Here is a 138,934-nt window from a genome sequence, read left to right on the forward strand (position 1 = left end):
ACTTTTGGTGTTTGTGTGTTCTTTCCCAATGCATTCCACTTACAGTAGGTTTGACCATCTCTCTTTTGCCTTTCAATGCTCTCGACTCCAGTGAACTTTGAACAGAATGGGTCAGACCCTCTGTGCTCTTTATCTTGTTTCTCCTTCTGCTGTCCACTGGGGAGCTCCGCCTCAGCTCCCTCAGTTCAAGAATTGCCACTGAAAATCACTTAATAGTCGACAAAGTCAACAAACAGCCTTGAAATCCAGGAACCATCTACTACCTCCTACAGGGGTGTGTGCTTGTAGCCCGTGTTGCAGGGCTTACACTCCAGCCCCGCCCCCTGATGCATACAAATACACACACAGGTGTGTGCATGCACACCCAAGTACACCCCCTACAAACAATGCACCTGTTATACACCGAGACTCACACAAATGCACAGATACACAGAAACATGTACACAGACAGAACACAACACATGCATACGTACAAATTCATACATGCATTTAAATACAGGTACACACAGATGAACGCTTATGCATGCAATGCACACATACATGCACACACATGTGTATGTATACATGCAGACATGTATGCACATGAACATCATTGTACGCCCTAGGAATGCTGTCCCTGGAAAGTGAAAATGGTCTAATGACTCTGAATAAGTGACTTTCATTTTATTTCTGTTAATAGTTGTCTTTCATATGAGACATGAAATGATACAAAACGCTCCTTTTCAAAGCCCATTCAAAGCTGAGGAAATGAACGGAGAGATGCAGCAACTGAAACATCGTGGAGGAGATGAAAGGTGACGGTGCTTCCACTGTAGGCAGAATTGTAAGCGAATTTGCTCCCGCTCTTTGTGGCCCCCGCTTTACTGGTCAAGGAAGCTGTAAAAGGCGCCATGTCGTTATTTAAATAGGATTTCTTCTTATTTTTGAAGAAATGATAGACTGCATATAATATACCCTGTGTTATTTTGAGGCTGCCTGATTTTCATTTTCATTCAGCAAAGTTTGAACATAAAAGGTGCTTATTAGGGGACACCTGGGCTTGGCCCACGTGAGATTCAGCATATGCATTCATGTTTGCACAGGCAATGTTTGCTTTTAGGGAGCACATTTTGGAAACCGTTTATATGGAAGCTATGCGTTTACTGTTGGTCAATTTGAGCAGATAGATTTATCTAGGAGATAAGCTTTCCTGTTCCCCTATAAGGACCAACTAAGCCAGGGTAGGTTGTGGGGAGATTCCTCAGGTTTATATGGTAGGAAACCCTTCCCAAGTGTGGGCAGCACTGTTCTTCAGTGGCTTTTGTTAAGGTATTTTATCACAGCAAGAGGAAAATCCATTGCTATCATTGTAACGGTGATCAGTTTGGAAGCTGCTTAGACACCATTTAATAAGATTGGTAGCAAGTTTTAATATGTTTGATCCTGGAGTACTATACAGTCAAGAAACAAATGTCAGTCAAGCTATCTTTATACTACTACAAACTGAGCTTAAATATTTCTTATAAATAAAGTAAAAACACCATACAGCAGTGTGGTTATTATAGAAAGTGCTGCCGTCCCATACCTCAGTCGTTAGAGCACGGGACTCTTAATCCCAGGGTCGTGGGTTCGAGCCCCACGGTGGGCACCACGTGTTGGCTTAATTTTCTTAACAATTATACTTTATTATGAACTCACTAACAGAGCATACCTCACTTACAACCTGATTAATGCAAACAATAGGAAAAGGAGATTAAAGAACACAATAATGAAACCTTAAGGATATCAGTTCTGAGGAACGATTCTCCTGGCGTTGTCAGCAGGACCTCAACAAACCCGCAATTCAACCAAGGTTGCTGCTGGAACCTGGAGCAGCAACTGAGCCTTAGCCAGAGCCCAAAGCCTTGAGGCTTCCATGGAGCAGTTCTCTCTAGGAGCGTCTCTCGAAGTGTTGATGAACAGCCAAAACAATTCCAAGTCCTCGTTCCCCAGCCTCTTGTTTTGTGCGCTCAGAGTCTCTACTAGGATGTTCTCAGCTGGCATCATCCAAGCTCCCCCCATGAAGTGGTTCGACTTCTAAGGAGATAAACATCCTGCTCTCTCACTAGTCTATTCCCAGTGCCACACTTGGGATCAACACAGAAACATGTTTATCTCTCCTACAGTCCCATGCACATGCACAAGAGTACACATGAAGTGCCTTCTGGGAGATTCATGAACAGCCTGATCCTTTGGCTTCTTATAGGGAGAACAAGTTGGAATCTAATGTTGAAGGGACGCATGCTTATGTACCCAGTAATAGATGTTTCAAGAAGAATGCTGGGAAAACAAATGTATATGGTTTTATTTATTTATTTATTTATTTATTTATTTATTTAATATGTATACAGTGTTTTGCCTGCATGCACACCTTATCAGATCACGTTATAAATGGTTGTGAGCCACCATGTGGGTACTGGGAATTGAACTCAGGACCTTTAGAAGAGCAGCCAGTGCTCTTAACCTCCGAGCCATCTCTCCAGCCCAATAAACTTATATTTTAAAATAGTGATAGCAAGTTAAAATTCACTACTGCATGATGAAATTTCTGCTTCTTAGAAGTGGCAGAAGCTGCTAGAAGCCAACTAGAGAACAGATTGGTACCAGGAAGTATACCATTCGCATCTTAATGCTGTTTTTCTGTGTGGCTTTGAGTTTTTAAAAAATAATTTAAATAATGTATTTTATTTAGCCCAACATATCAAATATTATTTCCACAGGCACTCAGTAATCTTTATGCATGCCCCTTTTACACTATATTTATCTATTTGCAAAGTAACAGGGAAACTGTTTTAAAAGAGCAGTGATCATATAGAGTACAAGAACACACAGACCAGCGGAGGCGGACAGCTCGCTGATCAAGGATGCACACTGCTCTCCTAGAGAGGTTCAAGTCACAGCATCCCCATGGGCAGCTCAACCACCTGGAAATCCAGCTGCAGGGGACCTGGTTTCCTTTCTGGCCACCAAGGGACCAGCATTCCCACCATAAATCCCCAGCTCTCACATACACAGACTGAAAAATGATTTTTAAAGGAATATACTGTTATGCATAAATCTTTAAAATCTCATTTATTTGGGTTTCTTGTGCCTCTTTTCCCCTTCTCCACCCCAGTACCTTTCAATACCCCAATGCCAGGTAGGAGAGAAGGAAGGTTGGAGGAAAGGGGCACAGTTCTCTGTAGCTACTTCCTGCTGCTCAGGGTCACTGGGTCCCTTGGGGCCAGTCCAATCTTCATTTCCGGAAGTCTCCAGCTTCTTGTCAAACTGTATCAACAAGGAGCTGCAGGGGAGCAGCAGCATTCTTATTTCTTGGGTTCTCCCTTACCCCCCAGCTGCTCTCTGGGCTCTGGCATTTACGCTCCCCCCAGTGGCCTCAGAGTTAAACTATCTGCATCTGGCCAAGAGCCCCTCTCAGAGCCCTTATGAGGCAAATAGTCTGCTGCTGCTGTGGACAATCTGAATCAGCCCCATATCCCACGCCTGTGATTAAAACAAAAACATGTTTCCACAATATAACTGAATTTTTAAATACACCAGAACTTTCCACTACAATATGCTATCAAGATTGACAATGGGGAGTGGAGAGTAGGGTATGACTTTCACACCTACTCTGGTGCCTCATATTTGACCATGTCCCCTGGAGGGGAAGACCTGGTGGAGGTCAGAGGAAGGATAGCAGGCTACCAAGAAAAGACTTGATACCTAATGAGCATATACAGGGGGAGATAATCCCCCTCAGGAACAGTCATAGGGGAGGGGAGTACTGGGAAGATGGGAGGGAGGGAAGAATGGGAGGATACAAGGGATGGGATAACCATTGAGATGTAACAAGAATAAATTAATTAAAAAAGAAAAAGAAAAAAAAAAAGAAACTCTGAAAGTAAAAAAAAAAAAAAAGATTGACAACAGACATATGTGTGAAGACACTCAAGGACCCTTATTGGCACATATGTGAATACAATTTATTTGGGTTACATCCACCCCCTAGTTCCTCTAAGACTTCTTCCAATTCCTCTTCCATCCTTGTATCTTCTCCTCCTTTTTCTAATTCTTTGAATCCAGCTAGTGCCAGCCTCAAGTCCAGGGGTATCAGACACCATCTGCCTGGGCATCAACAACGTAGCACGGGCCACGCCCCTGTGGAAAGCACACCCTCCCTCTCCCAGTGGCTATCACCTGCTAATCCTTCCTCAGCTAGGGGTGGGGTCTCAGGGGCTCATTGCTGCCTGGCTTGATAGTGTATCTCTCGTGGGCCAGTAACCACAGCTAGTGTCATGGCCCCACCGTGCCCAGAAGACGTTATCCTGGATCAGTATGGTCTTGCTTTTAAAATTCTTACATTTATTTAGTTCAAAATTAAGATGTAGACACCCCTATGATTTCTGGAATCTTGGGGAAGCTTACTTCCTCTTTCTTAACGGCTTGTAAGATGTCATGTTAGAAAGACATGGGTGGTGGGTGCTGAACACATCTTTATTCTCAGCACTCAGGAGGCAGAGGCAGAGGCAGAGGCAGGTGGATCTCTGTGAGTTCGAGGCCGGCCTGGTCTACAGAGTGAGCTCCAGGACAGCCAGGGCTACACAGAGAAACCAAGTCTTGAAAAAAAATTTTTGTGAAGGAAAGATCTTGACACTGTTTAATTGGCAGTGACCTCTCTGAGGTGGCCAGAAATGTGCCTTTTCAGAACTAGATCTCTTGATGGTAAACTAGAGTTGCATTCATTCAAAAATTGTCCCCCTGGATCACTCAGGATGGTGGGCCATTCCTGGGATGGATTTCTCACCTCCCACAACCCCCGGGCATTCTGTACTTACAGATTTCCACTGAGCTGCTTTTTAAAAAAAGGTTATTTTGCTCTTTCTCCAAACTCAGACCTAAAGCAACACAAGAGAAACACACACACACACACACACACACACACACACACACACACACAGAGGTAAATGGCTTAAAGGACACATAGTAAGATTTGTTGTCCTGCTGAAGCCCCACCCCAGCACTTCTCAGCATTTTCTCTTCCATTTCTTGTCACTTCTTATTTAATTTATGTCTGTGTGCCTGAGTGTATGTGTGTGTACCACGTGGGTACAGGTGTCCACAGAGGTGAGCAGCGGGCATCGTATCCATTGGAACCGGAGGTGTAGGCAGCTGAGAGCCACCTGATGTGGATGCTCGGGACCAACCCAGGTCCTTTACGAGAGCAGCAAGTGCTCTTCACCCTGAGCCATGTCTCCAGGCTAGTGCCCCTCTCCTTATCCAGCCAGTAGTTCTGAGGCAAGGCACCTTTATTTACTCTCTCCTGGCCTGTAGGAAGCAGGCTGCGAGACACCCTAAGTGTGGATAGTTAGTTTGCAAAGCTATGGTTGGACACCCAGTCTGACTACAAAGACAAAAGGTGACTTTGAAAAGATTTTTATTTCATTGTACTTACACGCACGCAGGCAAAACACCCAGATACATACAAAGAAAACAAGAGTATGAACCTTTAAACAAAGGGAGAAAACGCTTTGTGAGACAGGCCTGACAGGGAATGGCAAATGTTTGTAAGGGTGTTTGGCTAAAGGAGGAAGGTCTGAACAGGAAGTGCTGTTTGGGACAAAGTTTCAGTGAGGACGCCTCCAGTGGATGCCGTAGGAGAATGAATTTCTTCTATTATGAACTAAAGCTGCAAGTCATTTCTTAGGATACACGATTTCCAAATTATTCCTACAGCCAGGGTAGGGTCGATCTCCTGACCCCTGTCCCACTCTAGTAGGATGTCTCACTGTGGGGAGAGGTCTTCAATTTGCAATGCTGTAGAAGATAAGAAAAGTTGAGTGGTGATTTTATTATTTGAGTAGGAAACACAGGGAATAAATTTAAACCATTAAATGACCTCATAAATGTTCACCTCAGAGATCTTAATTCCACAGTCAGAGCTTTGGGAACCTACGTCACACATGCAACACATACATAAAATATTAATGATGATAATACTTCTGAAATAATCTCATAGCTTTTACATTCAAACGTGTGGCATGGATCTTTAGTACTTCACTGTCACAACTGAGGACTTCTCTTGACAATTTTCTGTTTAATAGTTACTCTGAGAAAGTGAAAGGATTCAGTGAATTGTAGGAGAGAGAATCATGTTTCTGTGTTGATCCCAAGTGTGGGATGAGGAACAGACTAGTGAGAGAGAAGGATGCTTATCCCCTTGGAAGCTGAACTACTTTGTAGGAGAGCATGGATGTTGCCAGCTGAAAACATCTGATAGAGACTCTGAGAGTACACACACACACACACACACACACACACACACACACACACACACACACACACAAACACACACAAAGAGAGACACACACACACACACAGAGACACACACACACAGAGACATACACACACACACACACACACACACACACACACAGTCACACACACACAGACACACAGACGCATACATGAGCCCAAAACAGGAGGCTGGAGAGAAGACTTGATTGTTTTGGCTGTTCATCAACACTTCAAGAGACTCTCCAGAGAGAACTGCTCCAGGGAAAGCTTCAACGCTTTGGACTCCAGCTGAGGCTGCAGGTTCCAGCAGCAGCTTTGGTGGCATTGCTGGGTTGCTGAGGTCCTGCTGACTACGCAAGGAGAAACTTTCCTAGGAACTGATCTCATCAAGGTTTCATTACTGTCTTCTTTAATCTCCTTTTCCTATTGTTTGGGTTAGTCGGGTTGTCAGGGTGGTAAGCTCATTTAATAAGTTCATAATAAAATATAGTTGTTAAGAAAATTGAGCTTACAGCGAATGGTTCTGTCTTCCTCCCAAACCAGAAAGTGTTAACAACTATTGGAGTAGTGAGACTTCCTCTCCAGCCTTTAAGTTCAGGGCTAAGACGTGCCCTGTGCTGCACACACTTGCTCTTTTGCAGATAGAGTTTGGGATTTAGCCCCTGGCAACTAAAACTTGTCTCAGCCTCTCAGTTATAGGGATTACAATAATAAACAATGGATTATTTCTAGATTGGTCTCTTCAGATATAAAAACAAAGCTATAAATTAAATTATATTAACAAACCGGGCACTTAACAAAACACACCCACTGCCGAGTTTGTCCCTTTCTGTGTTAAGCATATCTCCACCTCCTGTTTATTTTCCCCATCTGTTAAAAAAAAAAAAAAAAAAAACCAAACCCACAGAAACCGTTACTTTCATTTTTGCTTATTCCTGGAGGCTGGATTCGCAGAGTTCAGCGCTGATGTGGGCCTGACCTAGGGCACTCTCTGGAAGCTCGCCCAGCCCAAAGGTGCCCGCCTTGCCTCACAGAGCATCCCTGCCCCAAGGCTGCATTGCGTGTCCCGCCCCACTCTATACTCACTACTTCCTCTCTTTGAGTACCTAGGTCGCTGCCCCTGACCTTGGCGCGGACCTGGCAAGAGCTGTAGAGGATCTAGGAGAAGGCAAGGCAGAAAGAGCCCCAGGATCCTTAAGGAGGCTGGAGCAGCAACTCCAGTCCTGGGCCCCTCATTGAACCAGGTGAGTGTGGGCCAGAGGGAGCAGAGGAGGGCTGGAGGGGACTAGGAAATCCTCCTCAGCTGCTTCAGTGCAAGTGTGAAATGCAAATTGGTTAAGTGGTGCAGTCCTCAGAGGGTCCTGTGTTTGGGGAAGGTCTAGGCTGTACAAACAACCTCTGATCTCCAAGGTGTGAAAGCAAACAGTTGATGTTGGACAGGTAATAGTTTTATCAAGCAGGCGCTACAGTGAGTGCAGAAGAAATTTGTTAACAGTACTACTTAAGGGACTGAACAATTTATTATTTTCTTTATCTTGTGATATGAAATTTGTGTGGCAATCTCTAGTTTGTTCTGCAGATATTCACCAACCTCTTACAACTCTTACTTGATAGTGCAGAAAACATCTGAACAGACAGAAAAAATAAAGACCAAAATAACAAGATTGTAAACCCTTTAGTGGATTGTGTATCTAGGCTGCTGTCTTCCTTTATTTTTTTATCAATACTAGAAATGTAATTGCTTGCTCTAGTTTTAGACACACAGAAAGATTCACAGTAACATATGTGTATCTAGAGCATGTGTCCATGTCTGGGCATTCACACTTGAGATCCCCTTGTGGAGTCAAAATGCGCCTCTCAAGCTCAGTGAGTTCTCCTGCACCAAAGTGTATTAAGGTGCACACACAAGCAGATCATATTTAGCACTCATCGCCACACAGTTGAAAGAAGGAGAAATATAATAAATGGAAAATAGGATGCAAACTAGGCTGGAGAGTTGCCCTGAGAAAGCACTTGACACGGGAAGGAGGGGAACTCAGAGTGGACGCAGCTGGACTCAGGGACCCTCAGAGCTGAATGACGTCATGTTTTATAGCAATTGGTTCCGTTTTATTTTATGTGTGTGGGTGTTTCCTTTGCATGTATGTATGTACACTGCTTGCATGCCTAGTGCCCATGGAGGCCAGAGAGGGCACGGGATCCTCTGGAATTGGAGTCGCAGAGGATCCAGTGTGGTCCCTGGGGGCCTCTTGGGGAGGGGGTCTTCTCCAGCACTGAGCATCAGAGGGTCATTGCTGAGACAGTGGAGGGGAGGGGGGAGTCAGGCGATGGTCAGGGGAGTTTAGCAGCTCTGGGTGCCTAGCAACAGGTGCTTCTTCACTTACACAAGTCTCACAGAGCAAAGACAGACTGATGACTGTTCAAGTGGTACCGAGTATGTGTTTGAGTTTTCATTACATATCCTGAGTTACGAAGTTCAGTTACAATTAGAAAATACAAACAACAGATTTTATTATTTTGGCCCTATAACTCCAATGAAATGAATCTATAGTAAAAAGAGGCCTTGAACCTCTAACCTATTCCCCTGAGCAGGCCAAGTCTGCCAGTTGTCTCTGTTTACCCTGCACCAATTATGCTGAGTCAGCTCAGGGGCAGACACCAGAGAAGACCCCTGGAGCAGTGGCCTCTTCTAGCCATGAGCTTATCTGTGCTGGACGGTCTCCAGGGCACAGGGAGGACTTTCAAACAGAGGCCAGATGAAGCTAATTTTAGGGTTTTCCTAAATGGACCCAGACACAGTTTATTTTTAATCAGGAAAAGACATAAAATGAATCATAATGCGGAAAGTCTCCCAAGAATGCAACACGCAGAGACCAAAACCCGAAAGTTAGAGTTGGAAGGACAGCGAGGGTGGCAATCCGCTCAACTTTGCTGAGCTCTGCAGGACCTTGGCAGCAGCTGTGCTGGCGTCATGATTCTCACCATTTCCAGCGACATGGCTGCGCGCACTGAGCCGTATCTCCAGCTCCTTAACTTGCTTCTTCCAAGCAGAACAAGAAGGGGTCAACCAGTCCCTCCCACTCAGGAACAAGAAGGGGAAACAATGTACCGCCTTCTCAGGAGGCTTCTCCTGGCCTTTGCTTTTAGGGGAACATCTCTAGCCTGTGTTAATTTGGGATGTAGAAGGGACTCAAAGAAAGACTATGCTTCCAACCATCCCATAATGCTGGCAGCATGGCCTATGTTAAGGTAAACTGTGGCTGCCCTTTGTGGTACAGACACCCTTGATGAACAGGTCTAACTTGTACAGCAAGATTTTATATGGGCTCATGTGAATTGCATGTTCTTTCAGGATTTGGTAAATACTTACCTTATAGCCGCATTGTATATATTTTGGGGTACCATGTGACATTTCAGTGCATTTGAAAAATGTGTAGTGAGTAGGTCAAGGGAGTTTTACTGCCACCCCAGATATTTTGTTCACTATTTTTGATTTAAGATTAGTTGTATTTGAAATCTGTTTGAAGTAGGAAATCTTAGAATCATCTGCTTGAGGAAAATAATTAGGATTAATATGGATTACAAAAATTAAAGAGTTGGAAAGCCTACATTGTGTGACACAGACATAGCCTACTTTGTGTGACACAAACACACACACACATACACACACACACACATGCACACACACACACGGACTACATTGGCACATAGAAAACTAAAATTTCTTCTTCAAGAAACATTTTGCCCACATTGCTTTAAGATGGGAACCAAAAATTGAGTCTCATAGCTGTGGCTTCACACTTTTTTTCATCAGGAACAGCTTTACTGTGCTTATAACTATCACTATATGCCTCACCAACTCACAGTGCCCAATTCTGTGGGTGTATTCAGAGGTGCGCACACATTTTCCATCACTTACTCTGCTTATTTAAACCCGGAGATGCTTTCCCACAGCTTCTCTAGGATACAATTGGTTTAAAGGGGAAAGGGCTGCACCTCAGGAAAGGGGAAGGGAGGCGAACACCAGAGAAGGAGAGAATTAGGAAAATAACAATATGGATGGATGGCAGAGCCATCAGAAACATACTATTAACTATTTACCTAAATTAATAGAGTTGGTAATGCACGTAAATTAGTGTATAAATACACACATACAGTTTTAGTGAACCCTTCTTGTTTAGGCTGATAGAGATCCATCCAAGAGCCAAAGACCATCAAACAAAAAACAAAACAAGTAGGAGATATGAGAAGCCTCTTTTGAGCTGTTGGCCAGGGTGTCACGGGTTGTCTCTCTCTCGTGTGTGGGTCTCAGGTTGTCCCAGTCATTGGTTGGCCATTTTCTCAATCTCGGTTCCATCTTTATCCCTGCACATCTTGTAGGTTGGGTAAATTTTAGGGCAAAGGTTTTGTGGGGGGGTTGGTTTCCCCCTTCTTCCTCTTAAATCCTACCTGGCTAGAAAATGGCCACTTCAGTCTCCATGTTCCCTGCTGCTAGGAGTCTCTGCTAGAGTCATCTTCTCATCACGCCAGGAGCCTACCCTCTCCCAGGTCTTCAGCTTGTCCCTGAGATGCACCCCTGCTTGGTTCCCTTCTCTCTCTCAGGCCTCTGGCCTCCCACCCCTGCTTTCCCCACATCTGATGCCCACTCTGGTTCCCCCCCACTCTCTCCCTCCCAGCTCCCTCTTTTCACTCACTTCTGATGTCTATTTTATTTCCCCTTCCGAGTGAGAGTCAAACATCCTCCCTTGGGCCCTCCTTATTACTTAGCTTCTTTGCGTCTGTGGATTGTGTCATGTTTATCCTCTACTATATGGCTGATACTCATCTGTGAGTACAATGTACATACCATGTGTGTCTCTCTGCATCTGGGTTACCTCACTCAGGATAATATTTTCTAGTTCCATCCATTTTCCTATAAATTTCAGAATTTCTTTGTTTTTATGCGCTAAATAGTATTCCATTGTGTAAATGTACCACATTTTCTTTATATATTCTTCAGTTGAGGGCATCTGGGCTGTTTTCAGTTTCTGATTGTTACCAATAGAGCTGCTATGAGCATAGTTGTGCAAGTGTCCTTGTGGTAGAGTAGAGCATGTTTTGGATATATGTCCAGGAGTGGTAAAGCTCTTGGTTCTATCACCGTGAGCCATGGGGCGTGTAGAACTAGAGCTGTGACCGTCTCTGTGGTTCTGTGTACAGCACAGGACAGTGACTGTCAGAGTGTGCCTTGCCACAGGTGACTCCACTTTATGAGGCAAGGGATTGCTCCATTTTGAGAGTAAATGCTGAGGCAAGATGACTCTGAACCTTATGTATTCAAAGGTCCGGCTGGAGACTGTAAAACATAGATTTACAAATAACTTATCAATACAAATATATCATTCCTACCTATAAACATGTTAATCCCACAACATCTAGACCCATGCATGTTTGAAGACCTTGTCAGAGGAACCAAGCTTGTGTGCTTGTCTACAACACCAGCGCAGTGAACACTGCAAGGCTCCCACTTGGATCCCACTGAGCCTCTCCAGGCCACCTGATGTGTGCATCGCTACATGACCAGGCAGCACACTCTCCAGTCCGTCCTCAGGACTTCTGCTCGCCATGGTCAGCCCAGCTAGAAATGGCCCACTTGAGCTCCCGTCAGTTTCCAGCCCTTAAGGCTGGTGTCAGCTCCATGCTTTGAAGCAGGCTGCACCTTGAACCACCTCTGTGCCTTGAATTGACACTGTGCCTTGAAGCAACTGTGAGTTTGGCTGCCCTGTTACAGAATAGCTCTCTGGATGTGTATTGCTTTGTGATTTTTGTCTTCCACAAGTCTGCACTTATGCACATACTTGCGCGTGTGCATGCACGCATGTGTGTGCACACACACAGGATATGTGGTAATGGTGGTCATGTGTTCTGCCTCTGAACTTACATTGTGGCATAATATGCTGTAGACGTAAGATAAATCTGCCCCTCATATGTCCCTGCCTTTCTTTATGAATTACAAATAATATTTACACTCGACCCAATGACCCCGTTTGTTTCTCAGGAATGTGGTGTCTAAGGGGAGTCTATGCACTCAGGCATGTCTGCTCCTCCTTTGTCTTCAGGTCATCACAGCAGCATGTACTGTTCATCAGGAAGGAGTCTACCAATGACAGCACAGTTCAAAATGATCCATACGTGTGCCGCTCTGTGTTATAATTTTGTGGTCTGGACCATCAACTCACTATTGCTTTTCCTTCTACAGGAAGGAAGAACCTCTCGAGATGTCTTCCAGTGATGACCCTGCTGTAATCCCAAAGATAGGAAGTGACCTCATTGCCATGGGCACCAGTGACATTTGGACATCGACGGGAGAGGCTGTGTTAAGTTTTCATAACATCAGCTACTGGGAAACAGAGCAGAGTGGCTTTCTACTCTGTAAAAATAGACGTGTGATAGAAAGACTATCAAATATCAAGTAAGTACATAGAATAAAGAGACCACTGTATTCAGTAAGCTCTGTGTATATATCTATGTGTGTGTAATTATGTGTGTGTTTATGTGTGTATATGTGTGTGTGTAGAAGTGCATGTGTGTGTATGTGTGTATAAGTGTATGTGCATGTGTGTCTGTGCACGCACATCAGCAGATGTGTGGATGCTATGACACATGTGGCACAAGGTTCTCCGAGGACAACCTTGAGCATTGGTATTCACCCTCACCTCATTGGGGATGGTCTCTCTTATTGTTCACTGCCTCATTATCAGGCTAGCAGCCTGATACTTATACACACACATGCACACACACACACACTCTTACACACCCATACATGCACACATACCCCTATGGACACACACATACACGTAGCTCCTGGGAATCCTGCTGTCTCTGTCCTCCATCTCTCCATAGAGCACTGGCACTAGTGATCCCCGTGCTGCACCCCCATCCTGTTAGCTCTGGGGATTTACCTCAGTCCTCACCCTTGCACAGCAGCTGCTTCACCCGTTGAACCAGCCTCACCTTGTTGTACTTACAGGAAGATTCACAATCACAGGAAAATTAGTGGGATGGAGACTGAAGGGACAACATAATGGATTAATGACACAGAAGTTGGTTCTTTGGAAATACAAACTTGACGGACACTTAGACATAGTACCAAGATATTTTTATTCAATAAAATAATGGATGAAAAAAGTAATGTCAAAGACATACTGTTAAAAATCAAGAAATGATCATGGAATACTGAAATTTTAAATTCTAGAAATTTGAAAATCTAAAAGAATTGTGTACATTTCTATACACACATGCCCGTCTGAAACTTAGCTGAGAGTTTATAACAGGCTGGCTGGACCTATCACATGTGAGGAGATGGAAGCAAGGAGGAAATTTCTCGTAGCAGAAAGCCCAGGTCTTGATTGAGATATTTGCAGTAAGTTCGTTATGAGCTGCAAATAGGGAAAATCAGTACTTCACACATTGCTCCAAAAAGGCGAGAAAGCAGCTTCCAAACACCTTCTAAGGACAGAGCACACATGCCAAGGCTCTTTCTCCCAGGCCCAAGCATGGCCGCTGTTTTGGGCCCTGGTCATCTCTGCTCATCTGCCTAGAACGTCCACCATTTTCTTCATAAGAAGGGGATGGGTAGGACGAAGGTTGACACATCATCTGAATACGAAATGAGTCATATGAAAGTACCTGCGCTTTCTGTAAGAATATGCACTTTCCAATCTGAATACTGACTTCTCAATCATTCAGTCAGTTTTCTGACACATGATTTGTGCTTATTTGTATACACATCCATAAAGAAAGTCCTCTCCTTGAGGGATGTCTCCCAATTCTAAACTGAGCATAATCTGATCTATTTATTAGGGAAGGAAACCATCATTTTCCTGGGCTGTGTGTTTTGATTTTCTATTTTGAGTCAAGTGTTTTTCTTGAGTGTGAATCCTGGCAAAGCTTTCCTGTCCTCTGGAGTGCTGGTTTCTAGTCACTGGATTTCTACCTCACATGTATTGGTTTCGGTTGGAGTCTGTTTGGACAGCAACATCACGTAGGATTGATACCCTATGGCTCATTGGTTTATTGTGTAGAGGTCCAGCAGGCAGCAGGCAGGGCCATATGATGACACTGAGCACAGACACCAGGAAGAACCTGTTATAGACTTGACACATAATGGCTATGTGTGCGAACGGATCTTCATGAGTACCTGCTGCTTGCTTCAAGGACACTGAGCTAAGATGCATCACTTTTCAAAATAACAAGTAGCTTAAATAATAAGCAAAAGTGAGTTTTGTGATATCTGAGGCATTTTTCTGTTGAGTACCTACTAACAGTTGACGTCTTTTATAAATAATAGACCTCTATTAATATTTAATTTTTCCTATGAGTTTGACTTAATTCTGTCTACAATTTCATCCAGCTTCAATGAGTGTATTCAGTGTAGACCCTGAGCTAATATGACTCTTTTTAATTGAAGAATAAACCAGTGATTTTATGTTTACAGTGGGATCATGAAACCTGGCCTCAACGCCATCATGGGATCCCAATATGGGGGCAGTTCTCTGTGAGTATGAAGAAAGCACGTGCAAGCCCTTTGTCTTCAGCTTCTGTGCTTTAAAACAGCCGCTTCTATATGAATGATTAAGTGCTGCTCTGTCTATCTAGTCAGGCCCTACGTGCTGTGGATAATGTGCAGGGCAGACGCATTCTAACTTTGCACAAAGAACAGAAAGTCTGACTAGGTCCACTTTGCTGATAGGAGATGATGAAGTGACTGGCATGAGGTGTCGGCTCATGTTAACACTTCCTGGGGTGGGAGATAGAGTTAACATTAGGACGATGGAGCAGAAGTTGCCTCAGGGCCTCGTTCTCAAGACACAGCAGCACATGACCTGGGTCAGTCTTCAAGGTCAGACAGCAGGGAGGGGGCCCTGTGGTTCATGCCTTGTACTCATTTTTCAAAATTTTATTAATTTATTCATATTACAACTCAATTGTTATCCCAAACCTTGTATCCTCCCATTCCTCCCTCCCTCCTGCTTTCACCCTATTCCCCTCCCCTAGGTCTAAGACCAAGGGGGGCCTCCTCCCCGACTATATGGACATAGGCTATCTAATCTCATCTTGGTAGCCTGCTTATTCTTTCTTTGTGTGCCACCAGGCCTCCCTATCAAGGAGAAGTGGTCAAATATGGGGTACCAGAGTTCGTGTCAAAGTCAGTCCCCACTCTCCACATAACTGTGGAGAATGTCCTGTCCATTGGGTAGATCAGAGTAGGGGCTCGATGTTTACTATTTTATTGTCCTTGGTTAGTGCAATAGTTTGAGCAGGCCCCCCTGGACCCCGATCCACCCATCATTATGTTCTTCTTGTAGGTTTCTAGGACCCTCTGGGTCCTTCTATTTCCCCATCTCCTATATTTCTCTTACCTAGAGTCTCAGTAGGATGTCCTCATGTCTATCCCAATCTCCTGGTAAGTGAAGACTTTGCTGCTGGGAGAAACTCATACTCAAAATTCTGGGCTGTACTCTAGCACGTAATGCAAAGACAATTGTGTGTGCATGTGTGAGTGTATTTGTGTGTGAGTATGTGTCTGTGTGAATTTGTGTGTCTGTGTGTGAGTGTATATGAGTGTGTGTATGTGTGAGTGTGTGTGTTTGTGTGGGAATGTGTCTCTGTATGAGTGTGTGTATGTGTGTGAATGTATGTGAGTGTGAGTGTTTGTGCATGAGTGTGTGTGTGTGAGTGCATGTGCTAGTGTGTGTATGTGTGAGTGTGTTTGTGTTTGAGTGTGTGTCTGTGTGAATTTGTGTGTCGGTGTGTGTGAGTGTGTATGAGTGCATGTATGTTGAGTGTGTGTGTATGTGTGGGAATGTGAATATATGTGTATGTGAGTGATTGTTCATGAGTGTGTGTGTTTGTGTGAGTGTATGTGCTAGTGTGTGTATGTGTGAGAGAGTGTGCATGTGAGTGTGAATGTATGTGCATATGAGTGCCTATGCATGAGTGTGTGTATGTGTATTTGTGTACATGTGTCTGTGTGTGAGTGTGTGTATGTGAGTGTGAGTGTCTATGCATGAGTGTGTGTGTATGTGTGAGAGAGTTTGTGAGTGTGAGTGTCTGTGTATGAGTGTGTGTATGTGTGTGTGAGTGTCTATGCATGAGTGTGTGTGTATGTGTGAGAGAGTTTGTGAGTGTCTGCGTGAGTGTGTATATGTGTGTGAGATATTAGTTAAACTGTTGGCTTGTTCTCTACTTATTTTTGTCTTACTTACTATGCAGAATTTTCATTCTGAGTAGCTGAGGGATGGTGTAGCTTTTACTGAAGGAGAAACTAAGCTGCACAGTGCGTGTAACTTCCTGCAGGTTACTGAACGTCTTGGCTGCGAGGACTGATCCGCGCGGACTATCAGGAGATATTCTGATAAATGGGAAACCTCGGCCTGCTAACTTCACATGCACTTCCGGTTATGTAGCAAAGGTAAGTGCTGGTGGGCTTGTAATTGTATATGTCCTCTGTGTATATGGGCAGGCGCTCTGCTTATCGACAGTGTTAGTTATATGACATATTTATGGGACCAACTTTCTCCATGCCAGCTTTTCATATGGCTCCTTAACCTGAGTATGACGCCTGTGGTGCAGTATTAGTCATTGCTGATGTGATTTAATCTACAAAGGACTCATCTGTCCACATGGCCCTTCCTTCAGCTCTCTCCACTGCTTAGAAATGTCTTCTGCAAATAGTTGCAGGCAGCAGTCACCTCAACCCCTGTGCTCTGCCTGGAAGGCAAATGGAAGGGGGACAAAATAATTGTATCGGGCTCTGTATTGGAATTGGTAAAATTGAAGGCGTCTTTCTAAATAGAGTGATGCCCTGGATACGTTGTATATGTGGACTACATTGCACATTAGACTGACGGTCTTAGTGAGGAGACATCTAATGACAGCTCCTCTTACCCCGCAGAGTGACGTGGTGATGCACACCGTGACCGTGAGAGACAACCTGGAGTTCTCAGCAGCTCTTCGTCTTCCAATGACAGTAACGAGGGATGAAAAGACACGTCGAGTTAATGAGGTCCTTAGACTTCTGCATCTGGAGAAAGTGGCAAATGTGAAGGTAATATGAAGAAAACTCTTCAAAGACTTTAAGCAGTTGGGTGCAGCGGCACATGCCTGTAGTCCCAGCACTCAGGGAGACAGAGTGAGCTGCATATCTGTGAGTTCGAGGCCAGCCTTGTCTACAAAGTGTTTCTGTCTCATCCTGTCTATACTGCTTAGTTTTAACCGTCAACTTGACACAGTCTAGAAGCACCAGGAAGTGTCTAGGAGAGACTGTCACTGAGGGGCGTACAGTCAGGTTGGCATGTGGGCATCATTGGGGCAGGTGAGCACTGGCTTGGTTAGGTTAATGAATGTGGGGGACCCACCCCGCTCTGGCAGCACCATTCCTTGGGCTTGGGTCCTGGGTGCCATAAGAATGGGAAAAGTGGGCTGAGCCGCAATGGCAGAAAGCAGGCACACCTGTTCTCTGTGCTCCTGACTGGATGGAGGAGGCTGCACCAGGTTCCTGCCTTGACTCCCCTGTGGCAATTGACCGTATTTTTGAACTGTGTGCTGAGAACAAACCTCCCCATCCTGTTGACTTTTCCTCAGAACATTTCATCTTAGCAACTGCACAGAAAACTAGTGTATCCTTTTCCCCTTGCTCCCTGCTTAATTATTCTCTGTAAACATTCACCCCCAGCTCCCTTGTTAGGTTTTAGGGATACAGCCTTGAGCAAGAGCAGCAATAAGTGGATCAGGTGACTCCTACAAAGACTCCTGGGTGACCAGGAAGGGCCGTAGATGATCAGGGAGCCTCCCAGCTGACTGTGTGACAGCTGACCAGTTTCTTACTGACATATGAAAAAGACTATTATGTGAAACTTCATTCCCGACAACTTCATTATTAAGCATCCTCGAAAAAAGGACATTTGCTCACCTTGGCCATTCCATTGCTAACTATCAGAATGAATAAAGCCTTGGCATCCCCAGCTCTGTCAGGTCTACACCCCTTTGCATTCCCCAAATGCACTTCATTATTACATTGTTAGTAGACCCCGAGCAGGCATTTAATTTAGTGAATGCTCAGAGGTTGTAAATATCAAGTTGTTTCCCTCTTCTGGGTCCCCAAAACCTTCCTGCCTCTCACAAAGGCATTGACTCATCGAGAAGATTATATAGAGGAGTTTGGTGAGCAGACATTTGGTGCTGTGGATAACCATGGCCCAGGATATAATTCTCCTGGTTTCCTTCTGCAGTGGTCGTGTCTTATAACAAGGGGGAATAGGATGACACTGGCTGTTGATTCCCACGATGTTGGAAGGGCCCTGCTGTTTCAGGCTGCAGTCCTCCCAGTCTAGAGAGCCATGCTGAGCCTTGTGCTAGGTCCAGGGCTCCCTCTCCCCAGCAGGGCCTCTGACTCTCTGCCTGACTCCACCTGGACAGTGTCATTAGACATAGATGCTCCGAGGCACATTTGATACATGGCCCGTGACACAGCTCCTGCTAGCTCTCCCCTCCCCGTGCCTACAGGATAATTAGGTACTGCGTTCCTGATCATGTGATAGGATTGTGCTGCCTAATGCAAAACCAGAATCCTTAAAAGGCCTGGTTCCAACCAATGATGTGCACCTGTCCTGGAAACTCCACCTACTCCCCAGGGGCTATATAGCCTTTGCCCTTCCTGATTAAAATGGAACAGTCTCCTGAAGTGGTTCCAGGAGTGTTTGTCCTCCTTGGTGCTTGCAGCCAGCCAGGCCCTGCGTCTCCTCTTCTGCTTCTGCTGCCTTCAGGGGGCTGGTGGCCAACAGCTCCCCATGGATGAGGAGAGCTGCACCCTGATGCTTCTCTACAGTCTTTCATGAGATGCTCGTCCTGGTGGGAAGAATAGCAGACAACCTGCAGTTGACCACACTTTCTTTTTTCCTGAGCAATGGAAATTTGTGTGCTTTGGCTCTGCTTATAACTTGGTTTTGTATGTACCGTTAGGCACTTTCCTTTGCTATGTTTTAAGCAATGAGAAGGGCAACAGCCACTGCCCTTAGTTGCTTACTTGGTTTTTTATTGACAACACATGAAAGTATCTCTTAACTTCTGGAAAGTCATGAAATATAATAGACTGTAAAATTTTTAGTAATGTAATTCTTTAATGAGCCTCTTTCTACTCTTTTGGTAAAAGTAAAACCTCCTTACACTCCCAGGTGCCCTATTTTGCTCTTGGGATAATGAAATACAGAATGTCCTATTGCTGGAACATTCTAGCTCACCAAATGACGGTGACTGTGAGTGTTCTTGTTGGTAACAATGGTCATTGGTGCTTTAGCCTGTATCTAAGGAACTCAGGAAGAGGACCAGCATCGCAGTGGAGCTGCTCGCTGGGCATCCCATCTTGTTCTTGGATGACCCCACCACTGGCTTAGACTTCAGAAATGCAACTGTTGTCATCTCAGTCCTGAAAAGGTAAGTGCTGAAGGGACATTACACTTTTATTTACTTAATAGCTGGTCACTTGTGTGCATTTTTGGTACAGGAGATTGAGAAGCTGCAAAAGTTATTCCTTGTTTATTAGAAGGAAACTGTAATTAAAGAAGAGGAGGCATTAGGACCACAGAGAGGAGGGTAGGGGTGGATGCCGTGGTGAAGGCGGAGCACTGCTCTAAATAGCATGTCTCCAATCCCCTCAAGCATGTGACAAGTGAGTTGTGGCTGAATGGGGAGATCTGAGCAGAATGATGGCCAGAGGGAAAGTGCATTTGCTCTGAGGCAAAGCATGTTTGATGTGTCTGAAACATTAAAGAGACAGGTAAAACCCAGTGGCCTGAGGGGAGGAAAGTTGCTAGTGCCCTGGTAGGGACACCATGGACTGGGTGACTTGACAGAAGTTAACTTTATTACAGTTCTGGATCCTGGAGGCAGATATTATGGTATCCACAGTCTGCGTGCTGAGGCCAGCCTCACCTAGCTGTGGATGGTGCATCCTCCCTCTCAGTGTGTCTACGCCCTGAACCTGACCTCTTAAATAGACACAAGTTACTTTAGGACACACTTAGAACATCCATTAGCTGTAGTTACCTTTTATAGGCTCTGTCTCCAGTTATAGCTGCACCATAAGATCTCAGACGTGAGGCCCATCACAAATGAGCTTTGGAAGGACAGGATTCAGCCCTCCACATTCACGATTGAAATGTGGGTGTTGTTCGTGTTGGATGTAGATTCCCAGGTCACCTGGGCCACTGTAGGCGACACAGTTTTCCCATGGCAGCAGAGGGGACAGAGCAGTGCAGCCCTGGGGAAGGTTGCACAGCTGCACCATGGGGCTGAGGTGTCAGCAGGAGGCTGAGATGTGGGGGTTCCTAGGCTAGGGAATGGTGGTTTCCGGGTGTGCTCTGAAGACAGAATACATGGGATTATCTCAGGAATTAGCCCTGGATGTGATGCTCAGAGAATGGTTTTCAGTGTCTGGGTCCTGAACCCGGGGGAGAAGGAAGTGGAGGAAGTGACATGTTCTTCTCTCAAGAAAGAAGTGTGTGGCTGAAATATTTGAAGAAAATGGTGCAGTAGTTGGGTTTCACACAGTTTCAAAATTAATCAGGCTTTGAAACTGACTGAGTAACCCCAAGAACCATGTGAGGCCCCTCCACCCTGCTGACCTCGGCTCCCTGCTGGTGGCCCTTGCTGTGCTCTCTGTCTTTCCTTCCTGCCCCTGGCTCTTCCTTTGTGCAGCCATCATGGTCCATCACACTAAATAGTCCCTCCCGGGAACTCCAGGAACCAAGAGCACTTCCTGCTGTACCTTCCCTGTGAGGCAGTCAGCAAGTAGGGCCTTGCCACCTTCTAGTCTGCAGCCTCCTCAGGGCTCACCAGCTTCCTGCCTGCTTCATGGCATTCTCTAAGATGGAGTTCTTGCTCACTTTCCAGTATGGAACGCTTCTCTCTGCCCCTGTTTCTCATGCCATTGCTGGTCTTGGTGCATCGTGTGGGGCCATGTTAAGTGTGGCTGATCCCAGTGTTCTGGGTGCAGACTCAGGCCCTGACACGTGCTCTTCTCCTTGGTCTCCACACTCCTGCAAGTGCAGCCTAGTGGTAGGATATATATTTTAGTGTTTTTTACATTTTTTATTCAGTGTGTGTATGTGTGTATGTGTGTATGTGAGTGTGTGTGAGTGTGTATGTGTGTATGTGTGTGTGTGTGTGTGTGTGTGTGTGTGTGTGTGTGTGTGTGTAGAATGTGTGTAGAGATCAGTGGACAACTTTTGGGAGTTGGTTTTCTCCTTCTACCCAGTGGCTTGGTCTTCACACTTGGCAGCAGGTGCTTTGCCAATTGCGCCATCTCACCTGCCTCTATGAACCCTGATCACCTGATCCTGCTTCCGGTTGCTGTTATATGATGTGAAATTACAATTTTCCTCTGGTGATTTATTAACAATCTGTCTCGGAAAACAGTCACCTATTAAGGCATTATTCTGCCCATTATCTCATCTCTACCAACTAGTTTTCTGTGAACTAGTAACTTTGTCTCTTAATTGCTCTACAAGCTGACATGGCATTCTGTGTGGAAAAGTGTCTCTCCTTGGTTCCCATGTTGTACAATGGGCTGTAGTATATTATTCTTTATTTTTCTGAGTAATCAATCAAACTCGGGGCTAGTAGAAGCCTCTTTCCTATGAGATTTTTTTTTGTTTGGTTTTTGTTCATTTTTATTCTTTAAAAATTTAATACATTATATTTAAAACCTATTCTGTCCTTCAATAAGGATTCATACTTTTAAATTTTTTAAATAAAATTCTTTGAATAAGGCTGGAGAGATGGGTTAGAAGTTAGGAGCACTGGCTGCTTTCCCAGAGAACTTGGGTTAAGTTCTCAGCATGCACATGGTGGCTCACAAGCATCGGTGCCAGGGCTCCTGATTCACTCTTGCTGACTCCACATGCCCGTGCATACATGTGCTGCGCAACATACATTCAGGCAAAACACCCATACATGTAAGGTACAGTAAATAAATATCTTTAAATATTATTTTTAAAATAAAACATTACCTTCCTGTAAAAAGAAAATCACCCTTTTCTGTGTTGTTAGGCATCAGGATTCCAAACTGAAGCTGTGGGAAAAGAGACACTAACAGCTGCTCCTAGGCCTTGCTGTGAGGGCCCTCAGCTCCTAGGCCTTGCTGTGCAGGACCTCTGCTCCTAGGCCTTGCTGTGAGGGCCCTCAGCTCCTAGGCCTTGCTGTGAGGGACCTCTGCTCCTAGGCCTTGCTGTGAGGGACCTCTGCTCCTAGGCCTTGCTGTGAGGGCCCTCTGCTCCTAGGCCTTGCTGTGAGGGCCCTCTGCTCCTAGGCCTTGCTGTGAGGGCCCTCTGCTCCTAGGCCTTGCTGTGAGGGCCCTCTGCTCCTAGGCCTTGCTGTGAGGGACCTCTGCTCCTAGGCCTTGCTGTGAGGGCCCTCTGCTCCTAGGCCTTGCTGTGAGGGCCCTCAGCTCCTAGGCCTTGCTGTGAGGGCCCTCTGCTCCTAGGCCTTGCTGTGAGGGACCTCAGCTCCTAGGCCTTGCTGTGAGGGCCCTCTGCTCCTAGGCCTTGCTGTGAGGGCCCTCTGCTCCTAGGCCTTGCTGTGTGGGACCTCTGCTCCTAGGCCTTGCTGTGAGGGACCTCAGCTCCTAGGCCTTGCTGTGAGGGACCTCTGCTCTTAGGCCTTGCTGTGAGGGAACTCTGCTCCTAGGCCTTGCTGTGAGGGACCTCTGCTCTTAGGCCTTGCTGTGAGGGACCTCTGCTCCTAGGCCTTGCTGTGAGGGCCCTCTGCTCCTAGGCCTTGCTGTGCGGGACCTCTGCTCCTAGGCCTTGCTGTGAGGGCCCTCTGCTCCTAGGCCTTGCTGTGAGGGCCCTCTGCTCCTAGGCCTTGCTGTGAGGGCCCTCTGCTCCTAGGCCTTGCTGTGAGGGCCCTCTGCTCCTAGGCCTTGCTGTGAGGGCCCTCTGCTCCTAGGCCTTGCTGTGAGGGCCCTCAGCTCCTAGGCCTTGCTGTGAGGGCCCTCTGCTCCTAGGCCTTGCTGTGAGGGACCTCAGCTCCTAGGCCTTGCTGTGTGGGACCTCTGCTCCTAGGCCTTGCTGTGAGGGCCCTCTGCTCCTAGGCCTTGCTGTGTGGGACCTCTGCTCCTAGGCCTTGCTGTGAGGGACCTCAGCTCCTAGGCCTTGCTGTGAGGGACCTCTGCTCTTAGGCCTTGCTGTGAGGGAACTCTGCTCCTAGGCCTTGCTGTGAGGGACCTCTGCTCTTAGGCCTTGCTGTGAGGGAACTCTGCTCCTAGGCCTTGCTGTGAGGGACCTCTGCTCCTAGGCCTTGCTGTGAGGGCCCTCTGCTCCTAGGCCTTGCTGTGAGGAACCTCAGCTCCTAGGCCTTGCTGTGAGGGCCCTCTGCTCCTAGGCCTTGCTGTGAGGGCCCTCTGCACCTAGGCCTTGCTGTGAGGGACCTCAGCTCCTACGCCTTGCTGTGAGGGCACTCTGCTCCTAGGCCTTGCTGTGAGGGACCTCTGCTCCTAGGCCTTGCTGTGAGGGCCCTCTGCTCCTAGGCCTTGCTGTGAGGGACCTCAGCTCCTAGGCCTTGCTGTGAGGGACCTCTGCTCCTAGGCCTTGCTGTGAGGAACCTCTGCTCCTAGTCCTTGCTGTGAGGGACCTCTGCTCTTAGGCCTTGCTCTGAGGGCCCTCTGCTCTTAGGCCTTGCTGTGAGGGACCTCTGCTCTTAGGCCTTGCTGTGAGGGACCTCTGCTCTTAGGCCTTGCTGTGAGGGAACTCTGCTCCTAGGCCTTGCTGTGCGGGACCTCTGCTCTTAGGCCTTGCTGTGAGGGCCCTCAGCTCCTAGGCCTTGCTGTGAGGGACCTCAGCTCCTAGGCCTTGCTGTGAGGGACCTCTGCTCCTAGGCGTTGCTGTGAGGGACCTCTGCTCCTAGGCCTTGCTGTGAGGGCCCTCAGCTCTCTGGTTTCAGTCTCTACCCATTATCCACTACCAGCCACCTAATGCCCCAGCTTATAGCAGAAGGGTTTTTCCTGGGCATAATTCCTCCTCCTATGACCTCTCTAATTGTTTACTTCCACACCAGTTATTTCTTTTTCCCCTGTACTTCTTCTTCTTCTTCTTCTTCTTCTTCTTCTTCTTCTTCTTCTTCTTCTTTTTCTTCTTCTTCTTCTTCTTCTTCTTCTTCTTCTTCTTCTTCTTCTTCTTCTTCTTCTTTTTTTAATCTACTTCACTCCTCTTCTGTTTCCTCTTCACCCTGTGGTTCTACCCTCCATGGGACCTGACAGGGACCGGCCCACTGAGGCAGGAGGATCAGGAGACAAGATACAGGGCCTGGAAGGCCATGAGCATGACAGGAATAAAACACCCTGGGAACCACTTCAGGACACAGTTCAACCTTAGTCAGGGAGAACAAAAGCTATGTAGCCCCTGGGGAGTGGGTGGGGCTTCCAGGATAAGTGCTCATAATTTTTTGGAACCAGGCACTTTAAGGATGCTGGTTTTACCTAGGCAGCACACTCCTATCATATAAACAGGAACACAGCACCTAATTATCCTATAGCCACAGGGACGGGAGAGCTAGCAGGGAGCTGTGTCAAGGGCCATATATCAAATGTGCTTATGAGCATCTATGTCTAATGACACTGTCCAGGTGGAGTCAGGCAGAGAGCAGGAGGCCCTGCTGGGGAGAGGGAGCCCTGCACCTAGCACCAAGCTCAGAGTGGCTGTCTGGCCCTGGAGGGCTGCAGCCTCAAACAGAAGGGTCCTTCCAACATCTCCCTACTTCCTCCCTTTCTCAAACACATGCAGGCACACACTCACTGTGTAGCAGTGAGCTCACATAGTTGAAGAGACGTTTGTATTTTACACGGTGTGCCACTGGTCCTCTCTCTCCTTAGATGGTGACACTCTGTATGACCTTCAGACTTAGGGCAGAAGGACAGAAGGCCTGCTGAGGCCTCTCCTGGAGGTGGGGCATCTCTGTGACAAGCTGGAGACCTAAGTCAGGACAAACTCCTAGAAGGATATGAGGGGGACCCTAACAGAGACTCTGAGAAGAAGGGGACATACAGCCTGCAAAGGACCCCCTTTAACTAGACAGGACTCCTAGTAGATGGAGAGGACACCATTCACCCACAAAAATTTTGACCCAAATTTAGCCCATCTACAAAGATGTGCAGAGAGAAAGACAGAGCAGATAGAGCAGAGATTGAGGGAATATCCAACCAATGCCTGACTCACCCCCTGGGAGAGAGCCCACCCCTGACTCTATGAAGGATGCTCTGCTTTGCTTGCAGAAGGGAGCCTGTCAGAGTTGTCCTCTGGGAGGCTCCACCCAGCAGCACTTGGAAACAGATGCTGAGACTCACAGGCAAACCCTGGGCAAAGTGTAGGGAGCCTTGTGGAAATGTGGACGGAAGGAGAAAAGGACCTGAAGGTGACAGGAAGTCCACAGGTGACAGGAGGTCCACAGGTGACAGGAGGTCCACAGGTGACAGGAGGTCCACAGGTGACAGGAGGTCCACAGGTGACAGGAGGTCCACAGGTGACAGGAGCTCCACAGGTGACAGGAGCTCCACAGGTGACAGGAGCTCCACAGGTGACAGGAGGTCCACAGGACCAGCAGAGCCAACTCACCAAGGCTCAGAGGCGCTTGCTGAGACTGGAGCACCCACCAGGAACCATGCCTGGATGGACCTAGGCCCCCTGCACAGATTTACCTCATGGGCAGCTCAGGCCTCATGTGGGTCCCCTAGTAAGGGGGAGGGGGCTGTCTCTGACATGGACTTTGTTGTTGGCTTTTTGATCTCCTCCCCATGGTGGGACTGCCTTGCCAGGCCACGGAAGAGAACACACTCAGTCCTGATATGATTTGATGAGCTGGTGTGGATGGGAAGTGGAGCTCCCCTTTTCTGAGGATTAGGGGAGGAGTGTAGGGGAGAGGGAGGGAGGGAAGGAGGGTGGGACTGGGAGGAAAGAAGGGATGGGGCTATGACCAGGATATAAACTTAATAAAGAAGAAAAGAAAGAAAGAAGAAAAAGATTAAAAGAAGAAGTCCTATTCTTTAAATAGGATCCTGGAGCTTGGCTTCTGTGTCAGGGGCATAATAAAGTGACATGAGATGTTTATTAGGAAAGTTCAAATAGAAATGTGAACAAAGAGTACAACTTCATGAATAAAATATCTGGTCAATGTCAAGGTTTTGATATCTAGTGACTTGTGATGTTTCCCTCTTTGAACTTAGGCTGTCTAAGAAGGGATGGACAATCATCTTCTCCATCAATCGGCCTTCATACTTTATCTTCAGATCCTTTGATAGCCTCACCTTAGTGGGCTCAAGAAAAGTCATGTTTCACGGGCCTGCGCAGGATGCGTTGGAGCACTTCAAAGCTGCAGGTATGGTTGGCTTTTCTGGGACAGCTCCTTCATTCACGGGTCTCAGATGAGAACAGGGACCCTCAGGGATGTTGTTTGACCCTTGTGAACACTCACTGTGTGTGGCTTTCTCCAGTTTAAATGCTTTGGTTACTTTGGTGACAGGATTTTTGTTATCTTAAGAGTACTGGCTTGCTGTTCAGGTCTGGTTTCTTTCTCCTGTTCGGTCTGGATGCCTGTGTTCTAGTATTCTTAATGCAGTTCTTGTTCTGCATGGCCGTGGTGACCCTCTTAGTTGACACGGTGACGTCAGGCCTAGTTATCCGTCCTGTGAGCTGCTTTGGAGAGCCTCAGTTCTTGCTCACATAGCAAATGGCCTTGAGTTTTTCCCTACTGTGTGTTCTGAGGCTGAGGAGTTGCAGAGATGTCACCTAACTTAGCAGTAACTTTGCATCTCGGGTTCAGGCTGTGCTTGGGAGCAACAGAGACTTAAGTTGACCTCTGTGAAATCAAACGTTTGATCTGCCTGCTTTTTTCAGAGTCAAATTGAATGATGAAATTTCTTTTAATGTTCATAAGCCACTTTCATGTTTTTTGAAATATGGATATAGTTATGTAGTATTCTCTTTGATTCCAATGTAGATTTAAAAATATATGTTTACTTGTTTTTGTCTTTAGTGGTGTTTGACTAATCTTTGTCATTTAAAAATGTATAAACATCTGTGATTTTGTGGAGTACACCAAAATTTAAGTAAAGTTCAAATGATTGTTTCACAGGAAGAGTTTACATATATAGTATATATAAACATACATATATTCACGTGTGTATAAACTTACATTCTATACTCATGAAATAGGAGACAGATTGCTGAAATACTGTGTGAGTCTGCATATATATATATGTGTGTGTGTGTGTGTGTATATAAAAAATAACTTAGTGAGGGGAAGAGCAGGAAGAGGAAGAAGCTAGAGTTTGTCTTCTCCTCCCCCACTATCTGAAAAAGGTTCCTCAAGTTTCAGTTCTTGGGCTGCATTCTTTGTAGGTTACAAATATGATTCTTGGAACAACCCTGTAGACTCCTTCCTGGACATCATTAATGGAGGTGTATCTGCTATGTTAGATACAGAAGAAGACGGCCATGGAGGTATGTGAGTCTTATACAGTCACATATTTTTGCATAATTGATTATATGAAAGCACAACAATGTGGTTCATTGGAATATAACCTTTTTCTGTTAATTCTGTGTCCTATGTTGTGAGTGGGTTTTCCTTCTTGTTCCTAAGCTCCCAGAATAAGGACTCATGAGACTCAAATATATTTTCAAATACCTAGGCCATGTAGCTAGGCTCTTCTCTGACTAGCTCACAACGTAGAATATTCCATTATTTCTGTTCTACATTCTGCCATGTGGCTGGTTACCTGAACTCAGGCACCATGTGTCTGTCATCTTCACATCTTGGTGGCTGAATCTTGTACTATCCTAGATGCCTTCTGCTTCCCAGATGTTCCACTTCCTATTTCCTGTCTAAGCTACAGGCCATCAGATGTATTATTAACAGGCGCTTACACCCACACAGTACACAAGATATTCCTTCTATAATTCCTGTTTTAATCCAATGAAAGGCTCTTTATCTTTCAATAATAAACTAACATACAATAATAACAATTAGGAAACAGTCATGAGAACTATTATGTAAGATTCATGTTCATAATGTTCAGTCCATATGGATTTGGAAACTTTGGGAAATTATTTTAACATCTATCTTATCTTTGTGAATTCAGAGTTCTGTACCTAAATCATTTTCCATCATGACTTGTATCATAAATATAAATATATCTTCTTAGATCCTAAATAACTAAGCTTAATTGTAAGACTATAACTATCTTGTTTTCAACCCCATCTGAGACTTGAGAAGGAAATAAAATATCACCTAGGTATGTAGAAAGTGCAGGCAAGCAGCTTCCAACACACAGAAATGACAAACAGTTGGCAGCCTGAACAGTCACCCAAATTCCCTCTAAATTGTTGTAGCATCATCTTCAGCCATCTGTCCCAGAATGTCCTGCAGACATACTTGTGAAGCAGGAAGCTTGCTTACCCTGTCTTGGCAGAGCTTGGCAGTCCACTTTGGACAGCATTCTCTCCTCAGAGGAAATAGGGTATTGATTTTCCCAGTGACTAGCTTGCCATATTTGACGCCATCTCATAATGGAGGTTCTTTGATGTCTGTCATCTTCTTTGAGGTAGGCTGGGGGTGCTACCAGGAGCTGACATGTCTTATTGTCAAGGAATCCTTAAAATAATAAAAACATCTTTAAACGCCACATACTGTAGGTCTCTGATGTTTTTGAAGACCATCTATTATCTATTCACATCTACCTAGTGCAAAATAATATCATATCAAATCTATCTATCTACTGAAAATCTAAACAGGTGTTTCTTGCTTCTAGCCACTTACTACACCTTCAACCAAGGATATGTATTTCTCTAATAAACAAGACCAGTATCTGACATTACCATGAGTTTGGTTGACTAACAATTAACTTGCATTTGTTAACTTTCCTAAACAGTTTGTAATAGCAGATTCTAAAAGAACCGGAAATAACCTTGTAATTATAAATGAGTTGCATAGGTTCAGTAACTAACACAAGAGTTGAAACAAATACACACATGGGTATCACAAATGACTTTAATAATAATATATTAATTAATAATAATATAATCTATTAAAATTACCTTAATTCTGTATCAATATATAAAATTCTATACCAATGTATCACACATTTTTGGGGCTAACTATAGTTCTATAGTTGAAGAGCAGACTCAATAATCTACCCTTTTCTCCTGTTATTCCTCTATTATTCCCATATTCTGCCCTTTTTCTTCTCAACCCCTTCTCCCTTACATAAGAAATAAAAAGAGAAAAGAAAAGAAAAGAAAAGGAAGGAGAGAAATCCCCAAAGCTATGTTTTTGTACTCCTGTATCTTGTTTCTTTCCCCCTAATCAAAACTACTGATAACTTCTAACCAACTCCTCTAAATGGCTCCACTAATTGACCAAAACCCACCCACCCCAACCTAAGGAACGGGATGTCTTTCTTCTTGATATTGTGTCCTGCTGATTTAGGGTATAGTACCCCCTCTTTTGGGCCTCAAGAAAATTGAGCGAGGGGCCAGGCAACCTAGTCCTATAATTAGCTAATAGACTTTGCTCTTGGTTAGTGCGGGGTGGTTTTATTCAATTTATAAAACAACATTTATATGATATTGTCACAAGGGAGATTTCTGTCAGAAAGTAAATGCAGCCACTGTAATATTGTTCTTCCTATTGTTTTAGATAGGATTTGCTTATGTCGCCAGCCTGGCCTTAAATGTGGGCTTTTTCTACCTCACCTTCCCAGTACAGGCATTTCAGAGTATGTGGACTAGTTTTATGTCAACTTGACACAAGCTAAAGTTGTCTGAGAGGAGGGAACCTCAGATAGGAAAACCGAGTCATAAGATCAAGTTATAGACAAGCCTGGATGGTGGGCATTTTCTTAATTAGTGACTGATGGGGGAGGGCCTGGCCCTGAGAGCTGACCTTGGTGGTGGGGGCGCAGGTAACCTGCTCTGAGGTCAGGAGGGCAGCAGAGCTGTGTCTGCGCCTGCCTGCTGCAGCACCTGGGAGAGTGGGCCCTGCACCTGCCTGGGCACCACAGGTGACCTGGCTTTGGTGGCATGGGAGTGGGTGAGCTGGTTGCAAGGGCATGAGAGCAGGAGAGCTGGCCCTGGCTCCTGCAGGCTGCAGCATGGGGAGAGCTAGCTGGAGAGCTCACCCTGGTGGTGTGGGTGTAGGGAATGCAGGGCTTTGAGTTGGCCCACCTCATCCTCTACCCCATCTGTCAGCTGTTGGAGCAGGAGAAAAGGCCCCTCCTACAGATCCAAAGCTGCAGGCTCTCCATGACACAGGGAAACATCTAGAACTCTGAGAGGATCCAGAGAGCATCCAGGATTGACAGTGTAGCAGAAGCCAAAAGGGTATACTATGTGACACATTGTGGCACACTACAGCTTTAAAAGAAAGAAACTTGTCACGATATACATTTGCATATAAACTTACAAGTAGCAGAAATCAGGGAGCCTGCCTTTATAATAATAAGTTTAGATTTATATGGGAACAAAGCCTTTGTTAAGAATCAAGATCCAGAAGGGAAAAGGCCATTCCGTTTGCTGTATCCATGAGATTATTACAGTAGTCAGGTCAGTTAAGGATGGTGTGCTAATAAGTGAAGTAATTGCCTAGTAGTCATTTTATTGTTTTCAAAATGTGTTGGACTGCGGATGTAGCTCAGCCAGGAGAAGGCTGGCCTAGCAAGCACAAAGCCCTGAGGTTGGTTCCTAGCACTGCACACCTGGGTGTGGTGGTGCACACGTGTATGAGTTTGGTTCCTAGCACTGTACACCTGGGTGTGGAGGTGCACACCTGTATGAGTTTGGTCCTAGCACTACACACCTGGGTGTGGAGGTGCACACCTGTATGACTTGGTTCCTAGCACTGCACACCTGGGTGTGGAGGTGCACACCTGTATGAGCTTGGTTCCTAGCACTGCATACCTGGGTGTGGAGGTGCACGCCTGTATGAGCTTGGTTCCTAGCACTGCACACCTGGGTGTGGAGGTGCACGCCTGTATGAGCTTGGTTCCTAGCTCTGCACACCTGGGTGTGGAGGTGCACGCCTGTATGAGCTTGGTTTCTAGCTCTGCACACCTGGGTGTGGAGGTGCACACCTGTATGAGCTTGGTTCCTAGCTCTGCACACCTGGGTGTGGAGGTGCTCACCTGTATGACCTTGGTTCCTAGCTCTGCACACCTGGGTGTGGAGGTGCACACCTGTATGAGCTTGGTTCCTAGGGCTGCACACCTGGGTGTGGAGGTGCACACCTGTATGAGCTTGGTTCCTAGGGCTGCACACCTGGGTGTGGAGGTGCACACCTGTATGAGCTTGGTTCCTAGCGCTGCACACCTGGGTGTGGAGGTGCTCACCTGTATGACCTTGGTTCCTAGCTCTGCACACCTGGGTGTGGAGGTGCACACCTGTATGAGCTTGGTTCCTAGGGCTGCACACCTGGGTGTGGAGGTGCACACCTGTATGAGCTTGGTTCCTAGCGCTGCACACCTGGGTGTGGAGGTGTACACCTGTATGAGCTTGGTTCCTAGCGCTGCACACCTGGGTGTGGAGGTGCACACCTGTATGAGCTTGGTTCCTAGCGCTGCACACCTGGGTGTGGAGGTGCACACCTGTATGAGCTTGGTTCCTAATGCTGCACACCTGGGTGTGGAGGTGCACACCTGTGATCGCAGCACTTGCAACATAGAAACAGGAGGCCAGAAGTTTAAGGCCACCCTTGGCTACAAAGCGACTGTGAGGTCAGTCTAGGTGACATGAGAGCTTGTCTCAAAGAAAATCAATACATAATTTATGTATTATTTATGAATTCAACATGATATTCAACAGAAAAGTCTGTTAACTTATTGTCTGCTGCTCTTTGTCTTTATCCACTTTTATCCCAAAGCTGATGAACCTAAAGAGCTTTTAGAGACACAACATGAAGCCGCAGTAACATTGGCCAATATGTATGCACAGTCCTCCTTATACAATGACATAAAAGCCGAACTGGATCAGCTGTTGGAGGCACTGAAGGTGGAGAGTAGCTCAGCCGTGGAGGAGATCACGTGTGTCACCCCTTTCTGTCACCAGCTCCGGTGGATTATCGATCGTTTGTTCAAAAATTTCATTGATTTTCCACAGGTCACTCTGACTCAGGTAATCGATGAATTATTTTCATTGTATCGTGAAACACTCAAGTGGGAGGAACTTGTTTCTGAGTCACTCGAGCTCAGGGTCACACTGACCTTGGGCTCCTTCCTGTGTTTGTCGTCTCCACTTCACCTGCCATATAGAGATTCCCAGTGAAGCAAGTGGAACTTAGTTAACTGTTTCCTTATGGAAACTATTTTTAGTGATGTGTTTCATTTAGACAACAATACCAAATCCAAATAGGAATTCTTATTTGGGGACTGCAAAAGGTAATCAGGCACACCTGAGAGTTCCTCACACTCACCGATGCGTCCCACACATTCACAGTACAGGAGGGACTGAAAAGGCTATTTTCTGATGCAACTGTTCATTAAGTATATATAGTAATTGAGTGAATGGGTAAAATTTGTAGCACATCAGATGAAAGCATGGACTTTGGAAAAGGTTGAGTAGAGAAGTGGTGAGGGTGACAGGAGAGAGAAAGGGGGGGGGGGAGAGGAGGGCTGATCTGTAGCTGGAATCAGGCGATGAGGAAACAGCCCCACTGAACACCCCAGGGCAGCCTGTGCAGCTACTGCCTGAGAGAGGAGCCTGTGGTGGAGTGCGGCTCCCTCACTCAGGGGCTGGTGTTTGAAAGCAGTAGCTCCTCAAAGAGAGCAGCGGCACACAAGTGCAGTCGGACTCATGGAGGCTCTTCCCTGTCAGCTCCTGAGACTCTTTACATGTGATCTGTACCTACCAGCAACCAACATGCCGTAAGAGTTTCAGTTATTTTAACATGTGTATCGTACACAAATGTAGTTCTCCCAGCTACTCGGCCTTCACTTATTCATTTCTTTCTTATTTTATGATGCTGATGATGATGATGATAGGAAGAGGATGATGATGATGATGACGATTCTGCTGTGTTATCGATTGATCCCAGGGTCTTAGCCAGTAGACGGCAAGTCTCTACTGTGGATCCATGTTCCCACTCCTGCCAAACCTTTGTAGTCAGTGCAGCTGTTTGGGGTTGTTACCTTATTATCAGACATTTAGCTGTAGGTGTCTGTTTGGCTACTTTATTGCATTTTATGTTTACCACCCTGCTCCACCCCAGTCCCTTCCAAGCTCCCAACACCAGGGAGGGGAGAAAGTCGGTTAGAAGGGAGAAGAGGCAGAGACCTTCTAGACGACTTCCTGCTGACCAGGGTCCTCAGGCTCCTGGGCAGCTTTGACCTTCGCCATGAGGACATTCAGTTGTTTCCTCTAGTCCTTTGTGCACGGTTATGCGACACACTGCTGTGAACTGCAACAACCTGCACCCAGCAGCGACCAGGACAGCACAAGAAGCAGAGGAGCAGCAGCTGCCTCTCTTGGGGCTCTGGCTTCTCAAAAGTTCCCAGAATTCCAATGACTGGCAGACACTATCAGCAGCTGGCAGAACCACGCCCTGCTAGAGCATGAGGCAAATCATAGTCACCTGTGTGAAGCAGCCTCTTACCCCCACAGCTGGGATTAAAATAGAAACATATTCACATGACATAACTGGGTTTTTAAAAACCCCACAATTGTCACTACATGGTTTCTGCTGAACACTGAAAGGCGGATGTTGTTAGCTGCAATGAAACACTGCTTACTTCTAATGGGGAATGCCGCGACTTTCCTATGTAATGTCACTGCCTCCCTGTGGGCATGTGAATATTGTTACATTTTGTGTTATATGGTCAGTTGCTACAAGCAATTGGGCTTTATGCTTAGGTATCTATGTCATAAAGAGGCAAGTTTATATCCCAACTCTTTGGGGAAAGGAAGATTTGATCTGACTTGAAAACAATTAGTTACATTGTTCAATTGGGTTACTCATTGTTGTACAGTGAGACAATGTAATGAGATAGGGGTGTGTGTGTGTGTGTGTGTGTGTGTGTGTGTGTGTGTGTGTGTGTGTGTGTGTGTGTGTTTGCAATGCTATGAATCGATGACTAAAGTTTTAGATTTTTATGTACTTATTTTTTCATGTGTGGGTGTTTTGCCTGCATGTGTATCTGCATCATGTGTGTGCCCAAGGAGGGCAGAATCAGGAATCAGATCCCCTGTAGCTGCAGTTACAGGCAGCTGTGAGGGCCACTTCTTGTGGACTGAACATCATCCTCTGCAAGAGCAGCAGGTTTTCTTAACTGCTGAGTCCTATCTCCAAGCCCTGGGATTTTGTTTTTTGGACTTTTCCTCTGCTTGTTTTCAAGAGAGGTTTTCTCTGTATAGCCTGGCTGTCCTGGACTCACTTGGTAGACCAGGCTGGCTTTGAACTCAGGGATTTTGGTTTTAAATTTAAATTATCAAGTTACTTGAAAGTATATTTTCCCTTAGATTATAATTTCCTATTTTAAAAAATTACCAAGTGAATACTAAAATATCTCAAATCAGGCACAGCATCATGTATCTCTAGTCTGTTCTAACAGAAGCCTCTCTAAAGCTATTTAGCCCTAAGCCAAAGCTGTGCAGGCTCCTCATGAGCTGAGGGTCTGACACTTCCTGAGCACAGGCCCCTGGGCTGGGGTTGATGAGGCAGCAGTGGGTGCCATGTGTCAGCTGTCTTATTCTTGGTGACAGCACCAGTGCTCCACTGCACAGGCTCAGACTTCCCAGAGGCTGCACAGGCGAGAACACGCTCACCCCTGCTCAGCACACAATCCATTGTGAGGGGCTGTGCTGTGAGTGGTTTTGATGTGATTATTCGGTTTGCACTTGTGGGGATCAGGACTAGGGTCTAGTGTCTGCTGTTCAGGGATGGCTCTCTGCATGGAGCTACACCTCTGCCTGCCTGTGCTGCTTCCTAACACTAAGTTTAAAAGCCTGAGTTCTCCTGAGCACCTGAAGTGGAAAACTGCACGTGCTCACTGCACCAGAGCTGAGATCTCAGGTCAGGTGAACCCTTGTTGTCTTGTGTTTGTTCCCGACCTCCCCTGTGCCTGAATTCTCCCACCCTGTGTCATGCATGTTTCAGGACTGAGCTGGGCCCTACACTGGCCTTTCCTGCTGGGGAACTGGGAGAAGTCTTAGCTTTTCCAGGGTCTGCACTGTTAGAGCCTCAGATCGCACGGACCATAACTTTCTATTTAACATACGAGCAGTCTATGAACCTGTGTGTCTTACATTCTTCCAGGGCCTCTGGCCAAAATACAGTGTTCATCTCACATCTGATTAGGGAACCCTCTATCTTAAAATAATGAGCAATACGTTGAGTCTATTTTATTCCTAATGGAAGTTTTTCTTTATCCCCGTTTTCTTTTTATAGGTGGTCATCCTGGTCATACTGGCAGCAGCTGTAGGTACCGCTTTCCATTTCCTGAAAAATGTTTGTAATGAAGCCCTGATCAGGTAAGCAAGCTTGGATCCTGATTTCAAGAAAATGCTATCATTTTGTTCAAACTGTTATAAATCCATTAAGAGTTGAAGTTGATAACAAGCACAGAGGGCGCATTTGCTAGTGGCAGTGGGTGTTGTACGGTGAGGGCTGAGTGGAAGAGCCCACTTTTCCACATGTGTTTGTGTGTGGATGGTTTGAAATGATTCACACACCTCACATTTCACATTTTCCAGTTCTGTTCTATTGTTCTTTCATGTATTACATCTCTGCCACATTTCCCTTCCTCCCTTCTCCCCAGTCTCTCCCTCTGCCTCCTCCTCTCTCCCAGCTGCACCATACCCACCTCTCCTATGAAAGAAGCAGGCTTTCCAGTGATGTCAACACTGCAAACACGGCATAACAAGCTACAACAAGACTAGGCCCACACCCTAATGTCAAGGCTGGATGAGGCAACCCAGCAGCAGGAGAAGGGTTTTAACTGGTTTTAGTGTATGCAGTAGCTTCACATTATGTGACTATCAGCACACTGTAAATGTAGGACAACTGTTCACCTTCCCAAATGGAGTCCTGTAGCTCTGAAAGAAGACTCCCAGTGCTAAACGCTCCTGGTTTCCGGCAACAACCATTCTACTTTCTGTCTGTGAGCTTCCTGCTCTTCCCTGGTATCCACTGCATTCTCAGGTTGTCTTTTTCTATGTCAACATTTAGGTTTAAATTTGGTAAATTTGTTTTTTTTAATGTAAATTTTTCTTTATAGAGGAGGAGACTTGTCTCCAATAGGGTCCCCTCATCTGATCTGGCTCTATCCCACACTGTGTACCTATATAAAGAGAGTCACTGACCCCTGAATGACATTTGAAAAGTTGTTATGGACCAGGCTGTTAGCACCCAAGGGTGCCATTTGCCTTAGAGGAACCTGACGTGTGTGTCCAGGGAGCACGCCACTGCAGGGCCCTTTTCCTCCTTCTTCCTGCTTACAATCCTGCAGAAATTAGCATGGCTGAATTTGTCTTGAGCTCTTTGGAAAGCATGCAGGAAGTGGCTTTAGAGACGACTCTCCCTCCATGTCCCCAGCCAGCTGTTGAGTGGGGAGTCCCTCCTCCACAGTGTCCTGCTTTCTATCTTACCCATCTGTAAAGCAAAGTGACTAACTGAATGAGAAAACCCCTTGGAGTTTTGTCTTGCTTTCTTTTTCTCTGTATTAGGGTGATACTTACCAATTCTGCTAGTTAAATTGAAGTGATGGGTTGGGCTGCCATGTCTAAATACCACAGTCTCAGTGGATTTAAAAACAAGTGTGTCCCCACACTGCAGTGTGAGGGTCTGAGGTGAGGATTCTCCCCCCACCCCCCGGGTTCCTCCTGTCTTGCCACCGCCTTCTCTCAGAGCCCTCTCCTGGCAGAGACTACACTGCTGTGTCTTCCCCTAATGAGCACACAGATGACACTATGGGACTCCACTCTCGTGATTTCATTTAAAAATAATTAGCTCCTAAAAGACACAGTCTAGAATCTTTATATTAGAGGTCATTATCAAATTGTTGGGTTTTAGGGGACACACTTCAGAGAATAGATACCACTGTGGATACAGAGGGTGAATACTTCCTTCCTGACCTTTTTTTTTTTTTCATTTTTCTTTCTTTCTTTGTAAAAATACTTAGTTAATATTTCATGTGTAGGCGTGTTCTCTGCATGTTTATCTGTGCCCTGCGCCCTGGTGCCTGTGGTGATCAGATGAGGACAGAGGATCCTGTCCTAGTTAGTCACTATTACTGTGATGAAACACCATGACCAAAATCCAACTTGGGGAGAAAGGGTTTATTTGGTTCATATTTCCGCATTGTAGTCCATCATTGAAGGAAGTCAGGACAAGAACCAGGAGGAGCTGGTGCAGAGGCCATGGAGGGTGCTGCTTACTGCCTTGTTCACCATGGCTAGCTCATGTGCTTTCTTACAGAACCCAGGACCACCTGTCTGGTCATGGCCCCACCCACAGTGGGCTGTGCCCTCCCCCATCAATCGCTAATTCAGAAAATGGCCTACAGGCCTGCTTACAACTGCATCTTTTAAAAGCATTTTCTCAATTGGCATTCTCTCCTCTCAGATAATTCTAGCTTGTGTTAACATAAAGCTAGCGAGCACAGGATCCCCTGGAACTTCAGTGACACATGGCTGTGATCCACCATGTGGGTGCTGGCAGCCAAACCTGGATCCTTTGCTAGAGTAACAGGCGCCCTTTACATCTCTCCAGCCCTGATTTTATTTTAGCTTTTTCTTTTTTTAATTTAAAGAAAAATCCGTGTGGTGTCACTTAATCACAGAACAAGCTCTGTTGGGAAGACACCATCCTAGTATTGAATTTGCAGTTTCTTTTCTCCTCTGTTCTCTCCTGACAGAGCTGGTCTGCTTTTCCTGATCACAGGCTTCCAGTGTATCACAAGTATGGGTGCAATGGAAACCTTCATGACCGACAGGGACCGATTCCTGTGAGTAGCCCCGGGCTCCAGCAGGCACCAGCGGCCGCTGATCAAGATGATTACACTCATAATTGGTCCTAGGATGATATCTCATGAATTATCAGCATTTATCCTTGTTTAGTTGAAAAGTTAACGAAGTATAAAATTTGTGTTCATCAAGTGGCACCATGTGTTTTGGAGTATGTAAAGAGATTATTAATATTAACAGAAAAATGGATGAGATTCAAGAGCAGAGGTGTCTGCAGCTCAGGGAAAGTTGGGGTGTGGTCCCTAGATCTCGTGCTGCAGACAAAGCAGTAGTAGGGGCTGAATAGCACAGTTCGCTCATGAACCCCCCAAAAAGACGGCATGGTTTGATGGAGCTAAGCATAGTGGGTTTAGCAGCACACTGGGGCTGGAGGGGCAAAGCTGCATGGACAGGAGAGTGCTGCAGCCCTCCTGGGTGAAGGCTCAGAAGAGCCAGGGGGCAGCCATACAGTAACAGCTGTTTGACCTCTGGTGGCCCTGGCTTAGGGTTCACTGCTTCCAAGGCTGGCAGGGTTTACCTACAAGTACACGCCAGGGAAAGGGGTCATCAGGGAGGAGCTGGGGGCACAGAGCAGTGGGTAGAGTGCTCGCTTAGCATGTATGAAACCCTGGGTCAGATTCACAGAGCCAGGGAACCCTCAGCATGGCTTGGGGGGAGGGGCAGGAGGAAGGTCCTTCCTGGATACATATGGAGTTTGAGGCCAGCCTGCACTAAAATAAATAAATAAATAAATAAATAAATAAATAAATAAATAAATCTACAATCAAGCCACCGGGCAATGAAGAGCTTGGAGCTTGGGATGGCTTAGAGAAACATGCCGAAGGGGAAGGACCACGTTAGCTGGTGAGGATCCTGGTTGTAAAGTGAAATGATAGAAGGAGGAAGCCTCTCCGAAAGTGAGAGACGCAGAGGAGAAGGATGTATGGCCTGAAGCTTCACGGTGTCCTCAGAGTGACAGTGTCACCTTCTTCATGAGAAGTGGGCGGGGCAGAGCCTCCATGAGCAGGAGGTGAGGTACTAGAGCTGCTCTCACCAGCCTCAAGGAGCAGAGTCTCTGGGGACAGAGGGGACATCGGACTGTTTCCCTGGAGGGGCTGTTCTGTGGCCAGAGTGGACAAAACAGGAGGGAGTTCTCTGATGGGGAGTCGTATGAGAGTGTCAGGAGGACGGTGGCCTAGGCATGCCAGTCTCCAAGGTGCGGACTGGTGTGGGCGTCAGCTGGGAGCACAGGGGACCCTACTGTCCAGTTAGGCTCTGTGTGCAGCCAGGGTCCCACCTGCGCCTTCTGGACTAACCTGAGGGTGTGTAATGAGCTCTTTTGTTTCTGTAGACATGAGCATACTAGTGGATACTACGAAGTGTCGTCATATTTCTTCGGGAAATTGCTGGCTGAGCTTGTGCCAAGGAGGTTATTACCAACTATTATATTTACCATCATAACATGTGGCATAGCAGGTAAGTAACAAAAGCAGAGAACAGACCTTGTGTCTTTCAGGCGCGTGCTCTGGTTCATACAACTGTGGCAAGCCTTAAAGCAGACAAGCATGTCTCCATGCGATGTCTACAGTGGGTGTTCCATGAGCAGAGCCTCCAAGGCTCCTTAACAGAAGATCTCCAAAAGCTGTTGACGAAACTGTGTTCTACTAAGATGTCCTGTTATTTAACGGATGTAGAAATAACTCACACGTGAGGCAGTGCCAACAGAGCAAAATCATCTATTAGATATCCATCCATGGATAGTGTAAAGATTTTTCTTTTATTTGTGTTTGTCTGCATATGAAGTGTGTGTGTGTGTGTGTGTGTGTGTGCGTGCGTGCGTGCGTGCATGTGCGTGCGTGCGTGCGTGTGCGTGCGTGCGTGCACGCATGTGCACCCTAACTGAATGCAGTGCCTACGGAGGTCAGAACAGGATGTCAGATCCCCTGGAATTTGAGCTACAGGAGGATGTGCGCGACCACCCCGGTGCTGGGAACTGAATCCAGGGCTTCTGCAAGAACTGCACACGCTCCTAACCACTGAGCCATGTCTCTAACACAGCTGTGTAATTTTCTCTGTGTTTCTGTGTATATGTCTCTATGTAAATAAAATATAGAAAGTGAATAATATATCGTACCTATGTATATGCATGTAAAAACTAAATGTATGCACTGTCATATGCTACCATCTTACAAAGAGAGAGAACTCTGAATTTGGGATTCATTGTAATTATATAATATAAACAGTCACTTCAAATATGTGCACAGATTCATTTGTGTACAGTGATTTGTTTTCATCTTATTCTGTATAGAACTTCCATACTTTTCACACACACACATACACACACACACACACACACTTATACACACACAGGCACACATATGCACATCTTTAAAAATAAGTACTGGTAAAACTTAGACTTTGTTTTATAAGAGATTTTTCATCCAGAATCATTCTCTTAGGTCATGGGGTTGCTGGTGGGTAAACACACTTGTCCTGCAAGCCTGACAACATGGATTTGACCTTCAGGATTCACAGTGGAAGAGAGAATCGCCACAGAAAGTGGCCCTTCAATTCCACATGCACACATGGCACAGGCACACCATGGCACAGGAACACCATGGCACAGGCAAACAAACCATGGCACATGTACACCATCACAGATGCACACTATGATACCATCGCATATTGGCATAGGCACATGCCATGGTGTGCATGTATTATGGTTTTCCTGTGTCATCATGGTGTGCCTGTGTCATGTGTGCCTGTGCCATTGTGTGCATGTATCATGGTGTGCCAGTACCATGTGTGCCTATGCCATGGTGTGCCTGTGCCATGTGTGCCTGTGCTATGGTGTGCCTGTGCTGTGGTGTGCCTGTGCCATGGTATGCCTGTGCCGTAGTGTGACTATGCCATGATGTGCCTATGTCATGTGTGCCTATGCCATGATGTGCCTGTGTCATGTGTGCCTATGCCATGGTGTACCTGTGCCATGTGTGCCTCTGCTATGGTGTGCCTGTGCTGTGGTGTGCCTGTGCCATGGTATGCTTGTGCCATGTGTACCTGTGCCATGGTGTGCCTATGCCATGGTATGCCTGTACCATTGTGTGCCTGTGCCATGGTATGTATGTGTAATGGTGTGCATGTACCATGTGTGCATGTGTGCTGGTGTGCAAGTGCCATGGTGTACATGTGCCATGTGTGCATGTATCATGTTGTGGCTGTGCCATAGTTTGCATGTATTATGGTGTACATGTGTCATGGTGTGCCTGTGTCATGGTGTGCATGTGCGATGGTGTGTATCTGTGATGGTGTGCAAGTGCCATGATGTGTATATATTATGGTTTGCCTGTGTCATGGTGTGAATGTACCCAGGTGTGCATGTAATATGGTGTGTATGTGCCATGGTGTGCATCTGTTATGGTGTGCATGAATCATGGTGTGCAGTGCCATGGTGTGCATGTGTTACACTGTGCATGTGCCTTGTGTGCATGTGACATGGTTTAATTTGTAAACAATTGAGCATGGAATTCAGCTTCCCTGAACTCCAACTTGTTTTCTTGTGACTGTTACAAAAACACAAGACTGTGTATGACTCACAGTGTTAGTTGGAGGCTCCATCCTGTCGTCTGGATGCTAAAACCGCTGCAGGGCTGTTTAATCCTTGCCTTGGGCAGCTTACAGCACATCAGGAAGGGCAGGAGCTCAAGTCAGGACAGGAAGCAGAGGCCATGGAAGAGCCTGTCCTGCTGGCTGCCTTGCTCCCCAGGCCCTGCTCAGCCTGCTTTCTTATGGAACTGAGGACCACCTGCCCAGGATGGCATCATCCACAGTTGTCTAAGACCTCACTGTCCAGCGGAAGCATTTCCTCAACGAGGTTCCCTCTTTCCATTTGACCTTAGTGTGTATTAAATTGACAAAATCCTAACTGGCACAATCCTGATCCCAATTTCATTAGTAATGAAACTACAATAAACAGAGGTGTGTATGAGTGGGCACGAGTGTTTTCTACTGGTGATTCTCCTGTGAGAGAAGGCAGGAGATTTGGGCCAGTTGTGTTGCCTGTAGCTCTAGCCATGTCAGGCTCTCACAGAGTTTGCATAAAGGAGAAGACTGATTATATAGAAAGGTATTTTGTGGCAAGTATAAAACTGAAGCCGCATGATGGGGCTGACAGATGGCCCGTCAGTTAGGAGCACTTGCTGCTCTTTCAGAGTCCCAGATTTGGTTCCCAGCACCCACATATTTGGACAGCTTTCCACTGCCTGTAACTATAGTTGTAGAGGCTCTGATTGCCTCTTGTCACCTCCTGAGGCAGCTGTACACATGTGGCACACCTTCACACAGACATATGTAAATGCACATTCAAAGTAGAGTACATCTTAAAAAAGAGAACCCCAAACAATATATTTATGTAGTCAAATGGAAGGAAGTGATGAACTGGGAGACCCAGAGTCACCAGGTGATTGTAAAACTGCTACTAGTCCCTTTGATTATTAAAGTGATATTTGAAAAATGTCCAGTTCTCATGACTTAGGCAGCTGGACTGACCCACTTTTTTTCTCCCTAAGGAATAATCATGAGTGTGACCAGTTTCTTCACCATGATATTTACTGTCGTGATGTTGGCTTTTTCTGCCAGTTCCCTGGCCCTGTCCATTGACTCAGGGGTGAACACAGCAACTACGACATTAATACTCTGCAGCGCCTACTTTGGGTTAATGTTGGTGAGTGTGCACTGAGTTTCCTAAGAGAAAAATATCCTTGTGTTTCTTCTTGCACGTGCAACCCTCTTGAGAAACCAGCACTTAGGACATGCGGACTTAAGCTAAAGCTTATTATGGTCTGTAGTAAAAAAAGAAGTCGCCTTTCCTCCTTTGTGACCACTGCTCCAGTGTCAGTACTGTGATGTAGCTGACGTGCCCTTCCTAGTGAGCTTTTAAGAGGCATTTCTTAGGATCATATTGCAAAACCTTAATGAATTGGACTTTCAAGAAAGTGCTGTGATTGGCTGATTCCTTTACAGAAGGAGCAGACTGCTGCCTTCCTTTCCTGCTGCTGTGAGAGGCTTCCTGCCCTTTCAACCATAGCTGATATGACGTGGCCTATTCACCAGTCTCTAATAGGAAAGCAAAAGTCAAGTGTTCACCAGGAGGCATCTGCCTGGGGCTCACACGGGCTCTGAAAAACATTAGAAACAGAGAGGAGGCAGAGTCCCCGGTACTAACTCAGTCTCCTGTATTAGCACCTTCTGTTTATCTCTTTAAAGTTGGATGCTCAGCCTTAGACCTGCATGTACATAAACTATACACTTGAAGTATATGACTCAGCCGATGAGTGGAGCCAGGTCCCACATTTCCCCACCGAGCACATCAAGTAAACAGACTGTTTAATGTGCTAATGTTCATATGAGTTCTGCTAGTGTAAGAGTATGCTGCAGCTTGGCAACGGGAGGTGCGTGCTCCTGAGAAAGTGCTAAGTTTCGTCTATATTTCCTATTTTTATGATCACATACATATGGCAATCCAGTAAGAAAAATCTCCAATAGGTGTGTTTTAAATCATTTTTGTTTGAGAGATTCATAAATGCACATAAAGTGCTTTGATCAATACCACTCCCATTTCCTCCCTTCCAAATCCTTCCCTGTGGAATTTTGGATGAGAAATGTCCCTAAGGCACAAGGACTTGAACACTTGGTTCACAGTAGGGGCTGTGAGGGGTAGAGACTTGATGGGTAAAGTGTGTCCCTGGGGGCGGCTCTGAGGGCTGCAGCCTGCAGTGCTTCCTGTTCCCTCCCTGCTTTGTGCTTTCATGTGATGATGTGAGCATTCAGCCTCCTGGTCCTGCTTCCTGCCCTGCTGCCTGCTGCCTGCTGCCTGCTGCCTGCTGCCTGCTGCCTCCTGCCTGCTGCCTGCCTGCCTGCTGCCTGCCTGCCTGCTGCTGTCTGCCTGCCTGCCTGCTGCCTGCCTGCCTGCTGCCTGCCTGCCTGCTGCCTGCCTGCCTGCTGCCTGCTGCCTGCTGCCTGCCTGCCTGCTGCTGTCTGCCTGCCTGCCTGTCTGCCTGCCTGCCTGCCTGCTGCCTGCCTGCCTGCTGCCTGCCTGCCTGCTGCTGTCTGCCTGCTGCCTGCTGCCTGCCTGCCTGCTGCCTGCCTGCCTGCTGCCTGCTGCCTGCTGCCTGCCTGCCTGCTGCCTGCTGCCTGCCTGCCTGCTGCCTGCTGCCTGCTGCCTGCCTGCCTGCCTGCCTGCTGCTGTCTGCCTGCTGCCTGCTGCCTGCTGCCTGCTGCCTGCTGCCTGTCTACCACCTGCCACCTGCTGCATCACAAACACAAGTGAAAAGGTGTGACCCTCACACACATGTGAAAAGGTGTGCCACATCATATAGAAGTGAAAAGGCCTCACTCAATGCTCAGGGAACTGGACTATCTCACCACAGTGAAGCATTAATTAAAACTTGAGCAGTCTTGGTTATGATTTAAAGAACAATAATAAAAACTTGCTAATGTAACTAAAACAGATTTACTTTAAAAAAAAAAACTTTGATTTTATGTGCATTAGCGTAAGGATGCCAGGCCACCTGGAACTGGAATTAGACAGTTGTGAGCCACCGTGTGGGTGCTGGGAATTGAACCCAGGTGCTTTGGAAGAGCAGACAGCAATCTTAACCACTGAGTCCTCTCTCTAGGCCTCACTACACACACACACACAAAAGCTTTCTTACTAACAGTTCAGTTCTGTGAGTATCTAGTCTTATACTTATTTTTAAAAAACAAATAACAAACAAACACGGTTCCTCAGAGGAACAAATACCGGAGTGCCAAGTTTTCCCCTTTTGGATCATCAAAATTAACTCTGAAAAGGAACCCAAAAGCACCTCATCACCTAAAGGACAAAATGTTGCCAGATGACGTTAGTTTCTCTTTTATAAATGGACTCATAAAACTAGACATAGAGAACTGAATACTTGGGTCCACCGTGTAAGAATACAGCGCATGCGCCCGAGGAGTGCTCGCTGTGCTTGTGAGGCAAGACACCACAGGCCCAGAGCACAGACCCTCTTCCTTTGATTGGAACACTGATCTTACCAGAGCACAGTACATGGTAGCCTCCTTATTAAAGCAGGACACAGGGGGTCGTAAAGTTTGCCAGAGACTGTGCTTTTGTTCCCAGACATTCAGGCAGGTCCCCAGAAACCCTCCTATCAATGGAGAAGATGACTTATTCCTTATACAATGGGGCAGTGGATTCTCTCACCAAAGGAAAGTGATCCTCCACTGGGTGGTGATACCTCCAGCAGTTTTGTTAATGTTGTTGTTCAGGATGGTTCTGGCTAATCAGGGTCTTTTGGCTTTCCATGTGAAATTTAATATTGTTATTTCAACTTATGTGAATTGTATTGGAATTTTGATGGCACTTGCAATGAATCTATTGATTGCTTTGGATAAAATAGATATTCTTATATTTATTGTAAAAACCTATAAGTACAGGAGATATTTCTATCCCTTGGTATCTTCATTTTTTTTCAGTTTTTAAAGTTTTTATTGTAGAAGTATCTCACTTGATTACATTCATTCCCAAGACACCTCCTCATTGCCCACTTTAGAAGTCACTGTGGATGACATTAGTTCCCACATTTCTTCCACATTGTGTCTGCAATTGTACTTAGAAAATCTTTTGTAGACATTTATCACCACAATAGCAGAGTTGCGAAGACAGCTTATTAATGTATAATTTCTATATGGGACCTTAAAAACTACGTACGATGCCAGCTAGTGTATTTATGTGTTAGCTTTTGGCTTGTGAACTTTAAAGGAGGTGCGTAGGTCACACACCATTTTAACGCTAAAATAAGCATCTACAGGGTTTGGCTTCTGCAGAGTTGGAGGGCAGGGCAGGTGCTTCTTTTAAAAACCAAAAAGAGCCTTGGCTTTGCCACGACTGAAGACTTCTGTCTAGAGTTAACTGAGAGACTATTTCAATGATCTGCTCTGAGCAGAAATGTTCAGAAGGAAGCAGGGACTTGAAGAAGGAAGAGCTTGTCTAGAATATGGAGCCACTGGTCTGGCTCTAATTTGCAGTTTTGCTCTTTGCAGGTTTTCTCAGGCATTTCAGTCTATTCAGGGAGCTTCCAGCCTAGCCTCTCATGGATCCAGTACCTCAGCATTCCTCATTATGGATTTCAGGTAGGTGTCCTCTCTGTCACTGTGCTGGGTTCTCCGGCTGTAATAACTGAAGTGACTCCCCACCACGTCCTTTCCCCAGCTCTAAGCTCTCAGCAGCTCCTATTCAGGAATCTCCTTCCAGGGGCAAGAGATGAGCAATTTCCTGTTAGGTTTATCTACCCTAAGGTCCATAAGTCATCAGGGGTTTCCCCAGTCACGTGGTATTCTAGGGAAATGGGGTGAGGGAGAGAAATCTCGGAGTAAAGAGGAGACGTGGATAAAATGGTGACAAACATACTTCTGTGTTTTTACTCAAAAAGGAAATGACAGGATCAAAGGTTATGGTATATAGTTCATATCATGACATTAAAACAAATCACGTGATACCCATAGCCATATTGGCTTTATAAGCCCATCTCTGTGGTAAAGTGTCTTAAAATACTTTCTTACTCCCAGAATCACAGTTGGTTTTGATGAGAACAAGCAAAAATACTGTCACTGTAAGTCAGTAGTATTGTTGTAACTACAGTGTTTATGGGGTTTGGGGACTAGCGAGGGGCAAAGAAGTGTGCCTAGGGTAATGTGGTTAGAGAACCCAGCTCCCAGCTGATTGGAAGCACCATCATGTCAATCACAAGCCTCCTGGTTGGGGAGCGGGGACAAAAATACTCTGCTGGGCAGCCGTTGAACTTGGTAGGTATTTTTGTTTTTGTTTCAATTACAAATAAGAGTAAAGATTAAAATTGAAGTTAGCTGTATCTATTCTTTGGAAACTTATGGATATAAAATCAATTTACCTTCCTATGTTCCTGTTTGTGTTCCAGGCTTTGTTACACAATGAATTCCTGGGACAAAACTTCTGTCCAGAAAACAACACAGAAGAACTCAGTAGATGTCAGAACTATGTAATGTAAGCCTGAGTTCAGTGATATAACGGGGACACAGGGTGCTACTCAGCTGAGGGGAAGCCTGTCCTTCAGGGCCAACACTCTGCCTTTTGCCTGTCCCCAGAAGGAGTCACTGTGCACTAGCAGACGTGTGTTTTGACCCTATTGCTGCACGGTGTAGGTAGTGTGCAGGAAGGGTCCTTTGGGGGCCTCCTGAGCAACAGTTTTGGTGTCTTAATTGTGGGTTTGAGTTCTGTGTTTCAGAACATTTGAGTTTGACACAGGCTGCTCTGATAGTTTAGCAAGCGCACATGGTTTCTACATGTATCGATCACAGTCCTGTGAACCAAGCCTGGGAATGTCAGGGCAGCAGAGGCCAACTGTGGTGAGCTTTGTCTGCCAGCATTCAGCGTCTTCCCTCTGCCTCACATGCTGGAAGACTTCAGACAGCCCTGTTTGAGTGTGTGTGTGTGTGTGTGTGTGTGTGTGTGTGTGTGTGTGTGTGTGTGTGTGTGTGAGTAAAATGTCCTATCAGTGGACATGTCCTGCAATTAAAGAAACATATCATTCAGTATATTGAGAAGGAAGTCTCATTTTTGTCTATCGCATTAAAATAGAAACACAGATGTTCAATAAAATTAAAGTGTGTTGTTTTTAAGTTACAATACCTTCACTTTCTACAAATGTTCTCATGATTTGGCTTTGTTATATAAATGAGAGGAATATGCTGACATTAAATCTCTCATGTTCAAAACAGTAGTGAATAGTGGAAGTGTAAATTTATGTTCTGAGGTCCTGATGAGAAAGCCTGTATGGGAGAGATCTTATGTGCACATCTCCTCTTTCCTGGTGGGATCTGGCATCTGCCTCATATGAATTCCTTCCTAGCTTCTGGTCCAGAGGCCATGGATGGAGAAGCTGAAAGCAGAGCAGGGCCACACACACACTTCACACTCACAGGTCTGTCCTTGTAAGAGGGAGAAGAAAACTGCTTTCAGCAGATTTGTGACCTGGGAATCCTAAGAGATGTGAGGGAACAGAGAGGTGCAGCGTGGACACACAGAGGCAGGAACTGTAGGTTTGTGCAGAATTGTCCGCAGCTGCTGCCCTCCTACCCCAGTTGGGTCCACAGCATCCTGCTGTGCTCCAGCTCTGCCCAGCGTCAGCTGCCACTGGGCTGCTGGGAAGGTCCTGTAGCTAAGCATCTGTGGCCTTCACTACATTCCTAGTACATGAGCTGACAGCAGTTGAGCAGCTCTTGTCAGAAGCCTGTGATCTCCTCTGGTCCTCAGTCTAGAATTCCATGCTGTGTTCTTTTGCAGGACTGTCTAGTGGGTCAGCAGAATTCACAAAGCTTTGATCTCTTTGGAAAGTCTGTGTGTGTCATTAGGAGCTGGGGTTGCTGCTTCAGGTGCAGCCAGTTTGGGATAAGTGTCTTTGCCCTTGAAGAGAGCAAGAGAGCAGCATTGTAGACGCAGAAACGAACTGCACTGTGAAGTCCACGAAGTTGGATCATAGTGTGACTCTGTAAATGTGGCCAGGTTTAGAAGCTTACTTCCTGTATGCTGTTTAATGGGTGTGGGGGCTACAGCACTTTGATTGTTTTTTAAATCTGCTAAACTACCCAATTCAAGTTGTGTAGATTGATTAACATTGTAAGCTTATCCTTACTACTATTTATTAAATATAAAAAAGAATTTTTAAGAGCTGTGTTGAAACTGAGTTTTTAAAGGAAAGTAACAGTGGATATATAGAATAAACATTGACTTTATTTTCTCTGTGTTGAATTACAGATGCACTGGTGAAGAATTCTTGATAATTCAAGGCATCGATCTCTCATCATGGGGCTTCTGGCAGAATCACTTGGCCTTAGCTTGTGTAATGTTTATCCTCTTTGCACTTACCTATGTGCAATTATTACAGCACACGAAAATACAAGCTCTTTGGTCATGGAGGAGAAAGTTTTTACAGATGTTTAAGTAGATGTGATTCCAAACTGTCTTCTAAATGTTCATAATTACACTCATGGGCAAACGCTGCAGCCAACATTATGCAGAGGAGATTCCATCTGTTGTGAACTGTGGTCAATGCAGAGACTCATAGCTGCTCATGTCACCAAGACTAAGTGACACTTGAGTTCTTCACCCCAGTCAGGACAGCTAGTCACCCTTCTGAAGCTTAGAACTTGTGGAAGAGGAGTGGAGAGAGTGCAAGAGCCAGAAGATGAGAAGAGGGGCTGGCAGTGCTGTACTGTTACAAGGAACTTGTTTGTATGGCCTAGGAAGCCAATAAATCACAATAATACTGACTTGTACTCTTAAAGCTGCAAGCACTATGCTGGGCAGAATCTAAACTACTACCACTCTCACAATAAACTACAATAAACTTCTCTAAGCCTCATAACCTCCTATATCCCAAGCACTTGCCAATCTGATCCTCCTCAGGAGGCTTCTCTCCACCAACTCCCAACCATCAACTGTCAACTCTCAACTTCTCTCCAGGCTCCTCCCACCTCCCGTGGAAGTCCTGCCTTCCTTTCCTGTCCTTCTGTCCAGCTGATTGGCTAAACAGCACTTTATTGACAACTGCTATATCCACTCAAGGCATTCCACCCCACTGTGGGCATAACACAGCTATGGCAACCATGGTCTGCCTCACAGCACTATAGCTACCTGCACAAACCTGGGTCCCTCATCAGCACAGCCAGGACCAGAGAGGAATCGGTGGGACCATGCCCCATTCTGCTGGACAATGGGCTATGGTAGATCATGGCAGAGAAGCAGTCAATGATTTCATAGGTAAACTCACAGATGAGCTGGCTAGGCTCCAGTGGAAAGTCTGAAACTCAGACTTACACAGACAGCTCTGTTTAAACTCTGGGTTAAAAGACAAAGCTCAAAGATATGATTTCAGAAAGCGACTTATAAAGAGTATCTGTAGGGAGTGTTAGGGCGATAAAAATGGTGGGAATGAAGGAAAATGGCTGAAATGTATTATACGCCTGTGGGAATTGTCATCTTTTAAAGAAAAATTATAACTATAAAAAGGAACTTGTGTATCTAATGAAAACTTTCTCCTAGTTGTTTTCTGTTATATTGTAAAACAGCAATGATTTTTTTAAGTTCACAAAATAGCAACAAACTAAATTAGAAGTCAAAGATTCCAAGCCCCCAAATAATGTTATTAAAAATTGCATGCTAGTTCATATCATCAATAGTAACAATAATGTTAGACAATCAATGATATTTTTGACATGGAAAAAGAGAATTTATCGTAGAACATTTTACATTCCTAATGTCCTTGGTATCATTTTCTTCATCTTTTCAGTGAGAACATAGACTACCATTCTCTTAACATAATAGGCAATGATGTTATGATTGGAGGTGGGAACACTAGGAGGTCAGGGCCATCCTCAGCTAGATCATATGTCAGAGGCTACCCTGGGCTACAAAAGGCCCTACCTCAAAACTAAAAAAAACAACAACAACAAACAAACAAAGAAAATCAAACAAAGAAACCCACACATGATGAGTGATCATAAGGAAGGTCTTTGATGATCGCTTTAAGTAAGATTTATGGATGATATCTTAGAGCTTCTGTTCCCATGATGAAACACTGTGACCAAAAAAACAAGTTGGGGAGGAAAGGGTTTATTCATCTTACACTTCTACATTGCTCTTCATCACCAAAGGAAGTCAGGACGTGAACTCAATCAGGATAGGAACCTGGAGGCAGCAGCTGATGCAGAGACCATGGAGGGTGATGCTTACTGGCTTGCTCCCCACGGCTTGCTCAGCCTAATTTTTTATAGAACCCAGGACTACCTCAGTGGGCGGGGCCTTCCCACATTAGTCACCAGTTAAGAAAATGCCCTACCACTGGATTTTATCCTTCCTCTCTGATGACTCATGCTTCTGTCAAGTTGTCATAAAACCACCCAGTGCAGATGGTCAGTTCTCTGTGGTGATGTAATAGATGAGGAGTCTTGACTGGGGCCTTTGGCTGGAGCATCAGTAAAAAGACAGGGTTGTTGTGATAGGAAATGGCTCCTGTGACACTGCAGGGTAACGCTGGATCTGAAAAGCCACTTAAGCTCCTGGGTAACTCTATGCTATGGAGTTAACTGGAGGCTACCTCGAGGAACATTGCTGAGAAGCAAATATTTGGACCCTGTATTGCATGATGTAATGAAAGATCGAGTCTGGCTCTTGGTACAGGCTCGGTGTCCCCATGGCTCTTCCTGTTGGCCCCTTTTAGTTTTTCCTCCTCGCCCTTCCCCAGTCCTCTATGACTCTGCTGACCCACAGAGTCTCTCTAGCAGGGACTCTGAGCTGCCACACTAGACTGTTATTAACATGAGGGACATTCATCCTCCTTTCTGTCTGCCATCTGGTCACCAAGAAACACATCAAATATTGTAACTCTAGATTCGTAGATCCCAGCACAGAAAAACATAAAACTCAAGACAATATGCCTCCTTGAGAATCCAGAAACCACACCAAAAACCTAGAAATTTATCTATTGCAAGATCCAGCCTTAATACTCTTGGGTAGAGACCCAAACCTATCTACTTATGACCACAGAGACACATCTCATCCATGTTCACTGCTGATCTGTTCATTATAGTCAGAAACCGGAAACAGCCTCAATGTCCACCAGCTGATAAATGGGCACTGAAAACGCCATACACTACACAGGAAACATTATCCAGATGATAAGAAAAAAATGAACCATGAAATTTTCAAGTAAATGAACGCATCTAGAAGCAATCCTCCTGAAAGAGGTAACCCAGACCCCCAAAGACAAACAGTGCATGTTTTCTCTTATATGTGGATGTTAACGTGTAAGCTTTAGACATGTGTGTTTCAATGTGAATAACAACACAGGTCATGGATGTAGGAAGGGACCAGCGAGGATGAGAGGATCTTCAAAGGAAGGAGAGCATGAAGAGATAAGTAGAAAACTAGACTAAGATTAAGTGGGAAAGAATGGGAGGGCAAGACAGAGGAAAGAATAAGGCGAGGGACAAACAAACAAACAAACAAACAAAACCATAACCCTAAAGACCATTTTAAAAGACATATGCAAACTCACCATCATAATAGCACCCTCAAATCTATACATATATGAAAGGAATTTAATAGAATCACCATATAGTGGAGGAGACATCTTATGTTAACATGTGACTATTGTGTCACCTTGAGTGCTGGGAACGAATTACATCATGTTGAGTCATTAGTCAAAGAGGTTCCCACAAATCCCCACAAACATCACAGATTCCTAGGTTATGGGTTGCTGTCTGCCACCTGACAGTAGGACCTACTGCTGAAGACCCATCTACTATGCCACTGAACACAGATAAATCCAGCTGGTGCCCAACTAAGGAGAGTCACCCACACTGCTAGCATTCATGGTCCTGGACAGGACTTGGCATGCTACTGGAGAAGAAGGGTCCTCACCAGCACCACCTAGCGACAGACACTGTGAACTACAGCAATAACATCCCTGAAAGAGATCCTTGTACAACCATGGCACAACTGTTATGGGAGTAACCAACCTCTTTAAAGCAACAACTACTAGGTTTAAGATCCATTACATAAAATAAACCTATTCCAAACACTGCTAAATTGGCCACGAAACTGAGACTAGATAGGTCCTGGGCCCATAGGTAAAATATAATACTATTATTTGGCTGAAGAAACATAGTATAATGGCATTTTGCTAGACCTATAGAGCAGAACATTGCTCAACTCTCATCGGAGACGCTTCTTCTTGCAGTAGATGATAATTTACAAGGTGATCCACGCCTCCCCCGATGCTCAGGTTTCAATGCAAAAGAGGTAAAAGGATGTTAAAATCAGAGGTGGTGGATGATTCCAAGGAAACAAAATATTCAGAAACAGAAGGGCTAACCCACGTATGATGTCACAGAGTTTGTGGCAGTGCACACGACCTGCGTAGCTCAAGACAGACGAAATCGTAGCACTGAAGGGGGAAGTTGACACAAAACCCCACCCGCATTCACGAAGCTGTTTGTACTGGTGTCGGTGGCAGTATCTGCTAGACTCCAGGCCACGCCCAACTCCTAGGCCTACTTGGCCAACACAAAATGGCCTCCATGTGTTTACCTTGGTATTCATTATCTTCTTGATTTTCTTTTCCTTTAATTTGTCTGTTTTGATTCTGGAGTTTTTGTTTTTGTTTTCTTTAATTTTTTGAAGCTGGGGAAGAGCAAGATCAGGGAGTTAGTTGGCTAGGTGGGTGGGAAGGACCTGAGAGGAGTTGAAAAACAAGGAAGTGAAAGAACATGCTCAAAATACATTGTATTTTGTTTTACTTAGACGAATTTTCAAGTACAGTTTGGTGAGTTACCTTAAAACAAGGCGCATTGTGAACATGACTCTAAGTCAGGACGTGGACTGTGACCGACACATGTATTTAAGTTTTCCACCCATTTCTTAGCCAGTTTCTTGTTTCTTAATTTACTGAGACCAATTCTTATCCTCAGGACCAACTTGCTGAAGTTCATGCTCTCCTGCCTCTGTGTCCTCACCCGCTGGAGTCACCACAGTATTTGCCCTAATAGGCTAAATTTTCAAATAAATTTGTGTATACAGAAAATTTCAGGTGATGCTGCAAAAATTTCTTGTGTGTCCTTTGCTCATATTTTATTAATGAGAGATTTCCTTTGCCAAGGTACTTTGGTCAAAGCTGTCATTAACAATTGGGACATTACTGTTGATTAAAAAGAACTCTATTCACAGCACTTTCCTGCTAATAGTCCTATATTTCTTGGGGATCTAATTTGGGATGTACATTGCATCTATCTCCTCTCATTTAAATAAAATATTTTAGAAGTAAAGGGGCCTAGAGATCCTTGAGTTTAGAGCCTGTGACTGGATTCTGAGTCATATTCATCACATGGACGCAGCATTGTTTCAGCATCAGCCTGGAGGACACTGCTATCAAGTTTCATCATTGAACTTTAAGGAAGAGAATTTTTTCTCTTGTGACACTGGCTTACTGCATCATTACAACTTACTGCATGTCCTGAATGTTTTGTAAATACCAAAGTGTGTTAGTTAGGGTTTCTATTTTGATAATAATTCATCACATACCATAATCAAAGATAAAATAATGTTATTATCTCAATAGATTTGAAAGTATTTGAAAAAACTAAACTTTGTCTTTATTAAAGCCCTGAACAATCAGGGAAGAGAAAGCTCACACCTCCAGATAATAGAGACCTCACAACAGCGTCTCACTCAACAGGGAATAGCTATAGTGAGTTCCTTAACATCAGGGTCAGACAAGGATGACCATTCCTTCAACTGTTATTAAATACAGGGCTTGAGACCTCAGAGAAATGTGTGTGTGTGTGTGTGTGTGTGTGTGTGTGTGTGTGTGTGTGTGTACGTGTGTACGGGTGTGTGTGTGTGTGTGTGTGTGTGTGTGAGAGAGAGAGAGAGAGAGAGAGAGAGAGAGAGAGAGAGAGAGAGAGAGAGAGAGAGAAACACACAGACAGGGACACACACAGAGACAGAGACAGAGAGCGAATCTGGAAAAGAAGAAGTCAGATTCCCTATTTGCAGATGAGATCCTTCTATATTTAAAAATCCCACAGGGCTGGCAGAGCACTTGCTGATCTACACAAGGCTCTGGATTTGATCTCTGAACCACATAGGAAGAAAAAGGTATGAAAATCTTCCAAATTCCTGCAAGATGGCTCTGCGGGTAAAAGCCCAGGCTGCACAAGACTGAGGATCTGAGTTCCAGCTCAAGACCTCCATAGGAAGGGAGAACATGGAGGCATGTGTTTGTAATGCCAACACAGGACTCACATGGAAGCTGCTGCTCCAGAAAGTCCAGGACAGACTCTGCCTCAGCAAACTGGGAGATGACTTTAGAAGTTACCCTAAGATCTTTCTCCACACACAGTGTGCCTCCCCTCCCCTCCCCTCCCCACACACACAGTGTGCCTCCCTTCCCCTCCCCTCCCCACACACACAGTGTGCCTCCCTTCCCCTCCCCACACACAGAGTGTGCCAACCTTCCCCTCCCCTCCCCAAACACACAGTGTGCCACCCTCCCCTCCCCACACACAGTGTGCCACCCTCCCCTCCCCACACACAGTGTGCCACCCTCCCCTCCTCACACACAGTGTGCCACCCCTCCCCTCCTCACACACAGTGTGCCACCCCTCCCCTCCGCCACACACACACAGTGTGCCACCCCTCCCCTCCCCCACACACACAGTGTGCCACCCTCCCCTCCCCCACACACAGTGTGCCACCCCTCCCCTCCACACACACAGTGTGCCACCCTTCCCCTCCTCACACAAACAGTGTGCCACCCTTCCCCTCCTCACACACACAGTGTGCCACCCCTACCCTCCCCCCACACACAGTGTGACACCCCTCCCCTCCCACACACACACAGTGTGCCACCCCTCCCCTCCCCACACACAGTGTGCCACCCTTCCCTCCCCACACACAGTGTGCCACCCCTCCCCTCCCCACACACAGTGTGCCACCCTTCCCTCCCCACACACACAGTGTGCCACCCTTCCCTCCCCACACACAGTGTGCCACCCTCCCCTCCTCACACACAGTGTGCCTCCCCTCCCCTCCTCCACACACACAGTGTGCCACCCCTCCCCTCCCCACACACACACAGTGTGCCACCCTTCCCTCCCCACACACAGTGTGCCACCCTCCCCTCCTCACACACACAGTGTGCCACCCTTCCCTCCCCACACACAGTGTGCCTCCCCTCCCCTCCTCCACACACACAGTGTGCCACCCCTCCCCTCCCCCACACACACAGTGTGCCACCCCTCCCCTCCCCACACACAGTGTGCCACTCTTCCCTCCCCACACACACAGTGTGCCACCCTTCCCTCCCCACACACAGTGTGCCACCCCTCCCCTCCCCCCCCACACAGTGTGCCTCCCCTCCCCTCCCCACTCACAGTGTGCCACCCTCCCCTCCTGACACACACAGTGTGCCTCCCCTCCCCTCCCCACACACACAGTGTGCCACCCCTCCCCTCCTCCACACACACAGTGTGCCACCCCTCCCCTCCCGCACACACACAGTGTGCCTCCCCTCCCCTCCCCCACACACACAGTGTGCCACCCCTCCCCTCCCCCACACACACAGTGTGCCTCCCCTCCCCTCCCCCACACACACAGTGTGCCACCCCTCCCCTCCCCCCACACACAGTGTGCCTCCCCTCCCCTCCCCACTCACAGTGTGCCACCCTTCCCCTCCCCAAACACAGTGTGCCACCCTTCCCCTCCCCACACACAGTGTGCCACCCCTCCCCTCCCCCACACACACAGTGTGCCTCCCCTCCCCTCCCCACTCACAGTGTGCCACCCCTCCCCTCCCCACACACAGTGTGCCACCCTTCCCCTCCCCACACATAGTGTGCCACCCCTCCCCTCCCACACACACACAGTGTGCCACCCCTCCCCTCCCCCCCACACACAGTGTGCTACCCCTCTCCTCCCCCCCACACACAGTGTGCCACCCCTCCCCTCCCCCCCACACACAGTGTGCCACACCTCCCCTCCCCCACACACACAGTGTGCCACCCCTCCTCTCCCCACACACACAGTGTGCCACCCCTCCCCTCCCCCACACACACAGTGTGCCACCCCTCCCCTCCCCCCCACACACAGTGTGCCACCCCTCCCCCACACACACAGCGTGCCACCCCTCCCCTCCCCCACACACACAGTGTGCCTCCCCTCCCCTCCCCACTCACAGTGTGCCACCCTTCCCCTCCCCACACACAGTGTGCCACCCCTCCCCTCCCCCACACACACAGTGTGCCTCCCCTCCCCTCCCCACTCACAGTGTGCCACCCCTCCCCTCCCCACACACAGTGTGCCACCCTTCCCCTCCCCACACACAGTGTGCCACCCCTCCCCTCCCACACACACACAATGTGCCACCCCTCCCCTCGCCCCCACAGACAGTGTGCCACCCCTCTCCTCCCCCCCACACACAGTGTGCCACCCCTCCCCTCCCCCCCACACACAGTGTGCCACACCTCCCCTCCCCCCCACACACAGTGTGCCACCCCTCCTCTCCCCACACACACAGTGTGCCACCCCTCCCCTCCCCCACACACACAGTGTGCCACCCCTCCCCTCCCCCACACACACAGTGTGCCACTCCTCCCCTCCCCCACACACACAGTGTGCCACCCCTCCCCTCCCCCACACACACAGTGTGCCACCCCTCTCCCCCACACACAGTGTGCCACCCCTCCCCTCCCCCACACACACAGTGTGCCACCCCTCCCCTCCCCACACACAGTGTGCCACCCCTCCCCTCCCCACACACAGTGTGCCACCCCTCCCCTCCCCACACACACAGTGTGCCACCCCTCCCCTCCCCCACACACACAGTGTACCACCCCTCCCCTCCCCCCCACACACAGTGTGCCACCCCTCCCCTCCCCCACACACACAGTGTGCCACCCCTCCCCTCCCCACACACAGTGTGCCACCCCTCCCCTCCCCCACACACAGTGTGCCACCCTCCCCTCCCACACACACACAGTGTGCCACCCCTCCCCTCCCCCACACACACAGTGTGCCACCCCTCCCCTCCCCCACACACACAGTGTGCCACCCCTCCCCTCCCCACACACAGTGTGCCACCCCTCCCCTCCCCACACACAGTGTGCCACCCCTCCCCTCCCCCACACACAGTGTGCCACCCCTCCCCTCCCCCACACACACACAGTGTGCCACCACTCCCCTCCCCACACACAGTGTGCCACCCCTCCCCTCCCCACACACAGTGTGCCACCACTCCCCTCCCCACACACAGTGTGCCACCCCTCCCCTCCCCCACACACACAGTGTGCCTCCCCTCCCCTCCCCACACACAGTGTGCCACCCCTCCCCTCCCCACACACAGTGTGCCACCCCTCCCCTCCCCACACACACAGTGTGCCACCCCTCCCCTCCCCCACACACAGTGTGCCACCCTTCCCCTCCCCACACACAGTGTGCCACCCCTCCCCTCCCCCACACACACAGTGTGCCACCCCTCCCCTCCCCCACACACAGTGTGCCACCCCTCCCCTCCCCCACACACACACAGTGTGCCACCACTCCCCTCCCCACACACACAGTGTGCCACCCCTCCCCTCCGCCCCACACACAGTGTGCCTCCCCTTTCCTCCCCACACACAGTGTGCCACCCCTCCCCTCCCCACACACAGTGTGCCACCCTTCCCCTCCCCACACACACAGTGTGCCTCCCCTCCCCTCCCCACACACACAGTGTGCCTCCCCTCCCCTCCCCACACAAACAGTGTGCCACCCCTCCCCTCCCCACACACAGTGTGCCACCCTGCCCCTCCCCACACACACAGTGTGCCACCCCTCCCCTCCCCACACACAGTGTGCCACCCCTCCCCTCCCCACACACAGTGTGCCACCCCTCCCCTCCCCACACACACAGTGTGCCACCCCTCCCCTCCCCCACACACAGTGTGCCACCCCTCCCCTCCCCACACACAGTGTGCCACCCCTCCCCTCCCCACACACAGTGTGCCACCCCTCCCCTCCCCCACACAAAGTGTGCCACCCTTCCCCTCCCCACACACACAGTGTACCACTCCTCCCCTTCCCACACACAGTGTGCCACCCCTCCCCTCCCCCACACACAGTGTGCCACCCCTCCCCTCCCCACACACACAGTGTACCACCCCTCCCCTCCCCCACACACAGTGTGCCACCCCTCCCCTCCCCACACACACAGTGTGCCACCCCTCCCCTCCCCCACACACAGTGTGCCACCCCTCCCCTCCCCACACACACAGTGTACCACCCCTCCCCTTCCCACACACAGTGTGCCACCCCTCCCCTCCCCACACACAGTGTGCCACCACTCCCCTCCCCACACACAGTGTGCCACCCCTCCCCTCCCCCACACACACAGTGTGCCTCCCCTCCCCTCCCCACACACAGTGTGCCACCCCTCCCCTCCCCACACACAGTGTGCCACCCCTCCCCTCCCCCACACACACAGTGTGCCACCCCTCCCCTCCCCCACACACAGTGTGCCACCCTTCCCCTCCCCACACACAGTGTGCCACCCCTCCCCTCCCCCACACACACAGTGTGCCACCCCTCCCCTCCCCACACACAGTGTGCCACCCCTCCCCTCCCCACACACAGTGTGCCACCCCTCCCCTCCCCACACACACAGTGTGCCACCCCTCCCCTCCCCCACACACACAGTGTACCACCCCTCCCCTCCCCCCCACACACAGTGTGCCACCCCTCCCCTCCCCCACACACACAGTGTGCCACCCCTCCCCTCCCCACACACAGTGTGCCACCCCTGCCCTCCCCCACACACAGTGTGCCACCCCTCCCCTCCCACACACACACAGTGTGCCACCCTTCCCCTCCCCCACACACACAGTGTGCCACCCCTCCCCTCCCCCACACACACAGTGTGCCACCCCTCCCCTCCCCACACACAGTGTGCCACCCCTCCCCTCCCCACACACACAGTGTGCCACCCCTCCCCTCCCCCACACACAGTGTACCACCCCTCCCCTCCCCACACACAGTGTGCCACCCCTCCTCTCCCCCACACACAGTGTGCCACCCCTCCCCTCCCCACACACACAGTGTGCCACCCCTCCCCTCCCCACACACACAGTGTACCACCCCTCCCCTCCCCCACACACAGTGTGCCACCCCTCCCCTCCCCCACACACACAGTGTGCCACCCCTCCCCTCCCCACACACAGTGTGCCACCCCTCCCCTCCCCACACACAGTGTGCCACCCCTCCCCTCCCCCACACACAGTGTGCCACCCCTCCCCTCCCCACACACAGTGTGCCACCCCTCCCCTCCCCACACACAGTGTACCACCCCTCCCCTCCCCTCCCCACACACAGTGTGCCACCCCTCCCCTCCCCACACACAGTGTGCCACCCCTCCCCTCCCCACACACAGTGTGCCACCCCTCCCCTCCCCACACACAGTGTACCACCCCTCCCCTCCCCTCCCCACACACAGTGTGCCACCCCTCCCCTCCCCACACACAGTGTGCTACCCCTCCTCTCCCCCACACACAGTGTGCCACCCCTCCCCTCCCCACACACACAGTGTGCCACCCCTCCCCTCCCCACACACACAGTGTACCACCCCTCCCCTCCCCCACACACAGTGTGCCACCCCTCCCCTCCCCCACACACACAGTGTACCACCCCTCCCCTCCCCCACACACAGTGTGCCACCCCTCCCCTCCCCACACACAGTGTGCTACCCCTCCTCTCCCCCACACACAGTGTGCCACCCCTCCCCTCCCCACACACACAGTGTGCCACCCCTCCCCTCCCCACACACACAGTGTACCACCCCTCCCCTCCCCCACACACAGTGTGCCACCGCTCCCCTCCCCACACACAGTGTGCCACCCCTCCTCTCCCCACACACAGTGTGCCACCCCTCCCCTCCCCCACACACACAGTGTGCCACCCCTCCCCTCCCCACACACAGTGTGCCACCCCTCCCCTCCCCACACACAGTGTACCACCGCTCCCCTCCCCTCCCCACACACAGTGTGCCACCCCTCCCCTCCCCACACACAGTGTGCCACCCCTCCCCTCCCCACACACAGTGTGCCACCCCTCCCCTCCCCACACACAGTGTACCACCCCTCCCCTCCCCTCCCCACACACAGTGTGCCACCCCTCCCCTCCCCACACACAGTGTACCACCCCTCCCCTCCCCTCCCCACACACAGTGTACCACCCTTCCCCTCCCCACACACACAGTGTGCCACCCTTCCCCTCCCCACACACAGTGTGCCACCCCTCCCCTCCCCTCCCCACACACAGTGTGCCACCCTTCCCCTCCCCACACACAGTGTGCCACCCCTCCCCTCCCCACACACAGTGTGCCACCCCTCCCCTCCCCACACACAGTGTGCCACCCCTCCCCTCCCCACACACAGTGTGCCACCCCTCCCCTCCCCACACACAGTGGGCCACCCTTCCCCTCCCCACACACAGTGTGCCACCCCTCCCCTCCCCACACACAGTGTGCCACCCCTCCCCTCCCCTCCCCACACACAGTGTGCCACCCTTCCTCTCCCCACACACAGTGTGCCACCCCTCCCCTCCCCTCCCCACACACAGTGTGCCACCCCTCCCCTCCCCACACACACTGAAAAGTCCAAGAGAAGCTGTGGGAAAGCATCTCTGGGTTAAATAAGCAGAGTAAGTGATGGAATATGCGTCCTCACCTCTGAATACACTCAAAGCCACAGAATTGTGCACTGTGAGTTGGTGAGGTATATAGTGATAATTACAGCATAGTGAAGCCTGTCCTGCTAGCCTACACTCGCTGCCATCAGTGCAGGGGAAGAGGAGCGACTCAGGGTCTTGCTCATCACATCCTGAAGCCTCTGCCCCTGTCCCTTGCTTCTTCCAAGAGTGCCAAGAGACACGCTGTCAAGGCAGCTCCCTAGGCATGTTGGCTGTCTAGGAAGTGATCTGGTGTTTGCAAGGTCTTATACCACGATGCACCCCCAAACTGCTTCCAGCCTCTGACGTGCTGTCAGGAGCCATTGATTTGGGGAAGTCCAGTAGACATGAGAGATCTCTGGAGTTGATACAGTATTTTTAAGGTCTGACTGTGATGTACCCCAGAATTGCTTCCAACCTCTGACTACCCTGTCAATTGTGCTTTGCTGCATCTCTCTAAAATCTAGAATTAGAGCTGGGCATGGTGGCACACGCCTTTAACCCCAGCACCCAGGGAGGCAGAAGCAGGTGGATCATTGTGCGTCTAAGGGCAGCTTGGTCTACAAAGTGAGTCCAGGATAGCCAAGATTACACAGAGAAACCCTGTCTCAAAAAACCTAAAGTAAACACATCTGGCATTGGTATGAACTATTATTTTCTGGGTATTGACCAGCTCTGATTGAGCAAACTTCCTACAGGATCTTGTTGAAGATGTACTGTTTATTATTAAGATGAATTAATCTCTGATTATAGAATTCCCAATTTGATTCGAATAGTTTTAAAAGTTAAAGTTGGTTTATGGCTCCAATAAATACCTTTGTGGACCTCCAGATGCCTCACTAACGATAGCCTTGTAGCAGATTTGTGGCTTCAGATAAGCCCCCACTCCAGATGGTACCATGAGTCATGGTATTTTACTATAAATATAGGAAAGTTTATTTCAACTTCGCATGAACCTAAGAGGAATGAAGCTACCTAGATATGTCTGAATTTACTGTTTCTTCGAATGAAAGACAGATAAAATTATTGTCCTGAGGGCATAATAAACTAAGAGATAGCTGGATAATGTATAGTCAGGTCCGTCCTAATTGATAAGTCGTATACTCTTGTAAGTTTCAGACCCTATTAACCTTAGACCCTGTCAGTCAACCTTCATCATTCTGAACTCACTATGAACTTATGTAATGGATACATAGATAAGAAATGCATAGCTCTAAAACATGTAACCTGTTATATTTTAGAATTCATCTGTTTTGTGATTAATTGTACTCTTTTGACTACGAAGTAATTCCCTTTTCTCAGAAGTATAAGTATGGTCATCTACAATAAATGGTGCTGAAAGTTGGGAAGCTTAACTTCAGCTGAAGTCAAGATGCCAATTTCATCCACCCTTTCTCTTGAATGTGTGTGTGTGTGTGTGTGTGTGTGTGTGTGTGTGTGTGTGTGTGCTTTATTTTCTCTCTCTCTTATTTCTTACTTTCCTGTAGAGCTGCGAATAAGTTAGCAGACTCAGGGCTTTTTACCCAGCCTAAGTTTACACTAGCTCCTAGACCATACAAATAAGTTAATTCTAACAAATTGGTGCCCAACAAATTTAGTGTATCCACATACTTGAAAAATAATACTTGTTTTATACTTTGTGTGTAGGGGAATAGTCCCTAAGAGATAAGGCAAATAATAAAATAGAGACTGTCATGGTTCCTCTCCAGGTCGCTATGGCAGAAGGCTCCTGGATCCTTTTTGTCTTTTTCTTTTTTTGGCTTTTGTTGTTTAGGGGAAAAGGTAAAAGCTGAAAAATGCGAGGCTAAGTTACCAACAATGAGAAGGGAAGACGGAACCAAACTCTTTGCCATAGAGCTGAAAGGCGCTGAAATTCATAACTTGTTAGCTGCAAGGTATTTGTCAGTGCTCTCTGGAAAGAGTTCAACTGTGTAAATTAGCAATAAATAAATTCAAAAGAATGGTGGACAGGGAGACTGCTAACTTAAGTCAGTCTATACGTACATGAATTCAAACTACAGAACCAGCCTCGCTTGTTCTGTGCATCCTGCACACCTCATGCATTTATAGTTTTAGAGCTGTGTAATGCTTGTGAGAAATTATATATTTTCAGAACAAAAGTACTGGACACTGATGCTGGACCAGACCCAACAGGATGCATCCTCCAGCATGCTGAGACGCTGACATCCTGCGTTCCTCATGTTCCAGCCACAAGTGCTTCGGCTGCTGTTCATCTTCAGAACAGAATATCTCCCAGGACAGCTTCAAAGAAAGCTCCTGATTGCAATTGGCCCAGCATTTCAGACTGTCCCACACAGGACTTTTATCAAGCCTGAATTTCTCAACATATAGAGGCTAGACCACAAATGCTATCTCCAGCTTGTTTCACCCTTTTCCCATTATTATTTAGGCCCCTACATAGATATTATTCATCCCAAATCAGCCTGAAGAAGCCTCGAAAAGAGGAAAACTCCCCATTTCCCTTAAGGGGGGTTGGGTAAGGCTTGGGGCCATGGATGTTCATTTTCATTGGGAGTTGGTTATGTTATTATTGGTCTTATTCAGAGAGAGAATGAGGTTGGACTCAGGGATTTTTCTCTGAGAATACAGAAATATATAGGACAAAATGTAGATTGTTGAATCTACTCTTCAGCTTAAGGCCTCATTTGTTACTCACAAATTCTTAATTCATTTGTATAGAATATTAGATATTGATATAAGTTTATTTTTAATTCATTGTACTATTCAATTTTATCGCAAGAATATACATCCTAGGTTCAATAGACAAATAAGGTAAAATATTTAAATAAGGTCTTCAAAAACCTCAGAGACCTACAGAATATGACATTTAAAGAATTTCTTATTGTTTTGAGGATTCTTTGAAAATGAGACAGGTTGACTCCTGGCAACACCCAGCCTGCCTCAAAGAAGATAATGAGCATCGAGGAACCTCCTTATGGATATAGCTTCAGATGTGGCAAACCAGCCACTGGGCAAAAAATGTCCTTGTTTTCTGCCACAGACAGAATTCTGCCTGAAATGGGCAAGCTTGGATGCAGGTGGAGTTGATGGCCAAACTCTGCCAAGACAAGGTAGGCAAGTCCTCAATAGTCCCTGCTTCACAAACATGTCTCTCAGATATACTGGAGTAGAAGGCTAAAGACGATGCTCCAATGTATTAGAAAGTTTTCAGAGACTGTTCAGGCAGCAAACTGTTTCTATCATTTTCATTTTGGATGCTACTAACTGCATATCCTGTTTACTCAGCCACTTAATTGTATTCTTTCTCAAGTCTCTAATGGGGCTGAAGACAGCAAAACACTATAAGTATAACATTAATATAACTTCTGACTATTTCAAGGTTCTTCTTGCTGTTTACAGTTTATTATATATAATATATATGCTTGTGTATTATATATATATATATATATATATATATATATATATATATATATATATATATAATTGTATAAGTAAGGGGAGCTTTTTATTAGATTAAAAGGAGAAGTTGTGGAGGAATGCCTTGAGTAGATGCAGCAGTTGTCAATAAAGCGCTGTTTAGCCAATCAGCTGGGCAGAAGGACAGGAAGAGGAAGGCAGGACTTCCACGGGAGGTGGGAGGAGCCTGGAGAGAAGTTGAGAGTTGACAGTTGATGGTTGGGAGTTGGTGGAGAGAAGCCTCCTGAGGAGGATCAGATTGGCAAATGCTTGGGATATAGGAGGTTATGAGGCTTAGAGTAGTTTATTGTAGTTTATTGTGAGAGTAGTAGCAGTTTAGATTCTGCCCAGCATAGTGCTTGCAGCTTTAAGAATACAAGTCAGTCTTACTGTGTCAGTTATTGGCTTCCTAGGCCATACAAACAAGTTCCTTGTAACAGTACAGCACTGCCAGCCCCTCTTCTCATCTTCTGGCTCTTGCACTCTCTCCACTCCTCTTCCACAAGTTCTAAGCTTGCGAGGGGTGACTAGCTGTCCGGACTGGGGTGAAGAACTCAAGTGTCACTTAGTCTTGGTGACATGAGCAGCCATGAAACTCTGCATTGACCACAGTTCACAACCAATGGAATCTCCTCTGCATAATGTTGGCTGTAGCATTTGTCCATGAGTGTAATTATGAACATTTAGAAGACAGTTTGGAATCACATCTATTTAAACACCTGAAAAAACTTTCTCCTCCAGGACCTAAGAACTTGTAATTTTCTGTGCTGTAATAATCGCACATAGGTAAGTGCAAAGAGGATAAACATTATACAAGCTAAGGCCAAGTGATTCTGCCGGAAGCCCCATGATGAGAGATCGATGCCTTGAGTTGCCAGGAATTCTTCACCACTGCATCTGTAATTCAACACACACAAAATAAAATCAATGCTTAATCTATATATTTACTGTTACTTTCCTTTAAAAACTCAAGTTTAACACATCTCTTAAAATTTCTTTTTTTATATTTAATAAATAGTAGTAAGGATAAGCTTACAATTTTGTTATGTATTATGCTAATCAATCTACACAACTTGAATTGGGTTGGTTAGTTAATTTAAAAAAACAATCAAAGTGCAGCAGCTCCCACACCCACTAAACAGCATACAGGAAGTAAGCTTCTAAACCTGGCCACATTTACAGAGTCACACTGTGATCCAACTTCGTGGACTTCACAGTGCCGTTCGTTTCTGAGTCTACAGTGCTGCTCTCTTCAAGGACAAAGACACTTATCCCAAACTGGCTGCACCTGAAGCAGCAACCCCAGCTCCTAATGACACACACAGACCTTCCAAAGACATCAAAGCTTTGTGAATTCTGCTGACTCACTAGACAGTCATGCAAAAGAACACAGCATGGAATTCTAGACCGAGGACCAGAGGAAATCAGGCTTCTAACAAGAGTTGCTCAACTCCTGTCAGCTCATGTCCTAGGAATGTAGTGACAGCCACAGATGCTTAGCTACAGGACCTGCCCAGCAGCCCAGTGGCAGCTGAGGCTGGGCAGAGCTGGAGCACAGCAGGATGCCGTGGACCTGACTGGGGTAGGAGGGCAGCTGCTGCGGACAATTCTGCACACAGCTAAAGTTCCTGCCTGTGTGTGTCCATCCCGCACCTCTCTGTTCCTTCTCATCTCTTAGGCTTTTCCAGTTCACAAATCTGCTTATGGGGATACACCTGTGAGTGTGAAGTGTGTGTGTGGCCCTGCTCTGCTTTCAGCTTCTCTATCCATGGCCTCCTGACCAGAAGCTAGGAAGGAATTCATATGAGGCAGATGCTAGACCCCACCAGGAAAGAGGAGATGAGAATCCAGAGGGTCCTAGAAGCCTACAAGTAGAACATTATGATAGGCAGATTTGGGCCCAGAGGTCCCGCTCAAACTAAGGCACCAGCCAAGGACAATACAGGCGGTAAACCTTAAACCCCTACCCAGATCTAGCCAATGGACAGAACATTCTCCACAGTAGAGTGGAGAGTGGGATATTACTTTCTCACATACTCTGGTGCCTCACCTTTGACCATGTCCCCTGGAGGGGGAGACCTGGTGGCACTCAGAGGAAGGACAGCAGGTTACCAAGAAGAGACTTGATACCCTATGAGCATATACAGGGGGAGGTAATCCCCCTCAGGAACAGTCATAGGGGAGAGAGATAAGGGGAAAATGGGAGGGAGGGAAGAATGTGAGGATACAAGGGATGGGATAATCATTGAGATGTAACAAGAATAAATTAATAAAGGAGAAAAAAAAGATCTCTCCCATACAGGCTTTCTCATCAGGACCTCAAAACATAAATTTACACTTCTATTATTCACTATAATTTTGAACATCCGTGAGAGATTTAATGTCAGCATATTCCTCTCATTTATATAACAAAGCCAAGTCATGAGAACACTTGTAGAAAGTGAAGGTATTGTAACTTTAAAACAACACACTTTGATTTTATTGAACATCTGTGTTTCTATTTTAATGGCATTAGACAAAAATGAGACTTCCTTCTCAATATAATGAACTATATGTTTCTTTAATTGCAGGACATGTCCACTGATAGGACATTTCAGACCCACACATGTGCACACACACACACATACACACACACACACGCACACACACAAAAACATGCGTGTGCGCACACACATGTGCACATGTATGCACACAGGTGAGTGCGCGCGCGGGCGCGCACACGCGCACACACACAGACATACTCACACAGGACTGCCTGAAGTCTTCCAGCGTATGAGGCAGAGGGAAGACACTGCTGCTGGCAGACAAAGCTCACCACAGTTGGCCTTTGCTGCCCTGACATTCCCAGGCTTGGTTCACAGGACTGTGATCGATACATGTAGAAACCATGTGCGCTTGCTAAACTATCAGAGCAGCCTGTGTCAAACTCAAATGTTCTGAAACACAGAACTCAAACTCAAAACACCAAAACCATTGCTCAAGAGGCCCCCAAAGGACCCTTCCTGCACACTATCTACACCATGCAGCAATAGGGTCACAACACACGTCTTCTAGCGCACAGTGACTCCTTCTGGGGACAGGCACAAGACAGCGTTGGCCCTGAAGGACAGGCTTCCCCTCAGCTGAGTAGCATCCTGTGTCCCCGTTATGTCACTGAACTCAGGCTTACATCACATTGTTCTGACATCTACTGAGTTCTTCTGAGTTGTGTTCTGGACAGAAGTTTTGTCCCAGGAATTCATTGTGTAACAAAGCCTGGAACACAAACATGAACATAGGAAGGAAAATAGATTTTATGTCCATAAGTTTCCAAAGAATAGATACAGCTCACTTCAAGTTCAATCTTTAGTCTTATTTGTAATTAAAAAAAGAAAAAACAAAACAAAACAAAAAAACATCCCACGAAGTTCACAGGCTGCCCAGCAGAGCACCGCTGTCCCTGCCCCCCAACCAGGAGGCTTGTGATTGACATGATGGTGCTTCCAATCAGCTGGGAGCTGGGTTCTCTAACCACATTACCCTAGGCACACTTCTTTGCTCCTCTCTAGTCCCCAAACCCCATAAACACTGTAGTTACAACAATACTACTGACTTACAGTGACAGTATTTTTGCTTGTTCTCCTCAAAACCACTGTGATTCTGGGAGTAAGAAAGTATTTTAAGACACTTTACCACAGAGATGGGCTTATAAAGCCACTATAGCTATGGGTATCACATGATTTGTTTTAATTTCATGATATGACCTATATATCATAACCTTTGATCCTGTCATTTCCTTTTTGAGTAAAAACACAGAAGTATGTTTGTCACCATTTCATCCACGTCTCCTCTTTACTCCGAGATTCCCACCCCTTTTCCCTCGAATACCACGGGACTGGGAAAACCTCCAATGACTTATGGACCTTAGGGTAGGTAAACGTAACAGGAAATTGCTCATCTCTTGCCCCTGGAAGGAGATTCCTGAATAGGACCTGCTGAGAGCTTAGAGTTGGGGAAAGGACGTGGTGGGGAGTTACTTCAGTTATTGGAGCTGCAGAGAACCCAGCACAGTGACAGAGAGGACACCTACCCGAAATCCATAATGAGGAATGTTGAGGTACTGGATCCATGAGAGGCTAGCTGGGATGCTCCCCAAATAGAGTGGCATGCCTGAGAAAAACTGCAAAGAACAAAGTTGCAAATTAGAGCTAGACCAGTGACTCCATATTCTAGATAAGATCTTCCTTCTTCAAGTCCCTGCTTTCTTCTGAACATTTCTGCTCAGAGCAGATCATTGAAACAGTCTCTCAGTTAACTCTAGACAGAAGTCTTCAGTCGTGGCAAAGCCAAGGCTCTTTGTGGTTTTTAAAAGAAGCGCCTGCCCTGCCCTCCAACTCTGCAGAAGCAAAGCCCTGTAGATGCTTATGTTATCATTAAAATGGCGTGTGACCTACGCACCTCCCTTAAGTTTTACACACCAAAAGCTAACACATAAATACACTATCTGGCTTCATACCTAGTTTTTAAGGTCCCATATTGAAAGTATATAATAATCAGCTGTCTTCGTTACTTTGCTGTTGTTGTAATAAATGTCTACAGACACAGTGTGGAAGAAATGGAGAAACTATTGTCATCCACAGTGACTTCTAAAGTGGGCAACGAGGAAGTGTCTTGGGATAAACATACCCAAGTGAGATACTTCTACAATAAAAACTTTTTAAAACCTGAAAAAATAAATAAATTGACAATACCAAGAGCTAGAAAGATCTCCTGTGCTTTTAGGTTTGTACAATAAATATGAGAATGCCCATCTTATCCAAAGCAATCAACAATTCAATGCACAGGTCATCAGAATTCTAATACAGTTCACATACGTTGAAATAGCAACATTAAATTACACATGGAAAACCAAAAGACTCCACTTAGCCAGAACAATCCTAAACAACCACATCAACAAAACTGCTGGAGGTATCACCACCCAGTGGAGGAAGGATCACCACCCAGTGGAGGGAGGATCACCACTCAGTGGAGGGAGGATCACCACCCAGTGGAGGAAGGATCACCACCCAGTGCAGGATCACCCCCTTTGGTGAGAGAACCCACTGCCCCGTTGTGTCAGGAATAGGTCATCTTCTCCATTGATAGGAGGGTTTCCAGGGACCTGCCTGGATGTCTGGGAACAAAAGCACAGTCTCTGGCAAACCTTCCCACCCCGTGTGTCCTGCTTTAATAAGGAGGCTAGCGTGCACTGTGCTCTGGTAGGATCAGTGTCCCATTCGAATGAAGAGGGTCTGTGCTCTGGGCCTGTGGTGTCCTGCCTCACGAGCATAGCGAGCACTCCTCGGGCGCATGCGCTGTGTTCTTACATGGTGGACCCAAGTATTCAGTTCTCTACGTCTAGTTTTATGAGCCCATTTATAAAAGTGAAACTAACGTGATCTGGCAACATTTTGTCCTTTAGGCGATGAGGTGCTGTTAGATTCCTTTTCAGAGTTAATTTTGAAGGCTGCCTTGATGATCCAAAGGGGAAAACTTGGGACTCAGGTATTTGTTCATCTGAGGAACCCTGTTTGTCTGTTTCTTGGTTTTTAAAAAAATAAGTGTAAGACTAGACACTCACAGAACTGAACTGTTAGTAGAAAAGCTATTGGGGGCGGGGTTGCCTAGAGAGATGGCCCAGTGGTAAAGATTACTGTCTGCTCTTCCAATGTACCTGGGTTCAATTCCCAGGACCCATATGGCGGCTCACAACTGTCCAATTCCAGTTCCAGGGGACCTGACATCCTGACGCTGGTGTCCATAAAGTCAAAGTTGTTTTAAGAAAAGCTGTTTAGTTACATTAGCAAGTTTTTATTGTCATTCTTTCAATCATAACCAAGACTGTTCAATTTTTAATGAAGATTTCATTGTGGTGAGATAGTCCAGTCCCCTGAGCATTGAGTGAGGACTTTTCACTTGTGTGTGATGGGTCACACCTTTTTGCTTGTGTGTGATGGGTCACATCTCTTTAACACTTCTTTAACTTGGTTCAGCCAACATCACAGGAAAGGGGCCCTCCCAAGTTCTGTTTCAGTTTGGTTTGGTTTGGCTTTTCAGCAGTTTACCAGTGTTTGGTCCCTAAGCAGAAAATAATGGGCTGGTAATTGTAGTAGAAACTGTGTATCCTGAGAGAGCACATTCTCAGGAGCACGCACCTCCCGTCGCCAAGCTGCAGCATGCTCTTACACTAGCAGAAATGATATGAACATTAGCACATTAAACAGTTGTGTTTACTTGATGTGCTCGGTGGGGAAATGTGGGACCTGGCTCCACTCATCGTCTGATTCATGTACATCAAGTGTATAGTTTATGCACATGCAGGTCTAAGGCTGAGCATCCAACTTTAAGGAGATAGACAGAAGGTGCTAATACAGGAGCTCAAGTTAGTACCGGGGACTCTGCCTCCTCTCTGTTTCTAATGCTTTTCAGAGCTCATGTGAGCCCCAAGCAGATGCCTCCTGGTGAACACTTGACTTTGCTTTCCTATTAGAGACTGGTGAATGGACCACGTCATATCAGCTATGGTTGAAAGGGCAGGAAGCCTCTCACAGCAGCAGGAAAGGAAGGCAGCAGTCTGCTCCTCTTGTAAGGGAATCAGCCAACCACAGCACTTTCTTGAAAGTCCAGTTTATTAAGGTTTTGCAATATGATCCTAAGAAATGCCCCTTGAGAGCTCACTAGGAAGGGCACGTCAGCTACATCACAGTACTGACACTGGAGCAGTGGCCTCAAAGGAGGAAAGGCGGCTTCTTTTCTACTACAGACCATAATAAGCTTTAGCTTAAGGCCTCATGTCCCAAGTATTGGTTTATCAAGTGGGTTGCATGTGCAAGAATAAAGACAAGGAAAGTTTTTCTCTTAGGAGACACAGTTCACACTCACCAGCATGAACACAAAGTAGATGTTGATAACTAACTTTGGCAGAGTCACTCTCTTCACCCATGTGCCTAAGTACAGGGCCAGGGAACTGGCAGGAAAAGCCAACATCACGACAGTAAACATCATGGTGAGGAAATTGGTCACATTCACGATTACTCCTTAGAGAGGAAAGAAAAGTGGGTCAGTCCAGTTACCTAAGTCATGAGAATTGGACATTTTTCAAATAACACTTTAATGAGCAAAAGGACTAGTAGCAGTTTTACAGTCACAGACGACTCTGGATCTCCCAGTTCACCACTCCCTTCCATTTGACGACATAAAGATGTTGTGCGGAGTTCTCCTTTTAAACATGTATTCTATGGGGAATGTGCACTTACATGTGTCTGTGTAAAGGTATGCCACATGTGTTGGTGTAAAGGTGTGCCACATGTGTACAGCTGCCTCAGGAGGTGACAAGAAGCAATCAGAGCTTCTACAACTGTAGCTACAGGCAGTGGAATGCTGTCCAACCATGTGGGTGCTGGGAAGCAAATCTGGGACTCTGAAAGAGCAGCAAGTGCTCTAACTGACAGGCCATCTGTCAGCCCCATCATGTGGCTTCAGTTTTATACTTGCCACAAAATACCTTTCTATATAATCAATCTTCTCCTTTATGCCAACTTTGTGAGATCCTGATATGGCTAGAGCTACAGGCAACACAACTGGCCCAAATCTCCTGCCTTCTCTCGCAGGAGAATCACCAGTGGAAAACACTCATGCCCACTCATATGCACCTCTGTTTATTATAGTTTCATGGCTAATGAAATTGGGGTCAGGATTGTGCCAGTTAGGTTTTTGTCAATTTAATACACGCTAGGGTCATATGGAAAGAAGGAACCTTGTTGAGAAAATGCTTCCGCTGGACAGTGAGGTCTTAGACAACTGTGGATGATGCCATCCTGGGAAGGTGGTCCTCAGTTCCATAAGAAAGCAGGCTGAGCATGGCCTTGGGAGCAAGCCAGCCAGTAGGATGCACTCTTCCATGGCCTCTGCTTCCTGTCCTGACTTGAGCTCCTGCACTTCCTGATGTGCTGTAAGCTGCCCAAGGCAAGGATTAAACAGCCCTGCAGCGGTTTTAGCATCCAGAGGAGAGGACGGAGCCTCCCACCTTAGTTCTCCCTAGGAAATCACCACATAACTGCTGTGGCGGACACAGCAAGCTTCATGTGCTGGTTTGTAACCGTTTTGGAGCTAATGCTGTAATACATAGTCTTGTGTTTTTGTAACAGTCACAAGAAAAATTAGAGTCTGGGGAAGGTGATTTCCATGCCCCATTGTTTAAAAATTAAACCATGTCACATGCACACATGGCACAAGCACACCATCACACATGCACACATAGCACATGCACAATGTGACCCATGCACACCATGGCACATGCACACCATGGTAGGCACACTGTGGCACAGGCACACTATGGCACATGCACACCGTGGCCCAGGCACAACATGGCAAAGCCACACCATGATACATGCACACCTTGATACATTCACACTATGACATAGGAAACCATGATACATGCACTCCATGGCACAGGCACACCATGACCATGGCCATAGTGTGCATGTATCATGGTGTGCCTGTGCCAAGTATACATGTTTCACTGTGTAAATGTTTCATGACCATGGCCATAGTGTGCATCTGTGATGGTGTGCCTGTGCCATGTGTGCCTGTTCCACCATGTGCCTATGCCATGGTGTGCATGCGCCACGTTCTGCATGTGCCATGTGTGAATATGTCATGGTGTGTCTGTGCTATGATGTGCCTGTGTCATGTGTGCCTGTGTCATGTGTGCCTGTGCCATGGTGTGCCTGTGTCATGTGTGCCTGTGCCATGTGTGCCTGTGTCATGTGTGCCTGTGCCATGTGTGCCTGTGTCATGTATGCCTGTGCCATGTGTGTCTGTGCTATGTGTGCCTGTGGAGTTGAAGGGCCATTTTCTGCAATGATTCTTTCTTCCACTGTGAATCCTGAAGGTCAAATGCATGTTGTCAGGCTTGCAGGACAAGCGTGTTTGCCCACCAGCAACCCCATGACCTAAGAGAATGATTCTGGATGACAAATCTCTTATAAAACAAAGTGTATGCTTTACCAGTACTTATTTTGAAATATATGCATGTGTGTGACTTTGTGTGTGTGTAAGTGTGCATATGTCTGTGTGTGTGTGTGTGAAAAGTATGGAAATTCTAGACAGAATAAGATGAAAGCAAATGACTGTACACAAATGAATCTGTGCACATAGTTGAAGTGACTATTTATATTACATAATTTCAATAAATCCCAAATTCAGAGTTCTCTCTATTCGCAAGATGGTAGCGTATGACAGTGCGTACATTTAGGTTTTTACATGCATATACATACATGTGAGATACTATTCACTCTTCTATATTGTATTTATATAGAGACATATACACAGAAACACAGAAAAAATTACCCAGCTGTGTTAGAGACATGGCTCAGTGGTTAGGAGCATGTGCAGTTCTTGCAGAAGCCCTGGATTCAGTTCCCAGCACCTGGGTGGTCGCGCACATTCTCCTGTAACTCCAACTCCAGGAGATCCGACATCCTGTTCTGACCTCTATAGGCACCGCATTCAGCTAGGGTGCACATGCGTGCGCACGCACACACAGACACACACACAGACACACACACACACACACACACACACACACACATACACACAGAGACAAACACAAATAAAAGAAAAATCTTTACACTATCCATGGAAGGATATCTAATAGATGATTTTGGTCTTAGCACTGCCTCACATGTGAGTTATTTCTACATCTATTATAATAACAGGATATCTTAGTAGAACACAGTTTCATCAACAGCTTTTGGAGATCTTCCGTTAAGAAGCCTTGGAGGCTCTGCTCATGGAACACCGACTGTAGACAGCACATGGAAACATGCTTGTCTGCTTTGAGACTTGCTACAGTTGAACGAACCAGAGCATGCTCCTGAAAGACACAAGGTCTGATCTCTGATTTTGTTACTTACTTGCTATGCCATATGTTATGACAGTAAATATAATAGTTGTAAGTAACCTCCTTGGCACTAGCTCAGCCAGCAATTTCCCGAAGAAATATGACGACACTTTGTAGTATCCACTGGTATGCTCATGTCTACAGAAACAAAAGAGCTCGTTACACACCCTCAGGTTAGTCCAGAAGGCACAGGTGGGACCCTAGCTGCACAGGGAGCCTAACCGGACAGTAGTGTCCCCTGTGCTCCCCGCTGACGCCCACACCCGTCCCCACCTTGGAGACTGGCATGCCTAGGCCACCGTCCTCCTCATACTCTCATACGACTCCCCATCAGAGAACTCCCTCCTGTTTTGTCCTCTCTGGTCACAGAACAGCCCCTCCAGCAAAACAGTCCGATGTCCCCTCTGTCCCCAGAGACTCTGCTCCTTGAGGCTGGCGAGAGCAGCTCTAGTACCTCACCTCCTGCTCATGGAGGCTCCGCCCTGCCCACTTCTCATGAAGGAGGTGACACTGTCACTCTGAGGACACCATGAAGCTTCAGGCCACTACACCCTTCTCCTCTGTGTCTCTCAATTTCAGAGAGGCTTCTTCCTTCTATGATTTCACTTTACAACCAGGATCCTCACAAGCTAATATGGTCTTTCCCCTTCGGCATGTTTCTCTAAGCCATCCCAAGCTCCAAGCTCTTCCTCTCTCAGTGTCTTGGTTGTAGCTCTGACTTTTTTTGGTTTTTAGAAAGGATCACTAGTGCAGGCTGGCCTCAAACTCCATATGTATCCAGGAATGACCTTCCTTCTGCCCCTCCCCCCAAGCCATGCTGAGGGTTCTCTGGCTCTGTGACTCTGACCCAGAGTTTCACACATGCTAAGTGAGCACTCTACCCACTGCTCTGTGCCCCCAGCTCCTCCCTGATGGCCCCTTTCCCTGGTGTGTACTTGTAGGTAAACCCTGCCAGCCTTGGAAGCTGTGAACCCTAAGCCAGGGCCACCAGAGATCAAACAGCTGTTACTGTATGGCTGCCCCCTGGCTCTTCTGAGCCTTCACCCAGGAGGGCTGCAGTACTCTCCTGTCCATGCAACTTTACCCCTCCAGCCCCAGTGTGCTGCTAAACCCACCATGCTTAGCTCCATCAAACCCTGCCGTCTTTTGGGAGTTCATGAGCGAACTATGCTATTCAGTCCCTAGTGCTGCTTTGTCTGCAGCACTGAGATCTAGAGATCGCACTGAGCTGCTGACACCTGTGGTTGTGGTTCCCATCCATTATTTTCAGTTAATAGTAGAAATCTCTTTACATCCTTCAAAACACATGGTGCCACATGATGAACACAAATTTTATACTTTGTTAATTTTCAACTAAACAAGGAAAAATACTGGTAATTCATGAGATAACATCCTAGGACCAATTATGAGTGTAATCAGCTTTATCAGCAGCTGCTGGTGCCTTTTGGAGCACGGGGCTACTCACAGGAATCGGTCCCTGTCAGTCTTGAAGATCTGCAATGCACCCATAGTTGTCATACACTGGAAGACTGTGATCAGGAGAAGCAGGCCGGCTCTGTCAGGAGAGAACAGAGGAGAAAAGGAACCGCAAATTCAAGATTAGGATGGCCTCTTCCCCACAGAGCTTGTTCTGTGATTAAGTGACACCACATGGATTTTTCTTTAAAAAAAAAAAAAAAGCTAAAATAAAAGCACTGCAGGAGAGAAGTAAAGGGCAGTTGTTACTCTAGCAAAGGACCTAGGTTTGGTTGCCAGCACCCACATGGTGGATCACAGCCATGTGTCACTGGAGATCCAGGGGATCCTGTGCTGGCTAGCTTTATGTTAACACTAGCTAGAATTATCTGAGAGGGGAGAACGCTAATTGAGAAAATGCTTCTAAAAGATGCAGTTGTGAGCAGGCCTGTAGGCCATTTTCTGAATTAGCGATTGATGGGGGAGGGCACAGCCCACTGTGGGTGGGGCCATGCCCAGGCAGGTGGTCCTGGGTTCTGTAAGAAAGCACATGAGCAAGCCATGGTGAACAAGCCAGTAAGCAGCACCCTCCATAGCCTCTGCACCAGCTCCTGCCTGCAGGTTCCTGCCCTGACTTCCTTCAATGGTGGACTACAATGCGGAAATATGAACCAAATAAACTCTTTCTACCCAAATTGAATTTTGGTCATGGTGTTTCATTACAGTAATAGTGACCTTAACTTGGACAGGGTCCTCTGCCCTCATCTGATCAACACAGGCACCAGGGCGCAGGGCACAGATAAACATGCAGAGGACACCCATACACATGAAATTTTAACTAAGTATTTTTACAAAGAAAGAAAGAAAGAAAGAAAGAAAGAAAGAAAGAAAGAAAGAAAGAAAGAAGGTCAGGAAGGAAGTATTCACCCTCTGTCCCCACAGTGGTATCTATTCTCGGAAGTGTGTCCCCTAAAACCCAACAATTTGATAATGACCTCTAATATAAAGATCCTAGACTGTGTCTTTTAGGAGTTAATTAGTTTTCAATGAAATCACGAGAGTGGAGCCCATAGTGTCATCTGTGTGCTCATTAGGGGAAGACACAGCAGTGTAGTCTCTGTCAGGAGAGGGCTCTGAGAGAAGGTGGTGGCAAGACAGGAGGAGCCTGGGGGGGGGTTCAGGGCGAGGGGGGAGGGGAGAGAATCCTCACCTCAGACCCTCACACTGCAGTGTGGGGACACACTTGTGTTTAAATCCACTGAGCCTGTGGTATTTAAATATGGCAGCCCAGCCCATCACTTCAATTTAACTAGCAGAATTGGTAAGTATCACCCTAACACAGAGAAAAAGAAAGCTAGACAAAGCTCCAAGGGGATTTCTCATTCAGTTAGTCACTTTGCTTTACAGATGGGTAAGATAAAAAGCAGGACACTGCGGAGGAGGGACTCCCCACTCAACAGCTGGCTGGGGACATCGAGGGAGAGTGGTCTCTAAAGCCACTTCCTGCATGCTTTCCAAAGGGCTCAAGATGAATTCAGCCATGCTAATTTCTAAAGGATTGTAAGCAGGAAGAAGGAGGAAAAGGGCCCTGCATGACGTGCTCCCTGGACACACACGTCAGGTTCCTCTAAGGCAAATGTCACCCTTGGGTGCTAACAGCCTGGTCCATAACAACTTTTCAAATGTCAGTCAGGGGTCAGTGACTCTCTTTATATAGGTACACAGTGGGGGATAGAGCCAGATCAGATGAGGGGACCCTATTGGAGACAAGTCTCCTCCTCCATAAAAAAAAAAAATTTACATTAAAAAAACCAATCTACCAAAGGCCAGTTTAAAGCTAAATGTTGACAAAGAAAACGACAACCTGAGAACGCAGTGGACACCAGGGAAGAGCAGGAAGCTCACAGACAGAAAGTAGAATGGTTGTTGCCAGAAACCAGGAGCATTTAGCACTGGGAGTCTTCTTTCAGAGCTATGGGACTCCATTTGGGAAGGTGAAAACGTGTCCTACATTTACAGCATGGTGATAGTCACATAATGTGAAGCTACTACATACACTAAAACCAGTTAAAACCCTTCTCCTGCTGCTGGGTTGCCTCATCCAGCCTTGACATGAGGGTGTGGGCCTAGTCTTATTGTAGTTTGTTATGCCGTGTTTGGTTGGTGTCACTGGAAAGTCCGTTCCTTTCATAGGAGAGGTGGGTATGGTGCAGCCGGGAGAGAGGAGGAAGCAGAGGGAGAGACTGGGAAGAAGGGAGGGAGGGGAAATGTGGCAGAGATGTAATATCTGAAAGAACAATATACCAGAACTGGAAAATGTGAAATGTGAGGTGTGTGAATCATTTCAAACCATCCACACACTAACACATGTGGAAAAGTGGGCTCTTCCACTCAGCCCTCACCGTACAACACCCTCTGCCACTAGCAAATGCGCCCTCTGTGCTCATCATCAACTTCAACTCTTAATGGATTTATAACAGTTTGAACAAAATGATAGCATTTTCTTGAAATCAGGGTCCAAGCTTGCTTACCTGATCAGGACTTCAATACAAAAATTTTTCAGGAAACGGAAAGCGGTACCTAGAACTGCTGCCAGTATGACCGTGATAACCATCTATCAAAAAGAAAACGGGAAAAAGAAAAACTTCCATTAGGAATAATAGGTACTCAATGTATTGCTCAGTATTTTAAGAAAGAGGGTTTCCTAATCAGATGTCTACAGTGAGATGAACACTGTATTTTGGCCAGAGTCCCTGGAAGAATATAAGACACACAGGTTAATAGACTGCTCGTATGTTAAATACAAAGTTATGGTCTGTGCGAATCTGAAGCTCTAACAGTACAGACCTTCGAAAAGCTAGGACTTCTCCCAGTTCCCCAGCAGGAAAGGCCAGTGTAGGGCCCAGTTCAGTCCTGAAACATGCATGACACAGGGTGGGAAAATGCAGGCACAGGGGAGGTCGGGAACAAACACAGGACAACAGAAGTTCACCTGACCTGAGATCTCACTCCGGTGCAGTGAGCACGTGCAGTTTTCCACTTCAATGCTCAGAAGAACTCAGGCTTTTAAACTTGGTGTTAGGAAGCAGCACAGGCAGGCAGGGGTGTAGCTCCATGCAGAGAGCCGTCCCTGAACAGCAGACACTAGACCCTAGTCCTGATCCCCACAAGTGCAAACCGAATAATCACGTCAAAACCACTCACAGCACAGCCCTTCACAGTGTTGTGTGCTGAGCAGGGGTGAGCATGTCCCCACCTGTGCAGCCTCTGGGACGTCTGACCCTGTGCAGTGGAGCACTGGTGCTGTCACCAAGAATAAGACAGCTGACACATGGCACCCACTGTTGCCTCTTCAACCCCAGCCCAGGGGCCTGTGCTCAGGAAGTGTCAGACTCTCAGCTCAAGAGGAGCCTGCACAGCTTTGGCTTAGGGCTAAATGGCTTTAAAGAGGCCTCAGTTAGAACAGACTGGGATACATGATGCTGTGCCTGACTTGAGATACTTTAGTATTTACCTGGTAAGTTTTTAAAAATAGGGAATTATAATCTAAGGAAATCATACTTTCATATAACTTCATTACTTAAATTGAAAGCCAAAATCCCTGAGTTAAAGGCCAGCCTGGTCTACAAAGCTAGTCCAGGACAGCCAGCATATACAGAGGAAACCTGTCTTGAAAACAAACAAACAAAAAAAAACCCAGAAAACAAAATCCCAGGTCTTGGCGATATGGCTCAGCAGTTAAGAACACCTGCTGCTCTTGCAGAGGATGCTGTTCAGTCCACAAGAAGTCACAGCTGCAGCTACAGGGGATCTGGTTCCTTCTTCTGCCCTCCTTGGGCACACATGATGCGCACACATGCAGGCAAAACACCCACACATTAAAAATAAGTACATAAATATCTAAAACTTTAGTCATGGATTCACAGCATTCCTAACACACACACACACACACAAACACACATACACACACACACACACACACACACACACACACACACACACACTTCTACCTCATGACATTCTCTCACTGTACAATAATGTATAACCCAATTTGTTAAATGTAACTATTTGTTTTCAAGTCATATCAAATCTTCCTTTCCTCAACGAGTTGGGATATAAACGTGCCTCTTTATGACATAGATGCCCAAGCATAAAGCCCAAAGTGCTTGTAGCAACTGACCATATAACACAAATGGTAACAATATTCACATGCACACAGGGAGGCAGCAACATTACATAGGAAAATGGCGGCATTCCCGCTTAAAGTAAGCAGTGTTCCATTACCGCCAACAACATCCCACCTTTCAGTGTTCAGCAGAAACCATGTAGTGACAATTGTGCGGTCTTTAAATAACCCAATTACGTCATGTAAATATGTTTTTGTTTAATCCCAGCTGTGGGGATAAGAGGCTGCTTCACACAGGTGACTATGATTTGCCTCATGCTCTAGCACAGGCGTGGTTCTACCAGCTGCTGATAGTTTCTGCCAGTCTGTGGAATTCTGGGAACGTTTGAGAAGCTATATAAAGGCCAGAGCCCCAAGAGAGGCAGCTGCTGCTCCCATGCTTTTTGTGCTGTCCTGGTCACTGCTGGGTGCAGGTTGTTGCAGTTCACAGCAGTGTGTCGTGTAACCATGCACAAAGGACTAGAGGAAACAACTGAATGTCCTCATGGCGAAGGTCAAAGCTGCCCAGCAGCCTGAGGACCCTGGTCAGCAGGAAGCCATCTAGAAGGGCTCTGCCTCCTCTCCCTTCTAACCGACTTTCTCACCTCCCTGGTGTTGGGAGCTTGGAAGGGACTGGGGTGGAGCAGGGTGGTAAACATAAGATGCAATAAAGTAGCCAAACAGACATCCACAGCTAAAATCTGATAATAACGTAACAACCCCAAATAGCTGCACTGACTACCAAGGTTTGGCAGGAGTGGGAACGCGGATCCACAGTAGGGACTTGTCGTCTACTGGCTAAGACCCTGGGATCAATCGATAACCCAGCAGAATCTTCTTCATCATCATCCTCTTCCTATCATCATCATCGTCAGCGTCATAAAATAAGAAATAACTGAATAAGTGAAGGCCGAGTAGCTGGGAGAACTACATTTGTGTAGGATACACATGTTAAAATAACTGAAACTCTTACGGCATGTTGGTTGCTGGTAGGTACAGATCACATGTAAAGAGTCTCAGGAGCTGACAGGGAAGAGCCTCCATAAGTCCGACTGCACTTGTGTGCCGCTGCTCTCTTTGAGGAGCTCCTGCTTTCAAACACCAGCCCCTGAGTGAGGGAGCCGCACTCCACCACAGGCTCCTCTCTCAGGCAGTAGCTGCACAGGCTGCCCCGGAGGTGTTCAGTGGCGCTGTTTCCTCATCCCCTGATTTCAGCTACAGATCAGCCCTTCCCTCACCCCTTTCTCTCTCCTGTCACCCTCACCACTTCTCTACTTAACCTTTTCCAAAGTCCATGCTTTCGTCTGATGCTCTACAAATTTTACCTATTAACTCAATTACCATATGTATACTCAATGAACAGTTGCATCAGAAAATAACCTTTCCAGTCGCTCCTGTACTATGAACGTGTAGGAAGCATCGGTGAGTTTGAGGAACTCCCAGGTGTGCCTGATTACTTTTCGCTGTCCCTGAATAAGAATTCCTACATGGATTTGTCATTATATGTTGTCTAAATGAAACACAACCACTAAAAATATTTTCCATAAGGAGAAAGTTAACTATGTTCCGCTTGCTTCACTAGGAATCTCTATATGGCAGGTGAAGTGGAGACGACAAACACAGGAAGGAGCCCAAGGTCACTGTGACCCTGAGCTCGACTGACTCAGAAACAAGTTCCTCCCGCTTGAGTGTTTCACGATACAATGAAAATAATTCATCAGATTACCTGAGTCAGGATGACCCATGGGAAACCCATGACATTTTTGAATGAACGACTGGTCATCCACCAGAGCTGGTGCCAGAAAGGGGTGACACACGTGATCTCCTCCACGGCCGAGCTCCTCTCCACCTTCTGTGCCCCCAACAGCTGATCCAGTTTGGCTCTTATGTCATTGTATAATGAGGACTGTGCATACATATCGGCCAATTTTACTGTGATTTCAGGTTGTGTCTGGAAAAGCTCTTTACGTTCATCAGTTTTGGGATAAAAGTGGATAAAGACAAAAAGCAGCAGACAATAAGTTAACTGATTTTTGTGTTGACTATCATGTCGAATTAATGAATAACACATAAATTATGTATTCATTTTCTTTGAGTCAAGCTCTCATGTCACCTAGACTGACCTGATGGTCGCTATGTAACCCAGGGTGGCCTTAAGCTTCTGGCCTCCTGTTTCTATTCTGCAAGTGCTCAATTACAGGCGTGCACCTCCACACCCAGGTGTGCAGTGCTAGGAACCAAGCTCATACAGGTGTGCACCTCCACACCCAGGTGTGCAGTGCTAGGAACCAAGCTCATACAGGTGTGCACCTCCACACCCAGGTGTGCAGCGCTAGGAACCAAGTCATACAGGTGTGCACCTCCACACCCAGGTGTGCAGTGCTAGGAACCAAGCTCAGGGCTTTGTGCTTTCTAGGCCAGCCTTCTCCTGGCTGAACTGCATCCTCAGCCCAACACATTTTGAAAACAATAAAATGACTACTAGGCAATTACTTCACTTATTAGCAGAGCATCTTTAACTGACCTGACTACCGTAATAATCTCATGGATACAGCAAATGGAATGGCCTTTTCCCCTTCTGGGTCCTAATTCTTAACAAAGACTTTGTTCCCATATAAATCTAAACTTCTTCATATAAAGGCGGGCTCCCTGATTTCTGCTACATATAAGTTTATATGCAAATAGTGAGATGACATGTCTGTCTCTTTTTTTAAGGTGTAGTGTGCCACAATGTGTCACATAGTATACCCTTTTGTCCACACATATTTGCCTGCAAATAAAGAGTCATTGGTCTGGTTTGAGGCCTCTGGCTTCTGCTACACTGTCAACCCTGGATGCTCTCTGGGACTCCTCTCAGAGTTCTGGTTGTTTTCCTGTGTCATGGAGAGCTTGCAGCTTTGGATCTGCAGGGCAGGCCTTTTCACCTGCTCCAACAGCTGACAGATGGGGTAGAGGTTGAGGTAGGCCAACTCAAAGCCCTGGATCCCCTACACCCACACCACCAGGGTGAGCTCTCCAGCTAGCTCACTCCACGCTGCAGCCTGCAGGAGCCAGGGCCAGCTCTCCTGCTCTCATGCCCTTGGAACCAGCTCACCCACTCCCATGCCACCAGAGCCAGCTCTACTGTGGTGCCCAGGCAAGGTGCAGGGCCCACTCTCCCAAGTGTGAAGCAGGCAGGCACAGAGACAGCTCTCCTGCTCTCCTGACCTCAGAGCAGGCTCACCTGTTCTTCCACCACCATGATCAGCTCTCAGGGCCAGGCCCTCTCCCATCAGCCACTAATTAAGAAAATGCCCTCCATCCTGGCTTGTCTATAACCCGATCTTATGACTCCGTTTTCCTATCTGAGGTTCCCTCCTCTCAGATGATTTTAGCTTGTGTCAAGTTGACATAAAACTAGTCCACATGCTCTGAAATGCCTGTACTGGGAAGGTGAGGTAGAAAGAGCCTACATTTAAGGCCAATCTGGTGACATAAGCAAATCCTATCTAAAACAATAAATGTTCTGCAAATTGAATAAACCACCCAGCACTAACCAACAGCAAAGTCTATTAGGTAATTTTAGGACTAGTTTACCCGCCCACTCTCTCAATTTTCTTGAGCCCCCAAAGAGGGGGTACTATAGCCTAAATCAGCAGGACACAATATCAAGAAGAAAGACATCCCGTTCCTTAGGTTAGGGTGGGTGGGTTTTGGTCAATTAGTGGAGCCATTTCGAGGAGTTGGTTAGAAGTTATCAGTAATTTGATTAGGGGGAAAGAAAGAAGATACAGGAGTACAAAAACATACCTTTGGGGATTTCTCTCCTTCCTTTTCTTTTCTCTTTTTATTTCTTATGTAAGGGAGAAGGGGTTGAAAAGAAAAGGGCAGAATATGGGAATAATAGAGGACTAACAGGAGAAAAGGGTAGATTATTGCATCTGCTCTTCAATGATAGAACTATTGTTATCTTCAAAAATGTTTGATACATTGGTATAGAATTTCATATATTCATACAGAATTAAGGTACTTTTCATAAATTATATTATTATATTAATATATTATTATTAAAGTTATTTGTGATACACATATGTGTATTTGTTTCAACTCCTGTATTAGTTACTGAACCTATGCAGCTCATTTATAATACAAGGTTACTTCCAGCTCTTTTAGAGCCTGCTATCACAAACTGTTTAGGAAAGTTAACAAATGCAAGTTAATAGTTAGTCAACCAAACTCACGGTAATGTCAGCTACTGGTCTTGTTTATTAGAGAAATACACATCCTTGGTTGAAGATACAGTAAGTGGCTAGAAGCAAGAAACATTTACCTGTTTAGATTTGCAGTAGATAGATAGATTTGATGTGATATTATTTTGCACTAGGTAGATGTGAATAGATAATAGATGGTCTTCAAAAACATCAGAGACCTACAGTATGTGGAATTTAAAGATGTTCTTATTATTTTAAGGATTCTTTGACAACAAGACATGTCATCTCCTGGTAGCATCCCCAGCCTATCTCAAAGAAGATGACATCAAAGAACCTCATTAGGAGATGGTGTCAAATGTGACAAGCTAGCCACTGGGAAAATAAATGCCCTGTTCCCTCTGCAGAGAGAATGCTGTCCAAAGTGGACTGCCAAGCACTGCCAAGACAGGGTAAGCAAGCCCTTCACATTTCCTGCTTCACAAGTATGTCTGCAAGATATTCTGGGACAGATGGCTGAAGATGATGCTACAACATTTTAGAGGGAATTTGGGTGACTGTTCAGGCAGCCAACTGCCTGCCATTTCTGTGTGTTGGAAGCTGCTTGCCTGCACTTCCTACATACCTAGATAATATTATTTTATTTTCTTCTCAAGTTTCTGATGCGGTTGAAACCAAGATAGTCATAGTCTTACAATTAATCTTAGTTATTTAGGATCTAAGAAGATGTATTTATATTTATGATGCAAGTCATGATATAAAATGATTTAAGTACAGAACTCTGAATTCACAAAGATAAGGTAGATGATAAAATACTTTTCCAAAGTTTCCAAATGCATACACACTGGACATTATGAACATGAATCTTACATAATAGTTCTCATGACTGTTTCATAATTGTTATTATTGTACATTAGTTTATTATTGAAAGATAAAGAGCTTTTTATTGGATTAAAAGGGGAATTGTAGAAGGAATATCTGGTGCACTGTGTGGGTGTAAGCGCCTGTTACTAATACACCTGGTGGCCTATAGCTTAGGCAGGAAACAGGAAGTGGACATGTGGGAAGCAGAAGGCATTCTGGGATAGTACCAGGTGCACAAGTTTCAGCCACCAAGATGTGAAGATGAAAGACACATAGTGCCTGAGTTCAGGTAACCAGCCACATGGCAGAATGTAGGACAGAAATAATGGAATATTCTACGTTATGAGGTAGTCAGAGAAGAGCCTAGCTATATGGCCTAGGTATTAGAAAACATATTTGAGTCTCATGAGTCGTTATTCTCGGAGTTAGGAACAAGAGGGAAAACCCACCCACAACATAGGACACAGAATTAACACCAAAAAACTATATTCCAATGAACCACATTGTTGTGCTTTGATATAATCAATTATGCAAAAATATGTGACTGTATAAGACTCACATACCTCCATGGCCGTCTTCTTCTGTATCTAACATAGCAGATACACCTCCATTAATGATGTCCAGGAAGCAATCTACAGGGTTGTTCCAAGAATCATATTTGTAACCTACAAAGAACGCAGCCCAAGAACACAAAGCTGAGGACCTTTTTTCAGATAGTGCGGGAGGAGAAGACAGACTCTAGATTCTTCCTTTTCCTGCTCTTCCCCTCACTAAGATATTTTTTTATACACACATACATATATATATGCATACTCACACAGTATTTCAGCAATCTGCCTATTTCATGAGTATAGAATGTATGTGTATATACACACATGTGTATATATGTATGTTTATATATACTATATATGTAAACTCTTCCTGTGAAACAATCATTTGAACTTTACTTAAATTTTTATTGGACTCCACAGAATCACAGATGTTTACACATTTTTAAATGACAAAGATTACTCAAAAACCACTAAAGACAAAAACAAGTAAACACACATATATTTTTAAACCTACATTTGGAGTCAAAGAGAATCCTTCATAACTAGATCCATATCTCTAAATATATGAAAGTGACTTATGAACATTAAAAGACATTTCATCATCCAAACTGACTCTGAAAAAAAGCAGGTAGATCAAAGGTTTCACTCCACAGAGGTCAACTTAAGTCTCTATTGCTCCCAAGCACGGACTGAACCCAAGATGCAAGGCTACTGCTAAGTTAAGTGACTCTGCACCTCCTCAGCCTCAAAACGCACAGTAGGGGAAACCTCAAGGCCATCTGCTACATGAGCAAGAACTGAGGCTCTCCACAGCTGCTCACATGACAGATAACTAGGCCTGACGTCACCATGTCAACTAAGAGGGTCACCACGGCCATGCAGAACAAGAATTGCATTAAGAATACTAGAACTGGGGCATGCAGACCAAACAGGAGAAAGAAACCAGACCTGAACAACAAGCCAGTACTCTTAAGATAACAAAAATCCTGTCACCAAAGTAACCAAAGCATTTAAACTGGAGAAAGCCACACACAGTGAGTGTTCACAAGGGTCAAACAACATCCCTGAGGGTCCCTGTTCTCATCTGAGACCCGTGAATGAAGGAGCTGTCACAGCAAAGCCAACCATACCTGCAGCTTTGAAGTGCTCCAACGCATCCTGCGCAGGCCCGTGAAACATGACATTTTCTGAGTCCACTAAGGTGAGGCTATCAAAGGATCTGAAGATGGAGTATGGAGGCCGATTGATGGAGAAGATGATTGTCCATCCCTTCTTAGACAGCCTAAGTTCAAAGATGGAAGCATCACAAGTCACTGGATATCAAAACCTTGACATTCTTGACAAAATGTTTTATTCATGAAGTTATGCTCTTTGTTTACATTTCAGCTTGAACTTTCCTAATAAACATCTCATGTCACTTTATTATGCCCCTGACACAGAAGCCAAGCTCCAGAATCCTATTTAAAGGAAGAGGACTTCTTCTTTTAATTTTTTCTTTCTTTTTTTCTTTATTAACTTTATATCCTGGTCATAGCCACATCCCTCCTCTCCTCCCAGTTCCATCCTCCCTCCCACTCCCCCCTGCCCCTCCCTAATCCTCAGAAAAGGGGAGCTCCACTTCCCATCCACACCACCTCATCAAATCACATCAGGACTGAGTGTGTTCTCTTCCATGAAATCTCAAGGCAGTCCCACCATGGGGAAGTAATCACAAAGCCAACTAAAAATTCATGTCAGAGACCGCCCCCTTCCCCTTTCTAGGGGACCCACATGAAGGCTGAGCTGTCCAGGAGGTAAATCTGTGCAGGGAGCCTAGGTCTATCCATGTATGGTTCTTGGTGGGTGCTCCAGTCTCAGCAAGCGCCTCTGAGCCCTGGTGACTTGGCTCTGCCGTTCCTGTGGACCTCCTGTCACCTGTGGACCTCCTGTCACCTGTGGACCTCCTGTCACCTGTGGACCTCCTGTCACCTGTGGACCTCCTGTCACCTGTGGACCTCCTGTGACCTCCAGGTCCTTGTCTCCTTCCACCCACGTATCCACAAGGCTCCCTACACTTTGCCCAGTGTTTGCCTGTGAGTCTCAGCATCTGTTTCCAAGTGCTGCTGGGTGGAGCCTCCCAGAGGACAACTCTGACAGGCTCCCTTCTGCAAGCAAAGCAGAGTATCCTTCATAGCGTCAGGGGTGGGCTCTCTCCCATGGGGTGAGTCAGGCACTGGTTGGACCTTCCCTCAATCTCTGCTCTATCTGTTCTGTCTTTATCTCTGCACATCTCTGTAGAAGAGGTAAATTTGGGTCAAAACTTTTGTGGGTGATTGGTGTTCCCCTCCATCTACTAGGAGTCCTGTCTAGTTAAAGGGGGTCCTTTGCAAGCTCCATGTCCCCTTCTTCTCAGAGTCTCTGTTAGTGTCCCCCTCATATCCTTCTAGGAGTTTATCCTGACTTAGGTCTCCAGCTTGTCACAGAGATGCTCCACCTCCAGGAGAGGCCTCAGCAGGCCTTCTGTCCTTCTGCCCTAAGTCTGAAGGTCATGCAGAGTGCCACCATCTAAGGAGAGAGAGGACCAGCAGCACACCGTGTGAAATACAAACGTCTCTTCAGCTAATTATGTGAGCTCACTGCTACACAGTAAGTGTGTGCCTGCATGTGTTTGAGAAAGGGAGGAAGTAGGGAGATGTTGGAAGGACCCTGCTGTTTGAGGCTGCAGCCCTCCAGGGCCAGACAGCCACTCTGAGCTTGGTGCTAGGTGCAGGACTCCCTCTCCCCAGCAGGGCCTCTGGCTCTCTGCCTGACTCCACCTGGACAGTGTCATTAGACACAGATGCCCCTAAGCACATTTGATATATGGCCCTTGACACAGCTCCCTGCCAGCTCTCCCCTCCCTGCACCTATAGGATAATTAGGTGCTGTGTTCTTGATCATATGAGAGGAGCGTGCTGCCTAATGTAAAATAAGCATCCTTAAAGTGCCTGGTTCCAACCAATTGTGAATGCCTTTCCTGGAAACACCACCCCTCCCCAGGGGCTATGTAGACTTTGTTCTCACTGATTAAAGTTGAACTGTCTCCTGAGGGGTTCCTAGGGTGTTTTACTCCTGTCATGCCCACAGCCTTCCAGGCGCTGCACCCTCTCTCCTCACAGCAAGGCCTAAGAGCAGTGGTCCCTCAAAGCAAGGCCTAGGAGCAGAGGTCCCTCACAGCAAGGCCTAGGAGCTGAGGGCCCTCACAGCAAGGCCTAGGAGCTGAGGTCCCTCACAGCAATACCTAGGAGCTGAGGGCCCTCACAGCAAGGCCTAGGAGCAGAGGGCCCTCACAGCAAGGCCTAGGAGCTGAGGTCCCTCACAGCAAGGCCTAGAGCAGAGGGCCCTCACAGCAAGGCCTAGGAGCAGAGATCCCTCACAGCAACACCTAGGAGCTGAGGTCCCTCACAGCAAGGCCTAGGAGCTGAGGTCCCTCACAGCAAGGCCTAGGAGCTGAGGTCCCTCACAGCAAGGCCTAGAAGCTGAGGTCCCTCACAGCAAGGCCTAGGTACAGAGGTCCCTCACAGCAAGGCCTAGGAGCTGAGGTCCCTCACAGCAAGGCCTAGGAGCTGAGGTCCCTCACAGCAAGGCCTAGGAGCAGAGGGCCCTCACAGCAAGGCCTAGGAGCTGAGGGCCCTCACAGCAAGGCCTAGGAGCTGAGGGCCCTCACAGCAAGGCCTAGGAGCAGAGGTCCCTCACAGCAAGGCCTAGGAGCTGAGGGCCCTCCCAGTAAGGCCTAGGAGCTGAGGTCCCTCACAGCAAGGCCTAGGAGCAGAGGTCCCTCACAGCAAGGCCTAGGAGCTGAGGGCCCTCACAGCAATGCCTAGGAGCAGAGGGCCCTCACAGCAAGGCCTAGGAGCAGAGGTCCCTCACAGCAAGGCCTAGGAGCAGAGGTCACTCACAGCAAGACCTAGGAGCTGAGGGCCCTCACAGCAAGGCCTAGGAGCACAGGTCCCTCACATCAAGGCCTAGGAGCAGAGGGCCCTCACAGCAAGGCCTAGAAGCTGAGGGCCTCTCACAGCAAGGCCTAGGAGCTGAGGTCCCTCACAGCAACACCTAGGAGCAGAGGTCCCTCACAGCAAGGCCTAGGAGCAGAGGGCCCTCACAGCAAGGCCTAGGAGCAGAGGGCCCTCACAGCAAGGCCTAGGAGCAGCTGTTAGTGTCTCCCCTCCCACAGCTTCAGTTCAGAATCCTGACGCCTCACAACATGGAAAGAGGTGATTGTTTTAAAAGATGTATTTATTTATTAAGTATATAGTGTTCTGCCTGCATGTACACCTGCATACCAGAAGAAGACACCAGATATCATTATAGATAGTTATGAGCCACAACGTGGTTGCTAGGAATTGAACTCAGGAACTTTGGATGAGCAGTCAGTGCTCTTAACCACTGAGCCATCTCTCTAGCCCCCGAGGTGATTTTTTTTATGGGAAAGTAAATTTTTATTTTAAAATTTTATTTTAAAAATATTTATTTACTGTATCTTACGTGTATGTGTGTTTTGCCTGAATGTATGTTGCGCAGCACATGTATCTATGGGCATGTAGAGGTAACAAGAATGAATCAGGTCCCATGGCACCGATCCTTGTGAGCCACCATGTGCATGTTGGGAATTTTATCCAAGTTCTCTGGGAAAGCAGCCAGTATTCTTAACTGCTAACCCATCTCTCCAGCCTTAATCAAAGAATTTTATTTAAAAAAAATTAAAAACATCAATTCTTGTTGAAGGACATAATAGAACTTAAGTATAATGTATGAAATTCTTAAAGATTAAAAAAACAAACAAAAAACCTCACAGGAAAGAGGTTTCTACTAGCTCTGAGTTTGATTTACTACTCAGAGAAATGAAAACATATTACAGTCCATTGTACAACATGGGAACCAAGAAGGAACACTTTTCCACACAGAATGCCATGTCAGCTCGTAGAGCAATTAAACAAGAGCAGAAGTTACTAGTTCACAGGAAAACTAGTTAGTAGGGATGAGATAAAGATCAGAATAATGTCTAATAGGTGACTGTTTTCCACGACAGATTGTTAATAAATTATAAGAGGAAAATCATAATTTCATATCACATAACAGCAACCGCAAGCAGGATTAGGGGATCAGGGTTCATACAGGCAGGTGAGATGGCGCAATTGGCAAAGCACCTGCTGCCAAGTGAGAAGACCAAGCCACTGGGTAGAAGGAGAAAACCAACTCCCAAAAGTTGTCCACTGATCTCTACATGCATTCTACACACACACACACACACACACACACACACACACACACACACACACATACACACACATACACACATGCACACATACACACACACACACACTGAATAAAAAATGTAAAAAAAAAAAAAACACTAAAAAATATATCCTACCACTAGGCTGCACTTGCAGGAGTGTGGAGACCAAGGAGAAGAGCACGTGCCAGGGCCTGAGTGTGCACCCAGAACACTGGGATCAGCCACACTTAACATGACCCCACACGATGCACCAAGACCAGCAATGGCATGAGAAACAGGGGCAGAGAGAAGCGTCCGTACTGGAAAGTGAGCAAGAACTCCATCTTAGAGAGTGCCATGAAGCAGGCAGGAAGCTGGTGAGCCCTGAGGAGGCTGCAGACTAGAAGGTGGCAAGGCCCTGCTTGCTGACTGCCTCACAGGGAAGGTACAGCAGGAAGTGCTCTTGGTTCCTGGAGTTCCCGGGAGGGACTATTTAGTGTGATGGACCATGATGGCTGCACAAAGGAAGAGCAAGGGGCAGGAAGGAAAGACAGAGAGCACAGTAAGGGCCAACAGCTGGGAGCCGAGGTCAGCAGGATGGAGGGTCCTCACATGGTTCTTGGGGTTATTTGGTCAGTTTCAAACTTTCCTTAGTTTTGAAACTGCATGAAGCCTAACCCTTGCACATTTTTCTACAAATATTTCAGCCACAGACTTCTTTCTTGAGAGAACATGTCACTTCCTCCACTTCATTCTTTCCCGGGCCCAGGACACAGACATTGAAAACCATTCCCCCCAGCATCCCATCCAGGGCTAATTCCTGAGATAATCCCATGTATTCTCTCTTCAGAGCACACCCAGAAACCACCATTCCCTAGCCAAGGAACCCCCACATCTCAGCCTCCTGCTGACACCTCAGCCCCATGGTACAGCTGTGCAACCTTCCCCAGGGCTGCACTGCTCTGTCATCTCTGCTGCCACGGGAAAACTGTGTCACCTACACTGGCCCAGGTGACCTGGGAAATCTACATCCAACACCAACAACACCCACATTCAATCGTGAATGTGGAGGGCTGAATCCTGTCCTTCCAAAAGCTCATTTGTGATGGGCCTCACGTCTGAGATCTTATGGTGCAGTTGTAACTGGAGACAAAGTCTTTAAAAAGGTAATTACAGCTAATGGATGTTCTAAGTGTGTCCTAAAGTAACTTGTGTCTATTTAAGAGGTCAGGATCAGGGCATAGACACACTGAGAGGGAGGATGCACCATCCACAGCTCGGTGAGGCTGGCCTCAGCATGCAGACTGTGGATATCATAATATCTGCCTCCAGGATCCAGAATTGCAAGAAAGTTATCTTCTCTCAAGTCACCCAGTCCGTGGTGTCCCTACCAGAGCACTAGCAACTTTCCTCCCCTCAGGCCACTGGGTTTTACCTGTCTCTTTAATGTTCCAGACACATCAAACATGCTTTGCCTCAGAGCAAATGCACTTTCCCTCTGGCCATCACTCTGCTCAGATCTCTCCATTCAGCCACAGCTCACTTGTCATGTGATTGAGGGTTTTGAGGACATGCTATTTAGAGCAGTGCTCCCCTTTCACCACAGCATCCCACCCCATGCTCCTGTCTGTGGTCCTAATGCCTCCTCTTCTTTTATTAAAAATTCCTTTAATAAACAAGGAATAACTACTTCTCAATCTCCTGTACCAAAAACGCACACAAGTGACCAGATATTATGTAAATAAAAATGGAATGTCCCTTCAGCACTTACCTTTTCAGGACTGAGAAGACAACAGTTGCATTTCTGAAGTCTAAGCCAGTGGTGGGGTCATCCAAGAACAAGATGGGATGCCCAGTGAGCAGCTCCACTGCGATGCTGGTCCTCTTCCTGAGTTCCGTAGATCTAGGCTAAAGCACCAATGACCATTGTTACCAACAAGAACACCCACAGTCACCGTCATTTGGTGAGCTAGAATGTTCCAGCAATAGGACATTCTGTATTTCATTATCCCAAGAGCAAACTAGGGTACCTGGGAGTGTAAGGAGGTTTTATTTTTACCAAGAAAGTGGAAAGAGGCTCATTAAAAAGTTATATTACTAAAAATTTTGCATCTATTATATTTCATGGCTTTCCAGAAGTTAAAAGATGCTTTCATGTATTGTCACTAAAAAACCAAGTAAGCAACTTAGGGCAATAACTGTTGCCCTCCTCATTGCTTAAAACATAGCAAAGGAAAATGCCTAACGGTAAATACAAAACCAAGTTATAAACAGAGCCAAAGCAAACACATTTCCATTGCTCAGGAAAAAGGAAAGTGTGGTCAACTGCAGGTTGTCTGCTGTTCTTCCCACCAGGACGAGCATCTCATGAAAGACTGTAGAGAAACATCAGGGTGCAGCTCTCCTCATCCGTGGGGAGCTGTTGGCCACCAACCCCCCAAGACAGGAGGAGAAGAAGAGGAGACGCCATGCCTGGCAGGCTGCAAGCACCAAGGAGGACAAACACTCCTGGAACCACTTCAGGAGACTGCTCCATTTTAATCAGGAGGGGCAAAGGCTACATAGCCCCTGGGGAGTGGGTGGGACTTCCAGGATAGGTGCACATCATTGGTTGGGACCAGGCACTTTAAGAATGCTTGTTTTGCTTTTGGCACCACACTCCTATCATATGATCAGGAACACAACACCTAATTATCCTATAGGTGCAGGAAGGGGAGAGGCAGCAGGGAGCTGTGTCAAGCGCCATATATCAAATGTGCTTAGGAGCATCTATATCTAAAGACACTCTCCAGGTAGAGTCAGGCAGTGAGTCAGAGGTCCTGCTGGGGAGAAGGAGCCCTGGACCTAGCACAAAGCTCAGCATGGCTCTCCAGACTGGGAGGACTGCAGCCCCAAACAGCAGGGCCCTTCCAACGTCGTGGGAATCAACAGCCAGTGTCATCCTATTCCTCCCTGTTCTAAGAAATGACCACTGCAGGAGGAAACCAGGAGAATAATATTCTGGGCCACGGTTATCCACAGCACCAAATATCTGCTCACCAAACTCCTCTCTATAATCTTCTCGGTGAGTCAATGTCTTTGTGAGAGGCAGGAAGGTTTCAGGAACCCAGAAGAGGGAAAAAACTTGATATTTAAAATCTCTGAGCACTCACTAAATTAAATGCCTGCTCGGGGTCTACTAACAATGTAATAATGAAGTGCATTTGGGGAATGCAAAGGGGTGTAGACCTGACAGAGCTGGGGATGCCAAGGCTTTATTCATTCTGATAGTTAGCAATGGAATGGCTAAGGTGAGCAAATGTCCTTTGTTCAAGGATGCTTAATAATGAAGTTTTTGGGGATGAAGTATCACATAATAGTCTTTTTCATATGTCATTAAGAAACTAGCCAGCTGTCACACAGTCAGCTGGGAGGCTCCCTGTTCTTCTGTGGCCCTTCCTGGTGGCACAGGAGTCTTCATAAGAGTCACCTGATCCACTTGTTGCTGCTCTTGTTCAAGGCTGTATCCCTAAAACCTGACAAGGGAGCTGGGGGTGAATGTTTACAGAGAAAAATTAAGCAGGGAGCAAGGGCAAAAGGACACGCTAGTTTTCTGTGCAGTTGCTGGGATAAAATGTTCTGAGGAAAATGAACAGGGATCTATTAAAAAATACAGCCATCACCTCAGGGGAGTCAAGACTGGAACCTGGTGCAGCCTCCTCCATCCTGTCAGGAGCACAGAGAGCAGGCATGCCTGCTGTTGCGGCTCAGCCCACTTTCCCCATTCTTATGGTGCCCAGGACCCAAGCCCAAGGAATGGTGCTGCCAGAGCGAGGTGGGTCCCCCGCATCCGTTAACCTAACCAAGCCAGTGCTCACTGCAGCAATGAATGTCCACACGCCAACCTGACTATATGCCCCTCAGTGACAGTCTCTCCTAGACGCTTCCAGGTGCTTCTAGACTGTGTCAAGTTGACAGTTAAAACTAAGCAGCACAGACAGGATGAGACAGAAATGCAAAGGAGAGGCTACAGGAAAACACAAGCACAACACGAGTTAGAAGCAAATCTGGACAGACCAAGGATGATGCTGGAAGGAAAATTAATGCAGGGTGAACCACAGAACCAGAGTCGTCAATCTCGCATCACACGTCAGTTCCAGAACCACATTTTGAAACAGCATTAGCACAAAGGCCTCTAGGCCAGCGCTTCTCATCCTGTGGTCTTGACCCCTTTGAGGTCACATATCAGGTGACCTGCACATCACATATTTACATTACGGTTCACAACAGTAGCAAAATTACGGTGAGGAAGTAGCCAAAACATAATTCATGGTTGGGGTCACAACAACCTGAGGTGGTGAGAGAATAAAGCTGAGATGTTAAAGGGTCACAGCGTGAGGAAGGAAGAGAGCCACAGGTCTGGAGGAAGAGACGATAAACTGAAGAAAGAAAGAAAGAAAGAGAGAAAGAAAGAGAGAAAGAAAGTAATTAAGAAAGAAATTAAGAAATTAAGAAAGAAAGAAAGAAAGAAAGAAAGAAAGGAAGAAAGAGAGAAATTTTGCTCTTGTCAAATTCTCAAATGAGCCATGAGTTTGACACTAAGGGTAGAGGGGTCATGTGATGGACACTTGGAATCAGCCATGCAGGAGCACTGTCCCTGGTGCATCACACTCCGTTCCCAGGCTTAACCGCTCTTAAGATGGCTTCCAGATTAATTTCTACCTTTATATCACGTAATCAGTCTCTTACTCATTAATGCCTTTGATTACACATATTATAGGACAGGAAACTGATGGCAGAGGGTCACATTATCCACATGGGGATGTCTCCTCTCCCCCATGCACTTGCTTAAAGATAAGGTTTCTCTGTGTAGCCTTGTCTGTCCTAGACTCACTTTGTAGAGAAGCTAGGCTCAAACTCACAGAGATGCGGCTCACTCTGCCTCCCTGAGTGCTGTGGTTACAGGCATGTGCCGCTGCACCCAACTGCTTAGAGTCTTTGAAAAGTGTTTTCCATATTACCTTCACATTTGCCATATTCTCCAGATGCAGAAGTCTAAGGACCTCATTAACTCGACGTTTCTTTTCATCCCTCATTACTGTCATTGGAAGACGAAGAGCTGCTGAGAACTCCAGGTTGTCTCTCACGGTCACGGTGTGCATCACCACGTCATCCTGCAGGGTAAGAGGAGTTGTCATTAGATGTCTCCTCACTAAGATGTCAGTCTAATGTGCAACCTGCTCCACACATACAGTGTATCCAGGGCAACGCTCTATTTAGAAAGACGCCTTCAATTTTACCAATTCCAATACAGAGCCTGATACAATTATTTTGTCCCCTTCCATTTGCCTCCCAGGCAGAGCACAGGGGTTGAGGTGACTGGTGCCTGCAACTATTTGCAGAAGGCATTTCTAAGCAGCAGAGAGAGCTGAAGGAAGGGCCATGTGGACAGATGAGTCCTTTGTAGATTAAATCACAGCGGCAATGACTAATACTGCGCCACAGGCATCATACTCAGGTTAAGGAGCCATTATGAAAACTTGACATGGAAAAAGTTGGTCCCATAAGTGTGCCATATAACTAACACAGTCTATAAGTGGAGCGCCAGCCCATATGCACAGAGGACATATACAATTACAAGCCCACCAGCACTTACCTTTGCTACATAACCGGAAGTACATCTGAAGTTAGCAGGCCGAGGTTTCCCATTTATCAGAATATCTCCTGATAGTCCACGCGGATCAGTCCTCGCAGCCAAGACGTTCAGTAACCTGCAGGAAGTTACACGCACTGTGCAGCTTAGTTTCTCCCTCAGTAAAAGCTACACCATCCCTCAGCTACTCAGAGTGAAAGTTCTGCATATTAAGTAAGACAAAAATAAGTAGAGAACAAGCCAACAGTTTAACTAATATCTCACACACACATGCACACAGACATTCACAAACTCTCTCACACATACACACACACTCATGCATAGACACTCAAACTCACATACATACACTTATACACAGACACACACTCTCCCTCACACATATACACACACTCACATACGTTCACACTCACACACAGACACACACACAAATACTCACAATTACACACACTCATGCATAGACACTCACACATACATTCACACTCACATGCATACTCTCTCACACACACACACTAGCACATACACTCACATAAACACACACACTCATGCACAAACACTAACACTCACATACACATACATTCACTTTCACACACATACACACACTCATACAGAGACACATTCCCACACAAACACACACACTCACACATACACGCACTCATACACTCACACACAAACACACTCACACATGCACACACAATTGTCTTTGCATTATGTGCTAGAGTACAGCCCCGAATTTTGAGTATGAGTTTTTCCCACCAGCCAAGTCTTCACTTACCAGGAGATTGGGATAGATGTGAGGACATCCTACTGAGACTCTAGGTAAGAGAAATATAGGGGATGGGGAAATAGAAGGATCCAGAGGGTCCTAGAAACCTACAAGAAGAACATCGTGATGGGTGGATCGGGGTCCAGGGGGGCCTGCTCAAACTATTGCACTAACCAAGGACAATAAAATAGTAAACATCGAGCCCCTACTCTGATCTACCCAATGGACAGGACATTCTCCACAGTTATGGTGAGAGCAGGGACTGACTTTGAGACGAACTCTGGTGCCCTTGGTAGGGATGTCTGGTGGCACTCAGGGGAATGGTAAGCAGGCTACTAAGATGAGACTTGAGAGTCTCTGACCATGTAGTAGGGGAGGAGGCCCCCTTGGTTTTAAACCTAGGATAGGGGAATAGGGTGAAAGCAGGAGGGAGGGAGGAATGGGAGGATACAAGGTTTGGGATAACAATTGAGTTGTAATCTGAATAAATTAATAAAATTTTGAAAAATGAGTACAAGGCATGAACCACAGGGCACCCTCCCTGCTGTCTGACCTTGAAGACTGACCCAGGTCATGTGCTGCTGTGTCTTGAGAACGAGGCCCTGAGGCAACTTCTGCTCCATCGTCCTAATGGTAACTCTATCTCCCACCCCAGGAAGTGTTAACATGAGCCGACACCTTGTGCCAGTCACTTCATCATCTCCTATCAGCTAAGTGGACCTAGTCAGACTTTCTGTTCTTTGTGCAAAATTAGAATGTGTCTGCCCTGCACATTATCCACAGCACGTAGGGCCTGACTACATAGACAGAGCAGCACTTAATCATTCATATAGAAGCAGCTGTTTTAAAGCACAGAAGCTGAAGACAAAAGGCTTGCACGTGCTTTCTTTATACTCACAGAGATCGGCTCCCATCTTGAGGCCCCATGATGGCGTTGAGGCCAGGTTTCATGATCCCACTGTAAACATAAAATGATACTGGTTTATTTTATCAGTTTAAAGAAGTCATATTAGCTCAGGGTCTACACTGAATACACTCATTGAAGCTGGATGAAATTGTAGACAGAATTAAGTCAAACTCATGGGGAAAACATATGTATTAATAGAGGTCTATGATTTACGAAAGATGTCAACTGTTAGTAGGGACTCAACAGAAAAATGCCTCAGACATCACAAAACTCCCTTTTGCTTATTATTTAAGCCGCTTGTTGTTTTGAAAAGTGTTGCATCTAAGCTCACTGTCCTTGAAGCAAGCAGCAGGTACCCATGATGACCCACAGCCGTTATGTGTCAAGTCTATAACAGGTTCTCGCTGATGCCTGTGCTCAGGGTCATCATATGGCCCTGCTTGCTGCGGCTGGACATCTACACAATAAGCCAATGAGCCATAGGGTATCACTCCTACGTGATGTTGCTGTCCAAACAGACTCCAACTGAAACCAATACATCTGAGGTAGAAATGCAGTGACTAGAAACCAGCACTCCAGAGGACAGGAAGGCTTTGCCAGGATTCACACTCAAGAAAAACACTTGACTCAATATAGAAAACTAAAACACACACCCCAGGAAAATGATGGTTTCCTTCCCTGATAAATAGGTCAGATTATGCTCAGTTTAGAATTGGGAGACATCCCTCAAGGAGAGGACTTTCTTTATGGATGTGTATACAAATAAGCACAAATCATGTGTCAGAAAACTGACTGAATGGTCAGTATTCAGATTGGAAAGCGCATATTCTTACAGAAAGCACAGGTACTTTCACATGACTCATTTAATGTTCAGAGGATGTGTCAACCCTTTGCCCCACCCATCCCCTTCTTATGAAGAAAATGGTGGAATTCTAGGCAGATGAGCAGAGATGACCAGGGCTCAAAACAGCGGCCATGCTTGGGCCTGGGAGAAAGAGTCTTGGCACGTGTGCTCTGCCCTTAGAAGGTATTTGGAAGCTGCTTTCTCGCTTTTTTGGAACAATGTGTGAAGTACTGATTTTCCCTATTTGCAGCTCATAACAAACTTCCTGCAAATATCCCAATCAGGACCTGGACTTTCTGCTACAGGAAATTTCCTTTTTGCTTCCATCTCCTCACCTGTGATACATCCAGCTAGCCTGTTATAAACTCTCAGCTAAGTTTTGGAAGACCATGTGTATATAGAGATGTACACAATTATTTTAGATTTTCAAATTTCTAAAATTTAAAATTTCAATATTCCACGATCATTTCTTGATGTTTAACAGTATATCTTTGACACTACTTTTTTCATCCATAATATTATGAATAAACTGTCTTGGTGCTATGTCTAAGTGTCGGTCAAGTTTGTTTGTATTTCCAAAGAACCAACTTCTGTGTCATTAATCCATTATGTTGTTCCTTCAGTCTCCATCCCACTAATTTTCCTGTGATTGTGAATCTTCCTGTAAGTACAACAAGGTGAGGCTGGTTCAACGGGCGAAGCACCTGCTGTGCAAGGGTGAGGACTGAGGTAAATCCCCAGAGCTAACAGGATGGGGGTACAGCACGGGATCACTAGTGCCAGTGCTCTACGGAGACATGGAAGACAGAGACAGCAGGATTCCCAGGAGCTACGTGTATGTGTGTGTCTACATGTGCATATGTGTGTGTCCGTAGGGGGTGCATGTGTATGTATGTGTGTGTAAGAGTGTGTGTGTGTGTATAAGTATCAGGCTGCCAGCCTGATAATGAGGCAGTGAACGATAAGAGAGTCCATCTCCAATAAGGTAAGGGTGAAGACCAATGCTCAAGGCTGTCCTCGGAGAACCTTATGCCACATGTGTCATAGCATCCACACATCTGCTGATGTGCATGCACAGACACACACACACACTTATACACACACACACACACATGCACTTCTACAGACACACATATACACATATAAACACACACATAGATATATACACAGAGCTTATTGAATACAATGGTCTCTTTATTCCATGTACTTACTTGATATTTGATAGTCTTTCTGTCACACGTCTATTTTTACAGAGTAGAAAGCCACTCTGCTCTGTTTCCCAATAGCTGATGTTATGAAAACTTAACACAGCCTCTCCCGTCGATGTCCAAATGTCACTGGTGCTCATGCCAGCGAGGTCACTTCCTGTCATTGGGATTACAACAGGGTCATCATTGGAAGACATCTCGAGAGGTTCTTCCTTCCTGTAGAAGGAAAAGCAATAGTCAGTTGATGGTCCAGACCAACAAAATTATAACACAGTGCCACATATACAGATCATTTTGAACTGTGCTGTCATCAGCAGAGTCCTTCCTGATGAAGGGTACATGCTGCTGTGATGACCTGATGACCAAAGAGGAGCAGACAGGGTTGCGTGCATAGACTCCACTTAGACACCACATTCCTGAGAAACAAACAGGGCCATCGGGTGGATTGTAAATGTTATTTGTAATTCATAAAGAAAGGCAGGGACATATGAGAGGCAGATTTGTCTTATTCTAAAGCATATTATGCCACAATGTAAGATCAGAGGCAGAACACATGATCACTATTACCACATGTCCTGTGTGTGTGTGTGTGTGTGTGTGTGTGTGTGTGTGTGTGTGTGTGTGTGTGTATCCAGAGAGCTAGTCTGTAAATGGGCAGCAAAATGCACAGTTGGTTCAAGGCACAGTGTCTGTTCAAGGCACAGAGGTGGTTCGAGTTGCAGACTGCTTCAAAGCATGGAGCTGACACCAGGCATAAGGGCTGGGAACTAACGGGAGCTCAGATGGGCCATTCCAGCTGGGCTGACCATGGCGAGCAGAAGTCCTGAGGACGGACTGGAGAGTGAGTGTGCTGCCTGGCCATGTAATGATGCCCACATCAGGTGGCCTGGAGAGGCTCAGTGGGATCCGAGTGGGAGCCTTGCAGTGTTTACTGTGCTGGTGTTTTAGACAAGCACACAAGCTTGGTTCCTCTTACAAGGTTTCCAAACATGCATGGGTCTAGGTGTTCTGGGTTTAATATGTTTATAGGTAGGAATGATATATTTGTATTGATAACTTATTTGTAATTCTATGCTGTATGGTCTCTGCTGGACCTTTTCACACATAAGGTTCAGAGTCATCTTGCCTCAGCATTTACTCTCAAAATGAAGCAATCCCTTGCCTCATAAAGTGGAGTCACCTGTGGCAAGGCACATTCTGACAGTCACTGTCCTGTATTGTACAAAGAAACACAGAGATGGTCACAGCTCAAGTTCTAGATGCCCCATAGATCATGGTGATAGAGTCAAGAGCTTCCATTTTCTGAGTTCAACTCCAGACTCAGCGTGACTCCAAAATCATGAGTCACAAGTCATGGTGCGCTCTGGGATGCACTGGCTGGCTGGCAGCCATGAGGGACAGGAGCAGAAGGGGAAGGGACAGACAGATGGACACACCCATGGCTCAGGCTGTGGAGGAACAAGGACAGGAAGCCCTGCCTCCTGTGAGCAGGAATGACATGGCTCCTGTGGTGACTGCTGAGCCTGAGCCATCTGGGCAGGTGGCCGGCTGATCCTTGGTGTCTGAAACTGCCTCATTCTTCCTGTTGAGTGCAAGGATTACTTGATTTCCACAACTTCCTCCTCCTTGCATGTAGTTTGCTGCTGGATAGGGTCAGACAATGCTTAGGTGGACAGATAGCCTGGGTCCCATGATGCCTGCCCTCCGTTGCAGAATGCCATGGTCTGTTAGCCATCCCCACTTCCCCTCAAAGCATCTGGGAGACATTGCTTGTTTAGCCAAACTCCACAAACTGAAGTGCCTACCTAAACTACAGGCCACAGAGACCTCTGCAGCTGGCAGTGACAAAAAGTATACAAAGCAGGGACGTGTGCAGTGTGAACAATGTGCTATTTCTTACAGGACCTGTGTACTGAGTACAGCACCGACCTTAAGGCACAATCAAGTGTAAGGATGCACACCAACTATGACCCTGATGCCCCCAGACCTGTCTTCCAGAAATTAGAAAGTTTATGTGCTATTTTGATATATTACATTATTTCCAATACCTTAAACTGCTTTACTGTTTTAAAAACCCTTCGCTTGTGTTTTTTAAATTAAATTTAGTTTATTCACTTTATATCACAATCCCAGCCCCTCTCTACTCCTGCCAGCCCCCCTCCCACAATCTTCCCCCTTCTTCCTTTTCCCCCTTCCCCCTCCCCTTCGCCTCAGAAAAAGAAAGCCCCCTAGCCCCTGTCCCAACCCACCTTGGCACATCAGGTTTCATCAGAACTAAGCACATCCTCATCCACTGAGGCCAGACAAGGCAGCCAAACTAGGGGAAAGTTATCCAAAATCTGGCCACAGTGCCCATGTCAGTGGCAGACTCTGCTCCACTTGCTAGGGGACCAACATGAAGACCAAACTATGTGTGTGTCTTGGCAGCATAAGTGTAGTCCATGTGCACTCTTTGGCTGGTGCTTCCGTCTGGGTGAGCCCTTATGTGCCCAAGTTAGCTGACTCTGTTGGTCTTGTGCAGCTCTTGTCCCCTCCAGGTCCTTCTGTGCTTTCCCCCACTCTTCCACAAGACTCCCCGAGCTCTGCCTAATGTTTGGCTGGGGGTCTCAGCATTAGTTTGTATCTGCTGCTGTGTGGAGCCTCTGCAATTCCATCTTATACCCCTCAGAATGGCTAAGATCAAAAACTAAAGCGACAGCACACGCTGGCAAGGATGTGAAGAAAGGGGGACACTCTACCATTGCTAGTGGGAGTGCACACTTGTACAACCACTTTGGAAAGCAATCACAAAACTGGGAATAGTTCTACCTCAAGACCCAGCTTTACCACTCCTGGACATATAGCCAAAAGATGCTCTACCGTACCACAAGGACACTTGCTCAACTATGTTCATAGCAGCATTATTGGTAACAATCAGAAACGGAAAACAGCCCAGATGCCCCTCAACTGAAAAATATATAAAGAAAATGTGGTACATTTACACAGTGGAATACTATTTAGCTCTTAAAAACAAAGAAGTCCTAAAATTTGTAGGAAAATGGATGGAACTAGAAAATATTATCCTGAGTGAGGTAACCCAGACCCAGAGAGACACACATGGTATGTACATTGTACTCACTTACAAGTGGGTATCAGCCATATAGTACAGGATAAACATGACACAATCCACAGATGCAAAGAAGCTAAGTAACAAGGAGGGCCCAAGGGTGGATGCTGGAATCCCACTCAGAAGGGGAAATAAAATAGACATCAGAAGTGGATGAAAAGAGGGAACTGGGAGGGAGAGAGTGTGGGGGGAACCAGAGTGGGGATCAGATGTGGGGAAAGCAAGGGTGGGAGGCCAGAGGCCTGAGAGAGAGAAGGGCAGCCAAGCAGGGGTGCATCTCAGGGACAAGCTGAAGACCTGGGAGAGGGTAGGCTCCTGGCGTGATGAGAAGATGACTCTAACAGAGACCCCTAGCAGCAGGGAACATGGAGACTGAAGTGGCCATTTTCTAGCCAGGTAGGATTTAAGAGGAAGAAGGGGGAAACCAAGCCACCCACAAAATCTTTGCCCTACAATTTACCCAGCCTACAAGATGTGCAGGGATAAAGATGGAACAGAGATTGAGAAAATGGCCAACCAATGACTGGGACAACCTGAGACCCACACACGAGAGAGATCCAACCCATGACACCCTGGCCAACAACTCAAAAGAGGCTTCTCATATTTCATACTTGTTTTGTTTCTTGTTTGATGGTCTTTGGCTCTTGGAAGGATCTCCATGAGCAGAGACAAGAAGGGTTCATTAAAACTGTATGTGTGTATTTATATACTAAATTATGTGCATTATCAATTCTATTATTTTAGGTAAATACTTAATAGTATGTTTCCGATGGCTTTGCCATCATCCATATTGTTATTTTCCTAGTTCTCTCCTTCTACGGTGTTCGCCTCCCTCCTCCTTTCCTGAGGAGCAGAACTTTCTCCTTGTAGACCAGTTGTATCCAAGAGAAGCTGTGGGAGAGCATGTCTGTGTTTAAATATGCAGAGTAAATGATGGAATACGCGTGCGCACCTCTGAATACACCCACAGCCACAGACTTGTGCACTGTGAGTTGGTGAGGCATATAGTGATAGTTATAAGCACAGTAAAGCTGTTCCTGATGAAAAAAATGTGAAGCCACAGTCATGTAGACTAAATATTTGGTTCCCATCTTAAAGTGATGTGGGCAAAATGTTTCTTGGAGAAGAAATTTTAGTTTTCTATGTGCCAATGTAGTCTCTCTCTCCCTCCCTCTCTCTCTCTCTCTCTCTCTCTCTCTCTCTCTCTCTGTGTGTGTGTGTGTGTGTGTGTGTGTGTGTGTGTGTGTGTCTCTGTGTGTGTGTGTGTGTGTCTCTGTGTGTGTGTGTGTGTGTGGTGTGTGTGTGCATGTATGTGTGTGTATGTCTGTGACACACAAAATAGGCTATGTCTGTGTCATACAAAGTAGGCTTTCCAGCTCTTTACTTTTTGTAATCCATATTATTCCTAATTATTTTCCTCAAGCAGATGATTCTAAGATTTCCTACTTCAAACAGTTTTCAAATACAACTGACCTTAAATCAAAAATAGTGAACAAAATATCTGGGGTGGCAGTAAAACTCCCTTGACCTACTCACTACACATTTTTCAAATGCACCGAAATGTCACATGGTACCCCAAAATATATACAATGTGGCTATAAGGTAAGTATTTACCAAATCCTGAAAGAATATGCAATTCACATGAGCCCATACAAAATCTTGGTGTATCTTTAAGTAAGACCTGTTCATAAAAGGTGTCTGTACCACAAAGGGCAGACACAGTTTACCTTAGCATAGGCCATGCTGCCAGCATTATGGGATGGTTGGAAGCATACTCTTTCATTGAGTCCCTTCTACATCCCAATTTAACACAGGCTAGAGATGTTCCCTCTTAAGCAAAGGCCAGGAGAAGCCTCCTGAGAAGGAGGTATATTGTTCCCCTTCTTGTTCCTGAGCAGGGGGACTGGTTGGCCCCTTCTTGTTCTGCTCAGAAGAAGCAAGTTAAGGAGCTGGAGATACGGCTCAGCTGGCACAGCCATATCGCTGGAAATGGTGAGAGTCATGACGCCAGCGCAGCTGCTGCCAAGGTCCAGCAGAGCTCAGCAAAGTTGAGCGGATTGCCACCCTCGCTGTCCTTCCATCTATAACTTTTGGGTTTTGGTCTCTGCGTGTTGCATTCTTGGGAGACTTTCCGCATTATGATTCATTTTATGCCTTTTCCTGATTAAAAATAAACTGTGTCTGGGTCCATTTAGGAAAACCCTAAAATTAGCTTCATCTGGCCACTGTTTGGAAGTCCTTGCTGTGCCCTGGAGACCGTCCAGCACAGATAAGCTCATGGCTAGAAGAGGCCAGGGCTCCAGGGGTCTTCTCGGGTGTCTGCCCCTGAGCTGACTCAGCATAATTGGTGCAGGGTAAACAGAGACAACTGGCCGACTCGGCCTACTCAGGGGAATAGGTTAGAAGTTCAAGGCCTCTTTTTACTATAGATTCATTTCATTGGAGTTATAGGGCCAAAATAATCAAATCTGTTCTGTTTGTGTTTTCTAACTGTAACTGAACTTTGTAACTCAGGATATGTAATGAAAACTCAAACACATACTCGGTACCACTTGAACAGTCATCAGTCTGTCCTTGCTCTGTGAGACTTGTGTAAGTGAAGAAGCACCTGTTGCTAGGCACCCAGAGCTGCTAAACTCCCCTGACCATCGCCTGACTCCCCCCTCCCCTCCACTGTCTCAGCAATGACCCTCTGACTGTCTGTGCTGGGGAAGACCCCCTCCCCAAGAAGCCCCCCAGGGACTACACTGGATCCTCCGTGACTCCAGTTCCAGAGGATCCCGTGCCCTCTCTGGCCTCCATGGGCACTAGGCATGCAAGCAGTGTACCTACATACATGCAAGGGAAACACCCACACACATAAAATAAAACGGAACCAATTGCTTAAAATGTGAAGTCATTCAGCTCTGAGGGTCCCTGAGTCCAGCTGCGTCCACTCTGAGTTCCCCCCTCCCCGTGTCAACTGCTGTCTCAGGGCAACTCTCCAGCCTAGTTTGCATCTTATTTTCCATTTATTATATTTCTCCTTCTTTCAGCTGTGTGGCGGTGAGTGCAGAAATAGGATCGCTTGTGTGTGCACCTTAATACGCTTGGTGCAGCAGAACTCACTGAGCTGGAGAGGTGCATTTTGACACCATAAGGGGATCTCAAGTGTCAATACCCAGACACAGACACATGCTCTAGATACAAATGTGTTACTGTGAATCTGTCTGTGTGTCTAAAACTAGAGCAAGCCATTACATTTCTAGTACTGAACAAGAAAATAAAGGAAGACAGCAGCCTAGATACACAATCCACTAAAGGGTTTACAATCTAGTTATTTTGGTCTTTATTTTTTCTGTCTGTTCTAACTTTTTCTGCACTATCAAGTAAGAGTTATAAGAGGTTGGTGAATATCTGCAGAACAAACTAGAGATTGCCAGACAAATTTTATATCACGAGATAAAGAAAAACAATAAATTCTTCAGTTCCCTTAAGTAGTAGTGTTAACAAATTTCTTCTGCACTCACTGTAGCAACTGCTTGGTAAAGCTATTATGTGTCCAACAGCAACTGTTTGCTTTCATACTTTGGAGATCAGAGGTTCTTTGTACATCCTAGACCTTCCCCAAACACAGGACCCTCTGAGGACAGCACCACTTAACCAATTTGCATTTCACGCTTGCACTGAAGCAGCTGAGGAGGGTTTCCTAGTCCCCTCCAGCCCTCCTCTGCTCCCTCTGGCCCACACTCACCTGGTTCAATGAGGGGCCCAGGACTAGAGTTGCTGCTCCAGCCTCCTTAAGGATCCTGGGGCTCTTTCTGCCTCACCCTGTCCTGGATCCTCTACAGCTCTTGCCAGGTCTGTGCCAAGGTCAGGGGCAGCGACCTGGGCACTCAAAGAGTGGAAGTAGTGAGTATAGAATGGGGCAAGGACACGCAATGGAGCCTTGGGGCAGGGATGCACTGTGAGGCAAGGCGGGCACCTTTGGGCTGGGCGAGCATCCAGAGAGTGCCCTAGGTCAGGCCCACATCAGTGCTGAACTCTGAGAATCCAGCCTCCAGGAATAAGCAAAAATGAAAGTAACGGTTTCTGAGGGTATGTTTTTTTTTTTTAAACAGATGGGGAAAATAAACAGGAGGTGGAGATATGATTAACACAGAAAGGGACAAACTCGGCAGTGGGTGTGTTTTGTTAAGCGCTCAGTTTGTTAATATAATTTAATTTATAGCTTTGTTTTTATATCTGAAGAGACCAATCTAGAAATAATCCATTGTTTATTATTGTAATCCCTATAACTGAGAGGCTGAGACAAGTTTTAGTTGCCAGGGGCTAAATCTCAAACTCTATCTGCAAAAGAGCAAGTGTGTGCAGCACAGGGCGCATCTTAGCCCTTAACTTAAAGGCTGGAGAGGAAGTCTCACTACTCCAATAGTTGTTAACACTCTCTGGTTTGAGAGGAAGACAGAACCATTCACTGTAACCTCAATTTTCTTAACAACTATATTTTATTATGAACTTATTAAATGAGCTTACCTCCCTGACAGCACACTAACCCAAACAATGTGAAAAAGAGATTAAAGAAGAAAATAATGAAACCTTGAGGAGATCAGTTCCAAGGAACCTTTTTCCTTGCATAGTCAGCAGGACCTCAGCAACCCAGCAATGCCACCAAAGCTGCTGCTGGAACCTGCAGCCTCAGCTGGAGTCCAAAGCCTTGGAGCTTTCCCTGGAGCAGTTCTCTCTGGAGAGTCTCTTGAAGTGTTGATGAACAGCCAAAACAATCCCAAGTCTTCCCTCCTGCCTCCTGTTTTGATCTCGTGTGTGTGTGTGTGTGTGTGTGTGTGTGTGTGTGTGTGTGTGTGTCTGTGCGTGTGTGTGTGTGCGTGTGTGTGTGTGTGTGTGTCTGTGTGTGTGTCTGTGTGTGTGTGTGTCTGTGTGTGTGTCTGTGTGTGTGTGTCTGTGTGTGTGTGTGTGTGTGTGTGTGTGTGTGTGTGTGTGTGTGTGTACTCTCAGAGTCTCTATCAGATGTTTTCAGCTGGCAACATCCATGCTCCCCTACAAAGTGGTTCGACTTCCAAGGGGATAAGCATCCTTCTCTCTCACTAGTCTGTTCCTCATCCCACACTTGGGATCAACACAGAAACAGGATTATCTCTCCTACAATTCACTGAATTATTTCACTTTCTCAGAGTAACTATTAAACAGAAATTTGTCAAGAGAAGTCCTCAGTTGTGACAGTGAAGTACTAAAGATCCATCCACATGTTTATAAGTAAAAGCTACGAGATTTCTTCAGTATTACCATCATTAACAATTTATGTATGTGTTGCACGTGTGACGTAGTTGTGTGCATGTGATGTAGCATGCCTGTGGGCATCAGAGAACAACTCTGTGCAGGTGGTTTCCCCTTCCCACCTGTCCATATGTTCGGTCAAAGCAGGCTCCTGCAGTACGCGCCTGGACTCACCGAGTCATCTCAACAGCTCTGTTGTTTGTTTCAGCAGATGGTCTTCTAGGACTTGGAGTGTATCGCTCTGGGCTCTTCTGGTTTTCAGCACTTTCAAACTTTCCATCAAGAAATCAGTCCTTATTCTGATGCATTTTCTTCATGTGTGACTTGTGTTTATTATCTCACAGCTTTCCATACACGCCCTTTGTTATGCACACCTAGTGTTTTCACTGTCATAGGCCAGGGGAGTTTCTTTCTGGTCTTGCCTATTTGGTGTTCTGTGTGCTTCCTGTGTCTGCGTGGGTGGGTGTCTTTCATGAGTTTGGGGAAGTTTTCTTCTATGATGGTCTGTTCTGTGCCACTGACCTGCCGTTCTTTTCCCTCGCATGTGCCTGTAACTGGGAGCTTTCGTCTCTTTGGTGCCCTACGTTTGCTCTGTGTTCTTCTCCTGTGAGTTTTCACATAGACCTTGATTACTTTGTCACGATCCTCGGCTTTAATTTGTAGGGTTTTCCTTTGAGTTCTGGTTGTATATTGGACTTTTCAGTTTCGTCCCCATCTCAGCTCGAGTCCACATCAGTGTTTCTGTCTCCTCACTGGGCCCTGTTCTCAAGCCCTGGACGGTCGTCTCCATCCCCCTCAGCCTGTGTGTGTTTGCTTGGGCATCACTCAGCCTCTTGTACTCTGTCTCCTTCACTTGATGTTTTTGTATCTTCTTTAAACTCCTTGAATTCTTTGACGTAATTATAGAAATTCTTTTGGAGCTGGCAAAAGGCTCACCTGTTAAAAGTATATGCTGTTCTTCCAGAGGCCCTGAGTTCAATTCCCATAACCACAGTGTGGCTCACAACCATCTATAATGAGATCTGATTCCCTCTTCTGGCACGCAGAGAGGACACTCATATGCATAAAATACATGAATAAACAAATATGTTTAACTTTTTAAAATAAGTTCTGTATAAAATAATTCCCTAAAAGAGTAACTAACTATAGTTAGTGTGTTACATTCTATGGGTTCTCCAGAAAATGGTGGCTTTCCTTTTTCTTGCACAAATAACAATATTTATATTTACAAAGTTGGAGAACATCAGAGAGGGTTTAACTGAGGTCCCTGTGATAAATTCCTGAGGTTCCCAAAGCTCTGACTGCAGAATTAAGATCTCTGAGGTGAACATTTATGAGGTATTTGATGGTTTAAATTTAAACCCTGTGTTTCCTACTCAAATAATAAAATCACAACCTAACCTTTCTTATCCTCTATAGCATTGCAAATTGAAGACCTCTCCCCACAGTGAGACATCCTACTAGAGTGGGACAGAGGTCAGGAGATCGACCCTACCCTGGCTGTAGGAATAATCTGGAAATCGTGTGTCCTTAGAAATGACTTGCAGCTTTAGCTTATAATAGAAGAAATTTATTCTACTAAGGCATCTGCTGGAGGCGTCCTCCCTGAAACTTTGTCCCAACCAGCATTTCCTGTTCAGACCTTCCTCCTTCAGCGAAACACCCTTACAAACGTTTGCCATCCCCTGTCAGGCCTGTCTCACAGCATGTTTTCACTCCCTTTGTTTAAATGTTCACAATCTTGTTTTTCTTTGTATGTATCTGGATGTTTTGCCTGCGTGCGTGTAAGTGTACCACGTGTGTGCAGCACTCACTGAACCCAGAAGAGAGTGTCAGATCCTTGGAACCTGAGTTAGAGAAAGCCGCGATCCAACACATGGGTGCTGGGAATCAGAGCCAGGTTCTGAGGAGGAGCATCCAGGGCTCTTACCACTGATGCATTTCCAGAGCAATCTGATACAGGCAGTTAGAAAATTATAACAAAATTCCACCCATCCTCATAGACTCACAGTAAGCTGAAAGTGATGGAAGAGGAAAATGGACCCAACCTGCTAAACATCTTACTCACTTTTTCCCTTTTTATTAATTTTTTTCACATGCTGGGAGTGGTGGTGCACACCTTTAATCCCAGCACTGTGGAGGCAGATTCTTTCCCTGTGGCCTTAAAGGTAAATTATTTGCCATAAATTTCATGATGATACATACCACCTCCTATGACAAAAGCTTTCCAGGAATAAGAACTATTTTACTGTCTCACATTGTGTTAAACATGCGCCCTTAGTGCTGGAAAGATGGCTCAGCGGTTAAGAGCACTGTCTGAGCTTCCAGAGGTCCTGAGTTCAATTCCCAGCATCCACATGGTGGATCAAAACTATCTATAATGTGATCTGATGCCCTCCTCTGGAATGTAGGTGTTCATGCAGGCAGAGCACTGTATACATAATAAGTAAATAAATAAATAAATCTTAAAAAAAAAACATGGACCCTTATGACAGGAACAGACCCATAATAGAGGCAGCCTGTTGATTTAACAACAACAACAACACCCTGAAGAGCAAAACAGTAGTGATGAAGGAGAGATCTGGAATTCAGGGACTCCCTTGATAATTAAGCTAGAATATGAGGGAGACAAGATGACAAGTCATTAGAAGACACAAGTAATAACCTAAACAGCAACAGAGGGGTGGGTGCATATTAAGGATGGTTAGTTGGATTTAATGCTTCCTTTAAAGTGGTAGATCATACTACTGAAAATTTCATAGTTAGTGCATTGAGTTATTAACTGTAGCCTTACTCCTTATCGGGGGAACATATTTCGCTTTTTCCAAAAAGATGTTAAGGCATAAACAGATGCAAAGTCATGGATAGAAAGCTTTCCCTTTATCTACAGAAAACACGAGCAGCATCTGTGGTACAGACATTGGCTTTCAGGCTCATGTCCTGCCCTTAATGCTCTCTCTACACGCCAGGCTGGATGCTCACAGTCGGGGTGGATGGACGACCCTCAGAAAGGCATCGCTGGTGGCACTAACCTTGTTCCTTCCCAGTCAACTTGGTCATCGAGTAGACCTTGCCTGTGCGCTAGAGGTTCACAACTGCCACCATCACCTTGGGCTGCACAATGGAGAACAAGATCTCAAGACTCTCCTGGTTGGCCACTGGCTGTTCTTCATTGTTTAAGACAAGATTCGTGGGTTCTGACTCCCTGGGGCTGTGTCTACAATGTAACTTTGCAGTCTGCAGGGGAAGTAATAGGATGGCCTGGAATTTTTACCATTTGGGGAAAGGTATTCCACCCACCGAACCTGGGAACAAATGATCTCCTAGCATTGTTAAGGTTTATGAAAATTCAAAAATAAAAAACATAAAAAGAAGTGGCAAAACAGCAGTGGTTCTATCCCTCCCAGACCTCTGCTAGCACACCCCACCGCCTCGTAATAAGTGATAGATAAACTCAAGAGCCCATTGCCTGAGGCAAACTGCCAGTCTGAGTCCTGCTTACCGACTTGGTGCCTGCTGGCATCGTGGATCAATTCTTCATGGCTGTCGCCCGTCAGTCCATGTGTTGCTTTGCTCACACTCAGGTGTGAGCTCACACTGCACAGCTTTGTTGCCACCAAGCCATAATGCAATATCTATCACTTTCCAACAAATCACATGAGTTTAGTTCTGAAGCTGTTCTTTTTTTTTTTTAAAGTCATATTTTCCATAGCTATGAATGCCTTTATTCGGCAAAACTTCAAAGCACAATTCTCAGAGAGCTGGCTGCTCTTCTAAGCGACCCAAGGTGTGATTCCCAGAACCTACATGGTGGCTCACAACTGTCACTCCAATTATAGGGAATCCAAAGCCTTCATCTGGCCTCTGTGTCCTCAGGGCACACATGTGTGGCTTGGACATCCATGCAGACAAACACCCATACACATACAATAAAATAATAATCTTTTTAAAAGTCACCTTCTGTCTTTGTAGTCAGACTGGGTGTCCAGTCCTAGCTTTGCAAACTAACTATCCACACTTAGAGTGTCACTCAGCTCTCGCAGCCTGCTTCCTACAAGCCAGGAGAGAGTAAATAAAGGTGCCTTACCTCAGAACTACTGGCTGGATAAGGAGAGGGGCACCAGCCTGGAGACATGGCTCAGGGGTGAAGAGCACTTGCTGCTCTCGTAAATGACCTAGGTTGGTCCCGAGCACCCACATCAGGTGGCTCTCAGCTGCCTACACCTCCAGTTCCAATGGATACAATGCCCGCTGCTCGCCTCTGTGGATACCTGGACCCACGTGGTACACACACATACACTCAGGCACACAGACATAAATTAAATAAGAAGTGACAAGAAATGGAAGAGAAAATGCTGAGAAGTGCTGGGGGGGGGGCTTCAGCAGGACAACAAATCTTACTATGTGTCCTTTAAGCCATTTACGTGTGTGTGTGTGTGTGTGTGTGTGTGTGTGTGTGTGTGTGTGTGTTTCTCTTGTATTGCTTTTGGTCTGAGTTTGGAGAAAGAGGAAAATAAACTTTTTTTTAAAGCAGCTGAATGGAAATCTATAAGTACAGAATGCCCGGGGGTTGTGGGAGGTGAGAAATCCATCCCAGGAACGGCCCACCATCCTGAGTGATCCAGGGGGACAATTTCTGAATGAAGGACAATGTAAGGGGAGAGACAACAGTGTGACAGAGACAGAGTCAAACATGGAAGGGGTTAAAAAGTGAAAATTGCCAAGGAAAAGCCAAGGGAGGCAGCTATAAGCTCCCTGAGATGGGGTGGCTATGAGCTGCAGTGTGGACCCTGAGGGTCCCCCCCCTGTTCCCATGGTAACAGTGTGAGCTTTTACACCGCAGCCCACCCCTCGCTCTTCCTCAGGCAAATGGTGCCATCATCACTCTCAAAACCTCCAAGCCATGAACTGTAAACGCACCATCAGGTTTTTTGTTGTGTTTTGTTTTGTTTTAAAGATTTATTCATATATCATATATACACAGTGTTTTGCCTGCGTGTACCCCAGAAGAGGGCACCAGATCTCATTACAGATGGTTGTGAGCCACCATGTGGTTGCTGGGACTTGAACTCAGGATCTTCAGAAGAGCAGGCAGCTCTCTCTTAACCTCTGAGCCAGAAAAGGGTAAATGAGGAGCAGTTAGGAACCTGAAAGGTTCGAGCCCCGAGGGCAGCAGCAGAGAAATAGGTGTTTTAGGCTCTCAGCTAGTCGCTATGCATTCTGGCCTCTCCTCCAGGAAGCAAGTGCAGCCACAGTGAAGGACTCTCTGACTGAGATGCGCAACTCTATTGGGCCCATGAGGCAGCAATGTAGCCTCAAAGGGCGCTGAGGAGTCCGAGGCTCGGCTGCATTCTGTCCTGGGTGGGCTATCGTAAAAACTAAATGACCCAGTCTCTTCCAGCCCATGCCTCATCTTACTTCAGGGGCGGAGAGCAAAGCTGGTGAGAAAGCTGCCTCTACGGGATTCCTGAGAGGGTGAAGGACTGGGTCTCTCTTTCTTGTGCCTTCTCTTGGTCTTTTTCTGTGTTTTTTGTTTTGCATTATTCTGATGTGTTAGTTTATGTCTTATCTTATTTTGTTATTATTATTCCTTAGGTGACTGTTTGCTTTCTAATGGGAGAGGGGGGAGGTAGGGGAAAACATGTGGAGGGGAGACTGGATTCCATATATGTTACGTGAGAGAAATTAATCTACTGTCAATAAAACGGAAAAAAAATTCTCACCCCAGCGCCTGCCCAGTCCTCTCTGATAGACTTAGGAAGGTAGTAAGTAACTGTGCACGAGGTGATGAGCTTGTATCCACAAAGTGTAACAGCCTTTGCGGCCTTAACAAACGGTAGCACAGTGGTTTAACAAGCGAAAGCAAGCTGCTTTGAAGAGGACTTGGCAAGAAAGCTAACGCGTTCCCCTCATTCAGCTGTGCTTGTTTCTGATAACTGCTGACCAGCTCTGGGAACTCCCTTTTCCTCCCAGCTCTCTCATAAGCAGAGATCTTGCTGGTGAAATTCAAACACGGAAGCCAGCAGGGGTCTCTAAAGTCCAAAGCAAACAGAAACTACAAACCAAGTTCAGATGACACAGTTAAGGGGTTTTCACAATGCTGCCTGATGGAAGGCTTGGATGTCACTGCCCTGCTGTCACAGAAGATGCCCATTGGGCTGAAAGAGAATTTTGACATTGTTTTTCATCATTTTAAGCAATGTTTGTTTTATCTCTTTAGATAGATACAGGGTGATATTTTCTTTGATTTAGAAGGAGATGCCAGGTACTGTTGCACTTGCACAAGATAAATAAATGTATTTCCTTATTAGTAGGGTGACAGGGGACACAGGCTCCCTTTTGTGAGGTCCTTAATTCCATGTATAAAGGAATTCAAGAATGGGCTTGGAGGGAAAAGGTGAGGACAGGTTTATTGGGGTCCAGAGCGACAGGGCTGACAGACTGCAGAAACCATCATCTACACGGGAGAGAAGGACACAGTTAGACGTAGGAGAATGGGTCTCGCATCCGGGTGGGGATCAAGAGGGTGGGGAACAGGCGGAAGAGGGAGGGGGTGGGGACAGGAAGATAACAGCAAGGCGATAACAATCAGGATGTAACGTGAATAAGTTATAATAAATTAATTAAATTTTAAAATAAGCAGGGAGGGCCAACAGGGGAAGTCTGTGGCCCCTACATGGGGCAGGGAGGTCGCCTCAAATGAGCATGCCCAGTGCGCACTGCAGGGCAGCAGCCTGGGGATTCTGACTGGTTTCCAAATAAGGAAGATAAAAGAAGGGAAAGAAAGAGTTACACTTTCTAACTGGGGTCTGGTAGCAACTGCAGGAATGCTACCATGTATAAAATATGCTTGAGTGTGACATGTATTTGAAGTCATGACTTTTTGTGGGTCCTTATCCCGCCAAGGGATCTAGTTCTGCAAAGGCACATTTCTGGCCACCTCAGAGAAGTCACTGCCAATTAAACAGTGTCAATATCTTTCCTTCACAAAATTGTTTTTCAAGACATGGTTTCTCTGTGTAGCCCTGGCTGTCCTGGCGCTCACTCTGTAGACCAGGCTGGACTCGAACTCACAGAGATCTGCCTGTCTCTGCCTCCTGAGTGCTGAGAATAAAGATGTGTCCAGCACCCACCACCCATGTCTTTCTAACATGACATCTTACAAGGTGTTAAGAGAGAGGAAGTAAGCTTCTCCAAGATTCCAGAAATCATAGGGGTGTCTACATCTTAATTTTGAACTAAATAAATGTAAGTATTTTAAAAGCAAGACCATACTGATCCAGGATAACGTCTTCTGGGCACCGTGGGGCCATGACACTAGCTGTGGTTACTGGCCCACGAGAGATACACTATCAAGCCAGGCAGCAATGAGCCCCTGAGACCCCACCCCTAGCTGAGGAAGGATTAGCAGGTGATAGCCACTGGGAGAGGGAGGGTGTGCTTTCCACAGGGGCGTGGCCCGTGCTAAGTTGTTGATGCCCAGGCAGATGGTGTCTGATACCCATGGACTTGAGGCTGGCACTAGCTGGATTCAAAGAATTAGAAAAAGGAGGAGGAGAAGATACAATGATGGAAGAGGAATTTGACAAAGTCTTAGAGGAACTAGGGGGTGGATGTAACCCAAATAAATTGTATTCATAAATGCGCTAATAAGGGTCCTTGAGTGTCTTCACACATACGCCCCGTTGTCAACCTTGATAGCATATTGTGGTGGAAATTTCTGGTGTCTTTAAAATTTCAGTTATATTATGGAAGCATGTTTTTTGTTTTAGTTACAGGTGTGCGATATGGGGCTGATTCAGACTGTCCACAGCAGCAGACTATTTGCCTCATAAGGGCTCTGAGAGGGCTCTTGGCCAACCGCAGATAGTTTAACTCTGAGGCCTCTGGGGGGGGGGGGGGAGGATAAATGCCAGAGCCCAGAGAGCAGCTGCGGGGTAAGGGGGAAGCCAAGAAATAAGAATGCTGCTGCTCCCCTGCTGCTCCTAGTTGATGCAGTTTGACAAGAAGCTGGAGACATCCGGAAATGAAAACTGGACTGGCCCCAAGGGACCCAGTGACCCTGAGCAGCAGGAAGTAGCTACAGAGAACTGTGCCCCTTTCCTCCAACCTTCCTTCTCTCCTACCTGGCATTGGGTATTGAAAGGTACTGGGGTGGAGAAGGGGAAAAGAGGCACAAGAAACCCAAATAAATGAGATTTCAAAGATTTATGCACAACAGTATATTCCTTTAAAAAATCATTTTTCAGTCTGCGTACGTGAGAGCTGGGGATTTATGGTGGGTGAGCTGGTCCCTTGGGCTGTCACTATTCAAGTATCATTATCATACAGGTTTCCTAGTAATCGGAATCTGAGACTCTAGTTCTGTGCTTATTTAGGGAATAATGTATGAAAGCTTTGGTTTTCCAGAGAAAGAGAGAGAGAGAGAGAGAGAGAGAGAGAGGGAATCTTCCTTTCTCCTATGATTTTCATCCATGTGAGTTCTTGTGGGTGCCCAAGCTGTCCACTCCCATGACTACACAGCACAATAATATGAAGCTGTCCAGAACTCATAAGCTAGAGCAGATGTGGTGGCGGGACGCAGTCAGCCAAAGATGCGCTAAGGATAGATGCGGTGGTGCTGAAACTCGGTCAGCTGCAGCAGGAAAGAGAGGGGTTTAGACACAAGACGCCTGCCTGGGTCTGCAGGACCCTTTGACACAGCAAGGAAGCCTCAGATCTGTGTGTGACGTGTGACTTCAGCTACCATGGGTGAGGTAGGCTGCTGCTCTCCCACACCAGCTCTGGGAACAGGGAAAAGGAGAGAGGAGAAGTGGATCTGAGGTAGGGAGAGCTGAGCAGGCGGTGAACAGCTGGTTAAGGGAAACCAACCGTTGGTTGGACAACTAGCTAGAGGAACCAGTTGTTGAGGAGAAGTTGAGGAACAGGGGAAAAAGAAATATTTGGAGACTCAGGCATATGTGGTACAAGCTGAAGGTCTGAAAGCCCAGGAGGACTTTATTTTCTGTCTGTCTCTGTCTCTGTCTCCGTCTTGCTTGCTGTCTGTCTGTCTCCTTGCTTACTGTCACCCATCTTCCTCTCTCTCTTGCTGTTCTGTCTCACTCTAGCTTACTCTCTAAATGTCTCTTACCTGTGAAATGTTTTATATATGGATGTATATACATATATACATGTGTGTATGTTTATATATGCTATATGTATGAATGTATGTATATATACATGTATATATATATGGATATGGATATATATACATGTGTGTATGTATATATGTGCTATGTGTGTATATATGTATGTGTGTATATATATATATATATATATATATATATATATATATACACCAATGGTCCTCAACCTCCCTAATGCTGCCACCCTCTAATACAGTTCCTCATCTGCAGTGACCCCAACCATAAAATTGTTTTCATTGCCATTTCAGAGATGTAAGTTTGCTACTGTTACAAGTTCTACTGTAAATACCTGATATGTAACCCTGTGAAAGGGTCCTTTGAGATCCAAAGGGGATCACAAGCCACAGGTTGAGAACATGACCTAAATTTATTTTCAGAATAGATACTTTTACAGCCCTACCCTGAGCAGGGTGTAATATAGAGACAGACAAAGCTGTTCTCGTTAGATTACAACTGCCTGCTAGTTCCTTGGCAAAGGTTGTGGTTTTCTGGAAGCCAGAGCTACTTGGGACCTGGCAATGTAGGCAGGCTCCTGCCCAGGCCCCTCCCCAGGGCACTCGCTGCTGCCCTGAGCTGAAGAAGCCACAGCGTCATACCCAGAGGCCTCAGTGTGTCCGGCTGCCACTTTGCATCTGTCACAAACCAAGCTTCCCCAGAATTACAGGCAGCCACGGACTCCTGCTGAGCAGACAACAGAAAGTAGGCAGATGCAGTTAGGATAACAAGTTATAGTTTATTATGATGAAGGCCATCACACAGTGTTGACCCTCTAATGTCCTTTGCTCCTAAGCCCATCTCCTCAGGGCTGCTCAGCTGTGCCACACGTCTTAGCTGAAGGTCAGGTCCAGTCTTCAGCTGCCATCTCTGATTTGAGGGTCAGGATCCTGGGGGAAACTTACCAGCCGCAGGGCAGATCCAGGTGGCAATCTCTCCAGATGTGCGGAGCAGAGCATTGCTCTTGGTCTCTGCATATGCACTGTGCAGCGGGCGTCATGGGCTTCTAGGATTGTGTCTGGTCATCTTGAGTGAGTGATGTCACTGGCTTCTGGTGATCAGGTGCAGCCTTGGGTGTAGTGGGGATCCTGACTAAGATATCTTTACATATCTAAAAGGCATTTTTCTTTTTACTATGCTCATTGCAAGAATATAGAAACACATATTATGATAAAAGTTATATTTTATTATGCTTAGAGTTACTATACAGTGTCTACAATTTAAATATTTGGCCGCAGTCCGAAGCATATCTTCCCAAGGCTGCTCATCTGTGTGATGCATCACAGCTAAATGGAAATCTCAACATAAACTAATTTTATGAAATATATATTTTTCTACAATAAAATTGTTATAAGCAGAAAAAGAATCACACTGAAGCTCTGTGATTTCAGAACAAATTGGACTTTAGACCTCACTGGGCAGCCAGAAAACTGACTTGTATCCATTAGCATCTGAGGAAGGAAGGCTGCATTCTGGCCGCCAGAGGGCGATGTGAGCTGCAGAGCGCCTCCCAGTGGGAAGCCCGCACTGCCTCACCACTAACTGCACCTGAACTGGGAACAGTATTCTGCCTGGGATCAGGGGGCAAAAATAACATATTTTTCCTATTTTTGACTCTACTCAGTAAACAAATCACTTTTTATTTGTTAATAATACTGAAAAGTGATTATTTTGATTGATGTTGAATTCTAGTCAGCAATGTAGATACATTAGGGAAAGGTAGAATAAACTTCTTTCTCCTATCTCGTTATCTAGATGAACCCTAATTCCTAATATAACGGGGCCTGACCACAGAATTTTCCTAGAACTATTCCAACCTTTTGTGAACATTGAGAATGACCTACATGTATTAGACAACACCACATTATAATGTATCTATTATGCACAAAAAAATAATAAATTAATTAAATCTTTAAACTTTTTAGTGAAAACTGCTTGGCAGGAGTCTTAGTTTGGGTCACTATTGCTGTGATAAAACACCAAAGCCAAGCTGAGGAGGTTTATTCGCCTTACACTTCCACATCGCAATCCGACTCCATCGCTGAAGGAAGTCAGGACAAGTGTTCCAGCTGGGCAGGAACCTGAGGCAGGCGCTGGTGCCAAGGCCTTGGGGGGCGCTGCTTACTGGCTTACTCCTCATGCCTTGCTCAGCCTGCTTCATTACAGAACCCAGGACCACCAGGACAGGGGTGGTACCACCGACAATGGGCTGAGCCCTCCCCCATCAATCACTAATTAAGAAAATGCCCTACAGCCTTGCCTATGGCCCAATCTTAAGGAGGCGGTTTTTTTTCAATTGGGGTTCCAGCCTCTCAGAAGGCTCTAGCCTGTGTCAAGTTGACATAAAATTAGGTAGCACATCAAGGTTCCAAAATAATTGTGTGTCCCATGTCCATATGCCGTATAGAGGTCATTGTTTTTAATTGTGGACTTTATAGCATTATATATCTTCCCTTTAAAAATCATGAATTTTCTCTAGAGAAGAGCTATTTTGGAATGCCTTGGACTGCTCACAATTAACAGAAGCCAACAGAGAGGAAGTGTTTGTAATAACAAGGCAAGTGACGAAAACCTTGTGACCACAAATTATTTGACCACAAATCTGAAAAAGCCACAAGGTGAACCATCTGTGGCGATGTCTGTCTTCACCATTAAGGTACAGGCAAGCTCACTGCTGCCAGCCATTTGTAACGTAGCTATAGATGCAAGATCCCTCCTTCCCTGCCTGCTCACCTGAGCCACGTGGTAAAATGTAGTGAATGCCATGGTCATAGCAGTTTTATTCGTAATAGCCAGAAAGTGGAAACAACCCAGATATCCCTCAGCGGAAGAATGGATAAAGAAATTGTTATACTTATGCAAAAGGATACTACTCAGCTATTAAAAACAAAGACATCGTGAAATTTGCAGGCAAATGAATTAGAAAAGATCATCCTGACAGAGGTAGCCCAGACCCAGGAAGATATGCATGGTATGTACTCACTTACAAGTGGGTATTAGCCATAAAGTACAGGATAAACATGACACAATCCACAGACACAGAGAAGCTAAGTAACAAGGAAGGCCCAAGGGAGGACGCTTGACTCTCGCTGGGAACAGGAAGTAGAAGAGACATCTGAAGTAGACAGAGGCGGGCACTGGGAGGGAGAGGGGTGTGGAGGGGAATGGAGGTGGGGATCAGGTGTGGGGAGGGGGGAGAGCCAGGAGAAAGAACAGACATCTGGGGGCACTTCTCTGGAACAGGGGGCTCCCAGGAGTCTGAGGGGTGACCCTAGCTAAGACTCCTAGCAGCAGAGGATATGGAGCCTGAAGTGGCCACCTCCTGCAGCCAGGGAGGCCTTCCAGTACACAGAGGGGGACGCCAACCCACACTCAAAACCTTCCACCCAGCCAACCGATGACTGGCCCAACTGAGTCACATGCCATGAGAGAGAGAGAGAGAGAGAGAGAGAGAGAGAGAGAGAGAGAGAGTCCACCACTGACTCTATTAATAATAGTCAGCTATGCTTTCACACAGGAGGCTAGGATAACTGTCACCTGAGACGCTTCACCCAGCAGCTGATGAGAACAGATGCAGACACGACTGCCAAACACTAGGCGGAGCTCAGGGAATCCTAAGAAAGAGGAGGGAGGAAGGATTGAACGTGTAAGAGGGGTCAAGGACACCACAGGAAAACCTACATGTGGACCCATAGTGGCCTACAGAGACTGAACCACCAACCAGAGAGCTGCCATGGGCTGGACCTAGGCCTCCCACCCCACACTGTCCAGCTTGGCTCTCATGTGGGACTTCCAACAGCAGGAGCAGGGCCTGTCTCTGACTGTTGCCTGAGCCTGCATCTCTTCCCCCTCCCTGGACAGCCTTGCTTAGCCTCAACAGAAGAAGGTGAGCCCAGTCCTACTTGATATGCCAAGGAGGGTGGGTGTTCATGGGAGGTCTCCCTTCTCTAAGAAGAAATGCAGAGGGGAGGACAGGAGGGGAGGGGAGAGGGAGGTTCTGGCAGGGGAGGTGGGAAGGGAAGTTCCTACTGAGATGGGAAGTAAATCAATTATTTTAAAAAATGTTCCTTAAACCTTCCCTTGTGAGAGGGCAGAGCTACTTCATCTATACGTACAGCACACAGGCCTACAACATATATGTACAACACACAGGTCTAAAACATATATGTACAACACACAGGGCTACAACATATATGTACAACACACAGGTCTACAACATATATGTACAGCACACAGGGCTACAACATGTATGTACAGCACACAGGGCTACAACATATATGTACAACACACAGGGCTACAACATATATGTACAACACACAGGTCTACAGCCTGTATGTACAGCACAGAGGTCTGCAGCCTGTCTGTGACATTGAAATTTCTTACAGTCGCAACACTGCCCGAGGTTACTACAGATGCACTGCAGCCCAGCCCCACTGCCCTGGTTACTGAGGATGCACTGCAATCCAGCCCTACTGCCCGGGGCTCAGCATCCTCTGCTCTCAGTCTGATCTCAACACTAGCATCTGGGCCTTCACCACATGACCTGATTGTGTGTCTTCCCTTGTCCTTCAGTTGCTGGTGCAGGTCCTTCCCAGAACAGTTTGCAGGTCACTTCTGAAGGCTGGTGGGCTGGCACTAGACATCGGCCTAGGAAAGAGAGCCTTCTTATGCCTTGACAAATCTTCCTCCGTTCTGCAGCGTTATATTTTAACAAAATGCCACAACTCGGCAAACAGTTCTGTTTCCAACACTTCCTGGTAGGAACTCATGGTGTCCCTCGGTTAGGAGCTCACCTGCTAGCCTGAGCCTGCATCCTTCATGCCCCTCCAGCACTCCCCTGGGGGTCACCTCCTGCAAACGCACTCTGATAGAAGTCACCAACATACTGCACCAGATCCCAGGGACACTAAGTCAGTCTTGTTCATGTTTTATCCCAGTCTGGTCCCTGTGTGAAGTGTTGTATTAATTTATTCGGATCTCCCAGCACCCCTGTGAGCTAGGCATTTCACCTTTTAGAGTTGGGGTTGATATGGCTTCCCCAATATTAGCTGCCTATAAGTAATGGAGGAGAAGCTTGCTGAAGCTGTGTAGCAGCTTTGGCTACAACTGCCGATTTAATGTGTGCATGTTCACAAGAGAAAAGGCATCCGGCTTATCCACAGAGGACCCCGCGAAACTTAGAGCATTAAGGGTGCGAAGGGGAGACAGGAGACTTGAGCAGAGGTCTCACACCTGCAGACACACAACTGGGAGAGCTACAGTGAGGGCAGGGGAGGGGATAGGTTGAGTTGGCAAGCAGAATTTGGCAAGAGACACTGAGGCAAAGACCTCTGGCTGCCAAAACGCTGTGGAGGAGAGGGAAGAGACCAGACCTGCATCCTAGGGCAGGAGCTAGACCTGGGAGCAGCTTAACTCTCTGCAGGAAGATTTTTCCATTACTTGCTGAGAAGCCAGAGTGTAGCATGCTGAGTGCACAGAAACAAAGCTCTGTGTTTAGCTGGAGAAACCCAACTATTTAATGAGGGGAACCAGGCTAAGCCACAGCAAGGCAAAGCCCTTTGGAACTTTAAAATCTTATTAAGCTGTATTAGATTTATGAACACTGAGAGTTAGCTAGCTATGTGCAGGCAGATCTCTTAATGGGGTGCTTGCAGGCAATGCACAAGCATGGCCGTGAAAAAGGCACAATCAAGAACGGTTAGTGCCCTAGCTCCTAGCACTATGTGATGGGTTGGCAAATATTTCACATTGGTACCACTATGGTGGGGTCAGGAGGAGGTCATCAGGTGACCCCAAAGAATGTGTGTTTCTCTATGGCTGATCTCCATGTAACTGCCCTGTACCTAGCTCCTGGCAGACCCTGACGCGTGGCAGGCAGTCAGTAGACATGCGATGGATAAATAAAGAAAAGGAAGAAATAGGGCTAGGGAAAAAAACGGCTCAGTGGATAAGAGCATTTGCTGCTTCTACAGAGGACCTACCTAAGGCCAGTTCCCAGCATGCAAATGGTAGTTCACAACCATCTGTAACTGACGTCCTCTGTCACTGCACACACATGGCACACATGGATGCAAGCAAAACGCTCACAGGCATAAATTAAAATTTAAATGTATTTTGAAAACAGCAGACAAGAGACAAATGAATTCTAGTGATGCTGTCTCAAGGCCCAGTATAAAGTTGTTTACAACCAACCAACTAGAGCCCCAGTGTTCAAACACAGGCGCCTGGGCCATTCTCTCTCAAACCACAAGAGGGCGCTTTATAAGACCAACTGAAGCAAGAGGAGCTCAGATGTAGAGGAAGTTGGCCTGGAATGAAATCATTTCAGAAAAAATAATGTTAAAATACTCTTGCCTCACCGGAGAGAAACGGCTGCATTCACTCACTCATTCCATATCAGAAAATGACAAACCCTGCGTCATAATGGGCCTTTGTGACCTCTGTGGTCCGGTCATAAATAAGAGACCGAAAGATTCCTTTGCATTGATGACATTTGGGGAGTATTCGAAAGCAGTGAACCACACAAGTTCACACTGATGCCCATGGCTTGCTGGGAAAGCACCCCCATGCCTCCTGGTACAACTGTGTGTGCAGGCCGCTGCTCGGAGCAGGAGTGAGTGCGCTGAGCACAGCGGAGGGGCCTGCGTACATCGCCAGCGAGTCGGTTCAGATCCCAGCCAAACATGGAACCCATTCTTTCTGCAGGCTGGAACAGAGCAACAAACAGCCCGTCTGTACGGCCGGGGGCCGGGGGCAGCACCAATGAAAACAGACGTCCATTTCCATAAAGACAGCCTTCAGCGGCTGAAACAATCGGACACTTGGCAGGGTGTACTCATAAACTCGAGCATTTCATAAGTTACTAGGCTGTAATTGATACAATAAATCATTTTTCTTTGTGTGTGCCCAGTGAAATTTTAGTTTTCCAAAAGACCAACTCCACAATTTAAAGGAGTCTGAGTGTTTGGTTTTTTGGTTTTTTGTTTTGTTTTGCTTTTGGGCTTGGTTGGGTTTTTTGTTTGTTTGTTTGTTTGTTTTTTGTTTTGTGTTTTGTTTATTGTTTTTCCTTAAAGCCAGATGACTGGAGAAGGAACTTCATCACAAGCAGCTGCAGCGTAACAAGGCAACCAACCCATTGTTCTCAAAACAATATTCATTCTTTTCTCCCAGAATTATGTGAGGTTTGTTGTTGCTGTTGTTGTTGCTGCTGCTGTTGTTTTATTGTTTCATTTTTAAAGTTGCTGAAATCAACTTTTATTATAAGAAGTATGGGGATGGCTCAGTGGGCAAAGTGCTTGCCACATAAGCTCAGCAAGCTGTGCTGGATCTCTCGGTGAGATGAGAGATGGAGACATTGGGGTGGTCTGGAAGATCAGAGGCCAGCCAGCCTGGAGTATGCTGCATGGTGAAAACCAAGAAAAAGGAGTACACTGGCTGGTTTTTTGTCAACCTGACACAAAGTAGAAGAACTGGGAAAAAGAGGACTTTGCTGGGAAACTGTTGTTCAAATGCTGATTTCTGTATCCCACACATCTGGTTACAAGCCTTGTTCTAAGGGTCTCCTTTCTAACTGTTGTATAAACTTTGCTCCCCAATCCTCTCCTGTTAGGTCAATAAAGCAGCTTACATCCAATCGCAGAGCAGGGGAGAGAATAGGGCTGGACTTCCTGCCAGGCAGGGGAGGAGCTAGAAGAGGAAGCTGGGCAGTCAGCCACAGGCTGAGCTGCAGGAGAGATGAAGATTTAGCTGAGCCAAGAAAGAACTAAAAAACAAGTAAGGTGGGGATTTTGGCAAAGATGGAGTAAGGATAACGTAGAGGGTTAAGAACAGACTGAAACTCAAGATTGTGTTGTAAAGCCCTATAAACAAATATAAAAGAGTCTCAGTTGTTTGTGTGATAGCCAGGTTAAGAGAGAAACTAGGAGAAATCAGCACAGACATGTACAAATAGTTTCAACGGCCTGGCTGCCCTGTGAGCAAGCCTATGAGGTGTTTCCTAGGCTAACTGTTAGTGGGGTGTGCTAGCCCATTGTGGGTGCTGTCACCCTGGGCAGGTGGTCCTGGGTTCCATTAGAAAGCTGACTGAGCAAGCAGGTGAGCCTCGCCCTGTGTGATGTCTGCCTCAGCTCCTGCCTCCAGGTCCCTGATTGCGTTCCCACCCTGAATGCCCTGGATAGTGAACCTGTGAGCTAAAACAGTTGCCCCAATTTGCTTTTGACCTTACTGTTTATGGCACAAACAGAGAAGGGAATTGAGACAGAGACCTTGCCTCTGCTGTGCCCACGAAGACCCAGGAGAACGCCACCCAGTGCAGGTCAGATTAAGACCCCTTTATTTGCCAGCGGTCAAGAGCCAGGTCGTGACAGAAAGGACTCTCAGAGGCAGGCTAGGGCTTATACAGCCAAAAACCACAGCATCACATCACCCCAGATGCAGGCCAGGGGGCAGAAGGTTTGAAAGTTTCAGTTCAGCTGATTAAAACAGCTGGTTTTGTGCTGTAAAATAATGGACCTCCGGAAGCTGCAAGTGTGACTGCATGAGACAGTTCTGCCATTAGAATGTGGTAACTGGGGTGAGGGTGGGGGCCTCTGGGCAGCAGCTGCATAGAGCATGAGATGGAGTTAGCTAAAAATAGAACAAAATGGAGTCACTTTGGACAGCTCACACCAACAAGATGGAAGAAGAGAAACAACTCCTGAAAGTCCTCTGACCTCCAGCAGGCACTGTGGCGTGTGTGCAACTGTGCACACACACACACACACATGTGCTCACCACATGCATATACATACACTCATACCCACACACATGTGCACACACATACACACACACATGTGCTCACCACATGCATATACATACACTCATACCCACACACATGTGCACACACATACACACACATGTGCTCACCACATGCACATGCATACACTCATACCCACACACATGTGCATACACATACACACATGCATACAAACACTCATGTACACACACATGTGCACATACACACAGACTCACTCACACACATATAGACCTCCACAGGCATAGACACACACATACACAGACACACACTCTCACAAACATACCTACACATTCACACCCGTGCATACATGCACACACACACTTTTTTAAATAAAAGAAATTAAAAAGCAGGAACCTTAGAGTCACGTGGGTGTGGACTTTGGCCTTTCCCGGGTTTCCTGTGAGCCACACAATTCATGATTTGCAAAGCAAATTATAACTAACCACAGTTTATGCTGCAGCCAAATGAGAAACTAAGAAAGGACACTTATCTAAACATCTAGGAAAAGTAAATATTAAATAAATGCCGTCACCTGTGCCACTTTCTTCTCACCATCAACATCCCAAGAGGATCCAGTGCAATGTTCTCCAGCTTTTCAGAGGAGATTTTGGTGCCTGGGTAATGCAAAGTCCCAACGGCTCCAGGAGGACAGGTGTGCTGTGGCTCGCAGTTGGGAAGAGACAGTCCATCGTGGCAGGACAGTCATGGAGGCAGAATGGGGGGGGGGGGACCCACGGGGCGGCCATGCTGCTTCTACAGTCAGGAAGGAGAGGGCAGGTAGGAAGTGGGGCTCGGCTATCCACTGAAGACCGGCTACCTACCTGCTTCCCTGAGACTCCATTTCCTAAGGCTCCGTAACCAGAAGAAGGACAAGTGTGCAAACACATCAGCCCACAGGGGACATTTCACATTCAAACCATAAAAATAACAACAACAAAGCCCAAATTTAGCAGAACTCCGTCAAAATACATGGTTCATGAAGTGGCCCAGCTGGATAAACCTTGGGAACTGTAATAGTAACTGGCAGAGTTCTAAAATTGATGCACAAATTCAAATTTTAAATCTATGTATGAGGCCAGTGAGATGGGCCAGCAGACGGGGGGCTTGCTGCTAAGGCGGACAGCCTGAATTTGATTCCTGTGACCCATGTGAGGGCAGAGGAGGCAGCTCCAGGCAGGTGATCCACTCTGCCCCTGTGAATCTAGTGGCACCCCCAAAACACAGAAATAAATATTTATTTATAGTTCAGTAGCTCATAATTTGAATGCATTCTATGAATCACCTTTGCATGAACTAATAATCAGTATTAACTCTATTCTGTATTTCTTGGTTTGTGACTCTCATGTGAATCACTCCCCTAAAAAGGGATATATTTTCACTTCCTTGTGAGCCAATAATCCTACATCTATTTCCCAATGCCAATGGGCTTTGAAGAGGAGTGTTTTGTATCATTTCACATCTCATATGAAAGACAAATATTAACAGAAATAAAATGAATTTCACTTATTCAGAGTCATTAGACCATTTTCACTTTCCAGGGACAGCACTCCTAGGGCGTACAATAATGTTCATGTGCACACATGTCTGCATGTATATATACACATGTGTGTGCATGTATGTGTGAATGTGTATGTGTGCATTGCATGCATAAGTGTTCGTCTGTGTGTTTCTGTCTGTACATGCATGTATGAATTTGTGTGTATACATGTGTTGTGTTTCTGTCTGTGTACATGTTTCTGTATATCTGTGTTAACTCTGTTCTGTATTTCTTGGTTTTTGACTCTTATGTGAATCACTCCCTAAAAAGGGATATGTCTGTGCATTTGTTTGCCTGAGTCTGGGTGTATAACAGGTGCATTGTTTGTAGGGGGTGTACTTGGGTGTGCATGCACACACCTGTGTGTGTGTTTGTATGCATCAGGGGGCGGGGCTGGAGTGTAAGCCCTGTAACACGGGCTACAAGCACACACCCCTGTAGGAGGTAGTAGATGGTTCCTGGATTTCAAGGCTGTTTGTTGACTTTGTCGACTATTAAATGATTTTCAGTGGCAATTCTTGAACTGAGGAAACTGAGGCGGAGCTCCCCAGTGGGCAGCAGAAGGAGGAACAAGATAAAGAGCACAGAGGGTCTGACCCATTCTGTTCAAAGTTCACTGGAGTCGTGAGCATTGAAAGGCAAAAGAGAGATGGTCAAACCTACTGTAAGTGGAATGCATTGGGAAAGCACAGACAAACACCAAAAGCTGCTGTGTGCAAAGTGTGGGTGAGACTCTACTTGCAGCCTAAGACACAACAGCAGCGGTGAGCTCCAAGGCTAGTGTGGTGCGCACTGGGCAGCCCTCAGTACCTGATATTCGTGTCCTGGTTTCACAAGCTGTTCTTGGCTGCCTGTGGTGTCTGCCGAGACTATTTTACTGACACAGTCAGGTCCTAAGCAACTGTAGAAACAAAGACCAAGAGGCTGACTGCTGGGATACATTGTAACTTAACAAAGCCTCGTGGTGTGAACCCCATGAGACCAAAGGTGTGCTTCCTCATGCTGCCCTCCTTTGGCTCACACTGAGAATACAGGCAGCAGAGGAAAAGCCCTAAAGCATTCCGCTCAATTACAACACATCCAAATGCCTCCATGTCGCTCAGTTATGATCCCCACAGCATTAAGCCAACAGGGGCTTTGTGACTTTGTAGCTGGAGTTAATAACTTGTCAGCTTACACTACCTTCCGGGCCTGAGGATCAAGGCTTCTGCCTTTGAATAGCCCGGTTCTGGCTTGTGTTTCAAATCAACACGTTCCAATGATTCTGAAGCAAGCAAGCGGCACAGCACTTGTATTTTTTAAGGTGTGTGTGTGTGCACGCACGCGCACGTCGTGCTCGTGTGGGGGTCAGAGTACAACTCTCCTTAGTTGGTTTTCTCCTTCTATGATGTAGTTTCCAGGGACCGAACTTGGGTGTCAAGCTTGGCAGCAGGCACGTTTCCGGAGCCATCTCACTGCCCCTAAACTGTCTTCGTATGCTCTGGAAACAGCTCTCATTAGAGGACCTGCAGTAGTTTCTACTGATTTATTTTTAGCCCAGTCTTTGCAGTCTTGCCAATGACATCCCAGAGTTGTCCCTTGTGTTTATTTTCAAAGAATGATTTTTTTAAAAAAACCACAGTTGTACAAATGTATGGAGGCAAACATTCTGAACGAAGGGCAAAAATGTGATTCAAAGTGATGACTCCTGGTATATAAGCCACTTTATGTCATATACAGTAACAGGGAACTACATCCACGCTGGCAGCATAGAGATGAAACTCCCTCCCAAAATACGGAAATTTCTGAACACAAGTGAGAATCCAGTATCTGAAAAGCAAACACAAGAACCCCTGCAGTATAACTGGTTCCCACCAGAGGGCGCTAACACCTAACGCATATTATGCATTGCCCCCTTCAAAGCTAAAAAAGATTAAGAAAGTAGACAGCTCTGGCCTGTAATCCCAGCACTCAGGAGGAAGAGGCAGGCGGATCTCTGTGAGTTCGAGGCCAGCCTGTTCTACAAAGCAAGTCCAGGGCAGCCAAGGCTACCCAGAGAAGCCCTGTCTAGAAAAAAAATGAAAGAAAGAGAGAAAGCAGTGGAGGCCCTGTCCCACACGAAGGGTAGGGTCATTCTACTTTAATTAACTAGGGGACGTGGACACAAGGAAAGTCCTTACCCACAAGCGAGGCATCAGTCTCAAGCATATGAAAAACCAGCCCGCCTTCTTTGATAGCAGTGGGCTCGGGGTAGGGTGGGGGTGGGCTGGGGGGCTGGGGGTAACCTAGCCACACTCTCTAATTGTATAAGCCCAGATGAGTGACTTAGTCAGGAGTGCCATCACAGTTGGTGCTAACACAGGACTTACCACATACCCAGAATTTCCCTAACAGTGCCTTTTGTTTAATCCTCCCCAAAACTCACTCCTCAGCTTAAACACAGGACAGGAAAGTAACTTGACAAGGACAAAGGAGCTAATTAGGCAAAGCCTAGACTTCAGTAGCCTTCCTCTGGAGTCCTAGTGATGCGTGCCTTAGATAGGCTTATATTACGTTAACTACCTAAACTTCCAGATTGGGGTTCTAAATCCAACCCCCACATCAATGAGGTTGAAGACACTATTGGTGCTTCAAAGTCACGTGACAGCCAGGCTGTGCTGAGGTAAGTACAGTCTTAGCTCACTTTCAGCAGATGTCACTACTTTATGCACACTAACTAGCCCCTCCCCCTCCTTTTCCCTTCAGAGCCTTCTTAGTCTTTGTTTTAAAGATCTGTTTCTTGTTTTTAATCTATGTGACTGTGAACCCCCCAGCGTGGGTGCTGGGAGCTGAACTTTGACTCCTCTGAAGACTTGCTCTAACCACTGCACCATCTGTCCAGCCTGCTGACCTAATCTTCTGTGTGTGGTCATTCTCAATTAGCCCTCACGAGTTAAACTACAACAACTCACGGGGACAGAGCTGGCGGCTAAGTACTGGGATGACCCCAGAAGATAGAAGATGGAGGTGTGGGTCCCCAGTCCCAAATCAGATTTCATTTGTGTGCGCCCACGTGACGGCTGTGGCTTTTGGCCTCCTGGGGATGTCAGTGATCTGCAGCTGAGAGGCTCTCATCCTCCGACCTCACAGACCTCTGAGGGATCCCTGGGCTGCAGGAGGTTGAAGAAGCCAGGCTGAGGAGTTGATGGATCCTGTCACTGTTAAGCACAAACCAGAGACCTGGCGCCGGTGAGTTGCTTAAGTGGTTTGTGTGGGCTATAAGATATTTTAGAATAGAAATTGTTTCCTTGTAGTTGTGTTTTGTCAGAGCGTATCCTATTTGTCCTCTGGTTACCCAAGGAGCAAACCCTTGAGTCGGGCTATTACGCTGATAAGTAGTTAGATTCAAGACTTTACATCTCATAGTTGATTTCGCCCAACAATAAATATAAAATTGTGAGGCTCCCACCACCCACGCTCAATTCTTTAATCGCACCGTCAGGTCTCAAGTTCTCAACGCACCCCTCCCCTCTGAAACCCAGTTTGTTTCAGGCTTACAGTAACTTTCAGAGCACTGCTATGGCCCATCCATCCAAAGCCCCAGCCTACTGAAGGGGACTACTGTCTTGCTGAACTCTCATGGGTGGTTCTCAGAAGGCTGATTCCAGGGTGACGTCATGGATCAGACAAGAAGGCGTTATGACATTAAAGGTCTCGAGTCTCATCCTGGACTGAAAACAGCCCAGCTGTCCTTTCGCCACCACTTAGTCAAACTCTTGAGAGTGCTCAAGATGGCAGCGTTCCCAGGAGGCTGTGGTGGGGACAGTAGGGAGGTCCCACAGCCACATCTGCTTACACCCATCTTCAACTCTCCCAAGTGCGCGTTTATCTCACCGCTCCTGACCTAGCCAGCCCCTGGCCCCCACCCTCGCTGTGGAGTTCTGTTTCCTCCAGCAGTCTGGTGCTTCAACTCCACCCACAGCCACATCTGTCATCCAACCCTATGCCTACTGCATCCAGGAAGCACTAATGCTGGTCTCGCGGCCCAGGCGGCTCCTTTAGGTTCAAGAGGCTGTGACAGAATGGGCCTGGGCACCGGAGGTGAGGCCCTAAGGCCTCTGTTCCCCATAGGGGGAAGGACAGGGGAGTGAGGTTACCAAGACGGAGGTCTAGAGCCCTGCAACAGCCCCTGTGTCTCAGAACACCTAGCAAACAAGGGGCCGAGCCATTTCCTGTCCCACTCATTTCTTTCTCCAGACAATGGTGCAAACATTCTATTATGCACCCTCCTCCCCCCAGCCTTAATAGTCTGGGACTCTGGAGTAGAGGGTTCAGGCCGGGATAGATCCCATCCATGGTGGCCCCATCATCTATAGCTGTCACCTCCATTTCTCCCACACTGTCCATGTCACCTTCATCCACATCAGTTTCTCTGCCTGTCCTCATTGTGGTTCCGGTTGGGTTGTTTTTGTTTGTTTGTTTATTTGTTTGTTTTTGGCCAGTGTAAGAGGCCATTGTCTTAGTTACTGTTTTATTGCTATGAAAGAGACACCATGACCAAGGCAACTCCTCTTTTAAAATATATATATATATTATATATACATTTTATATATACATTATATATATATAATGTATACAGTGTTCTGCCTGCATGTACATCTGCAGGCCAGAAGAGGGCATCAGGTCACATTATAGATGGTTGTGAGCCACCACATGGTTGCTGGGAATTGAACTCAGGACCTTTGGAGGAGAAGTCAGTGCCCTTAACCTCTGAGCCATCTCTCCAGCCCCAAAGCAACTCCTCTTATAAAGGAAAACATTTAATTGGGGCTGGCTTACAAGGTCAGAGGTCTAGTCCATTGTCCTCATGGCGGGAAGCATGGCAGCGTGGGGGCAGACATGGTGCTGGAGGAGGAGCTGAGAGGTCTACGTCTTGATCTGAAGGCAGCAGAAGGAAACTGTTCCACACTGGGCCAAGCTTAAGCACTAGGAGACGTCAAAGCCCACCCCACAGTGACACACTTACTCCTACAAGGCCACACCTCCTAATAGTGCTGCTCCATACAGGCCAAGCATTCACACACTTGATTCTATGGGGGCCTTCCAATTCAAACTACCACAGCCATCTTCCTCAGAGGAGCCCCATCAGCCTCTGGGGGTGGTGGAACGTGGTCTGCAGGTCCCTTACCTAGGGCACACATATCTTCCACAACTGGATCAAACTCAGCAATCATCAGCTTCCCAAGGAAGTTGTCCACCAGTCCTAGCTTCAAGCAGGTCATGGACACACACCCTGAAGAGCATTTGGACATCCCTCGCTGTGTCCCTTGATCATCCCACTGTGCCCTCCCTCATCCCACTGTGTCCTCCTTCATCCCACTGTGCCCTCCATCATCCCACTGTGCCCTCCCTCATCCCACTGTGCCCTCCCTCATCCCACTGTGTCCTCCCTCATCCCACTGTGCCCTCCCTCATCCCACTGTGCCCTCCCTCATCCCACTGTGCCCTCCCTCATCCCACTGTGTCCTCCCTCATCCCACTGTGCCCTCCCTCATCCCACTGTGCCCTCCCTCATCCCACTGTGCACTCCATCATCCCACTGTGTCCTCCATCATCCCACTGTGTCCTCTATCACTCCACTGTGCCCTCCCTCATCCCACTGTGCTCTCCATCATCCCACTGTGTCCTCCCTCATCCCACTGTGTCCTCCCTCATCCCACTGTGCCCTCCCTCATCCCACTGTGCCCTCCCTCATCCCACTGTGCCCTCCATCATCCCACTGTGCCCTCCCTCATCCCACTGTGACCTCCATCATCCCACTGTGACCTCCATCATCCCACTGTGTCCTCCCTCATCCCACTGTGCCCTCCCTCATCCCACTGTGCCCTCCCTCATCCCACTGTGCCCTCCATCATCCCACTGTGACCTCCATCATCCCACTGTGTCCTCCATCATCCCACTGTGACCTCCATCATCCCACTGTGTCCTCCATCATCCCACTGTGACCTCCATCATCCCACTGTGCCCTCCATCATCCCACTGTGCCCTCCATCATCCCACTGTGTCCTCCATCATCCCACTGTGTCCTCCCTCATCCCACTGTGTCCTCCATCATCCCACTGTGCCCTCCCTCATCCCACTGTGCCCTCCATCATCCCACTGTGCCCTCCCTCATCCCACTGTGCCCTCCCTCATCCCACTGTGTCCCTCATCATCCCACTGTGTCCCTCATCCCACTGTAACCTCCATCATCCCACTGTAACCTCCATCATCCCACTGTGTCCTCCATCATTCCTCCATCAGCCCTCTTTTTAAAATTCCTTTAACACTGGTTCCACAAATCAGAGTCGCCTCCAACTTGGATGGATCCTCTTGAGTGCCAGGGGTAGACATGCCCACCAAACTCGGCCATTTTCCTCTTTCAACCATTCTCTCCCCTAAGGATGTAGGTCCAACCACCCTTACTCCTCAATTTTATAATGAGGTAAAGAACTTCTTTATTATTTCACCTCTGTCAAAGCATAGCCAGGTCACGCGTGCTCCTGGAACACATATTTTGTGAATGACCCAAAAGTTGTAACCACCAGTGAGAGAACTCTACAGCGTCTTATGTCCACCTTCACATGCTTGCCAATGTGTCTATAAGTTCTGAAAACATCAAGCGTTTTTTTTTTTTAAGTTGGTGTTTTGTTTGTTTGTTCTCTCCACGAGGTCTCACTGTATAGACCAGGCCAGGCCCAAACTCAAAGGCCTGCCTGCTGCTGCCGCAGGAGTGCTGGCATCAAGGGTTTGCACTGCCACAGCCCGCACCTTTAAGTTTCTTGAGGAACAAGGCCCTGCTCTCATCTTCTCCAGAAATAAAAGCTCGGAGGGCACAGTGAGGAGAAAGAAAAACAATGCAAAGAGAAGCAGATAATTAGAGGGTTAGACAAGTTTAGATTAAATTGGATTCGTTTGTAATTAACTATGCAGGACTCAGAAGCCAAGGCCCAGGAGAACGGTGCTGTGGGGGCATCTAGCTTAGTTAGTTAGCTGCAGTGCCTGTTGCTGTATCATGTCGACCTAATGCTGTCTGGAGCAGTGCTACAGCGCCGAGATCCCCACCACACGGACCACAACACCCAGGACATCCTCACAGCTTTCAAAGGCACTGGGCTCAGAGTAGCTGTTTGTTGTTTATAAATGAATGAGTCAAACGATAAAATGTCTGGTAATCCTAAACTACGGAGTATGCCCAGGACAGATACAACACAATGGAAGAGAGAAACGCCCCCTTGTGCAGCATCTGGCAGCCTGTAGGGCCACCAGGGGAAGGCAACCATGATGCCTTTGGGACCACTTATCTCTTTCTGCTCCAGCTCCAAAGTGTTCTGACTATGGTTCCTCCACAACTTTTCTGGAACTCTCCCCGCAAGCTCTTAAAAAACAACAGGATCCTGCCCTTAAAGACTTGCTTCAAGAGAGAATGAAGTCAAGTACTTGGCACGGACTAAGATTAGCGATCGGCTGGGCAGCGGTGGCGCACACCTTCAGTCTCAGCACTCAGAGGCAGAGGTATAAGTCTGAGATCTACAGCCTGGTCTACAGAGGGAGTTCCAGGACAGCTGGGGCTACACGGAGAAACACTGTCTCAGAAAAACAGAACAAACAAGAAACAAACAAACAAAAAAACAAACCAAAACAAAACAAAATTAGCAGATGGTCTTTTATTGGGCCATAAAAACAAAACACAGCTACTGACGGGGGAGGGGAGTAGGGAGAAACCAAAGTCCAGCTGAGGATGAAGTGTTCCCCACAGGCCACTTTCCCAGCACCAGGAAACCTCTTGCCTAGATGTGGGCAGTATTGTGGGGGGGGATGGGGGGGCAGGGGGGGAGGTGAACCCTCACAGAGCTCCCAGCAAGAGCCACCATCTCCACAGAATGAAGACCCATCAGAGTGGTTTGCAGCACCCGACACGGCAGCAGGGGAGTGGCGCTTCTTTACTTGTGGGCTTCCCGCCTGGTTCCACTCACCCGTATTTCCCTAGGAGTCAGCTGCTCCGATGGACTCAAGTGTGTGACCCGGATGACGGCATCTTTTCTTTAAGTGGGATGCATGGGAAACTTTCAAAGAAATCTTTGGACAAATTCCCAGAAGACAGATCAACTGAGGATGCCGGGCTCCTTCCCGCAGGAGCTGTGTTTTCTCCTGTAGGGACGAGCCACAAGGAAAGCCGCCTCCACAGCACCGTGTTCGGCGCAGGCGGGTGGGGTGCACAGCACAGTGGGGTGGTGAGAACGCTCTATGGCGGTGACTATTTGGGGCTGGGACAATGCTGGGCGATGACTCCCACAGACGTGCACAGCCAGCCTCACACAATGGCGGCCTGGCTTTCTAGGTCAACCTACCTTAGCCAAGCACACGTACAGTAGCCCGTTCTCCCGCCTGCCTGGGAGCCCTCCCCTCTGAGCCCACTCTCAAGGCCAATCTCCAAATGAGCTCAGAAAGGGCCTCTCTAAACCGCGGTCACCAAGAGCCTGTGGAGGTCAGAGCAACCCTTCAGCCATGGCAACATGCCTCATCCAGCCCACGCAGTTAACCTAGGGATCTGGCTGTCTTCCGACTCGACAGGACCGCAGAGCTACCGACTGTAAGATTGAAGACGCTGTCCTGTGGAGAGAATCCTAAGTCTGTGACTTCAGGGGCTAACCCCGTTTTCCCACCTGCCCTGGAGCTCCTGCAAGCTGTGAGCTTAGTGGCTTAGAAGGCACTAGACAGATTCCCCCTCCAGGGGCAGCATCTGTGACCTGAAAACAGACTTAAGGCCCCATCCAAGATTCAAAAGTAGTGTGTAGCATCAGAGTACCTTTTTTTGGGGGGGGGGACCCACAAACCAGATGTTAAGATAATTTCCATCTGGAACACGCAGTCATTTGGATGAGGAACACACACCTCTGGGCGAAGGAGATCAGTCCTGAAGGTGGGCTATTCCAGCCCGTGTGTTGGGGTCCCAGTAAAATGGAGGAAGGAAAAAGTCAGCTGGTAACTGTATATTTCTCCCTCTCTTCTTCATCTGCCTGGGTGTAAGTGACTGCACCCCATCGCCATCACAGCCTTGTAAGCTGCCCCACCTGTGTCCCAAACCACCATGAGACAAATTAAACCCTTCCTTCTTACATGACTTCTTGCCGGGTACCAGTCACCAGTGGTGAGAAAAGCTAGTGGCACCCTGGCTGAGGGTACTACTTGGCACTACGGGGCCAAGTGAGGCTACAGCAGGAAAGTATTGCGGCAGGCAGGTGGCTCCACTCATGTGATCACAGAAGGCCTCACACAGTTCCAGCCTGAATTTCTAGGTGACATCAAACGTGTGCAGTGCAGCTCACAGCCATTTTAGGAGGCAATATGCTAGCCAGGCATGGTGGTGTGTGCTTTTGATCTCAGCGCTCTGGAGGCAGAGATGGGTGGGTCAAGGCCATCCTAGTATAGATAGTGAGTCCTGGGCCACCCGGGGCTGCATAGTGAGGACCTGTCTGGAGGAGGAGGAAGAGGAAGAGAGAGAGAGGTTGTGCTGAGTACACCTTCCCCACAAGGAGAGGGTCTATTTTTTTTTAATTAATTACCATAGTTGTTTTGGTATTTCATCTTTATTTCTATCAGATCTATATTTAACGAAAAAGGATTTCTCATTATCATAAAAAATTAGAATTACTGAAATGAAAGAAAACTATTTTCTCAAGATTTACTTTTAAATTACATGTATACGTACCTCTGTGTGTGTGTGTGTGTGTGTGTGTGTGTGTGTGTGTGTGTGTGTGAGTGTGTGTTGGGGCGGTGAACATGAGTGGGGGTGTTTGAGGAAGCCAGAGGCATCAGAGTCTCTGCAGCTGGAGTGAGGGGTGGGTGTGAGTCACATGACATGGCTGGGGCAGTACGTGCTCTTAACCACTGAGCCATCTCTCCAACCTCTTGAAAAGGGCCTATTAATGTTGGCTATTATTCTGTCTCTTATAAATCACGAAAAGTTCTCCCAAGAGCAGAGAGAAATAAACCTCGGCAGGGCAGCTACATGGGCGGAGCAGCCACATGGGGTGGAGCTTAATATGTCGCTCAAAGATCTTTGTTTCCTGCCAGGAGACTACTGCGAGAGACCTGCCAATCCCACAAGTGAGGACATTCCTTCCTGGGGGTCACAGAGTTGGCTTGTAGCATTTACTTGCTTTCTAATATTTGTGACCTTTTTTTGTGACACTGTACAAGGAGCTGAACACACTCCTGTCTTCTTCCCTTT

General features: G+C 46.8%; 2 protein-coding genes across 2 annotated transcripts; one reads left to right on the forward strand and one right to left on the reverse strand.

The window, feature by feature from the left end:
- Window positions 1-35,738: 35,738 nt before the first annotated feature.
- Window positions 35,739-50,480, forward strand: LOC311584016 (ATP-binding cassette sub-family G member 3-like). The gene is made up of 7 exons (XM_084758037.1): window positions 35,739-35,837; window positions 38,222-38,311; window positions 39,661-39,785; window positions 42,878-43,032; window positions 46,395-46,484; window positions 47,288-47,373; window positions 49,144-50,480. Exons 2-7 carry the CDS (start codon window positions 38,268-38,270, stop codon window positions 49,331-49,333), a joined length of 690 nt encoding a protein of 229 aa, XP_084614163.1. The 5' UTR covers window positions 35,739-35,837; window positions 38,222-38,267; the 3' UTR covers window positions 49,334-50,480.
- Window positions 50,481-65,381: 14,901 nt separating this feature from the next.
- LOC311585036 (ATP-binding cassette sub-family G member 3-like) lies at window positions 65,382-107,945 on the reverse strand. Its single transcript, XM_084759817.1, has 17 exons — window positions 107,653-107,945; window positions 100,817-101,029; window positions 98,753-98,812; window positions 97,095-97,209; window positions 96,460-96,612; window positions 93,231-93,367; window positions 87,357-87,508; window positions 86,239-86,340; window positions 82,925-82,956; window positions 82,351-82,650; window positions 78,991-79,073; window positions 76,470-76,559; window positions 75,018-75,142; window positions 71,983-72,137; window positions 69,152-69,241; window positions 68,252-68,337; window positions 65,382-65,979 (listed from the first exon to the last, which is right to left on the reverse strand). Exons 2-17 carry the CDS (start codon window positions 101,008-101,010, stop codon window positions 65,790-65,792), a joined length of 2,064 nt encoding a protein of 687 aa, XP_084615943.1. The 5' UTR covers window positions 101,011-101,029; window positions 107,653-107,945; the 3' UTR covers window positions 65,382-65,789.
- Window positions 107,946-138,934: the final 30,989 nt, after the last annotated feature.

This window comes from Acomys minous (genome assembly GCF_964271855.1).
Source record: "Acomys minous genome assembly, chromosome: 15".
NCBI lineage: Eukaryota > Metazoa > Chordata > Mammalia > Rodentia > Muridae > Acomys > Acomys minous.

Excerpts from the sequence above, each read along its gene's own strand:
- LOC311585036 (XM_084759817.1), bottom strand. The coding sequence starts at position 101,010 with ATGTCTTCCAATGATGACCCTGTTGTAATCCCAATGACAGGAAGTGAC. Across the intron at positions 96,613-97,094 it reads CTTCCGGTTATGTAGCAAAG|GATGACGTGGTGATGCACAC; the intron begins GTAAGTGCTGGT and ends CTTACCCTGCAG. Across the intron at positions 76,560-78,990 it reads TGTATTGAAGTCCTGATCAG|AGCCGGCCTGCTTCTCCTGA; the intron begins GTAAGCAAGCTT and ends CTCTCCTGACAG.
- LOC311584016 (XM_084758037.1), top strand. The coding sequence starts at position 38,268 with ATGGGTGCAATGGAAACCTTCATGACCGACAGGGACCGATTCCT. Across the intron at positions 39,786-42,877 it reads CATAACATGTGGCATAGCAG|GAATAATCATGAGTGTGACC; the intron begins GTAAGTAACAAA and ends TTTCTCCCTAAG. Across the intron at positions 47,374-49,143 it reads AGATGTCAGAACTATGTAAT|ATGCACTGGTGAAGAATTCT; the intron begins GTAAGCCTGAGT and ends GTTGAATTACAG.